We start from the raw sequence: 142,775 nt of genomic DNA on the forward strand, positions 1-142,775 counted from the left end.
GCCTTGGAAAGAGAATTCCATGAAGTCCTTGCACCAGTACATACTAGAACCCAGAAACCCAAACAGAGCATATCTTATCTCCACAGACTTGAACAGGAAGTAGCTGGGAGATGCCACTAAACTGTAAGAAGTCTGTTCACTCTCTCTGAGCACACAGAATTGCCCAGTGAGGCTGGACTCTGAAAGAAGACGCCCGAAGGCTGACCGGCTTCCTCTAGATTTATGTGACGTCCGGGAACCAAAGTCTCCCTGTCATAAAAACTTGATCAACTCAGTGCTGTTATGCAACTTGCTAGGAAGGTCACTTATCTCCTGGGGACTTTACCCTCAGCTCACCTGTCTCATTCACATGAGTAAGCCCCTGTGGCTTTCAGATATGGCACGCTCACTGTTCCAGATACACAACAAAGTCGCCTCTAAAGCCTCGAGGAGCTAATGGGCAAGACAGAGCCGGAGGCTGGACCATTGGTCACTACAGCTGCCCTGTCCCCTCCTGCCAGAACCTGCAGGAAGCTGGGGGTGGGGTGGTGTCAATGCACAGAAGACACTGAAAGCTACCATTGGACACCCTCCAACCGCCACTGAAGAAAAAAAACGCGAAAATAATCTCCTTGTGACAGTTTGGCAAAGTCTTCTAAAGCTCCAGGATGATCAAAAATAATGGGAGGAATTCATTTTCTTGTAAGCTCATCTTAGCTCTTTAGAAAATATATTTAAAACTCAAGGTCCCTGGTTAATAAACAGTAGTAAGTAAAGAAACAAATAATTTCACAGTGAAGAATTCCTTTAGAATAGGGGCAAATTGTTACTACAACTGATAAAGCTAAGACCTGGAAAGGTAAATCAGATGCGTTTGATTCAGTCTCCTTAAAATATCCAGTCTGCCTCAGCCTCTGAAGCCTTAGGACCTTCTTGCCTGGCTTTTTTTTTTTTTTAACTCTGTCTTAAAAGACCAAATATATAGATAGATAGACAGACAGACGGATGGATGGACACATGGATGGATGGATAGATAAATATGATTTATAGAATCACCTGTTTTAAGACCTACCAGAGACCTTTCTACTGTGTTATAGAATGTCCTTTTCTTTGGGGGGATGCTTTTCTTAAAGAGAATATTGTTTCATTTCAGAGCCTGAAATGGAATCAGACAAGATTAATTTTCTCTTAAAATATAAACTTCTCACTTGAGCTATAAAATAGAAAAAAAATAAACTGTTTTTGTCTGCCCTTATGTACTTTCTAGCAGATTTATAATTAAAGAAAAAAAAGTGTAAAAAAAATGTATTAACTCTGGACAAAAGACAATACCACATCAAAATGATGGCAGGCAGCCTATGGGTGTAGCTCAGTGGTAGGGTGCTGGCCTAGCCTACATACACACAAAGGCCTAAGGTCCATCCCTAGCAAGCATGTCACAATAAACCTATTGGGGAGAGCATGTTTGAATGTGTTGTGCATTTACCAAGGCCACAGTGATTGTAGTGGATCAGAACTGAAGTCTCTATGATGTCAACAAATGCTTCTTCCATTATTGCTGACTGATAAACAGTAGTAATAGGGGAGATAGTAGCAAAAATGCAAACAATTACTTATCCAATTGTGAAAGTAACTAATGAGGGAGTCTAGAATTATATCTGTAGAAGTTATTGGTGAGGAGGAAGAGTATGTGAAGGAAGTGAGTAAGAATTTCTGGAAACAGGAAGAAAATAAGCGAAGGTGCATGTGTCCTGTCACTGCAAAGCGAATGAAGCAGCAAGGCAGAGGTCTCCACAGCAGGGCTGGGATGCGGAACCGGAGCAGGCATTTTGAAGAGCCGGAACCCTGTACCAAGCAGTCAAACAAACCAGGACTTGATTTTAAGCTAAGTACAAAGAAATGCAAAGAAGGCTTCCAAGCAAAGGATCCTTGTGGCAGCATTCTAATCCTCTGTGAATGCCTCCCCCACCCCCAATGGCTCACATGGCTGATGACAGTGCCCAGCTGGTGGCACTATTTGGAAACACTATGAAACCATTAGCAGGTGAAGCCTCATGGGGGAGGCACAACACTGGGAGTGGACTTCAGGTTTTATGGGCAGGTAAAGCCCAACTTGCTGCTCCCCTGATGTGTCTTCAGTGTGGGTACACTGTAGCCAGCCAGCTTCTGGCTCTTGCCACCATGCCTTCCCTAACTGTTCACACAGCTTTCTGGCCATAATGGACTCCATCCTTCTGGAACCGTAAGCCAAAATAATCTTTTTCTCCCTTAATATGTTTTTGTTAGAGAATTTGTTACAGAAACAAGAGAGAAACAATATTCCCTTTAAATGTGAGCATTTTTTTTCTGTTAAAGTGTAAACTGCATATATGTGTTGTTGTGCCCAAATCGTGATACCCCAAAAGACCACCACCAGGAGCTGAGTCCGTTGCAAACCACATGAGAATCTTTTTATTACAAATTACAAGCTGCAGCTCAGGCTCACACACACACACACGCGCACCCGCCAAAGTGGTGAGAGCAGAGACCCTTGTGTTCAGGTTAGCTGGGTGATTTAAAGATTCTGGTCCCTCCCAGCATGCCCAATGCAGGGGCAATTCCTGCCTGGCAAGCATCTATTGGTCAAAATACTACATTTTGAATTGATTGATTGGTCAAAATGCTACATTTTGAATTGATTGATAGGAAGGTCCCCAAACCATTAATGATCTAGTGTCCCTCCTTAGGGGAATGGGCCAGTTTCCTAGCAACTATATCTCTAGTGAGTGGGGAAAAAATGCAGTAAGGTGGGTTCTTCCCCTCAGGGCATTACTGGACCTCACCCAGCTAGTTCAGGCCTTAAACTTTAATAATAACTACTGATTTTTAATCTTTTGGTCTCTCAGTGTAAACTACAAGTTCAATGAAGTATATCTGTTAAGCCAAATGTGCATGTAAAAGTCCCAACTATTTAGGAAACAAAACTGGAAAGTTTCTTGAAGTTCAGAGCCAGCGTGGGCAACATAGCAAGACGCATCTTAAAACAAAGCCAGACACCATAGGGAATCTATTAAGAGTGCATACGTGTCCACCCAATCCCACTAACCAACAAGGTCCTGGCAGATGCACACAGAGTGCATCTGGGAAAAAGACTGAGGCGACAAAGCCCATAATCTCTTTAGGAAAGAAAGGCAGGTGTGGAACAATAGATTTCTGTGTCCTGGGTGAAAAGTGAAGGCTCCATATGAAAGCTACTTTTTTTTTTAAGGTACATTTTTTTAATGTAACTAGAATTAGAACACAAAAAAAGAAGAACATTAAGTCATATTTTAAAACATCAGAATAATAAGCTGTCTGGCTATTAAAATTGTTAGTAAACACTGAATGAGGAACGCCTGTCATCTAAATTTTGCTCACTGAATAAACTGTCACAAGTGAAGGAAGGAGATGAAACAGTAAGATATTCTACTGATTTTCCAATACAGAGACTTTCGGACATTTAAGACTTTTCAGTTGAAATTGCAGCAGTTAGAACTGGCTGTGGAAGGTTCAGGAAACATCATAGCTTTATAGAGATCCAGTGCAGTCCTTCAAACAGCACCAGCTTGCCGTTCACCTGTCAGTCATCTGGAGGCTGAGATAAAGCTGGAATTTTCTTTAATGTTTTTATAATTTTTATTTTTTTATATTAATCATAGGTTATTTACTTTCTATCCCAGCCATAGCCCCCTCCCTCATTCTCTCCCAATCCCACCCTCCCACCCTCATCTCCTCCCTGCCCCTCTCTAAGTTCTCTGATAGGGGAGATCCTCCTCCCCTTCCATCTGACCCTAGTTTATCAGGTCTCATCGGGACTGGCTGCAATGTCCTACTCTGTGGCCTAGCAAGGCCTCCGGGGACGGGGGGAGGTCAAAGAGCCAGCCACTGAGTTGATGTCAGAGACAGTCCCTGTTCCCCTTTCTAGGGAACCCACTTGGATGCTGAGCTGCCATGGGCTACCTTTGAGCAGAGGTTCTAGGTTATATCCATACATGGTCCTTGGTTCGAGACTCAGTTTCAGAAAAGACCCCTGTGCCCAGATATATTTGGTCCTTGTGGCACTCCTATCCTCTCCAGGTCTTATTAACTCCCCCTTTCATATAATTCCCTGCACTCAGCCCAAGGTTTGATTATGAGTCTTAATATCTACTTTGATATACTGCTAAGTAGTCTTTCAGAGGCTCTCTATGGTAGGTTCCTGTCCTGTTTCTTGTTTTCTCCTACTTCCAATGCCTATCCCATTTCTCTTTCCAAGTGAGGATTGATCATCTTACCCCAGAACCTCTTCTTGTTTAGCTTCTTTAGGTGTACAGATTTTAGTGTGTTTATCCTATCTGATAGGTCTAGTATCCACTTATAAATAAGTATATACCATGTGTTTTTCTCCTTCTGGGATACCTCACTCAGGACGATCTTTTCTAGATCCCACCATTTGCCTGCAAATTTCATGATTTCCTTGTTTTTAATTGCTGAGCTTCCTGAACAGAACACCAACAGCACAGGCTCTAAGAGCAAATATCAATAAATGGGACCTCATGAAACTGAAAATCTTCTGTAAAGCAAAGGACACTGTCCTCAGAACATAAACGACAGCCTACAGACTGGGAAAGGATCTTCACCAACCCTATATCTGACAGAAAGCTAATATCCAGAATATATAAAGAACTAAAGAAGTTAAACAGCAACAAATCAAGCAATCCAATTAAAAATAGGGAACAGCTAAACAGAGAATTCTCTGTAGAGGAATGTAGAATGGCAGAGAAACACTTGAAGAAATGCTCAACATCCTTAGCCATCAGGGAGATGAAAATCAAAACAACCCTGAGACTTCACCTTACATCCATCAGAATGGCTAAGATCAAAAACTCAAATGACAACACTTACTGGAGAGGTTGTGGAGAAAGGGGAGCCCTCTTCCACTGCTGGTGGGAATGTAAACTTATACAACCACTTTGGAAATCAGTCTGGTGCTTTCTCAGACAACTAGGAATAGCGCTTCCTCAAGATCCAGCTATACCACTCCTAGGCATATATCCAAAAGAGGCTCAAGTACACAACAAGGACATTTGTTCAACCATGTTTGTAGCAGGTTTATTTGTAATAGCCAGAACCTGGAAACAACCCAGATGTCCCTCATTTGAGAAATGGATACAGAAACTGTGGTACATTGACACAATGGAAAGCTACTTTTAAATGAAAAGGAAGAGCTGCAAGTAAAGGTTTGCTCCTGCATAGAGTGTTGCTGGAAGGATTTATAAGAAAGTGTTCACCTTCTGCAGGCGGACAGGAGACTTGGACTGTCCTGGGAAGCTTACTACTTACCTGATCTTTTGCTGTATTGTTTAAATTCTGTGCCTCGGGCACACACTAGTGTTTTAAAATATTAGAAACACAGAATTAAAACTATGTTCTATGTTCACATTTCTCTTTACATGTTTACCTGTCTGTTCAAAAATGGCTGTTTTCTGTGTGCTGCAGAGCCTCCACCCTCAACTCAGACCCCATAGGCTTCATGGCCCGAGGCACCCCCAATTTTTCTCAATTATTTTTTGTCTGCTTGTTCTGTTTTATGTTTGTTTGTTTTGAAACAGGGTCTCATGCAGCCCAGACTGCTGTTGAATTTTTTGTGTGCATAAGAATGATGCTGAGCTTCTGAATCTCCTGTCTGTAGCTCTCCAGGGCTGGAATTCCAGGCACGTACCACTGTGCCCAGTTTCTATGCTGCTGGATCACTTCCGTGGCCCCATCTGTGCTGGCACAGTAACAACTGAGCTGCGTCCTCACGTACTCCCAGCTGCTTCTTCATTAATTGAAGCTGATGGGCTTAGAAATGCTGAGGGCCTCGTGGGAAAGCTTCTGTGTGAACTCTGTCCTGCAGATAAACCTTCTATCTCAGCCAGTAACAAACCATATCTTTCTGACTTTTGTTTACCACTGTAGTCTGCTGACCTTCTCCCTCAGTCATCCCACGTTTCTCTTGTCCACAGAATACTGTGCCAAAAACCCTAAGGAACTAGTGTATAATGTTTATGACTAAAAGCAAGAGAAAGGGGAAAAGAAAAGGAAAAAAATCCTCAAATGAGCTATGAAAAGTAAAGATGGACCATTTCCAAGAGCTCCTGGCTCAAGGAAGGTGTGCCTCAGACACAGTGAGTCCCACGTACAAGGACCTATGCCTCATCTGCCTTTGATTCGCAAAGGCTCACCTTGCCCTATGGTCTCTGCTCAGAAAGTAAAGTCAGAGTAGAAACACATTGAAGAGAGGCATTTGCTATGATCTTGCTATTGACATCTCATCACAGAGTTAGCCTTGTCATCAAACTCTAGGATCTGAACCTAAAGTGTTGCACAAACCAGCAGTTTGTATCCAGCCTTAACATGTTTTTATTTATTCTATTTCCTCTAAACCCAAAAGATAAAACAAAAATTGTGGAATTTTCTTTCAACTAGAGTGGGGAGAATGCAGCCAGCCATTAAACCAATGACCTTTCTTTTACTTTATTTTTATTTTTAATTATACTTTATTTACTTTGCATCCTCCCTCTAGTTCCCTCCCTCCTCCCCATTCTCCACACATGCCCCTCCCCAAGTCCACTGGTAGGGAAGGGTTTCTTTTTCTTCCTTCTGATCCTAGTCTGTTAGGTCTCATCAGGAGGGGCTGCATTGTCTTCCTCTGTGGCCTGGTAAGGCTGCTCCCCCCTCAGGGACCTTTCTTAAAATGTCTTCCAACACTCAATGCGATCGGTCATAATATTTATATGTACTCAAGCACTTTGAAATTTCAAGCTGTTTGAACCAGCTGTCATGCTAGTGTCAAACTGCGGTCATTTTAATGTGAAACAAGGGTCATGGGGGGGGGGTGTCTTCTTCCTTTCCTATTAGTGAAATGATTTACAGCTATTGAACTGTACACCCTAACAGTGAGTCCCCATTGGCCTGCCTGTTATATAGGTCACATGAAATTTTATAATTGTTGACAAAATATGTAGAAGAGTGTTACATTGGTATTTAACAACTAAGTACACATGCAGTCCAGTTCTGTATTTTGTATTTTGGCATCAACCGAGGCACATTTATATCTGAGGCTGATTTCTAATATGTGTATAAGGCCAATTCATTTCTACCTTTTTGATATGACATATCTATAAGAAGATGCATGGTGACTTTTATTGCCTAGTTCAGCATCTGTAAGAAAATAAAATTTTCATGCAAAATTAGCTTTTGAGTGGAAAGTAAATTACTTATGCCTACAGCTTATTATCTGTTTACTGTTTGATGCATAAACAGTAGGCTTTCCCCTTCTAGTTTGTACTACTGACTTGCTGGGAAATTGTTCTAAAATCTTTGACCCCGACCTGAAGGAAACTTCAGTACCTTTCTTGCCACCTCAGCTGGCAGGAGCTTTTTGTGGTTTTTGTTTTCTTCTGACCACTGCTCTCTCAATGCTTAGCAATGCAGGTGCTGATAATTACCTACCTAATAAATCATTTATCCTCATCCTGGCTGCTGTTTCAGCGTCTTTAGGAGTTTTGTTTGGGTTTTTAGCTTTCTTTCGTTTGAGGCAGGGTGTCTCGTATCTCAGGGTAGCTTTGATCTTTCTGGGTAAGTGAGGATGACCTCGAAATTCTCATTTCTGGGATTACAGGCGTGCACCACCACACCGGGTTTGTGGGATTCAAAAAATCAAACCCACAATTTCAATTTTGTGATACAGACAAGCACTGCACCAACTAAGTGAAATCCCCACCCCAACATTTCATCTGTAGTAGAGAAATTCATAAGTCTTTTAAAAATAAGATGTTGGGACTTAAACCCTTAACTACTATTTGTAGATGCATACATTTTAATATTTACTGAACTTAATTTCTTTCCAGGAAGTGTTTGTCCTCATGAATAAAGCTGTGCTGTCAGACCTGGCTGTGGATCTCATGAGCGTAAGTCTGAACTGCTTAGCATTGGTATTCCACAAGCAAAGGACATAGATGAGAAACATGCACTATGGTTCGTCTGTTGCTGTTTTAGAAATCTATTTATAGGCAAACAAAATTTAGGGAAATTTTATTCATTTTGAATTTTTTGTATGCCCCTAAAATGACCTGATGATTTGTTTTACTTCGTGTGTGTGTGTGTGTGTGTGTGTGTGTGTGTGTGTGTGTTTGTAGGTGCACACACACAGGCAGTGATAGAAACACTGAGTGCTGTCAGAGACTCTTGAAAAGCTGACTGTGGCTGAATGGCATGGAACTGGTGGAAGGTAGTTAGCTTTGCATGTTGGAGATAGTCAAGAAAAGTATAGATTCTCTTCCATTACCTCAGTTGAATATTATGCAAAACAATCAGCTGAGATGAGTGGGCTCAGGGGGATGAACAGAAGATAAGAAATGGTGACCTAGCCCTGCACTGTGAGTCAGAACCAGAACTCCAAGGCACAGGTCAGTGGCCACAGTTTTAGTCAGGCACTATTAGAAAGTTGGGTCCTGACCCTTTCCAGTCTGGTTTGGTGGCCAAGTGCAAGCAACAACAGTCCAGAGAGCCCACAAACAGCTTTGATGTAAACTTTGATGTTAACTAACAGGGCTGCATTCATCACCAAAGGCCCCAGCCCAGGATGGTGCCACGTGTGTTTAGGGTGGTCTCATGCCCTCGTTTTTCCTAATCAGAAATGACCCCAACTCTGAAAGCATCAACTGTTTCACTGAAGCTATAGAGTCCAGTGCTGGAGGCCAGGGTCCATCTTGGGAAAATGCTTGTTTCTTGGGCTACATGACTGACACTGCCTAAGGCCAGGAGACTAAAGAAATCCTGAAGCTAGGATGCCGTGTGGAAGATTGTGGACTAGGCCAGTACAATGTTCCACACAGCTCAACATTCCCGAAAGAATCAACAGCATCTCAGTGTTTTGTGAATGTGCATCTTGCATAATGGTAAAGCGTGTGCAATTGCATACAAGATTACCCAATTCACCATCACCGTTTCATTTATTAAAAGATTAAAGTATCCTGAATATGTAAAGAATACCATATAAATCTTCAAGAAGCCTGTTCCTGTCTGAATCTCCTCCAGTCTTTTCTCCATTTGGCAGATGGCCTCAATGCACATGCTCTGTCTCCTTATCTGTTCTTTTATTTACATGCTTTAGAAGCCCAGTTCCTTGATACAGGCTTATGTTTGTACTTTGAAAAGCCCACTGACCTTCAGTATCCCCTTCCAGAAAAAACAATCCTAGTGTTTCCACTTTTGCAAAATTTAAATTTTCTTTATGGAATGTCCACATCTCAGGCCCTGAGTTATATTTTATTAGCAGTTCTGATACCCTAAGACAGCTGCTCTGATTACACAAATATCAACTCATATTTTTTATTCAAGCAATAAAAGCAATGGCTTATTACGTAAACTCAAATGTAGGCGCTAGTTGGTTTAGTGGCTAGATGGTGTAGATGCTTTGTGATACTCAATCGTAGTAGAAAATAAAGGACAGAAGGGTTGACCTCAGGATAAGAAATAGGACTTTGTCGATGAAGATAAAAGTCAGGGAAAATGTAATTTTAGATGTGTAAACAGATACAAGATACCCTGACCAAGTAGAAGGAAATCTCACCATCAAGCTCCGCTGTCAGAGGGCCTTTCAAAGCCTGTTAAATTGGTTCAAAGGAAAGAAACCTAGTTTTCTGATAGTCTCTTTAAGACTGCTGGAGATCATGTTGACGACAACAGAAAAATTAAAAGCAAATACTATGAAATATCAGAGCCAGTTTTTATGATAACTCTTTAAAGATGCAGTTATGGTAGTATGCCTATCCAAAAGAATGCTACAGTTATCCCAGAAATACCTAAGATACCCGTCCTAATGATTATACTGTAAAGTTTTATATTTAGATTTTAGTTGTAAGGAAAAAGCATGTGGGTGCACGCGCATGTGTATGCGTGTGTAAACGTTAGTGGACAATTCATGTTTATCACCATAACATCACTATTTCAACTTTTCTGTAGATCTGACATTTTTCAAGATAAAAATTTCTGGGAAAATACACATGAATGAAATCTTCTGCATTACCACATGTAAGTCCAAGAGACATACCTAAAAACCAAATGAGTAATGACTAATGTGGTTTAAATCAATAATCAAGTAATCTTTTTTTCAAACTACCATAAATTCCATTTGACAAAATCTAAAATCATAAGCAGTAAAATCCTTTTCCACCCCTGAGCACTGTAAGGTGCTGTAAGGAACAGCATTCTGGCCCTAACTCCTCACTGAGCATTGGGGGGCCTCAGAGTTCAGTGTCTCAGGCTTTCCTGAATACGCCATAGTATTCAAGCAGTATTGACTGATTTCGTCACAATTATTCTTTTTCTCAGTTCACACACAAAAATAGCCTCCCTTCAGCTTTGGGGGAAAACATCAGATGGGAAACCCTTCACACCTTCTGCCAGCTGAGGTTTTCTATCTGCTGCACTGAGTAGATGCTGCTGTTGAGCTGATCAGCTCCCATTTCCAGCTCTTCCCTCCATTTCTCCACCATGAGCATGACAGGGTCTCTCTGCCTCCCTTACAGCTACAGGTGGCCATGTGAGAAAGCAGACATCAGTGCCCACACTGCCATTTTCAAAGGACTTAGAGTATGCAACTGCATCCCTTGCATTCCTGTCACACAAAATAAAGTCTACTCAGGCTGTTGTCCTTTCTTTGTACCTGGAAGCGCTTCTGAGTGGCACACCCCAAAAGCCATGTTTTCCTCTCCTCCACTTCCAAACTGTGAACCCCATAATCTCCCATTCTCTCAGGGCCTCTCCTATTCTCCCATCAGTATCTTAATGCTTTTTCTTTCTTCTGGTACCTTCACATATTATTGTTACTGTTTAAGTTCAATCGTCTTCCACCCATATTAAGTAAACATTGAAATTGTCCCAAGCTTCCCATCACCCTCCAGCTACTTGCTGTCTATTTCACAGACGTTCTCGTTGACATGCTCTAACTTGTTTTTTCCTACTCATTCCTCAACAATGTGTCTGGAGTCGACCCTGGCCACTTAACTGGAAGGTTATGCCAGGGTCACCAGCAACATTCTTACTACAAACTCCAAGGGCAGGTCTCATCCTATCTGGCCAGGAGGTTTTTGTTTTGTTTTGTTTTTCTCAAGCATTCTGTCCCAGGTTTTCTTCTCCTTCCTGGTGGATCTCTGTAAATTTTCTCTGAAGGAGGGACTCCTATGAATTCTTTTCACGTTGGTATGAAAGCAGTAGCCATGTCTCACACACTCCATGCAGACATGCTGAGCTGTCCCACAGCTACCCAGCCCCGTTTTTCCTCCCACAACCCCTCCATCTGTGCATTACACTGTATCCATGTGCACAGTGCTCTTTGATGCTCTGCAAGTCAAATTAGCCAAAAAAGTCCTGTAAGTTCTACCCTCCATCCCTCTTCAAGCGACCCCTTCCTCCTAGGCTCACCCAGGGTCAGGCCTCTGTAGACACCGGTGCTGCACCTCTCCCTGAGCTGACCTCACCTCTGCAGCAGCGACAGAGGTGGCCATCCGCTCCCCGTCACCTCTGGATAGTCACAGATGCTGTACCCTCAAGAATTGTTGTCATAGGAATCTCCCTGCTAGCAAATTGTTCTATTTTCACTTGAAATAGTCTTTCCCTGGATTCTCCCCAAAACATACTGGGTGTCCCTGCGTTGTGTAGCCATGGCATTGCGGTGCCCTCACTGTCCCCCGTTTTCTTTCATGTTATGCCACAAGGGCACATTTCAACCATAACAACCTTCTCAAATATATTTCTCAATTACACCTAATAATGAGATTTTAATTTTATTTACACCAAGCTAAAATCCCCCATGCGGCATGGCAGTAATCAAAGGCCGTGGATCAAAGCCCTAAAATGTAGAAGACTCTCATTGACCTTTAAATACCACAGGAAAATGGCATGAATGTTATTAAGTTATCAAAATAGTTTTCTCTCCTAACCTAAAATAGTTACATTCCTTTTATTACAATGGATAAATTCTACTTTTAAAAGCAAATTCTGATCCTCTGTTAACTGTATATCATACATGTTAGCTTTTTGCAGAAAGAATGGGTTAGAGAATATATATGAGATCCTAATTACATCCATAGGGATGGATGGATGCCCATCAAATGTAAGGGAGTGTGAAATGCATGCAGAAGTCTTGGCTTGACACATAAGTAGAAGATCCAGTGAAATCACCTGATCCTTAACAATCATCAGAGAAGCAGAGGCAAGCAAATAACAAAACAGTATTAAGATAAACTCTTACATAACGGTATTACAAGTAAACTCAGAAGAACAATGTGGCATTTTTGAGACATCCAGATTACAGCCAGGATTTACCGCAATGAGTTTTCACCAGTTAATGTGCATGAACCTGAGATTACAGCAGCCACAAGCACATCTGCATGATGACACAGCCAAGCTGAGCCCTCACACATTTCCAGCAACATAGGAAAAGTGATTTACCACACAAAGCACTATCTGTACTCAGAGAAACTGTAAGGAAAGCTACCTAGTCCTTAACGTTGAGGATGAAGCAGTAGATTGTTTCTTATCTTAGGGCAGTTATGTTTCTACAGAATGGGACTACATGATTATGTTGTCATTTGTATGGCCAGCGCCAAATATATACCTCACTATAGTAATATAACTTTCCCAAGAATAATGTTGTCTAACTATCAGTACAACATTAAAGAATGTGTGTATGTCTATAAGTAAACATAGATATGGGCATGGGAGTGTGCACACAAAAAGTTCAACAGAAAAGACTTTTGTATCCTAACCAGGGTCTAACAAGCTGATCATGCCTGGCTAAGGAAGAGCAGGTAGAGACTAAGCCAGTCCAGTTTCTTTGAGTTCCATGAACCTCCGCTTTAGATTTAGATCCCTTCCTAAGGGTGTCTTACAGCCTGCTGACAGGTGGAGCTCTGTGCTCTGTACTTGCTTTTCTCACAATAGTTCAGTTTTAGTCTCTGTAACAGTCAAGACAGTATTTGGATCTCCCTTCACCACACACAGGGGTGACAGAGAAGCTATGCATGTGTTTTATGGCATGCTGTACATGAGTTAACACATTTTTTTTTAATTTTATTCTTACTGCATGGGTGTTTTGCTTGCATGTATGTCTGTGCACCACATGCATGCAGTGCTCATGGAAGCTAGAAGAGGGTGTCAGATCTCTCCCCCCTAAAACTGGAGTTGCAGCCTATATGAGCCACCATATGGATGCTAGGAATTGAACCCAATGTCTTAGTTGGGATTTCTATTCCTGTGATAAAAAACACCGTGACCAAAAGCATTTGGGAAGAAAAGAGTTTATTTTCCCTTATGTCTTATAAGGCCATCACTGAAGGAAGGCAGGGCAGGAACTCAGGGCAGGAATCTAGACACTGGAACTGAAGCAGAGGCCATGAGAGAGTGGTGTTTGCTGACTTCCTAGCCATGCTCAGCCTGACTTATTCATTTTTTTTAATTAATTATTTTTTTTTAGTTACAGTTTATTTACTTTGTATCCCAGCTGTGGCTCCCTCTCTCATTCCATCCCAATTCCACCTTCCCTCCCTTATCTCCTCCCATACCCCTCCCCCAGTCCACTGATAGTGGAGGTCCTCCTCCCTTTCCATCTAACCCTAGCCTATCAGGGCTGGCTTCATTGTCCTCCCCTGTGGCCTCCCACCCTCAGGGGGAGGTGATCAAGAGCCAGCCACTGAGTTCATGGCAGAGACAGTCCCTGTTCTCCTTACTACAGTACCCACTTGGATACTGAGCTGCCATGGGCTACATCTGTGCAGGGGGTCTAGGTTATCTCCATGAATGGTCCTTGGTTGGAGTATCAGTTTCAGAAAAGATGCCTGTGCCCAGATTTTTTGGTTCTGCTGCTATCCTTGTGGAGCTCCTATCCTCTCCTGGTCTTGCTATCTCCCCCTTCTTTCATAAGATTCCCTGCACTCTGCCCAGAGTTTGGCTATGAGTCTCAGCATTTCCTTTGATACCCTATTGGGTAGAGTCTTTCTGTGGTAGGATCCTGTCCTGTTCCCTGTTTTCTCCCTCTTTCTATGTCCATCCCCTTTGCCTTTCTCAGTGAAAATTGATCATCTTACCTAGGGTCCTTCTTCTTGCTTCAGTTCTTTACGTGAACAGATTCTGTATGTTTATCCTATATTATATGTTTAATATCCATGAGTATATACCATGTGTGTCTTTCTGCTTCTGGGATACCTCACTCAGGATGATCTTTTCTAGTTCCCACCATTTGCCTACAAATTTCATGATTTCCTTGTTTTTAATTGCTGAGTAGTATTCCATTGTGTAGATGTACCACAATTTCTGTATCCATTTCTCAGTTGAGGGGCATCTTGGTTGTTTCCAGCTTCTGGCTATTACAAATAAAGCTGCTACAAACATGGTTGAACAAATGTCCTTATTGTGTACTTGAGTATCTTTTGCATATATGCCTAGGAGTGGTATAGCTGAATCTTGAGGAAGCACTGTTCCTAATTGTCTGAGAAAGCACCAGACTGATTTCCAAAGTGGTTGTACAAGTTTACATTCCCACCAGCAGTGGAGGAGGGTTCCCCTTTCTCCACAACCTCTCCAGTAAGTGTTGTCACTTGAGTTTTTTATCTTAGCCATTCTGATGGATGTAAGGTGAAATATCAGGGTTGTTTTGATTTTCATTTCCCTGATGACTAAGGACGTTGAGCATTTTGTTAAGTGTTTCTCTGCCATTCTACATTCCTCTACAGAGAATTCTCTGTTCAGCTCTGTACCCCATTTTTTTAAATTGGATTGCTTGATTTGTTGCTTTTTAACTTCTTTAGTTCTTTATATATTCTGGATATCAGCCCTCTGTCAGATATAGGGTTGGTGATGAGCCTTTCCCAGTCTGTAGACTGTCGTTTGTTCTGATGATAGTGTCCTTTGCTTTACAGAAGCTTTTCAGTTTCATGAGGTTCCATTTATTGATTGTTGCTCTTAGAGCCTGTGCTGTTGGTGTTCTGTTCAGAAAGTTGTCTCCTGTGCCAGTGAGTTCAGCCTGACTTCTTATACACCCAGGACTGCCTATCCAGAGGTGATACTACTCCTGGTGGGCTAGGCCTAAAGCCAATGTCTCTAAGAAAATGTGGCACAAACTTGCCCCCAGACTGCTTTGGCAGGGGCACATTTTCAACTGAGTTTCCCTCTTCCAAAATGAGGTTAGCTTGTGCGAGGTTAGCATAAAACGAGCCAGCACACCTGGGTCTTCTGGAAGAGTAAAAGATGCCTTAACTACTGAGCACTCTACCCTGCCTCCGATTTGGCACTCTCGAGGACTACTTTCCAGCTCCATGGACAGGTTAAGATCTCTATAGCAGAACAGGGAGATGACCAGAGGCAGCCTGAGCTGGACACCCCTAACCCAGCGTCATTGCTGTCCTGCCCACTGTTAGGTTTAGGGAGATAATGAGAAGCCAGCTGACTCAGATGCCCTAATGTCAGCCTCTGGCCTCTAAAGCCAGCGTTACTCCTAGTCTTCCCACTGTTATGTCTAGGAGAGAGATAATGAGAAGCTGAGTTAGATGCCCCACAAAGTCAGCCCTGGTCCCTGGAGACACCTTTAGTCCTGTTCTTCCACTGTTGGGTTATGAATTCCTTTGACTTACCTTCACAAGTTCACATAAGGATTCTGTTACTAGAAGCCAAGTTCTAACTAGTCCAGGCAGAGAACTGAATTAGTGTAAAGACTCCTGGAATTCACAGGGTCCCAAATCCTTAGGCGCATTATGGATTAATTATGGATTAGTTAAAGAGGTTAAGTATCTTTTGCTCCAAATCCCACAATGGATTTACAATGAAGACTACTGCTACTGACTTTAAACTCACTCACTCTATACTCATTCTGACTCCTTTGGTTCTTGCGTTACTACAGAGGCTGGAAACTAAATCCTTTCCCAGTCTTCCTGTGCTAGAGGGCAGACATGTGGCCTTAAGCTCCAGACAACAAGCAGATTCACCTTCCCAGGATGTAAACAGAGGCCATTTTACCTCTTTTAGGAAGCATCATGGTACATCACATGGTTCTCTTGAAAAGACAAAAGAAAAGGAAGGAAGGATGAAGGAGAGAGAAAGAAGAGAGAGGGAGAGAAGGAGAGAAGTAAAGAAAGCAAGCAGTATTTCCCTCCATACAAAGAGAAGTGGTGACTCCCCACAACTACAGTTTTAGTGTTCCTGTTTTCACTCACATACAAAACAAGTTGCACGATTCTCCCAGGGTCCTATGTCCGTCTAAGAACCATCATTGTGTAAAACTGTCTCTTCGTGCTTAAATTAGCTGGAGAGCTGTTAGGGACCAGAAACTTCCAGTGAACAGACTTTTGTGGCTGGAAACATTTTGAGCATCCAGGAAAGAGATTTGAAAGCCAGGAAGGTGGGTAATCTTGTGAGGGAGCAGTGCCATGGCTATCCAATTGTCCCAGGCTGAACTGTGGATACAGTGCTGTGTGTGGTGCACAGAAAAGTTGGTACACAGTGAAAGCGCTAAATAGGATTTGGCTAAGTCTGAGAATTATGAGTTTTTAAATCTAAAATCCAGTGTCACTTATGAACTGATTTAAGCTGCTTCAGAAACTAAGAGGAAATGGTGACTCAACAAACTGACATCTTTACTTTGTCAGAGCTGTAATGGACTCTAAAAGAATTACTGCTCTGGGTTTCACACATTCAAAATCGTAATCAAGTCATCAGTTAAAAGCAAAACAGTGGGGGCAGTATGAAGCAGCTCAAGAGTCTGGAGTGGGTGACACAGCCCTGGAGTCTTGCCTGTAGGTGTTATTATTATTCCCATTCAGTAACAAAACAGTGCCTGACTCTTTAAAACAATGCACGTTCCAAGAGGCCAGATCCAGCAGTCTGAAGAAACGGGCCAGGTCCTTCTCTAGCTGCCTGGGACAAGGGCAGGAAGGGCGTGAGCCTGAGTTGTGTGGTGCCTTTGCCACCTCTAATCTATGGTCCTACCCAGTCTGTGGCTCCTTCTTCCCAGACTAAATCATGTGACAAGGAACCTCTGCTACATCCTGAAAAAACAGGTTAGATTTTCCCTTTGTTCATGTGGTTTTTTTTGTTTTGTTTTGTTTTGGTTTGGTTTGGTTTTTTTTGAGGGTTCTCTTCCACTCTTCCCCATAGACACTTCTGCACCATGGCATGGTGGCTCTTTTGGTCTTATTTTCAGCTGCCCATCTCAATGATGCTTTTTTCCAGGTTTTGTAGAGAAATCCCCTTTTCTCTTTAAGACCTAATTCATGTTGTGTCGAATGCTCTCCCACCTCAAGGTCTGATCATGACTCCCATGGTCTTGAGACCTCTGATAAAGCTTGTTCCTGAAAGGTAATTTATGTCACCTTCTTTCCCAACCCAAGCCACCAGCTGCCTCTTCTCTTTTTCTACCCATCTTGGAAAGTGGACACTGAATATCAAGCAATAGATTCAGCATTTCCCAGATGTGGAGCAGATCCAGGTTGTGAGAGTACTGCTGTAAATATGAGCTATGGATGCTTTAAGAAAAACCATAGACCAACAGAGCCAACAAATCTGAGCTCAGAGGGTCCTACAGAGATGGTTGAATCAACCAAGGACCATACCTGGAGAGGACCTAGAGCTCCTGCTCAAATGTAGCCCATGGGCAGCTCAGTCTCCATGTGGGTTACTTCCTAAGGAGATCAGAAGCCATCTCTGACATGGACTCAGTGGCCAGCTCTTTGATCACCCCCCCCCCCAGGAGATGGCTTTACTTGGCCACAGAGAAAGAGGATCCAGCCAGTCCTGATGAGACCTGATAGGCTAGGGTCAGACAGTGGGGGAGAAGGACCTCCCCTATTAGTAGACTAGAGCAGGGGTATAGGGGAAGAAGAGGGCGGGAAGATGGAACCAGGAGGAGATGAGGGATGGGGCTACAGCCGGGATACAAAGTGAATAAATTGTAATAAACAATAAAGAAAAATTTAAAAAGAAAATCCATGCAGTCAGAAATATAAAATCATGGGCTGAGAGTGAGGTTGAGTGGCAGAGCGCTTGCCTAATATTCATGCAAGGGCCTAACTAGGCTCAAACTCAGGAACCACAAAAACCAAACCAAACCAAATCCAAAGAAGAAGACAGGCATGTTGGTACATCTGTCCTCTGCCACCCACATAAGCGATACTCAGTAAGATAGCTTTCTAGCCCTCTGACCACACCTCTAAAATGATGTTGTGTAAGCTGGGATGCCTGGGATAGGGCTAATTCATGGGCTATCCCTGTGAAAACACAACCTACAGGGATACTGCTAGCCAGCAGGAACACACACATAACCAGGCTGGCAGAACTTGTTTGATGTAAGGATGAAGTAGAAAACACCATACATAAAATATCCTTCAGAACGGGCAAAGTCCTCACACACAGACACACACACACACACACACACACACACACACACACTGGTTTCTGTAAACATCTTGCTTATGGCCGCACAGAACTTCACTTAGTGGTGACTATGTTCCTCTCCTTTCTCTGTTGTTTTATCCTTAAAATGTAAGTCTAACAAAGCCAGCTTTCCTGTTCTCCTTCCTTCGTAATCAAGGCAGGAGAGATAATTGCCGTGGACAGAGAAGAAATGTTCACTGTGACACCAATACCTCTGGAAGCTGGAGAGTTTTACTTTTCTTCTTGCAGCCAAAAAGAGCCCATCCTTTTCCAGCTTTTAACTTCCTCTCTCTAAGCCTGATTTCTCCGTCTGTGAATACGGCAATTCAACTGTTATTTCCCGCCGTGGGGAAAGGGCTTTTCTTTGGGCAGCATGGTAGTAGTGCACGCCTTTGTTCCCAACACTTGTGAGCCAGAGGCTCGCATCTCTGTGAGTTCAAGACCAGCCTGTTCTACACCGAATGTTCCAAGCCAGCCTGCATGACATAGTGGGACTCTGGCCATTTCGAGCGCAGCCCCAAGGCAACCAGATAATTAGCCACCATTTTGGTGGACAGTGAAAAGCAGGTGTTCTGTAGAAAGAACCCTTTGTACGTAGGTTCTGTAAGCCACTATGAAACCTCTGTAGAGATCACTTATGAGGAGACCATTCTGGAAATGAAGACATAGCAGAGCAATGGGAACAGGAGCGGGGCAGAGGAAACCCAAAGTGAAATTTAACCGTGGCCCTTTGGATTGTTGTCCCTAATACACTTTGTGTATACAGTACACAGCCTCGTAACTAACACCTTGTTATACCTGAAATAAGTGTTACGTGGATCGCTGGCTGAGCAGGTATCTGACGACATTAAAATGTCTGAAGAAGAGTTGTATTTTCTGATCCTAGTAGCTTAGCCAGTGTGGCCACGCAGAGATGCGCTAGTGGGTATTATAATTTAGGATCCTATAAGAAGGGAGGTTCTTAAACACAAATGATAAAAGCCACGTTAGAGGAATTTATTTTTTAATTTTGGGGGTTTTGTTGGGTTTTTTTGTTGTTGTTCATTTTTTGTTTGTGTTGTTGTTGTTGTTGTTTGAGACAGGGTTTTTCTGTGTAGCCTTGGCTGTCCTAGATCTCACTCTGACCTCAGGGTTAAAGGTGTGTGCCACTCCCGTAGCCACCTGGCTAGGGAAATTTCTTTAGAAAATGTGCCTGCTGCCACACTCTATCATGGATTGACACTTACTGAGGCCCTTGTCAGACACAAATGGTAGACATTAACAAATTCGTGCCCCAAGAACAGAATGCAACTGCATGGAAGGACATAGAAGGACACTGAACCATATAATATGGCTTACATGATTATCATTATTAAACATTATTATAAATTTTCAAAATTACACATGTGTATACAAAACAATTTATCAAAAATCATTGATAATTTATTATTTCAAGGAATTTATTAATTTTATCAGAGGAACCCAATTCAACACATGGTAATAGAAACTTGAAAAAGCTGTTAAAATTGTTTTTTTCAAATCCCTTTGTATCTTCCATTTTTTTCCTCTTTTTTAAATTGATACCAGTGTTTGTTTAAGATAACTTAGTTTTAAATTGTATTGTATGATTGAGATACTTGGCCTTCTAGATAATATGTGTAATATATATATATATATATATATATAAAATATGTCTGTAGTCAAAGGACAGAGTCAATTTTAATCTGAAACAGAATTATAAGCATGTCAATTAAATTTATTTTGAAATTTTATATACATACTATATTCAGGCCACTTCCTTCATCCAACCTTCCCATAACCCTCATTGCTCTTCTGTATTTAATTTTATACTCATCCAAAAAAAAAAATGTGCAACAACAACCTGCAGAGTACATTTGGTGTTCTCATATGTGCATATTTTAGGGCTTACCTCTTGGTATCAGATAGCCTGTTAGAGTACTTTTCGCTGTGGAAGACCATTTCTCCTCTGTCAGCAGTTGTCCAAAACCCATAGCTCTTCATCCAGGGTTGAAGCCTGATGAGACACCCACATTGTAATGTCAGCCGGTAGTGTCATTGTTCAGGTCTGGTTTACACATCCTTGTTGTTGAGATTTCATAGTGTAGCCTCCTGTCAGATAGAAACAAAATCTCAAAGCAGACTTGTGAGTCTTCTGTCTCTTACAATCTTTCTGGCCCCTCTAACGAAATGTTCCTTGATGCTTAGCTCTGCATTGTGGATGCATCAGTTGGGTTTGGGGACCCCATGGTCTGTTGTTTTCCACATTTTGACCATCTGTCGACTTCTCTAATAATCCCTCTCTGCTGCAGACAGGAGCTTCTTTGATGAGGAGTGAGAACTACACTTATCTGTAGCTGGAAGTGTAAGTATTTAGGGCGCAGTTACAAATTACAATGGTTTAGGAAGGTGGCAGTAGGAGGTTCTCCACTGAGCTCTGACCTCACTAGCCAAGGGTGCCTGAGTAGGTTCCAAGTAGCAGGTATGATGTCCATCCTGGGAAGTCCAATTAGACAGCTGTTGGTTTCCAAAGTGCTGTAAGTGCCATTGCTGTGTCTCTAGGGACATTTTGCTGTGCTGGTCATTGTTGTGGTTCATGGGCTTTGTAGTTGGGTAGGACTACTAATTATTTTCCTCCCTTATCAATTTACGTGGTGCCTTCCTAGTCCTTAGGGAGGAAGTTTTTAGGTCATATCTGACTTGATTTCTCTGAGTTCTATGTCTGAAGTGTGTGGTATCTTCAGCAACACACCTTCAACCTCTGAGAGGCAACCGAAGGTAACAGCAATAGTCTATACATGTTTTGTGAATTACTTGGACTCCTATGACCATCAACTTAAAAGGAGGTTTCTCATACTTGGATTTTTTTTTGAGACAGAGCTTCTCTGAGTAGCCTTGGCTATCCTGGGCTCACTTTGTAGGCCAAGCTGGCCTTGAATTCACAGAGATGCACCTATCTCTGCCTCTCAAAGTGCTGCTGTTACAGGAGTGTGCCACCATGCCCCAGCTACTTGGAATTTTGTTAGTTTATGGAATTCTTTTAGATAGCCCTTGGCAGGAAGCATTTTCACCCAAGTGGCCTATCTTCATGTAAAATCTATATATCCAACCATCTTTTTTTCAAACATGTGGTCATTTGTAATGTCACTGGAAAAGAGTAGAAATCTAAGGTCTAGTTCTGCCCCTTGTAACTTCTGGGTAGGAAAAGATACACTTTCAAGCCATTTAGAAAATGGATTCCTCAAAAGTATAATTTCTCCTGGGATCCCATGCATGGAATATGAAAAGGCTGAAGTCTGATTCCATCCAGGTAAGGAATTTGTCTACCAGGAAGAGATTACACATAGTCCTGAGAACTTGCCTCCAACTTACAGGAAAGATTGGAACAACAGAATGATAGAATTCCAGAATGTTCCAGCTTTCCCACCCTGGAATAGTTGACAGCTTTCCTCAGCAAGCCACCAGACAAGGCTGATATGCAGACCAGAGCTTCTGGGAGGGACTGACCCAGAGGCTGGCAAGACAGCCCAGCAGGTAAATACTTTCTGGTAAGCCCGACACCCTAAGTTGGAGCCCCAGGAGCCAGAGGCTGGCAAGACAGCCCAGCAGGTAAATACTTTCTGGTAAGCCCGACACCCTAAGTTGGAGCCCCAGGAGCCAAAGGGTGTAAAGAGAGAACTGACTGCTCTAATTCTCTAATTTTTTTTCTGACTTTCTTGTGTGCTATGGTATGTACATGATGGCCCCAATAAATAAAAAAATTAAATAAAAGAGGTAACTAATTGTCTTGATCAATCCTCTCTAGAGGCTTGTTTATTTGTTTAACAAATCCAGGTATTGTTAAAATTAACATTAACCATTGCACTAGTGACAGACAGCCACCTTTGTCTGGTTCATTGCTAGCCACACATGTGATGGTCATAAGCGCTAGAAGGTTCTGCAGCCATCTGAGGTGTTCAACAACTGTGTGGCCTCTAGCATGCTTACCTCCAAGGTTGGCATACATCATGGTGGAAAGAGAAAGAGGCCCTGGAACTCAGAGTTAAACTCGGAGTGATTACTACAGGCTCTAATGTGGCCTCCATGTGCCACGACAGCCATGAGGTCCTTCATAGACCCTCCAAGAAGGCTGGGATCAGTTTGGAAATAGCAGTTGCCATTGGAGATGGTGTGATCCAACAGGTGATTGACAAAGAGTTATAGTTTCCTAGGCAAGACGTCTTGTGACATTTGATGCACAGCTGTGGCCAGACAAGGACCACACACAGCTCTACCGGGAATACTTAGTTATGTGTGCCTCAAGCTCTCTAACTAAAGGCAAACTCCAGCTCAGGACCCTGAAGATTGGTTCGGAAAGTGCATAGGTGGGTCCCTGGACCTTTTTATTTCTGTTTCCAACCTGGCCAAATTGAATGAATTTCCTTTCTCTGATTTTTATTCTTTCTAGTCTGTTCGTCTGGCCTACTGAGGATGGGTGACCAGGCCTCGGGTGCTTGGGCTCCCAGAGCCCAGAATCTGACCCTGACAGCTCTGTAGAGATTCTTATCCTAAATACATGCTTGTCCATAATTAAGTTGGCTTATTTCTTCATCACTTAATTTTCCTTTCCAACAAAGCTTAGATGATATCTGTTTCCTGACCACTTCTTGATCCATGATGGAAAACGTGGCAGCAGATGTAAAACTCATCTTCAAGTACAAATATGAGATATAATTGTCTTAATTAGACTGACAATTAAAGTCATCATATTTACCGTCAGGCTCTGGAAATCCAACGTCATGAATGCATTTGATAATGTAATTATGTGTCTAAACTAAGGTGCACGGTCACACCATGAAAAACAGGTGTAGCAGGTAGTGTTTCCAAATCTCAAAGAAGAGCACATTATAAACAATAGACTGTAAACGTCTTTTGTTTTTAATTCCACATATCCTAATTCTAACTCAGCAAATTAAAATTCTTACACCACCTGGCAGCCAGGTGTATAAGGTAACTGAGTTGTCTACCTATAGTGAGATATCTGCACTTTACACTCAGTCCCTGACCTGGGCTGGACAGTCACTTAACGCTTTACATGTAATTCTGATTAGCCTTGTCAGTTTTATCCTGACATTACCACACTCAGAGTTCAGGGCAAGATGCCCCTGCTGCCTTCAGAACCTTAGAAAAGAACTAACAGTCTTTGAGAATAATGAAGCCAGAAATCCCTTCCTCTTAAATTATTAAAAACTAAAATATTTAGTAATATTTTGTTGAACTGACTTTTTAATATAGAAGACAAATTGCCACATTGAAACATGTCCTAATAGAGACTAGATAAGTAGACATAGGTAAGTGGAGCTATTTTATTAGGGCTTTCAATGAATACCGTTTTCTTTTTTGTTTTATCTCCTTCCAGCACTTGAGCAATGATGACTTCAAGGTATTTGAGCCTTCCTAACTCAGGCAGAAAGGCTTGTTGCCGAACTGACTCTGTGCCAACTCTTGCACTTGGTGGCTGAAAGTAAAACTCTAAAGCTGGTCTGAAAGCTGGCCTCTCTAGCTCTATGACCTGACTCAGCTGGCCTCTCTGTACTTCGGTTTCCTCACCTCTTACATGGAAATACATGAGCCAGTTCTTCCAGTCCCTACTAAAAAGGTTCATCCTGTGTAAAGGACTAAACACAACGGAAGATTTTCACAGTACTGTCTGCATAGCTTAGTCTCCCCACTACTGTCCATTGCTTCTGTTGCTGCCATCACTGAGTTTTTAACCATTTTCCTCCTTGTTTAAACCTCTCTCACCGTATTAAAAAAATCTCCAAAGACACAAATACCTATGTATAATGTAGAAGATGTAAAATGATGCAATGGTGAATAAAATTACCAGGAGGTACAAGGTCTAAAAAGATCACCTGAAAGAATTAAAGACATTAACAGTAGGCTAATAATGATACAATCCATGCCTGTAATAACACTTCTATAGGTAAAAGTGTATGCAAGGAAAACTGCTTATGCAGGATCAGACTGTCGAGAATTTAACCAGATGCTGGTCACATTATTTGGATTAATTAAAATATAATTTAAAAAAATCTCAAAGTGAAATATATTACTGAAACTGATTTGTCAAGTTGTTGCTGGGGGCTTTTTGCATGAACTCTGATACTGAGTCACATCCATAATAATGCTAAGGATTTTTTTAATTTAAAAGTTTTAAATTTTATTCTAAATACTTAGATGAGGTTATCTTTTAAGTAAAATAAAAAATAAAATAAAATAATAAAATAAAAAAAATTTACTTTTATTGTTAATAAAGGTAAAAATGGAAAGTTTAAACTGAATTGAAGAGATTACAACAGAAACATTCTTGCCACTGAAGATCAGAAGACAAACCCAATGGCATTTTAATCACAGCTGTAGTCCTGCTTTTTCCACTAGTACCCACAACATAGCTGACTCACAGCTTGGAGGAAGCAGAGGCTCTGGAGATGAGTTGTGTCAGCCACGGCTCTGCAGGACAGCTGTGGTCTCCAACAATCTGGGACTGACTGAGGGGCCCCAAAGGAACTGGAAAGAAGAGTCCAGTCCCCAACACATGGAAATGCAGATGGAACTGGGACCCAGTTCAACTTGATCATTACACATGTTACATGTGCGCTGAGTTATCACACTCCACCCTACGAGTGCATCAGGAGAACAATTCAGAGTGTTGCTTCAGACTTCAGGACTGTTCTTCTGGATAGTGACTAAAATCAGATAAAAAACTTTCAAGAGCACCGCCCAGTTAGAAACTGAATAAAAACCAAAGATAAACAAAAGAGCAACATCTCAAAAGTAATCAGAGATGAAAAAAAAAAAAAAAACTTGCTCAAATAAGTCTGTCCTTTAAAAACTATTTCTGAGTCAATGCTTGGTCTTCAGAACAATTAAAATTTGTCACTTGAAGCTGGAGAGATGGCTCAGCAGTTCAGAAAACTGGCTGCTCTTCAGGGGACTTGGGTTCAGTTTCCCCACAAGGCAGATCACAAGTACTTCCAGAGGACAAGACACCATCTTCTGGCCTCTGAAGACACCAGGAGCACATGAGGCATAGATGTACGTGCAGGCAAAACAATCGTACACAGAAAAGAAAAGATTATTAACAAGTTCACTCACTAAATAATTCCAACTATTTTTGTTCTCTTTTTCACTCCTCTCCCTCCCCTTTCCCTACCACTTCCCTCTTTTCTCTTTTTCTTTCTTTCTTTCTTTCTTTCTTTCTTTCTTTCTTTCTTTCCTTCTTTCTTTCTTTCTGAGATGGGATCACACTGGCTGCTCTTTCAGAGGATGTGTGTTCTATTCCTAGCACACACATGTTGCTCACAACTGTAACTCTGATGTCAGGGAACATAAATCAATGAAAAACAAGGAAGAAGGAAGAAACCCTGTGGCTGTGTGAAGCTGTGCAATTCTCAACATATGACTCTTAAAACCACGTATTTTAACACAAAATCTGCCCGTTATTTTAAGAAAAAGCTATTGCTGTTTTATTTTTCAGTGAGCTTAGGAACTGGGATGTATAACTCAGTAGTGGTGCACTTGCTTAGCACTTAAATAACCCTGTGTTACACACACACCCACACACGCTTGCACACACATGCAAAGGTTGACTTAAACACTGAAAAATAGAGATAGAGTCACCTAAAATGTTGAGCACAAATGACTTGCTATTCATTTCAGTGACCTCACTGAAAGGTCACAGAAGGTCTTTTAGGCCTGTGAGCACACCTTGTGAATCTGTCATACCGATGATATTGTCATTGGTACGTTAGACATCAGAACAGCTGGGTTAATTACAGTTTAATGCAGCTCGCATTCTGATCTCCGAGAGCAGTTGTGCGCTATTTCACATGTCTCAGGCTGTTCAATATAGTCTCTCCTTCAACTAAAGAACATCCAAACCACTACCCATGGCAAATAAATCACACTCTGAGAATGAAGTGGGTTAAGAATTAACTCTGTGCAGGGAGGCGCCTCTCAGCAGCTCTGCAGCAGCGTGACTATTGTTTGGTAAACGTAGCAGCTATGCCGTTTTCTACACACACCGTGAGGCTTTCAAGAGAAACAAATGTTAGTTACTGTCTTCATATTCTGAGAATTTGCTGAACTAGCGTTTCGGTCTAAGCCACTTACTATGAAATGATACAGCTTTTGTGGGGCGTGAAAGGGTGCTAGGTGTTGGATACAGTGCCATACACACGAAACGTGTTTTGCCAGTGAGCTGCAACTCAGTTCCAGAAACAACCTTTTAAGTTCCTAAAGCAAAAGTCATACAAATATTATAGTTTCATCAATGTTTGATTTCTAGCAGCTATTTGATCCCCACAAAATGGATTTTGTCTTTCAATATTGTGTGTGTGTGTGTGTGTGTGTGTGTGTGTGTGTGTGTGTCCCTGTCTGTCCATGTATAGGTCTGTGCATGTATGGGTGAGCTCAGATGCCCCCAGAGGCCACAAGCATCCAATCCTCCTGGAGCTGGGGTCACAAGCAGTTGTGAACCTCCCAACATGGGGAGCTAGGATCTGAACTCCAGTCTTCTCAAAAAACAGCTCCCACTCTTAGCCCTGATCCCTCTCTCCCGCCCCCCAAATGCACTTTGCTTCTTTGCTTGTTACTTTGTTGGAGCAGGAAAATGTGGAAAGAGCAGGATTTATGAGTTAGAGAGACCAGCCAGGACCCCTTGGGCAAGCAGTCCAGTCGCTGTCCCCTTCGCTCTGCCGTGAGTTTGCTGAGGGCAGTGCGGAGAAGCCCAAGGTTGGAGTCACTCCGAGGAGCCTGTGTTGCCTAGCTAGCGGCGTGGTAGCTGTGCGCAGCCTGCCCTTTCTTTCCCAGGGACTTGACGAGACCACAGGCACAGCACCGTGCTGCCCACTCTCCAAAGTAAATATCCTTCCTGTACAAGATGTGAAACTAATCTTTAAAAATCCATAGTATAGAAGTGATTTTAAAGCAGTATTATCTCAAAAGATCCAATAAAACGCCCTTAAAATTGGATACATTTTGTGGCTCAATCAGGCCCTTAAACGCATTTAACCAGCACTGGCTTAAAATACAAGTGAGGCAGAAACTACAGGCCAGCCCAGTGTCTTGGCACAGGCGTAGAATGTAAGAAAACAGCCTATAATAAAGGTCTCCAAGTACACACTGGAGATAGATAGCTGGCCTTCTCATCCCTGTTGAGATGTCAAGCTGCATCCAAAAATATTTGAGCCTCTTTCCCATCTGGTAACTTTCTCAACTGAGGACAGCAAGTTCATGCGGAAGTTCACGCTGAGTTCAAACATGTTGGAGCAGGTCATTCACAGGGTAAAGGTTCATGGAGAGTTTATTTTTTTTTTTTAGGACTGGAGTGCAGAAAGAACAAGTATACTAGTTGGGGCTATTTGATATTGTGGCCACGATGTTTTTCAGCACCATAAATAAAAGTCATAAATTTTCAAAAGCCTTGTGCATTAAGTAATTGCAACAACAGTGACTCGGGAGGAGATATCCAGACACGTTCCTACAGAAGCCGCAGTGAGTCCTGGTTTACAGTATTACAATATTTAATAGAAAAAAATGTCAAATTGTATGTTGTACCAAACCTGTTATTTAAGCTCCATGTCCTGGAGCTACAGTGATGGCTCAGTAATTAGGGGCTCTGGGAGCTCTGAAAGAGGGTGCTAGTCTGGCTCTCAGCTCCCACATGGCAGCTCAGGAATCCATTTCCAGGGAGCTGACGCCCTCTTCTGGCTTCTTTTGGCACCAAGCACATACATAATACATAGATCTGCATGCAGGCAAAACATACAAACTAAATAAACACACTACGTGCTCAGAAACAACAATGTTGAGTCATCAGAGATGGCTGCTAAGCATCTTACTATCAATTAATTAATGATGACTTTATAATTTGCCATTTCCTTTCTGTTTCTTTTTCTATTTCCTCTCTTATTTTCATTTTAGACAGGTTCTTACTGCATAGTCCCAACTGACTATGCAAACCAGGCTGGCCTCAAACTCATAGTAATCCACCTGCTTCTGCCTCCAGCTTGCTCCATATACCCAGATTAATTTAATTTTATTTTCTGTGCTTTAGAAGTTGCATTTTATGTGCATTAGAATTGGCATTACAGACAGTTGTGAGCTGTCATGTGGGTGCTGGGAATTGAACCTGGGTCCTTTGGAAGAGTAGACAGTGTTCTTAACCACTGAGCCATTTCAGTGGTTAAGCCCCTAACTGGCCATTTCTAAAAATCCTACTTGAAGTGCAGCACTTGTGTGTTGTGGATATTTTGGTTTATGATATATGTTTCTATTCTAATTCCAAGTTGGGGATTCTGCTTTGTCCAAGCCTGTTAAGTATCTCTGCCCCCTGTCCCCACAAACCTTCTTTCTCTCCTACCCAGTGTTGAGGGTTTGGAAAGGAGGTAGAAGCGTTTAAGAACCCTAAATAAGGCAGGTTTGTTAAAAAGTCTATGCCTACACTTGTGGCTAGGTTAAACACAAACATGAAAGTCATAGGAACCATATGGTTCATTTGCAACACAGTTACTGAGTTTTTGATGAAAATTAATTTTGATAGCAATAGTCAATATAATTTGAATAAGCAACAAACATTATGATTATCCTTTTGAGTAAACTTTTTGTATTTAAAAAATTGTATTGCTGGGTATGTTGGCACACACTTTTAATCCCAGCACTCAGGAGGCAGAGGCAGGCAAATCTCCCTGAGTTTGATGACAGCTTGGTCTAGTGAGTTCTAGGAAGCCAAGTCTCAAAAATTTTTAGATTAATGGTTTTCAGAAATATCATGTTGATACATTGTAGTCTATTTGATATTCCTGTATCATAGTATATGATGTCAGACAATCCTGAAAGATGAAAGCTGTTTACAGTTCTGGGGACTAGGGGTTCTAAACAGCACAGCCCCTGTGTCCTGGGGAAGGCTCCATGCCTGCCTCAGCACCGGCCAGAGAAGGGAATGGTAGCACATCTTACTGAAGGAGCATAGAAGAGAAAGCAGAGACAGAAAACCCATATTAACAGCCCATTCCCTTGGGAGCTGATGGAGCTCAGTCCCTAAAGCCTGGCCTTTCCCACAAGAGAGCACTGGTCACTCGGATGGTGGCGCCCGCCTCTACCCAGTTATCTACCACTTTGCCCCAGGTCATCAAGTCCCCATCATCTCAACACAGCCATCCTAGGGACCAAGCTTCCAACAGGAAACCTTGGCAGACTACCCATAGCCAAACCTCAGCAAGGTATTCCAAATGTACTAAAGACTTCCTGCTATTCCTCAAATGCTATTGCCAAATGCTGGGCCCTAGCTTCACGAGACTATGCTAATATTCCTAATACACTTTTTTTTCTAGCAATGAATTTTTAATAGATATTGACACACAGGCATGTTCCCTCAATAAATGCTTAGCATTTATTTTTTGCAAGAGTGCTTGCTAAGGATTACAAAGGACACAAAAATTAATCAGATAATATCACTGTCTGGAAAAAGCCTATGGCCAGTGCAATAAATGTGAAATAAATATAAGGATAAATAACACAAAGTTAAAATGGTTTAGTGTCAGTTGAGAGATTAATGTAAAATAACTTCAGTGAGAGAACATGAAAAGAAAAACAAAATGAACAAAACCGTCAAATCCAGTAAAAGGAAAGGCTGAGGATACCAAAGTGGAACAACCTCTACTCAGGGGTTTTAGGATGATGAACTATCCCTGAAGGAAACGTTTCCAGAGGGGAAAGCCTGGATCATGCTAAGTACGAAGTGAAGAGAACTGTTCTGAGCAGCCTGGAGGGAAGCGTGGGTGCTGCCATGACAGAACTCTGTGACCGAAGGCAGCTCACAGATGACGGCGTTGATGTTTAGCAGGAGAACAAACGTCCATCCCAGTGGAGAAGTACGGCAGCAGGCACAGACACTGGGAGGTCCCACTTGTATCCACACTTGAGGAGCAGAGAGAGCGACTGGAAGGAGGTGAGCTATAAACCCTCACAGTCCCCTCCAGCAGCATACTTCCTCCATGAAGCTACATCTACAACCTCTGCACACAGCACCAACAACAGGAGACATCTCTCATTCAAACCACCGCACCAGGGCGTGGTGACAACAAATATAGTTTGTGGAACAGCAATTATCAATCTGTAAGTATATATATGCGTGTGCGTGTGTGTGTGTGTGTGTGTGTGTATTTGCAATTTACACATCTAATGTTGTCCCCTGAAAACCACAGGACAACTGGCCTGATGTGATGAGTGCTTACAGAAAATGTCTGCGACCTGAAGAGAAAGACCTGAGCAGGACTCCTGCTTAGGATGGAAACTCAGATGCTGGTTTTCAGCAGTTTGGAAAGGGCCCCAGGCTCCCTGGGGATGAGCACCCCAGCTGCGCAGCGCAGAGTTCAAGCATAAGCAATCTGGAACAAGACCGAGGAAGCCTCGCTGGCTAATGAGGCTGACACATCATCAGAGCCCTGCCCGGGCAGATCTCTGCTCTCTGGTGACCCTGACTGATTCCATGTGCTGCTTGCTTGGCCGGATTTCCCACCCTCCTCCTACAGCCTGCAATAACTGGAAGACTGTTATATGTCCACGCTGGCAGGAGTTGTGCCTCGGCTTCCAAAGAGCCTTTAACAGAAACCCGATTCTCTTCTCCATTCAGAAACATGGGGTAACAGGGCTAGCCGTGCTGCTTAGCCATAACCACGGTGAGTAGCCAAAAGACTCCTGTGCGGATAAGGGGACACAGGATGTCATTGCAGTAAACCACTGCAACTTAAAAATCAAAAGACAAAGCCAGAGACAAAGAATAATGACAGCTTGCGCATCTTCATTCAGTGTTTTAAGTTATTGCATTTCTGTGCGCGTGTGCTGGGTGTGCGTGTGCACAAATGCACGGATGCGTGTGCCTTCCTGTGTGCTTGCATATGCCGTAAGTGAGTGTGTGTGCGTGTGCGTGTGTGTGTGTGTGTATGTGCCTTCCTGTGTGCTTGTATATGCCGTGAGCGTGTGCATGCGTGTGCGTGTGTGTGTGTGCTCTCATAAGCTGCATGTGCAGGCAGGTTCATAAGGGCAGGGCGTGCATGTGGAAGTCAGAGGACAACTTTGAGAAGCTGGTTCTGCCTCACCATGTGGGTCCCAGGATTGGACTCCTTGGCAGGGTTAGCAGCAGGCATCCTTACCTGCTGTGCCCTCTTACTGGCCTTAGCTCAGTAATTTTAAAATGTCTCTAAGGAAAGGAAACAAGATCAAAATGGAAAAAAGATACAAGAAAGCAAACAATTGTTGACGCTCAATGATATTATAATAAAAATGCTAACTCTGCCAAACCAATCCTGCACTCTGACCTGAACTCACAGGCGTAAGGGTCTGAAATGGCAAGATGTGGAGTGGGAGGTTGGCTGGGAAATGGGAAACAAAGAAGAGGAAAGCAATGGCTGGGGCCAGGAGTCCTGTGTAAGCTGCTGATTTATACCAAGCTGATTTATTATGATGTATAACATTTTATAGAGCAGTTGTAGGGGAAGAGTGGAACAGGTCAGCAGAGAGCTGTTTCAGACAATGTGGGCAAAGAGAAGACAAGACACCTCAGTCACCGCTGCTTCAGGACTAATAATTCCAGCCTTTCAGGGGAGAAGGTCAGGTTCCCAGAAGTGAACCCTTAACTCCTTTGAGTCCTGGGCCCCAGCCCCAGAGTAGATTTTTGCCAAGTGTGATCCTGGACAAGGACACACTGACATTCCCTTTGTCCTTTTATCGGGGCCTCTGAGAAAGCCTAGAGTCAGTCCAGCTCCCAGTGACACTCAAAGTGTGTCCACAAAGAGTTCCATCCCTTAGATAGAATAACCTGTGAGTCCATGGGGAACATCCACCAGACAGCAGCACACACAAAGACACTCATTTCCTCTGTCTGAGCCTCTTATCAGACACCCAACAAAGCCAGCCTATATATTCCTGGGGTTCCCAGCCTTCAGAACTGAGAGTAACTGTCTTGTTTTGTTTTGTGTGAGTTGGGGTCTCACTCTGTAGCTTGGGCTACAAACAATGTAGTCAAAGCTGCTCCCGGCAGCCCTGTTGCCTCAGCCTCCTGAGTTCTGGGATTACAAGTACAAGTCACCCAACCGAAAGAAATGAATGTCTTTTCCCCCCCATAAACTATCCAGACTGTTGTATTTTGTTTTAGCTACAGAAAATTAATTATGATGGTTTGCGTCTTACACCATCTATAAAAATCAAAATGGATCATATGCCAAAGTGTAAAATCTAAAACAATTAGGCTTTAAGAAGATAAAATATCCATAACAGAAAGTATCCATGATTTTGAGTTAGGTGATAATATTTTTTCAAGTTCAATATCATAAACATGGTCTATAAATGTAAAAGTTTATAAACTGAATCTCATCAAAATTTAAAATAGTTTTTCCAATAATATCTAGGAAAAGAAAGAAAGACAGAGAGGGAAAAGATTCCTTGCCAAGAGTGTAGATAATTCTACTGAATATGTAAATGTAGTAGGGGAAGGACACTGCAGTGACAGAAATGAGTCCAAACAGTCGCCCAGTCTGGGCAGCTGATACCTGATTTTATCAAGTAACAACAGATTAGAAATCAGTTTCTAGAGGTCAGACCTAGACCTGATGTTGTATGATTTGAGCACTAACCCAAATCATACAACATCAAATAGCCATGGCTGTGCATCAAACTACAGAAGACGTCTTGCCTAGGAAGCTGTCACTCTTCGTCAATCACCTGTTGGATCACACCATCTCCAATGGCAACTGCTATTTCCAAACCGATCCCAGCCTTCCTGGAGGGTCTATGAAGGACCTCATGGCTGTCGTGGCACAAGCCAGTCACATTAGAGCCTGTAGTAATCACTCTGAGTTTAACTCTGAGTTCCAGGACCTCTTTCTCTTTCCACCATGATGTATGCCAACCTTGGAGGGAAGCATGCTAGAGGCCACACAGTTGTTGAGCACCTCAGATGGCTGCAGAACCTTCTAGTGCTTATGACCATCACATGTGTGGCTAGCAATGAACCAAAGGTGGCTGTGGGTCACTAGTGCAATGGTTGATGTTAATTTTAACAATACCTGGATTTGTTAAACAAACAAACCTCTACAGAAGACTTATCAAGACAGTTAGCTACCTCTTTTAATTTTTTTTAATTTATTGGGGCCATCATGTACATACTACAGCACATATAAGAAAGTCAGAGAACAAAACTGGATCAGTCAGTTCTCTCTTTACACCCTTTGGCTCGTGGGGCTCCAACTCAGAGTGTGGCTAGTGATAGGGCTGTCAGGTGGGTGTCTGCAGGTGGCATTGAATGCTCTGCTGGACTGTTGGAAGCATAAGGAATTGCAAATGACACAAGGTTCTTTCTAACCAAGTGTGAAGCCTTTTGCACTACTCAGCCCCATTTTCCTGGCCTTTCCCCTCAGCTCCTCTCTCTCTCTCTCTCTCTCTCTCTTTCTCTCTCTCTCTCTCATTGCCTGAGGCAGGCTGGCCTCAAACTGGAGATCCCCCTGTCTCTGCATCACCAACACAGCAGGCACTCCATGGACATTTCCTTGAGGTTCCCTCTTTCCTAGGTCTCCTCCACGCCTTCAGTGGTTCACCCTGCCTATATATATCCAGTCATGTGCCACGACGGTGCCTCTCCTTTCCAGGGCTTTCCTAAGGCTACCACACACTGTTTTCCAAGTTATCCTCACCCAATCTGCAAACATCCTGCCTCAGAGTATCTTCAGTGGTGACTTCAGTGAAAGTGGCTCCCCCCACAGCTAGTTTCAACCTACACCCTCTCACCTGAAACACACTGGTGTCCTGGACTAAGTACCAGTGATTTCTCTTTGCCACATAGATAGCAAGAGCAGTGTAATTGCATTCATTGACTCTCAGACCCTCCAAAACGACAAGTTCCAAAATGGAAGTCAACATTAAAATATCAAACACCCCACCGTTTCTTGTAATTTCTATAAACTTGAAAGTCCTTGCTTCTTGCTTCCATCCCACCCCCTTTGCTCTTTTTTGTTGTTTTTCAGTACACAGTAAACAATTAGCCCTTGCTCATTTTCTAAAATGGCCGTGTTCTTCCCCTAGTGGATAATGACGTTAGAAACAGCCCCTCCCAATTCTGTAGTAGTCTGAAATTGTCAGTAATAAAAGTAAATGGAATGTACTATATCAAGACTATTGGTGACTGAAAACGTCTCTTGTCAATCTTTCTGTCTCCTCTCTCTCTCCCTCCCTTTTCTGTTGTTACCCCTTAGTCTGCTGTGAAACACATAACTCATTCTAAGGGATAGACGTTTTTTAGAAGAGGTACATGTTCAGTGCCCCAGAAAGGAGTGCTAAGCCAAGCCACCGGAGTCACCATGACATACAGAGCAAGGAGCCGTCGCTGCTCCAGCACATCAAAGTGCTGGACCAAGATGGACTCCTCCTGGATCTGGATGGGCTTCAGTGGGCAGCCGGTACCTTCCTGACTCAGGGAACTGTCTTAAAAAGACACACCCTGATCCCCAGGTGCCCCAGGTTGCCAGAGAGGAAAACACTGTGCTTCACACCTTGGAAAGTTCCCAAAGTTCCTGTGGCCGAGCTATAGCTTGCATTGTTCTCCCAGATGCTGTAGGACCTTTTCCCACACAGCTCCACAGGCACCAGTGACCTGGTAGTCACTGTCAGTGACGTGCATGTCACATGATGTGTGCACCATGTAGTTCCTGAAGCCTGATATTCCGCTGACTATAGGAAATTATGATAAACCAAATGGCACACTGTTTGAATTATCTTCAAAATGTCTTTTCACACGCAGAGCCAGTGCAGTCTTTACAAGATTAGGAGCAGCCCAAGCTCCAGAGAGTAAAAAGAAATGTGCCTGTTGCCATGCCGGTGATATGAGTTTATCCCCAAGACCCATGCATCTGAAGGAGAGTCTACTCCACGCCCACATGCTCACTGTGGAATGTGCGAATGCATGCACATGTCCGCATCCAAGCACACATCCATGAACACATACACGCACAATAAATGCACATTTAAAAACTCTGTCTGTTCCAGGGGAATTGACACCCTCTTCTGACCTCCATGAGCACTGGCACACACATGGCATACACAGAGAAACTCTCTCTCTCTTACACACACATATACGTACATAAAATAATCTTGAAAAAAACAATGGACTGCTACTTTTAAAAACTGTTGTTTGGCCAGCTGCAAGACAGCAAAACAGGGAATTCAACTCTTTATTATTTGCAAGTCCACAGCAAATGTTAGGCAACTATCAACAGTCAGGTTCTTTACACAAGCTGTCCCAGGTGGATCTCAAAATATAATCAGTCAGCAAAAAATCTGACATGGCCACAATAAACTGAACTTTTTTATTATGGTAGTAAAGTAAGAACTTCACCCTCTGATTTGTCCAGACAGTAGTTGAAAAGCTAGAAGCAAAGCATACATTTTCCTTTTTTAAATAGATTACTTGATAAAAACATTCCCTCTATAAATAAAATGTCATTCTTTTACATTACCCAAATATAGAAAATGTGGGTATTTGCATAAGCTTTGGAGAGGGCATGCCTCAGCCCTCACTCCACAGATGAACTGTTTTGTCACTGTATTTCACATTCAGACATCACCCTTCTGGGTAAGAATCCACATGCCTAATCCTGCTGATAAAGGAAAAGCAAATTATTATGGACAGCCCTGGCTTGACTGTGTCCCCAAAAACAAAGCAGTAGAACCGGCCTCCCCATTGCTGGGTGGTGGTCTTAGCGATGGCAACACTTGCTAAGGGCTTAGTGCCATTCCTAGGGAGCTTTTAGCGCAGGAAGATAAGGTAAGCTCCCCTGCCCTCAGCTGCCTCACTCCAGATTCTGCCCTGTGATCCAGCAGGGGGAAGGCTGGCCATGTTCTGCTCCTCTGTCCTGGACTTTGCAGTCCCCAGAAGTGTGTTCCAACCACTTCCAGGTGGTTGGGGTCATCACAAACTACTGAGCAGTACAAAATGAAGATATGAGGTGACAGAAAGGCACAAAAGACATCAGGACGGTGCTGGCAGATTGCCCTGTTCTCATTAGCTCAAGAAATTTTACCCAGTGCATGTCTGCAAAAATTATCTCCTTCAAATAGCAAAGATCTTGAGTGGAAAATTTGATTTGAGTGGGGGTTGTTTTGTTTTGGTTTGTGTGTGTGGTTTTATTTATTTATTTAGTTGTTGTTGTTCAGGACGGGGTTTCTCTTTATAGCCTTGGCTGTCTTGAACTCGCTTTGTCGACCAGGCTAGTCTTGAACTCACAGAGCACTGAGATCCACCTGTCTCTGCCTTCCTGATCTTAGGTTCTGAGAATCACTGAAGAAAGACCCCAGACTCAAGTAGCATGCAAAAACAAGAAGCGTTTATTCTGCAGAAAATTACCAGTGTGCCAGGACCACCATTCCTTAGAACGGGGCCACGAAGTGAGCATGTACTCGAAATTTAAAGGCAATTAGGGAGATTTTCAGGAGTAAGGAAACCTTTCATTTGATTGGTTGACTAAGGGGGGAGGTTAGGATTGGCTAAACATTTAGGAACTTTCCAGAGTTGCTAAGGCTTTTCCTCAGGTTTGCTAAATCATTATACTTTGCTCATGCCCAGGTGTTGACCTTTAAGCTGATTGGCTGCCTGCAAGCTACGGTTTTAATCAGATTAGCCAAACAGATTGGGGCCATCTGGGGGTGTCTTGAAGGCTCTGGAGTTATTAGACTTCTCACTGGGTGCTGAGATTACAAGCCAGTGTCACAGGAAGGCAAGCCAGTCAAGGTGAGGTTGTTGGGCTGGAAAAATGACTCCGAGGTTTGAGACTGGCTTACCTTGCTGGGGTCTTAGGTCCAGTTCCCAGAATCTACATTATCAGGAAGCCTGGATAGCTCAAGTCCCAAAACACTAGTTTTTATCTCAAGCTCATAAATGGTTCTGGGGGAAAAAAAAAAATTAACCCTGCTGTCTGCAGCTTTTGCTGGGATGCAAACACTAGAGGTCAGTGATGTGCTCACTAGTGGGAAGGACAGCTCACTGGTGGGAAGCCCCTGCCTTCCCTCCCTTCATCAAACATGGTTTTAATGTCACCTTCTTAAAAAGGCCAGGCAAAGGGGGGGGCTCTTAAAAGTGCAGAATAATAAGCATGAGAATCTAAGGAACAGCCATGAAATACTCTTCCCACTAACCAGGCGCTGCGTCCCAAGGTGGCGCTGCATCCCAAGGTGGCGCTGCATCCCAAGGTGGCGCTGCATCCCAAGGTGGGCGCTGCATCGTGTTTTCGCCAGAGAGGGGACCGAGGCAAGGGTGAATACATGAACAGGACCTTTGGTTTGCGGTTTTCGATCTTCACTCTGCTTGAAAGGATTCCTTTCCTCTTAGAGCTCACTTTGCATAAGATATGGTACAATTCCAGAAGATGACTCAAGTCTTCAATTTCTTTCTCTCTTTTTAAATTTATTTATTTATTCACCTTATATCCTGATTGCAGCCCCTCCTCTCCTCCCAGTGTCCCCCTCCCCCTCTTCCCCCCAAGTCTTCAGTTTCTTGTTCATCAACACAGGCTTTGTCTTGAGGTATTGAAATTCCTAAAACCAACCCACAGAAATCTTAGGAAAATATTTTCAAGGTGGAATTGTTTTCTACTTGATAAAGTGGACTAGTGTAAATACATAAAATAATTGTCAAATAAATGCTATATTGAATGTTTTGTTTAGCTTACTACTAAGGTAGGGCATTTACTTTTTTTCCTATGTAGTGCAACTTGAAAACTAAATGGTTCCATCATTCTTTGTACTATCTCTCCAGGGCACTTGAGCCCAGGAAGAGTGACAGCAAGCACTTTGAAATGAGAAGCGATTGAGCACAGTACAACTCTGTGCCATCCTCCAATTAGGCAGTTCTACAGACTTACACAAAACACTTAGGCACACAAAACAGATCCTTTTCCCCAGAGACTTAGGAGAAGCAAGAAGGAAAACAAGAAACAACAAACAAAAACCTCACGCTGAGATTTCAAGTCAAGATGTTGGCAAAAAGGATTCAAGTGCAAAATTCAAACAGGGAGAAGCAATTTGTTATGTCAGTGATCCTGGGAATGTTGTCAGAAGGGAGAAAAGGAACACAAATCAGAGAACTGGCACAGGCATCAGCCTGCCTTGTGGGTGATGGGTAATTCAGATGGCCACCGCAGGCCCAAGATGGAGACTTGAGCGGCACTGTGAATTGGTGTCACATCCTTGTAAAGGTTCCTGCGCTCCATTCTTCTAGTGCTAGTGTCTCCATAGTTCAGGAGCAAATGAAAAGGCCTGTGAGATCTGCTTTCTTCAAGGAGGCATTTCAGTGGGTCAAAGACACGGTGGGAGACTGAAAACAAGCCGTCAGCTAGGAGAGGGGGGCACCTCAAGCCTTCTGCTAGCATAACTCAGGAACTCTAGGCACACCCTGCACTGGAAATGGTCCCTAACAGTTTCTTCCTTACATGGAGGGTGGCTTCCTTTACGGAGAGCACCCTGCAGGCCTCAGAAAAGGCCTCAGGAAAGAGCGCTTCTGAAGGGACTCTGGGCTGGCTGAGGGCAGGGCATGGCTCTGGCAGGCCTTGCCCTTCCCCCCCATCCCCTCTGCCTTGCTAAAAACCATTAGATTACATCCCTAAAGCTAGCCACCAAGGTCTAGTCCCTTATTGGACCTTTCTCCCGAAGGCTGACTACCAAGGTCCAGCTATCAAAGTGTTGAAGTCCAGCAATCAAAAGCCCCCTTTGGCTCACCTAATTCTACCCAATTGAAATATACCTGCGCATGCTGGACCACTCTAACACAGACTTCCCCTTCTTTCTGTTATACCTGCAAGGTCACCGGCTCCTGCTGTGCTGCCCGAGTCAGAAAGCAGCCACTTTTAACTTCTCTTCCCCGCTTAATAAAGGATCAAAAGATCTTTCTGTGAAAACAGGTTTTGGGGTGTCTTTTGTCCCTAATCTGGAGTCCAGGAGGTTTACTGTAAGGACAAGGTGAGACAAAAAGGCATGCAAAGCATTTAGCTGTGAAAAGGCTACACAGTAGCCAGCTCTGAGAAGTGAGTCTTTCCCATGACATGCACTGTGCCTGAGCACAGCAGTGACCAACTCTGACAAGACTTCTGTCATTGCTGGAGTTACACTCTGGGCTGGGATAGGGAGATTTGTTGTTTTGCAAGGGCTGGGGAGAAAAACAAAGCAAGGTAAGGTTCAGGAGTTGGCAGGATGGCTCCTGTCAAACAATAGCCTTCGAGACCAGTCTTGCCAGCCTTGAAGCCAAGAGAATACAACAGAGATTCAAGGAAGTGAGGAGTCAGCCAGCTCCTGTCCAGAGGAAGACTTCGGATGGAGGGACTGATGGGTGCAAAGGTCCTGAGGCAGGAGTGTGTTTTGCAGATTGGTGTAATAGCAAGGAGACCCCACAGTGTTAATGAGCAAGGAAGGTGAAAGAAACAAGGGCAAACGGAAGGTCAGGATAAATCATGGTGGTAGTTGGGGATCTGTATGAAATAAACCAAAGAATAGTTTCCACGCATTTTAGAGTGTGAATACCTTTCATGAGTACTCTTGAAGTTGTGTGGAAACCGCAGCCAGGGGAAAGCCAGAGGACTAGGCAGGAGGCTAACTGCTTAGTTCAGTTATAGAAGTAAGTCATTCTAAGGTCATAGTAGAGGTCAAGTTGACTGCAAGGGTATAGCCTGAAAATGGAAAGGGAAAGCATTGCTTCATTTTATGCTGCTATCACAGAATAGCACAGGCTGAGTAATTTATAAAGAACACATATTTATCCTTACAGTTCTTGGGAAGCCCAAGGTCAAGGGGCCGGCCCCTAAGAAGAGTCCTCATGTTTTGTTAACCTCCAGAAAAATTGAGAGTGCAGGATGAGGCCAATGTCACTTTTACAAGTCCACCCTCACCAAGAGTCCACTCCCAGTGCTGAGGACATCAACCCACTCATGAGGACAGATTCTCAGGAGTGCCTTTTAACACAACATTAAAGCCAGCAGGGTGCCTGGGTATGGGTGTTATTGGAAGACAAACTCGTGCAGGAGGGCAAACCTGGGAGTCTACGGTGGTGCTACACAGGACAGGTGGGAGAGTGAGAACAGCCAAGGGGACCCAGTGCCTCAAAGGCAGACTCAGAAAAGAGGTGAGACCAAGGGGAGACAGGAGAACCTCGGGACTCAAAAGACAGCACTCAGCACGCGGCTCACAGCCAGGAAGGTGAGTGTCCTGAAAGACTCCAGAACTCAGCAGTCTTTGAACAGCTGATGGAGATCCGGGAACTGAGGGACCAGGGGTCTGAGAAAACAAACACACTGACAAACGGCCAGTTAGCAGTGGAACTCAGTCCCAGACTGAAACGCCTCGCCAATGACATGTAACGTCACCCTTCCCATGGTAACCGATTCATTTGGGGGACTTTGAAGGAACCGACTTTAAACAAAGAGGAATGTGCGTCCGCAGAAGCTTTTCAGGCATAAATAACGGCAGCAGAAAGACCTGGTTTTCAAAGCAGAGCCAACCAAGGGCTCTTCAAATCAAATGGCACAGGCCCTGCTTCCAGGGCAGGCCCCGGAGCCCAGACACAGCTCAATAGAAACCTACAACCCCGCTTTATTCCATTTTACTAGCTGGTTTCCTTTCAAGTCAAGAACACCAAAGGCTCCCCCGCCGGACTGCTGCTAATATGTGCAGGGAGGGCTTGAAGACGGTGATCTGACTGGCAAACCTTTTTCTTTCATTTGGTTTCTTTACACGGCCACACAAAGAGGGAACATGAGGATAGACTTTTTAAAAATTTGTCTAACCTATTGCTGGTGACATGAGGGGGTAGGCGCGCATGGAGGTCAGAGGAAAACTCTGCGCAGTTAGTTCTTTCCTTGGACCTTTACCTGGGTTTGAAAGAGCGCACTCAAGCCTCAGGCTTTCGGCCAAAGGGCCTTGTCTTTACCTTCTTTACCTCGGAGGACATCTCCCTCACCTTAGGCTAGATTTGTTGTTTGTTTGCTAAGCAAAAATGTCTAGAGAGCCCTAAGATATTCGACATCTGTTTTAAAAGCCAGTCTGAAGAGTCCCTTATCATCCCTCCAAATCTTTCACCAAGGCAGTTGCTCTGTCCTTGCAGCCGCTCAGCGGCAAGCCTCGGCCATGCTTTTCCTCACTGGGTAAGGAGATTCCGGAAGAGGGACAGGCGTTTAGCAGGGAAGGAAACTCAGAGAAGGATGGGGGCGGGAGGGAGGGACCAACTGCCAAAGGGCCGGGAAAGGGAGGGGAGGAAGCTTTGGGACCCTGCCCTGCTTCCCAAAGTGAGAAGTGCGTGCAGAGCCCGAGGCATGGTGCATAGGAACCCTGGTGTCATGTAGCCCAGCGGGCCATCACAGCACGGGACAGGGGCAGGTCAGCGGAGGTCTCAGGTGCCTCTCCAGCCAATCCCCGCTGGCCAACAAGTGGAGGTACACTAGAAGAGGACCAGGTCAGGCTGGACCCGGATCCTGCGCGCCCCCCGCTGGCCAGCCTTGCCGCGCAAGGAGGAACCCCAGCAACAGTTCTCTGGACCACAAAGGGCCTTCCGGAGGCATCTTCACCAGGAAAGTGGACGACCAGCGGTTCTTCTCAGTCTCTGGAGCTAATGCCGCCAGGCAATGTAAAGCTACTGTTGACGTACTGTTAAAAATCACTTTTATTTACGTTTCTTGTCTTTTTCTCCCTACTCCACCCCAATCCCTTCCAACACCCCAACACAGGTGGGAGAGAGAAAGGGTTAGTGGGAGAGGGGGCGCAGTTCTTTCTTAGCTGCTTCCTGATGGTCAAGGTCCAGGTTCCTTGGAGCCAGTCTCAGTCCTCATTTCAGGAGATCTCCATCTTCTTGTTTCACAGCAGCAACCAGGAGCAGCAAGGGGGAAGTGGGAGCAGCCTTGCTCTTTCTCTTTCCACTCTCTGGCTTCCGGCATTTATTCTTCCTCCAAACTCTCAAATTTAAACTATCTGTATCTGGCAAAGAGCTCTTCTCAGAGCCCTCATGAGGCAAATAGTCTGCTGCTGTGGACCACCTGAAATCAGTCCCATATCCCACACCTGGGACCAAAACAAAAACATGTTTTTATCCACAACAAGCTGCTTAAAGATCTCCACAGTCAGTGTCTGAGAGTGAAAAATCGAACAAGGCAAAAATGATGGCGCCCTCAATTCTCCCTAAGGAGCCAGGGAATTCTGCCTGGGCCAGCCAGGACCACGAAGCACCCCATTTTCTTGTAGTTATGAATCCACAAGAGTACAAAGGCTAAAAGGGATCTCTCTCTCTCTCTCTCTCTCTCTCTCTCTCTCTCTCTCTCTCTTTCTCTCTCTTTTTCCTAGGAACTGAGAGGGAAGCAAAAGAAATTTTTCTCCAGGAGGCTGCAAGTCTGGATCCCAGATCCCAAATAAGGAAGGAAGAGAAACAACTCAACAATTGTCCTAGAGAGAGATGGAGGGGAAGGGGAGGGAGAGGGAGAGTGTAGAAACTGACACTTAGAACTTAGGCACTTTAGAAATTAGACACCTAGAAATTGACACTTTGGCTAATTTTCATCTCAAAGGCATTTGTCTTTTTTTTTTTTTTCTGTGTTTTTTAGGCCCTAGTTTGTGACTTCCTGAACTAATCTTAGGGAGGAAAGAGTTTAATTAGAAGTGATAAAATTCTATAATAAAAGACACAAGTTGTTAGGACCAAACGATGATGATGTGCACAGAAGATCTTATATGAAAGATGTTTATTAGATGGAGATGAAGAGGGAGAGAGAGAAGGAGAGAGCGAGACAGGATAGGCACCCCGACAGAGAAAGGGGAGAGGGCAAGACCCAAGGGACAAAGTAGCCTTTTAAGGAGCAACATAACCACACCTGCCCGCTGTGGCTACCTGGCAGGTGACACATGATGACATCATAGGTTGCTAGGCAACCCAGAAGCAGGCTGCCACAATACTAACACAAGTCATACTTTTCGTCTTTCTGATTGACTTCTGATGTTCAGCACCGTGACAAAACAGCATAGATTCAAGCACAGCTGAGTTTTCACTACTCACCAGAGATAAAATGTACTTTCTTATAATTAATTTGTGAAATTTTCCAAGCATTTAAAAATTTTAGATTCCTTACAGCAGTCCCACTAAATGGGTTTTATCATGTGAACTTAAGGTTGAGGGACTTTAAGGAGAGGTGTGTGTGTCTCAAGGCCACACAGATAGGAGTTAACCTATAAAGTTGGCATTGAAAGCCGCACAGCCTGGCCTGTGTCCGTGCTCTTGGCCAGCACGCTAACCGGCCTCCGCTGGCTAAAGCGTCGCACCAGACCGAGAGGGTGTGCCCCACTCTCTTCATCTTAAAGACAAAGACACCAGGCTAGAGGTGATAAGGAGGAAGTCTGGCCCTATGTAAGCATTCACTCCGCTTTGGGGAAAGCGTGAGGCCTGCAAGCTTGATTTTGACAACTCCGAGCCTTTCAGCCCCACCACCCCGTGCGTTTTAAGCAAGTGTGCTGCAATGCGTTATGGCCCAGTCCTTTTGCAGCTTTAGATTTGAGACCAGATCAAGTTGCTTGGGACCTCTTTAAGCTCAGGCAGTCCTTGAATTTATGGTCCTCCCCCAGTCTCCCAAGTAGCTGGAATTACAGGCCTATGGACCAGCCCTTTCTAGCCTTCAAACTTAGAACCCAAGGTCAGTCCCACACTGTCCTTCCTTGGCTCTAATTGTCCCTTTGAGTAGTCCTTACCCTTGACTGCACTCCTCTAGCCATGCTAAGGTACTGGTGCCTGTGACCAAACTTAGAGCCAGACTAAGGCTTGCCCGTTTGGCCCAAGGCTAGGATGACCTGTCCCTAAGGTACAGCTCATCCTAAGAGTCCACACTCTGGGAAGGGTCAACCAGGGCCACAGGTGGCAACAGTGTTGCTCTGTGGGGGACAGGAGCAGGAACACAGCTTCACAAACTGCTCAGGTCATCTTGGTTTATGACTGCCTCTTCCTTCTCCTCAATGAGGTGAGTTCTCTCTCGTCAGATGGTGCAAGTTTCTAGAGATTCTTGAGGGGTGGAGTCCTGAAGAAGAAGAAGAAGAAGAAGAAGAAGAAGAAGAAGAAGAAGAAGAAGAAGAAGAAGAAGTCGTCAGAGCAGTCTGTGGAGTCCATTTTGACAAGCTTGCACACTGAGAAGGGTGAGCACCCTGGCACGCACAACAGTGTTGGAAGAGAGAAGAGACACTGGGCCCTTCCTTTGGCTTCCAGGCTGCTGAAAGAACGGATCTCCACGAATTGGAGTTCCCTCCCGGGATCTCATGTGGGGAGGGGGGCAAGGCTGAAACCTTGGTGCCGGCCGGGAGAGATTGGAGCAGAATCAACCGTGTTGGGCTGGAGCACACCTCGCCCAGGCCTGCTTAGCCACGCACACTTCCTGCCCTCTCATTAAACACCTCATGTCAGGACCCCATCGATGTCATGGGGCATCTTCATATGTCCTTCTTCCCAAAACAGTCACCAAGAGTAAATCGCCTGTTTCTGCTTTGCACTCTTTGCCTTCTTAGTAGGCCTGTTGAGGACTTGTGCTGAGATTAGCTTGTCTTGGCTACTGGGGCGCAGATTCTGACCCCAACAACTCTGGTAACGTGTGAATTTTCACACCATGGAACCCACCAGACCTTTGGCCACTTGAGCACAAAGCACCACCTAGAAGGGGAGGAGGGCAGAGAACTCTGAGAGAAGAGAAATCGAAAGGGTATTGCTGTTTGGATGATGTCCTTCAGACACCCGCTGGATGTCCCCCTCAGTGGACATGAAAGGGCAACAGCTAAATGGGCTCTTTGTTGGTTGCAGAGCTTATCCTCTCCATCTTCTGTCCCAGATGAAAACAGAGAGATATGACATTCATGCAAGAAATTGTACACGTGCAAAAAGAACAAATGGGAGGCTATTTAACTATGGCAGTTTATGGAGCTGTTTGATTATAGGAGCGTGCCTTTGTGTTTAATGGTCAAAATCACTCCACCAGAAGGTGGCAGTAGGACATTAAAAACTAGAGCCGATTTGCCTGCCACAGTCTTAGAAATCTTCAGTAGTCTGGTCACCAACTCTAATCAGCCTGCGCAATCCTAGACATCTGGAGTGGCATGTGCTAGGAAATCCACCCACAGCTCTGTTCAGGAATTCTCCCATGCTGCTCGGAAACATGGATTACACGATTCACTTCGCAAAAACATAAATTAATTATTTTATTTATTCACTTTACATCCTTACCGTAGGCCCCTCATCTCGACCCGGTCCTACCCTCCCTCCCTCTTCTCTCTCTCCTCTCCCCTACTCTGCAGAAAAGGAGAGCCCCTTCTACTCACCCACCCCATCTCATCAAGTCACGTGAGGACTGAGCTAGTTCTCTTCTCCTATGGCCTGGCAAGGCAGCCCCACCAAGGGGAAATTCTCAAAAAGCAGGCAACAGAGTCCATGTCAGAGACAGCCCCAGCTTCCCTTACCAGGGAACCCACATGAAGCCTGAGCTGCCCATCTGCTACAGCTGTTTGAGGGGCCTAGGTCCAGTCTATGGCCCTGGTGAGTTGGCTTCATTGGTTTTCTTGTGGAGCTCCTGTCCACTCCAGGTCCATCTATCCATCCCTCCACTTTTCCACAAGACTCCCTATTGCTTTGTCCAGCATTTGGCTGTGAGTCTCAGCATCTGTTGTGATCTGCTGCCTGGTGGAGTCTCCCAGAGGACAGCTATACCAGGCTCCTGTCTGTTAGCAAAGCAGAACACCGTTAATTGTGTCAGGAGTTGGTTCTCTCCCATGAGGTGGGTCTTGGGTTGAGCCAGGCTTTGGTTGGACATTCTCTCAGTCTCTGCTCTTTATCCCTGCACATCTTGTAGGCAGGGTAAATGTTGGGTCAAAGTTTTTGTGGGTGGGTTGGTGTTCCCTTCCCTCCACTAGGAGTCTTATCTAGTTAGAGGGTGTCCTCTTCAGTCTCCATGACTCCTGCTCCTGGGAGTCTCAGCTAGAGTGACCCCCATATCCACCCAGAAGCCTGTTTCAGGTCTCCAGCTTGTCTCAGAGATGCCCCTGCCCATGTTTTCTCTTCTCTCTGTAGTCTCTTCTCTCTGTAAGCCCTCTGTCCTCCCAACCTGCTCTCCCCAGGTCTGGTCTCCATCCTCATTTCTCTCCGCGCTCTTTCTCCTATCTTGTTCCTGCTCTTCAACCACTTCCGCTGTCTGTTCTATTTCCCCTTATCAGTGAGACTTAAGCATCCTCCCATGGGTCCTCCTGATTTCTTATCTTCTTTGGCTCTGCGAATTATAGTATGTTTATCCAGCACTATATGGTTAAATTCTGCTTATAAGTGAGTGTATACCATGTGTATCTTTCTGGATCTGGGTCACCTCACTCAAGATGATCTTTTTTACTTCCATCCATTTGCCTGCAAATTTCATGATTTCCTTGTTTTTAGTAGCTGAGTAGCATTCCATTGTGTAAATGTACTACAGTTTCTTTTGTTGAGGGACACCTGGGTTGTTTCCAGATTCTGGTTATTACAAATAAAACTGCTAGGAACATAGTTTAACAAGTGTCCTTGTGGTATACTTGAGCATCTTTTGGGTATATGCCAGGGAGTGGTATACCTGGGTCTTGAGGTAGTGCTATTCTCAGTTTTCTGAGAAAGCGCCAGATTGATTTCCAAAGTGGTTTGATTAGTTAATTAATTAGTAAATTAATTAAAAGCCTTGGCAGCCCCATGGAGTGTGAAAGTCTAAAAAGACTAATTTGTTCCGTTCTATGAACTATTATTCCTCTTTTGTGATCTGAAGGTCTTTGTATGGGCAGGGTACGGGGCAGGGACCAGCCGTTGTTTCTCTCTCTGCTTTGTTGCTTTCGGATTGGTATGTTCCTTTGGTATGCTGGGGCCTGAACTGGTGGCCTGGGGAGGATACTGGATCCCTAAACCTCTACCCATCAACTACCCTCCCAGCCCCTCTTTCAGCTCTTCAGCTCACATCTGACTTCTGCTGTTGGCTTTTTATATGTTTTTATATCTCCTTACAACCATGGACTCACTGGGTTCTTGTTCCGAAGCTGCATTGTTACTGAAGTTAGTAGGATCAGAGCCTGGACCCTGGCAGTCCTGACCGGCTAGACTGTGTCACCCATTTTCAACAGAACCAATTAAAGAGCCCGGTGAAAAATGCAAAGATTTATTTGTTGCAGTCACACTGGGAAGAGGAACGAATAAAGAGTTCTGGTGATTTCCATCATCCCTAACTCCACCTTTGGGAGTCCAGGTTTAAAGAGAAGACAAGAGGTATGTATAGCTATGCCAGCTGGTCAAGGTGTGGTCTAGCGCCTCATCATTGCCTCACCCCGGTCTCTCTGAAGATGGACCACTATCCCTCAGCTGCCTGCTGAAGCTGCTCAGCTCCCTCGCAGGCCACAGGAGGAAAGCAGAGCAGTCTGAGGTCCAACTGCGAGTCAGTCAGCAACAGAGCAGGTGAGCTGGAAGGTCTCGGCAGGTCGAGGCTGCGCTCTGAGTGGGGCCTGGCTGAGTGGGCAGGGCTGCAGTAAGGCACGAGGCAGACTCCGGGGTGGGAATGGGTGAAGGCAGCGCCTTTCTTCAGCATCCAGGCTAAATCTAACCGAGTGTTGAAAGCCATCCTCTTCGGTTGCCCCTAGCATCTTTTGCTTGTCGCTTCCAGAATGTTTAGTTAGCTTAATTACGCTCATACTGTTGAGGGCCATTCATTCCAGGCAAGCAGACAGCCCAGAGGCCAGTGTGCAGCCTTCTCCCCTTGCCTTTTCACACAGAAAATCAAGGGAAGCCGAACAATGGCTCTTGGATTTTTGCTTGTTTGTTTATAAGTATGGTGTCCTTCTGGGTCTCAGTCGGCTTGTTCTATGGGTACTGGTCAGTTTGGGCTTGTTTTAAAATGTTATAGTTTTGCTTTGCCCTTTTGAAAGGGTAGCACATAAAGCCCTTTTCAGTGAAGAGCTTTCTGCGAATGCCTCTGTCCGCTCTGAGGCAGGAGAGCTGGCTAGGGACTAGAGGAGCTGTGAGAAGAGATCCACCCTGCCCCCACCCACCCTAGCTTTGCTTGTCTCCCTGGCAGACGCCCAGGAGTCTCATCAGAACTGACCAGACCTCCCCGTACCCACATTTCTGAGAAACGCCACAAGCGTGATTGTCAGAAGACCATGCCTCAGGTTCACCTCCTGGTGACCTACTTGCAAGCGAGGCTTTCTTTGATCAGTGTTCTCAGCACTATTTGGTGTCCCCTCCACCGGCTGCAACCCTGCATGATTTGCCACAAAACAGAGCTCATCCGCCAAGAACAGCACTCTGTGCATAAGAAAATAAGTCAGCACGGCAGCACAGACTTTCCGTAAAACTTGACTTGGTCGAGGTTATGTCACTACAAGTCCCCGGTCACACATAGGTCGCTGCGGAGCGCTCACTGCCTACCTCTCTGTGCACACAGCTTTCTGTGCATTTAATCATCAGAGTCGCCGAATTCAGTTCACTCCCATGCTTCCAAAGCTGCTTCTGTCAGACCCAGATGCCCAGGTTCTGGCGTGGCTCCCTAGGCTGCACAGCCAGCAATGTCAGGTTGTGTCCCTGTGTCCGGTGATGCCCTCAGCATCACAGTCCTGTTGGAGCCCTCCCTCCGCCCTCTGGGGAACTGTGGACAGATGCTAAAGGGGCAGGCGTCTGTCAAGCTCACCCAGGCTGTCTTCCCTTCTTCTTCTCAGCTCACAGACGCTTTGACGCTCATGTTCTGTGCCCCCGACTGCAGTTAATGGTTTGTTAATGCTGCAGGAATATCTAATAGTAATGGTTCGGTGGTTCTCAACCTTCCGAATGCCGCGACCCTGTAATACAGTTCCTCAAAATACAGTTATTTCGCTACCACTTCATAACTAATTTTACTACTGTTGTGAATTGTAATGTGAATTGCCTGTGTTTTCTCCTGGTCTTAGGCCATCCCTGTGAAGGGCTCATCTGACCCCAGAAAGGTGTTTCTACCCACAGGCTGAGAACTGTCGGCTTAGAGGAACAAGTCTTACTCATTCAACATGTGTTTGCTGAGCACACGGGTTTAAGCGTTTCATGCAAGAGATGAGAACTCCTTCGATTCAGGCAGCTCACGTGAAATGTGTTTTAATTAATGCATTGTTTCACGATTGTAAGACTATTTGGAAATTTGGGAGATTGTGGTATTTCAAATCAGTTGAAAAGATATGGTGAACAACACACACACTGATCTTTAATTTTTAAATTTGTGTGTGTGTGTGTATGTGTGTGTGTCTGTGTGTGTGTGTGTGAAGGTCAGAAGCCACCCTGTGAGAGTAGCTTCTCTGCTTTTACCACGTGGGGCCTGGAGCTGGAACTCAAGTCTTCAGGCTTGGGGGCAGGAGCCTTCGTGCACCGAGCTGTGCCCTCGCTCTCGTGTATTCATCCTTGAAGGGGTCGTAGCGTGGGGCTGGCGGTTATAGTCACGTGAGCAGATGTAGGGCGCTCTCTTGTCTGCTGGTTTGTTTCGTTTGTTTCTGTGCTGGAGATGGAGCCCGGGTCCTCACACAGGTTAAGCCCGGCCTCTCCCACTGCGCCACCCTCCCTTCCCGTGACGTTTTCTGGAGACAATAAGGACATCACTCAAGACCCACCACCGTGGCAAGCGGATGGACTCACTGGTGTTCCTGGATTCTTTCCACGTGGTCCCCTTTTGTGTGTTTTATTCTAGCACTGTCACTAGGCCTTCCTAGTGTTTGACAGCCCTTCCAACACAGGGAAATAGGTGAGCGAGACCCAGGGTTATAGACACAGCCGGCCTGTAGGTGGCAGCAGTGAGCAGCACCGCTTCCTGGGGAACACCACAAACCCACCTCAGTGGGCTTTCCTCGCCAGTTTGTCTAAAACAGCATCCCTGGAGCCTCCCACCCCCTTAACATTTGCTCACAGCATTTCTCTGTAGTTGATGTAGGATATTTGGTTCATTGCCTCTATTTTTTTCTAAAACTTTAAGTATTTTTCTAAAATATAATGCACACATAAATCAAATATTTATGTGCCAGGGCCACAAGAAATGTGTCAGAGGACAATTCATTGAAAAGTTGTTCTCTCCTTCTGCCCTGTGGCTTCTGGGAATTGAGCGTGGGTCTTGACGTTTGGCAGCAGGTGCCTTCATCTGCTGAACCCTTTCGTCAGCCCTTTATTGCCTTTCTTCCTCCTCAGATTTAATCCTGACAACAGGGTCTACAAATTTTGGTCACACTGAACTGGGCCTGGAAAACAGTGCTCAGTGTATGTGAGAAGACAGACGGTCATACCGAGGGAATAATTGTAACCAAATGGAAGGGCGCAGAAGCATTTTCTGGGCGTGTTTTAAGGATAATTTTACATTATTTCTTGTCATAGTTAGAGGCATCCTACCACATCATGAAGATAAGAGGAGAGGTGTCTTTCAGCATTCCTGAAGAGATGGTGTGGTGTTAAAGATCACTGATTCTCCAACCAAGTACCATGCATGGAGATAACCTAGAACTCCTGCTCAGACGTAGCCTCCAAGTGGGTTTCCTAGTAAGGGGAACAGGAAAGTTCTGACATGAACTCAGTGGCTGGCTTTTTGACCTCCCCTTCCCCCGAGGGAGGAGCAGCCTTGCTAGGCCACAGAGGAGGACAATGCAGCCAGCCCTGATGATACCTGATAAACTAGGTTCAGATGGAAAGGGAGGAAGACCTCCCCTATCAGTGGACTTAGAGAGAGGCATGGGAGGAGATGAGAGAGGGAGAGGGGGATGGGGGGATTAAGGAGGGGCCTACAACTGGGATACAAAGTAAATCTGTAATTAATATAAAAAAGTATATAAATTAAAAAAAAACAAAACAAAAAAAACAAAAAAGATCACTGATCCACTAATGGCTGGGTTAATTACTAGTCCATGAGACTCACAGGAACTACTCATGGGGATATGCAGATGATTTTGGACCCAGGCATACGGTGCCTGATTGAGCAATGGGCTTCCTGGATCTTGGTAAGAGTTTCCTGTGCAGTGTTCATAATGGGTGAAGCATGAAACACGCTGTTCTAAGTTTAACTTGCCTTTGCTTCCACATCAATGAGCTTGTCCGAGACAGTGAACGCCACAGAGAGGCCACGTTCCGTAAACCGTGGCTGTGGCAGTTATTGGCCAAATGGGCTTGCATTCTAGTCTTTCTTGCAAAACATTCAGTAAATATTTGGGCTTCTGACCTACCTGTTTTTGCACATCTGACCTGTTGATGAAGTGGAGGTCAGCACTCCCACATGCAAGGTGGAGCAAGGAGGCGCAGCAAGCCGCCTGGGAAGGTGACTGGAATATGTTCCCCCTGGTGACCCTAGGAAGCCAGGATTTCAAGATGTCAGCACAAAGCTAGCCTTTGTCCACAGGTGTCACGATGAAGGACAAATGTGCAGCCACAGAATGGTGGTAAGCAGCCCTAGCAGTGAGAACTGAATACAAAAACTGCTCTTCTATGTGTTTCATTTGTTTTCATTCAAGGCTGCAGGGTAAGGCGAGTGTAGACTGCTTGCAAGCATGAGGAGTTGTTTTGTGGGTGTAAAAATAATTTAGACTCTTCCCTTCCTCTTGAGCAATAAATATGGCACCTCAAAAAATATATCGTTGATGTGGCAAAATGATGACAGTTTTCTCTGAGTAGAGGACCTGCCATTTCCCTGACCTGTGTCTTCACAGGCTGAGATGTCTGCTCACGCGTTCTTGTGAGCAGAGTTTGATGTTTCTGCTCTTCACTTTGGTTGGTTGTTTTTGTGGCCTAGCCTGCACACAAGCGGAAACCACTGAGCTGCGGCACAGCGTCCAGCATGAGGACGACGCTCCAAACTGCGGCGCTTGTCTTGCCTTCAGGCCTATGTGTGATCACCAGGACAGGGTGTCACTGCTGCTGGTGACTGGTTCAGAGCCAAGGTCAGCAGACAACTTGACAGAAGGAGCTGCCAGTGTGTGGGAAGATCATTTGTCACAAATGGAACTCCAAGTTAAAGTGCAGCTGGCAGGGAACTTGAAGGATTGTTGCTCTCACAACCCTGTGCCCTTGAAATCATATTAAGTTAAAGAAGTGGGAAATAGTAAGATCTGGAGAGGACAGGAGTTCCACAAGGACAGCAACAGAACCAAAAAATCTGGGCACAGGGGTCTTTTCTGAGACTGATACTCCAAACAAGAACCATGAATGGAGACCTAGAACCTCTGCTCAGATGTAGCCCATGGCAGCTCAGTGTCCAAGGGGGTTCCACAGTAATGAGAACAGGGACTGTCTTTGACATGAAATGATTGGCCTGCTCTTTAATTACCTCCCCCTGAGAAGAGAGGAGCCTTATCAGGACACAGAGGAAGACAATGCAGCCACTCCTGATGAGACCTAATAGACTAGGATCAGAAGGAAGGAAAGGAAGACCTCCCCTATCAGTGGACTTGGGGAGGATCATGCGTGGAGAAGGGGGAGGGAGGGAGGGATTGGGATGGGAGGGAGCTACAGGGGGGATGCAAAGTGAACAAAGTGTAATTAATAAAAATTAAAAAAATAAATTATAATTGAAATTAAAAAAATATTTGGCTTAAAGAACACATTACTGTTTGCTCTACAAATAAACAGAAATAGAGGAGATTTGATTTAAGAAATACTCCCCTTCCTAGGAATTCATTAATCATTTATCATTTATCCGAGAAAAGGGTGGTCCAAACACAAAGGGGAGCAATTAGTTAAAATATAATTAGGCAAAGTGGAACCAAACAATGCAAGACCAAAGTAGGTCACTAGACCTAGGGCTTGAACCTGGCACACACACAGAGATCCTTTTTTTAAAGTTCTGATAACTCATAAAGAATAAAAGTATTTCTGTTGAGGGTCTGGAGAGATGAGTAATGGTAAACCCACCTGCTGCTCTGGCAGAGGATCTGGGTTCTGTTTCTAGACACTCGGTGGCTCATGGCTGCCCAGAGCTAGTTCCAGAGAACTGTCTTCCGGACTCTCCCAGCACCTGGCACACATATGGCACTGTGCATATGTGTAAACACACACTCATACACATGGGATAAAAATAGGTAAATCTGTTTTTAATGTTCCAGTTCTGAAATCATGGGACACGATAGGTTCCTTTGCTTCTTCGGTCTATCAGTTTTACTGCTGTAATGCCCTTTGATACAACTAATCGAATTTTATGATGTTAAATACCCAACAGCCAGTCTGTGACAATGACTTTGGCCTGAAATTTGAGTATTTTCCGTTCTTTGGTGCAAAGACCCATAGAGAGAAGCATGTTGTGTTACGTCTGTCTACACTTGGCTCTGACACTATCATTCACCTTTCAGTCAGGCATCTGTCTGTTTTTCATCTCTTACTCTCTGAGGGTTAACCTTCAGTTAGGAGGAGCAACACCTCAATTAGGTAACCACGAACTCTTTTTTCCTATGGAGCCTTCTAGACTGTAGTTAACCACAACAGATCATTTATTAAGAGAACTTTCTGTAGTTGCAACAGAACTTATCTTTCATTAATACCGCATACAGTAAGAATTCCTATTAGAAGTCTATGGAAATAGGGAAATTTCTATTTACACACATTGCATAAAACACTCTGCACACTATAAGCCTTAAAAACATTTACTGTGCTTTATGAATCAAACAAAGGTGATCAATGTATCGCCCACTGAGCTCAGGTGAGACTCCTATAAGTAAGTAGAAATGTTATTTTTAGTCTGCTAACACAAGCTATAAAAGACAGGGTGGTAAGGGACACACATTAGTAAGGCCTACAGGTGGGGTTCAACCCAGGCACATGGGCCCCAGAACCCTTAGCAACAAGATGATGTCCTTGCCAGTTGCTCTTTTTATTAGTTTAAATCCATGTTTTAATCATCCTTTTCCACTCAGATCAGCAAAGTCATCAGAGGTTGAACCATACTCCGTGAGGCACAAGGGAGGTCCTAACTGGAAAGCTTAGAACCCTAAACAACAATATTAGTAACAGCCAACAAGTAAGTGTTAGCACAACAAATAAACCGCTGCGGATGGCCAGCGGCTGTGTGTTTTGAGTAGATAATATGTGCATGTGTTCGAAACTGTAGAACTAAGGTAGCCCAAGAGAATGAAGTCTTTCTCCCAGTCTTGTCCCTCACCGAGCTGCTCCTTAACCACGGAGATAAGGTTTCTTTTCTGCATTCTCGCGTTTTTTGTTTTTTGGTTTTTTTTTTTTTTTTTTCAGATTTATGCTTTTTCCTTGCCCTGGTTTGCCCACATTCACAGGAATTACTAATGTTCTGGCTGTCAAGAAATAATAATTATAACATAAATAACTGCAGGTGAGTTCTCTTGAAAACATGAAAGGCATGTTCATGCATTCTCTTGCCATTTTTTTAAAGCACAAATGTCAGCGTGCTCTCCACTTCTACTTAGCAGGACTTGAGGTGCCGCACTTACTTTTGCGATTTAGAACATAAGAATGCAAGGACTCTCAGCACGAAAATCGACTTCCTCCAGCCCCGTCAACTAAAGTCGTTCAGTGACTGTTGAACGTTAACTCTCTCTCTGCTAGGTGCTGTAGCCAGACACTGAGTTTTCAATGGTCGATTAATCTGGTTTATAATGAAGGTTCTTATAAGTCTTTAAAAAAACAGATAGAGCTGGCTTTGGGGTGCTGCTGTGAAAGAGGAGGCTGACCTCCAGAGAGCAGGATTTCTGGTTTATTTTAATTTTTTCTCTTGCCAGAAATTCAGTAATTCCTATGAATGTTGGAAAGCCAGCCCCCCCCCAAAAAAAAAGTATAAAGCAGAAAAAAACAATCAGAAACAGGGCTACGTACTGCACAGAAGAGCATGCTGAGAAGCTGTTTAAGTAATACTTGAGGATGCAGAATAGAAAAAGCATCAAGTCTAGGAGGAGAGATGCGTGGTTTATGTTCAGCACTTCAGGAGAGGAGGGTTGCTAAGGGTCTTTAAGCTTCTGAACGCACAGTCGGAGCTACCCTGAAAGCAGACTGGCAAATGTCTTGCAGCAGAAAGTGACTGAAATGGAGAACAATCTGGTCAGGAAGAGGAATGGCCATGTTTTGGTTTGATGAGTTCACTCTGTTAAAATGATTCCCGACTAACTACAGAGCACACACATTTCTTTGTTTTTATGTCAAAGCAGACATTCCTTTGTGGAAAAACTTCAAGTCAAATATCAAAACGTTGGTGCTTATTTCAAATTAGTGCATTTCTCCCAGTTACACAGTTCAGCGCAATTTGTAGCAAGCTTGGTCTCGGGAGGAGGTGAGCAGGTGTGCACAGTAGGGACAGTGCTACAGCTGCTTGCCATTACCAAAGAGAGGGTGGTGAAGCCTCTTCCTACAAAGACAACAGACCTTCTCCATATCTCTCTCTGTCCCTTCTCCAAAGAGGCTTCTAATGAGGGCTGAGGACGGGGGATTTCTGAGTCCAGGTTTTCCCTCCAGAGACTACAGGAGGCTTTGGGACACACCAGGGCGCTCCTGACTCCATCCCTTCTGTGGCAGGGAGCCAGCCTCCCTCCCAGTCATCGGACAAGTTGAACCCAAAACAGTAAGCGTCGTCGACCTGAGTAACAGGACGGCACAGATGGACAGGGACCCGCTTCCGGCGTGATTCACTCGTGGGGATACAGAAGTGAGGCACAAAGCGAGGAAGGGCTCCCTCCTGTAATCGCTACAAAAATAACGTGTCACTCCACCCCTGGGCCACCACAGGTTTTTCAGTAATGGCTGTGGCCGCAGCAGGCCAGACCTCGCGACCGGCTGGCTTTGTTGCTGGAGGTCAGAACCCCGTGTTTGTTCTCCTGGTGGCGGTGTACTGGAAGCAGTTGCATCACGCAACCTCTGTCAGTCCTCAGAGCAGCAGCCAATGCTCTGCTGGCCTTTGCAGGTACCTGTGGGTCTGAGAGACAGGTTGGGCTGAGCCCAAAAGGAGGGGCTTAAACCTGTGTGCAAAATCTGGGAATCCGACAGAGCACAGCTGGCAGCCAGAATGAATAGAAAGAGCCCACATTTCTGGTAAAGAGGCCCCGTGACCAGTTCCAGCCATTCTTAGTCCCGCCCAGACGGAGAACTCACATAAAGGACCAAAGGAGGACCCAAGAGGTCACAGCGGCTGTGAGGGGCTGGGAGCACCCGGTCACCCGGCGGACATCATGAGTCAGTCCCTGCGGCCCCGCAGTTCCCTTCTATGCTTCACGTTCCTACTGCTCTCTCCAGCGGGCCTGGCCGTAAGTGACCTTCAAGACAAGTGTCTTTGCCTTGTTTAAGAGAGAGAGAGAGAGAGAGAGGGAGGGAGGGAAGGAGGGAGGGAGGGAGGACTGGGGCCACTAGCAAAATGTCTGTGTTTTTCTCCCACAGTATGTCGCTACCAGAGATAACTGTTGCATCTTAGATGAGAGATTCGTAAGTAGTTTTTATGTCTCTCCTTTTCCTGAAACTGGAGAAGGGTGGAAAGCCAGGGCAGTTCTTCCATATACCCGTTGACACCTTAAGCTTTGGGGAAACGGCTGACTCTGTATGGGTAGGACTTTAAGACTTCTCTTCCAAGGCGTCAGCTGCCTCCTTATTGACTTGCAGGGTAGTTACTGCCCAACCACCTGTGGCATAGCAGACTTCCTGTCCTCTTACCAAACCGACGTGGACAAAGACCTGCAGGCGCTGGAAGACATCTTAAACAGAGCTGAAAACAGATCTACAGAAGCCAGAGAGCTCATCAAAACAATCCAAATCTATTACAAGCCCGACCAGCCGCCAAAGCCAAGTGAGAACCCCTGCTGAGGAGCTGCCTTTCCCGCTTTCAGTCATTCTGTTTGCTTAAGTGATTCTTCTGCCCTGTTACAGATATGATAGACAGTGCCACCCAGAAGTCTAAGAAGATGGTAGAAGACATTGTGAAATACGAAGCGCTGTTATTAACCCACGAGTCAAGCCTTCGGTACGTGGCTGGGCTTTAATTTAACTCTCCAAATTAGATTGGGGTTTTCCTTAATATTCCACATTTCACAGAAAGTCATCTTGGAATTTGTTAATTTATAATGCCAAATTAGCATTAGCCCAGTGGAGATAGGAGTTTTTGATACAAAAGGAGTTGTACGGCTTTATAATTTTTAAAAATAATCCTGCTGGAGAAAGGTTATTGTGGATGTCTTCAAGTGCCATTCTTGCTCTGTTTACCTGAACGCCTCCCATCCCGCTACAATGTAAAATCAAATACATGGGAATTGGGGTGTGGAAAATAAAATCTTCTTCACAAATATATCATCAAATCATTAAGAAATTAGAAAACAGAGACCGAAGAAGGCTCTTGGCTGCTGCAGAAAATCATGTCAAAGGTGGAGGAGAGTGAATGCCTTGCAGCCAGCGCACAGAGCTGTGACTGTCCCCTGTCTTCCGTCCTCACCTCCAGCTTCCCAGGCACTCTGGGAAGTGTTCAGGTTCAGCTTTAACACCTTTCCTGACTTTCCTCAAAGCTGACCTCCCAGGCCTACTGGAAACTGAGCTAGATGGGAGCTGGGGAGAGGTGGCCTCAAAAGTGTTTCTCCTCTTGCTGCTATCAGACCGTAGCATTATTGTTGCTACAATTATCATGATCATTTCCACTATTTCCCTCAGCATTGACAGAGAAACGAGGTGGTCCACTAATGTGTCACTCTTCTTCACTTCAGAGATAGACACAGCAGTTTAGGCATTGTTCATAGTTATCTGTCATGTCTGAAGATTCATAAGCAACCTTGTGAGGAATGACCAAGGCAGAAGTCCCACTTTCGCCAGGTGTGTTCTAGAAAGCGGAACTAGAAATGGAAAGTATTTACTGTTTCTTGTATAGTGAAGCAGGGTCTTAGCTACCTTTCCCATGTAAGGCATAGAACATATGGAAAGTCCCTAATGGCACATGTGAGCCTCAGCCAGACCTCTCTTTCTTGGTGTTACTGACTCCCCTGGCAGGGAGGGCGAGAGCCAGAAAAGCCATCTACGCCGACCTTTGTTTATTGACAGGGACTTTGCTGTTTGTGCTCAAAGCTGAGACTGCCTGCCTCATCCAAGTCCCAATTACACTCCCGTTGAAACAGATTGGGGTGTTATTTTTATCTTCCACAAAGCTTCAATTTAATTCTACAGTTTCCCAAGGATGAAGTAAAGGATCACAAAGGAGTGAAACAAAGCAGTGTTTCTAATAGAAGAATAAAAACGTGTTCTTCTGAAAGGAATGCCTCTCCCTTCTCACTGTATTGCTCTGTTTCTAGGTATTTACAGGAAATCTATAATTCAAACAACCAGAAGATCACGAACCTGAAACAGAAGGTAGCCCAGCTTGAAACTCAGTGCCAGGAGCCTTGCAAGGACACTGTGCAAATCCATGACACAACTGGGAAAGGTACGTAAGAAGTTTAACCTTGGATCAGGGTCATCGAAGCAAACAGCCAAAAGAAAAGCAATTGCATACCTCACAGTGTGTAGCAGCTATGGAAAGCATATGGCTTTAAATGTAAGGGCTCCAACTGCCCAGAACTGTCTTGGGTATCAATCAATAATATGGAAAGAATGATGACAGGAGGAGTTGGGGAGGCTGCTAATGCTCTATCTGGAGTCCAGGCCACAGCAGAAGGTTTTTGTTTTTTGTTTTTTTTTTTTTCTTTTTTCCACATCAGATTGTCAAGAAATTGCCAACAAGGGTGCACGAGAAAGTGGACTTTACTTTATTCGGCCTCTGAAAGCTAAGCAGCAGTTCTTGGTGTACTGTGAAATCGACAGCTCTGGAAACGGCTGGACCGTGCTGCAGAAGGTAACTGCCTCAGCAGCACATATAGTAAAAAATGCCCACATTGCTCCAGGGCTCCTCTAAGCCCTGTGTGAACGTCAGCCCACTCCACAGTCACTGCGGCCTTTCTGAGGTGAGGACTATCCTCACCTTAACTTGCAGCAGAGACTCTGAGGCATGAGGCCACCTAAGTGATGAGCAACAGGCAGGATTTGAATCCAGCAGCCTGGCTGCTCCGCTTTGAGTCTGGTGCTGACTCTGCTGTTACACATATGGTTACATAATCCAAGCCGTTTAGTGACAAGGCACAGGAGAGGCCTCTTTCCTCAGATCAAGAGCTAAGGCTGGCCACTAATGACCCCCAGCCCCTCAGAATATGCAACCGGGTTGATCTGGGCATCTGCCTGTCTGGTACTCACTGCAAATTGGCTTTTTACCTTTGTGTACTTGTGAGTTCTGAAATCCTCCATGAGTCTTAAAAAAAAAAAAAAAAAAAAAAAAAAAAACCCAACATAACTACAACAAAATATCCCTACCATTAATGTAGAAACAAGCACATAACAGGCACGTGCGTGCGTGCTCAAGTGTGTGTGTGGTTGCATGTATGCGTGCATGGGTGTGTGTGTGTGTGTGTGTATATACTGTGTATGATCCTCAGAGCATCGTCATTCTGTTTAATGGGTGGTGAAATGGAGGCAGCTTATAGTTAGCTGGCCTTTGGCAGAATCATTTTCTCCATCTTTTGACCACTGTTTCTTTATATGCACCCATCACCTTCCCTCCCCTCTGGCCTGTGTTGCTGTGTGACTAGAGAATTGACGGCAGCTTGGATTTCAAGAAGAACTGGGTTCAGTACAAAGAAGGATTTGGACACCTGTCTCCTACTGGCACCACAGAGTTTTGGCTGGGAAATGAGAAGATCCATTTGATAAGCATGCAGTCCCAAATCCCATATGCCCTGAGAATAGAGCTCAAGGACTGGAACGGCAGAACCAGGTACGGTACGGGGGAGACTTCAACTTCCTGCCCTGGCCATCAGCTACAGCATTCTCAGCTGCTAACATGTGGTCAGCTGAATGGACCCTGTGCAACTGGCAATGGGCGAACAGCAAACAACCTGACAAATGCAAAAAGTGTATCTAGTCTAAGCTCTTTCCTGGGTTGTACATTTGGTTCTTGGACAGACCAAAGAGTGAGCCAGGCTAGGTCTCCTGAAGTGGGGATATGAGTGTCACAGTACAGTTTGCATACCTTGGGAACATTCAAAGATGTTAGGGCTAGGGGGTGTTAAATATGAACCAGAAATTGAGTATGAAATTAAATTCAATCAAATCCAAGCATCAGATTTCCCATTCATTTAATTCAGTCAAATTATGGACCACCTTAAAATTAAACGATTCCTATAGTGATCTCCAAAGCTGCTAGGTTGTGAGATTATCTAATTTAAATGAAAAAAAAAAACTTATTAGATATGAAATAATGAAACATGCTCTATTTCCAAACATGTTTTTTAACTTTGATTTTAATCCCAAAACTATCATAGTCAGCAGACTTTTTTCTAAGTGTGCATCCTCCATTTCCTAAGTATGAGATATTGGGGAAGAGATTAAATATGAAATATTCCAGATTAAATATCTGGAAATCTCTGTTCACAAAGAACTATTATTCTCTCTGCTCAGCAGAACTGTAGCTTCCTTCACAAATTTTCCCAGAGGAGGCCTCTCTGACTCTTGTGGCTCTCGCTTCATGTATCACACAGGGTTCATGACATTCTAGAGCCTCATTTTGCCAGTAGGCCACTACTTTGGGAAAGAAAACTCACTCATGCCCTTATGCTTTAAGTGGGAGGAATGGATACTGAAACCCCTCTTCTTCAAATCTAGGGCATAGGCTGACTCATTGTAGATAATTATTGTGACCTATGGTAATTGTGTATAATGCTAACACAAGTTAAATGAAAGCAGAAATAATTAAATTTACCCATATGTTTTCATTTGATTGTGAGATTCTGTGAGATTCTGGGATTTGGTGAAGACTTTTAGATCTGTCCTGAGAGGCGGGGAAGAGCTCTGTGCTAGTGTATATGGGTGCCGCCTGCATTTGCAGAGAACATCACCTCGTTTGTCTGCCTTGGCCTTGTGACTCGAGAGGTTTTCTTTTCACCCCATCTTCACAGCACTGCAGATTATGCTACATTCAGGGTGAGTTCTGAAGCCGACAAATACCGTCTGACCTATGCCTACTTCATTGGTGGAGATGCCGGCGATGCCTTTGATGGCTATGATTTTGGAGATGATCCCAGTGACAAGTTTTTCACATCCCACAATGGCATGCAGTTCAGTACCTGGGACAGTGATAATGATAAATTTGAAGGCAACTGTGCTGAGCAGGATGGATCCGGTTGGTGGATGAACAAATGTCATGCTGGCCACCTCAATGGCGTTTATTACAAAGGTATTTTTTTCTCTTTAGTTATGAGTGTTTGTGTAACAGATGTGTTGTGGAAGGTAATAACAGAAGCAGAGAGATGGAGAGTTATAGTGCAAGCCTTTTATTTCATAGCTCTTCATTTGAAATCAGATAACACTAATTATCCAGCTGGCATTGTCTTAACTAATATTAAGCTTTTGCCTACAATGGCCACCTCTATAGGACCTTCAACCCCTAGGAAACATCAGTGTTTTGATAGTGTACTGAAATTCTCATTGTCTGAGTTGGAATTGGGGGCAGGGTATCTCCTTTAAACCTACCAGGTATACGATGTAGATGGACTAGAATTACCATATCTGTGCTTGTGGACACATTATCCTGGCTCAGCCATCCATGGACTGGTTGTCAGATACAAGCAGTGGGCAGTGGAGAGATGTCAAAAGCAGAATAAGAGGCAAAGAGTACCAGTGAGAGTGGAGGGTTGTAAAAGCCTGTGAAGGATCTAGCCCCGAACTGTAGATGCCTGGCTTAGTACAGGAGGTGACGGATTCTGTAAGGCTGAAAGTGTTTGGTATGGCGAGACCCCAGCGACACTAAAGGATATTTGAAGGAATTAGAATATGGCCCCGTCTTCTGATGAGAAACTGTGTAGAACAGCTTTCTAGAGACACTTCCTAAAGCCTTTAATAGTGTCTTCCTTTAGCCGGAAGGTTGTGGTGTCATGCAATGTCAGACCAACCACCTGAGGAGAAGTCTGTGGCCCTGACCATGGGAACCTGAATGCAGGCTTGCCTCCATTTGCTGAGACAGAGGGGCCCGGGAGAGGGAGAGAGACAGAGAGAGGCAGAGACAGAAAAAGACCGATAAAGACAGGGAGAGATAGGAGTTCAAGCACCAACAATAATGAATACATTAAAGTATGGACATGGTCCCTAAAATGGCTTGTTGGCTTTTGGAATCTCTGGGAATGTTTTCAGTTAGGAGGAAGTGCTATAAACTTCATAATGATTCTAATGGGCTCTGAAGTGAGGAGATGTAAGGGTAAAAGTCAAGCATCTCTGATTCCTTGCAGGCGGTACTTACTCAAAGGCAGCGACCCCTAATGGTTATGACAATGGCATTATCTGGGCCACTTGGAAAAGCCGCTGGTATTCCATGAAGGAAACCACCATGAAGATAATTCCCTTCAACAGACTCTCCATTGGAGACGGACAGCAGCAGCACATGGGGGCATCCAAACAGGTCAGCGTGGAGCATGAAGTTGAAATTGAGTACCCCTAATCAGCTGCCTGGGAGCGTTAGATACAGAGAGGAATTAACCGTTAACTTCTATTACTGTACAAAGTTCCAGCTGTTCCCTCAAATTTTCCTCTACACCCTCATATTCTATTTATTAATTTTAGTTTTTTTATAAAATGCTACTTATGTATAAATGAAAATTAAAATCCACTTTGGATCATATTTCTAAATCATTGGAATCACAGTGATTAAAAATTATTTACTTCAGGAGACAGCATTTTGTTTGACCTTTCCCCTAAATATTAAAAGTGAAGTTACTGTATTTTGTATATTTTATGATCAGTTGTAATCAGTGCTTTTGTTGTTTAATTATTTTTAAGTATTTTAGTATATACCAATAAAACAGAAGAAAAATGTTAGAACTTCACATGATAATTTTCCCGTCTGTCTTACCGCTGTGGCATCTGTAGTTAATTTTTTCCTTTTAAAGAAAAACAGTTATATTTTTTAATATATCTTTTGTTTTATTGTATGTTCATAGGCTGAAGACGTTTAAAGAACATTTCAAAGCTGATTTGCTTTTTTAAAGGACTTTATCCAAGCAGGGAAATATAATATTTTTCCTATGGGACAATGAACTTTCAAAGCCTCACTTCACTTTAAGAGTTAATGGAATCCATGTTGAAAACTCCATTAGCAGTTTTATGCTGGCGATAATTTATCTACATGCATTGCAATAAACATTTTGTTTCCTAAGACGAGAAGTTCTGCGGCTTTTATTGACTGTGGAAGGCATCACTTTCCCTCCGGTTTGTTAGCTGCTGAGTTTACATGTTATGCTGCGCATAGTATCCAAGCCACGGGGAACTGGGGGGAAAACAAAAACCGCGGCTCGTGCCCTCCGATAGGTATGAGACACCCAGAATACAGTAGCTCAGAGTGACAGATGCGGCACGCAGAGTGACAACATTCAGTGTAAGAGCACAAGCACACGCCACCGAGTCACAGACACGGGATAAAGGTGCATTGCAGGCTATGCGCGCTGCTAGAGAAAGCTGCTGGGGTTCTTCCAGAAGAAGCTCCAAACACCTGCCTTGAATAGTTCACACGGAGTGGTCATTCAGAGCAGGATGCTGAGGGGTCAATCTGCTTATCACACTTGTTCTAAATGAGGGCTGTTGAGATCCTGGGCGCCTGGTTGGCTAGCACATGCTTTTAGGGCTCAGCTGAGGCACTCTCATCCCATTAGTGCTCTGAGCCCTTGACTCCTGTTAAGAAAGGCTGAACTTGGCTGAAGTCCTCAGCTTTGGGTTTGGATCATCTTACTTTTCACAGTTTCTTTCCAAACTCACTCATTTCCTGATTCTCATGATCCCCCATGTATAATATTCTGTAGAGTTAACACTGCTTAACTCTTTCATAAGATTCCATGTACTCTGCCCAACAGCTGGCCATAAGTCTCAGGAACTGCTTTGATAGTCTGCAGGGCAGAGCCTTTCAGAGGCCTTCTGTGGCAGGTTCCTAACTTGTTTCCTGTTTTCTTTTTCTTCTGATGTCCATCCTCTTTGCCTTTTGGGATGGGGATTGAGCATTTTAGTCAGGGTCCTCCCTCTTGATTAGTTTCTTTAGATGTACAGATTTTTTAGTAGGTTTATCCTATATTATATGTCTATATGAGTGAGTATATACTGTGTATGTCTTTCTGCTTCTGGGACAGCTCACTCAGGATGATCCTTTCCAGTTCCCACCATTTACCTGCAAATTTCATGATTTCCTTATTTTTCATTGCTGAGCAATATTCCATTGTGTAGATGTACCACAATTTCTGTATCCATTCTTCAGCTCAGGGGCATCTGGGTTGTTTCCAGCTTCTGGCTATTACAAATAAAGCTGCTATAAGAGGACAGGAACTCCACAAAGAGAGCAACAGAACCAGAAAATTTGAACACAGGGGTCTTTCCAGAGACTCATACTCCAACCAAGTACCATGCATGGAGATAACTTGGAACCCCTGCACAGATGTAGCCCATGGCAGTTCAGTGTCCAAGTGGGTTACATAGTAATGGGAAGAGGGACTGCCTCTGACATAATTTGATTGGCCTGCTCTTTGATCATCTCCCCCTGAGGGGGGAGCAGCCTTACCAGGCCACAGAAGATGACAATGCAGCCACTCCTGATGAGATCTGATAGACTAAGATCAGAAGGAAGGAGAGGAGGACCTCCGTTATCAGTGGACTTGGGGAGGGGCATGTGTGAAGAAGGGGAAGGGAAGGTGGGATTGGGAGGGGAGGAGGGAGGGTTTATGGGGGGATACAAAGTGTAATTAATAAAAGTTAAAAAACAAAACACTGCTTAACTCACCCAGAATGAGCTCATATTGAGTTTGTGGTTAATTTTGAAACCCATTGAATTGCAGAAATGGATTAACTACACATTTACACTTATATGTTTATTAATATCTATCAGGGAATGTTGAAACTTACAGTTTCAGAAACCAGGCATGAGCAATACTTCTAGGCTCATTTAAATTATGTTTTTGAATGTAACGGAGAAGGATAAACAATTGTCTTGATAAATCAACAACAATGAGACTTTGAAGATGAAACTAGGAGTTTGGGGCCTTGTACAGACATACAGGTGTCCCCTTCCCGGCTCAGAATCACTGCTAACTATTGTTCACTTCTCTCCTTCATTTTTCTAAACACTGCAAAGCTTCACAATAGGGAAGCTAAAGCCAAGTGTTCACCCAAGATACCATCCATTATCTACATAGGGAAGCTTCCAAAAAGCAAACAAAAACAAAAACTACAGGCACCACAGTGACTGAGCTCTTGGTAACACGTGTGACAGCTTGGCTTCCTTCCCGAGCATCTCTACGCAAAAAAAAAAGTCTAGTTCCAAGACTTCAAGTCATGCAACTACGAGGAAGATATCCTGTGTTCACGGGCAGGAATAATTGCTTATTGGCCAAATGCCACAGGTTTAAATGAGATGCTGGACTTTCCCAGTCCTTTTCCTTCTGCTTCGGCTGTACAATTTTCAGGGGTGTGGATTTGTTGAAAGTGAGCAGGAATTGAGAAGTAACTAACCAGGTGTGCTGACCCAGATCTATAATCTTAGCACCTGGGAAGATGAGACAGATGATAATGAGTTCAAGACCAGCCTGGGCTATAAAACAGAGCACTGTCTCAAGAAAGAAAGAAAAACCCTCAAGGGGAAAAAATAGGAGAGAGAGAAGGAAAAAAGAGGAGGAGGAGGAAGAGGAGGGAGAAATTTAAGAATAGACAGCACACCTGACAGGACCTTACATTCTTTCACTCTGACTCAAACAGCATGAACTTATTTTTGCAGGAGATACCTCGTTTATTTAGATGGTGAATGTGAAAAACTTAATTCAATTCTAGGAAGAATGTCTAGCTGCTAGGTCCTTATCAGTTTGACAAAGCTCAAGAAGAATGAGGCTGGCTGGCTTAGTGGGGAAAGCATCTCGCGAACCAAAGTAAAGCCAGGCTCAGGGGTACATGTCTGGAATCTCAGGCCTGTGGAGAGGCAAGAGGTCTGCAGAAGAACCTCAGGACACTCACGGGCCAGCCTGGAGTATGAGACTGTGTCTCGAATAACGTGGGAGGTGAGGACTGACTCCGGAGGTTGTTCCGTGACCTCCACGCATCCCCACAGCACAGGAACACCGCCTTTACTCGTATGGCCATCTATGAAGGGGTGGGGGGAGCCAAGTGTTTAAAAAGGTAGAGCAGAGTAAGGTGAAATCGCTAAAGACAGTAAACTAAGTGCGTAAGGACTGTGCTCCCTGCGCCTCTTTGCTGTGCTCGCCACGCGAGGCCGACACTGAGAGACTCGTGTTCCTAGCACACCTTCCTTTCGGTCAGATCTAGGTTTATTAATTATCATTTATTCAGATTTTCTTTCCTTCCCAGCTTTACCTTAAGGAGCGGTCTTTGTAGTAGGTTTAACAAGTACTACTTTATATTTATTTGCTTTTCACCTCACTTACCATAGATTGTATGTGTATACAGTTTTAAGGTAACAAAGGACGTTTTTCCATAAATCGGTGGTACTGAAGAGACCGGGCCTCAACTTAGCTGTTACTAGTCTTCATTAAATGCAAAAATTGAGGACTATCATGTAGAAACTTTTGTCTATATTATGTTTGCTTATAATTTGTTGACGTGAAAGGTTTTTGCCTTTTGAGTCTAGCAAAAATTGGGGCCTTGTTTTATGTAACTGTTTGTTTGTTTGTTTGTTTGTTTTTGGAGACAGGGCTTCTCTGTGTATCCCTAGCTGTCCTGGAACTCAGTCTGTAGGACAGGCTGGCTTTGAACTCAGGGATCCTCCTGCTTCTGCTTCCCAAGCGCTGGGATGAAAGGCACACATCACCACACCTGCTGTTGTACAGCTTTTTACATTTTTATTTGTCTAGGAATTTATTTTCACTGCATTTCATAAAAGAAGTGAGTCAAATTCTAATAAGCGATGGTTTTAATCACAAACATTATCAGAATCCCTAACATCTTCATTTCTCTCTTACTTTCCCCGTTATACTTCCTCCCCCTTCTTTTTCCTTTTTTTCCTTTCCTTCCTCCTCTTATTTCCTTTTTCTTTTTGGTGGTGTGAACATCCAGCCCAGGGCCTTGCCCATGCTTAGGTCAACCCCTCAGCTACATCCTTCGTTCAGTAACTTTATCTGTTTTCATACCCTTTTCCAATGTGAAAGCTTTATAACCTCCCTTGGCTTCCTTTTGAGTCCAAGAACTATGAAGTGATTGTTATTTATTTCCAAACTTGTGATTTTTAAAATGTTTTAGTTATTATTTAGATGCCACACTATGATCAAAGAATGTAGCCTTGATGATCTTGATTTGAGGAAAGGTAAAGTTTTGCAAAAAAAATTTTTTTTTGGGGGGAAGAGCATGGTCACTGAGTTTGTCCACCCCACAAAATAAACACAACTCATACATACTCTCCAGTATTGTCTACATGGCAAAGGCCTGCTGATTGTTATTTTCTTTAAGAAGAGATAAACAAAACAAAACAGGCCAAACAGAAACGAATGCTTACTGGCTTTGCAAGCATGAGCTGGCACTACAGCTATGGTTGTATTATTGTGGAGTGACACAGAACAGCCTTCTGGGAAAGCTGCTGACACAGTGAAACTCTTCCTCACCTCAGTTTCTACCAGAAAACACTGACAGCAGAAAGCAAAGTGATTTCAGGACTGTGGAGTCACTCAAATCTGCTAATGGGGGTCACAGCTGTCTCACTCTAGACACCAGCTCTCTGGCACTGGCTCCTGCCCAGCAGGTCATCACTAGGTTTGTCTCTTACTGGCATGAGGAGGGAAGTCCCCGTAAGAGTGAGTGTTGACTCTCCTTAAATAAACATGGTAGGGCAGATTCCACCCTGAGATTATCCAGGACACATAGTTAAACTGTTACACAAAGAGACTGACAGAGAGATAACACTGAGGAGACTTTGGACTAGAGACATTTTTCTTCATAATTTGTTTTCTTTACATTGCAAAGCTGTGGTTAGGCTCACACAAGAAAGTGTAGGATGTTGTTCCAATAAACAACAACAATGAAACTGAGCTGTTTCTCGATGGAAAGATTAGTATTACTGCATGGCTTAGAATCTAATATCAAGTTTGCAAATATAAATTTCAAACGTTAAATGTCTTTTGAGGCAGGGTCTCATGTAGCCCAGGCTGGCCTCAGACTTACTATGTAGCCAAGGATGACCTAGCCCTCCAGCCTGCACCTCATGAGTGTGGCATTGCCTGTGTGCCGCTGAACCTGCAGATGTCCCAGGGGGCACATTTCCTTACCTACTTTTGCTCTGCAGACTTCAGACTTCTTTTTTTTTTTTTTTTTTTTTCAATTTAGAGGAATCTATTTTTGTGTCCTGGCCAGGCATTTTTGAACATACCCCTCTTTGTAGGTTTCCTGGTTGTCTTTCTCAGTGCTTTTGTTGTTGCTGAATTTTTATCCAAATGCATTATTTTTACAAGTTTGTGAAGCAAATCAAATGGCTCTCTAAAGCTGGGTCTCCTGACCAGTTCTGCCGTCAAGTAGAACTTGTATTTAGAGTGGGCTAGGCTGTCCCCAACACCGCAAAACTAACAAAGTGCAATGGACCTTCACAATTAGCATTAACTCCCTTTGCATGTCATTCCTTGCTTGCAAATTGCTAAGTGCCTTTAGATACTGTTTCTCTAAAATTCACTGTAACACCTTCACAACTGGTAGGCTCTGTGTTCACTTTATCCCAGTAAAACTAGCAAAAGGGTGTGTCAACTACAGCGCACTTAGGGTGAACACTTAGAATGAACCCGTGTTGTCTGAATCAACATGTCCACTGACGATTCATATGGATGGCTGAACTTTTTTAATCTTTAGTTTTATTTATGGTGTTTTGCCTTCACATATGCCTATTTACCATATGCTTGCAGTGCCCATGGAGGCCGTAAGAGGGCATCAGATCTACAAGACTGCAGTTTAAAACTCTTGTGAGTCACCATGTGGGTGCTGGGAATGAAACCCAGGTCTGCTGGAAGAGCAACCAGTGAGTGCTCTAACCACTGAGCCACTGCTCCAGCTCAGTGCTTCTATTTATGCTTTAATACATACCAGATGTAAGAAAGTGGCAAACCTGAAGAAAGCATATTACAGCTCAATATTTCATTAATACTGCAGTTAAAAGAGACAGAAACCCCCCGGGGCTCCATTCCTGTGAACACACTCACTCTCTCTCATACAGACACCACACACACATATACACACACTTCATAACTGCTCAGTGGGAACTTTAGTGAAAGAATTTGTGTAAATGACTACTGACATTAACCTGAGTGGAGAGTGGGGGACGAGGTGGGAGGGAGAATGATAATCATCATTATCCAGGTATAGTGATGTAAGCCTCTAATCCCATAGTTCCCTATTTAGGCAGGTAAGGCAGGAGGACCCTGAATTCAAGGGCAACCTGAATCTGGGCTACACAGTGAGCCCTGTCTCAATATTTTTTTTCTTTTTTTTTTTTTTTTTTTGTGAGGCACAGTCAACCAGGCTTGGTGGAGCACATCTTTGATCCCAGCTCTCAGAAGGCAGAGAAGTGAATCTGTTTGAGTCTGAGGCCAGGCTGGTCTACATAAGAAGTCCAGGACAGCCAGGGCTACATAGACACTGTCTGGAGAGAGTTCCATTTTAAGAAATAAGGTAGAGTTAGTTACTAATTAAGAATATCAACAAGAAACATAAGGCCAAAAAAAATTCAAGCAATATTAAAACAAACAAAAATCACTCATTAGGTCTCCTCACTTTCCTGAGTGTGATTCAGAATGATCTCTACATGGTTAAGGAGGTCCCACCTTCTTACTCTAACTGTAATGTCCAAGAACATTATCTAGAGCCAGAGAATCAACGGGTTCTAAAACAGATGGCTCATTAATCACTCCTACACAGATTGCCATAACTTCCTTGGCCTTTTTCAGTAAATAGCTAGGCAAAAAACAAAACAAAAATAAACAAAACCCAGACTTTTGTAATCGCTGAGGAATCCAGGAAGCAGCAGGTCAAACATGAAGCTGGGCTGTGCTGACAGTATCTCTTCACTGAGTCCTTACTAGAGACCAGCTGCTGCTGTAAAACCCAGGCCAAAGTCCTGGAAACATAGGCACAAAAGCCAACATCTCCTGTTTATGGCCAGCCCAAAAATTAGGAAGGGTTTTATCTTCCCCATCGTGTGTTTAAGTATTGTTTTAATGGTGTGTGTCCTGGGGAAATGCCAATACTTCTTGTTATTAGGAAAAAGTAAATGTACATGTTTATACAGATTTTTGTGACACTGGATATGAATTCCTGTCAAACGTGTGAATTCTTGGTTGTGATTATTTGTAACTGATAGAATGATGTGTGTTGTAAAGGGATATCTAAGTGAGATATCTCCCTCAGAGCTAAGGAAAACTACAGATTTCTGGGGAACAAACCATTAGCAAGTTATAAATTATGGCACAGAAAATTTTCTAAAATGTCATTAATTTATTCTTTTGCAGTTGGAAAACTATCCTTCTTGCCATACACCATTTGAACATGATGCTTATTGTATTTTGTAGTCTGTGAAGGTTCATGGGTTTCATGGCATACAGGAAGTGCCACAGGGTGGAGGCACCCCTCCCCCCATACAATAAAGAATCAGGTCAAAGATGCTCACCCAAGTACCTATGTGAGGGATCCTAGCACCAGAGAGAAAGTGGGGAGCTTTTTGATTACAGGCTATTGGACATTCTGGGGGGGGGGGGAAACGCTGCCATTTCAAAAAAAGCTGTCATTTTTCAGTCTTGCTCTCCTCCGTCTGTGCTGCCCTGTTGTCTAGCAGGGCTTCTGGGAAAGCACTGCAGGTGAGGAGAGGAGAGGAGAGGAGAGGAGAGGAGAGGAGAGGAGAGGAGAGGAGAGGAGAGGAGAGGAGAGGAGAGGAGAGGAGAGGAGAGGAGAGGAGAGGAGAGGAGAGGAGAGGAGAGGAGGGGGAGCAAGGGAGGAGGAGGAGGGAGGAGGAGGAAAAGGAGGAAGGTAGAAGAAGAGCAGGGGGAGGAGGTGACTTTTGAGAAGCGGCTGGGATGGAGTTAGTAAGATGTAAAGTGAGATGTACAGACACTCCAGGGGACCATGGAGCAGCAAGGGCACAGTCCTCAGGTGACATCCTTAGAAATGCTTCCACAGGCTCCATAATGATGGCTTTCAAATTGTCTCTGTCAGTTTACTTTCAGGGAGACTATGGTCTGTCCATTTACCTAAAACCTAGCAGGCTATTTTCTGGGAACATCTTGGCTATACCACGTTCACTTCCTGCAGGCCTAGGAAAACATTTGAGGGGGTTTCCTGCCCATGCCTTGTGTTTGTTTTGCTGGCATAGTGTCTGCGGGTGACTGTCAGCCTCCCCAGGAATGGATGTTGTCTGGAGCCCAAGTGGGCTCCAGGGTTTCCTCTGAGCTCTGGGGCTGCACTCAGAAAATGAAGAAGCCTGCCTCAAAGCACATGGACCTTGCCTTGATGAGAGCTTTGATCTGTCTGTGGCAAGCCTCACAGGCCTGAGCTGCTCTGTTCGCAGCAGAGCAGAATGTGCTCATGCCTACTTGCTCAGTAAGGACCTGTACCTTTAGAGAGACTATAAAAGGAAGTAAAATATTCCAATTTTTACATTGCTGATCTAGTGGAAGAAATAGAGAATGAATGCCTCTACAATGATAAGTGCCACTATGATACCTGATCTAAGAAAAGATAGAGAAACAAGGACTATCTTTATTTGAGGTATTAAGTTAGGAGCATGTAGAATGTAGCAAATGTTTGGGTACTAAGTAAGTACCCGTGTGACTGCTCTTACCAGGAGCGGCTTCACACAGGAAGCAGAATTTCAGACAAAGTAGGACAGGACAGAACATTTTCTGTCCAGGAAGATCATTTTCTGTGGCACTTCTGTTCTCTGATAACCGCTACCACTTAGGGCCAGGCAGTGGTGGTGATCACTACTCTGAAGGCCTTGAAATAATTCAGTCATTTGTTTATTAGCATGTGTGGTAAGTTGTCTTTGGTCTCAGGACACTGGTTCACAAGGACGAAAAGTGAACCTTCATAAGAGCATAGAGCCTGGAGGCTGGAGCTAGGATTGTGGATGTATGTAGGTGCTTGGCCCTGGAGGCAGCTGTCATTGGATAGAGGAAAATAGTTATCATAAGCTTATTGTAGGCTTTCAAGTCATTCTGAAATTCAGATGAACTCTGAATCCTACACATAGTCAAATACCATGGTTAAATCTTTGCTTCACAGAAGTGATAGCCAGCATGCTATCCTGGGAGCCCTAATACTCCTTCAGGCATGAAGTTGCTCATCTTTGGCACCTCAAAGTGCCCCACTTCTTGAATGTGGAACCTTCCCCCCAACTGCCGACTGCACAATCAAACACAACTGTTTGCAGCAGCTTATCGGAAGCAAACAAGCTATGGAGAATTGAGCAAGAATTTTCTGGGATACCACTGTTACGGTCAGAGCAAAGGATGCCATGTGAGCTTTGGCTATCTGAGCAGGACAAAGCTGATGATTAACCCAGCCTCCGGCAGGCTTAAGTAGCATGGGAGCTATGAACAGAGTCAGTCCGTCCTCCTTCCTTCAGCCACAGTGCTCCTCATGAGCCAAAGCCATACTCAGAAGATATGCTCTCCCTGAGGATCACCTGCCTCGTCGTGAGTTTGGTCAGCACTGTCTGGGTATGTGCTTTCTTTTTCTCTGAAATTTCTCCTACAAGGTGCTTTGATTCCAGAGTCTACCAGTCCTTTGTTCTTAGCGTTGTAAATGGCAGGCCATAGAGGCAAAGTCCTACACGGGCCTGACGAGTGTCCAGGGTAATGTGATATCGAGAGGAAGGCCACAGGGAAGTGAAGGAGTGTGACATCTGTCATTCAGGCTGATTCATCTGTCAGATTCAGTCTTCTAACACGGCGATTTTGTTGGTTAGGATAGTTTCACAGTGCCGTGGCTAGCCCAGTGGTTTTCAGCCTTCGTAATTCTAAAACCACGCTGTGAGGTAGTGTGGTCTTTGGAAGGACTTGTGACTTTTATAGGTAACTCCTAAATACTGACATAATTTCCTGAAATTAAGCTCCACATGCATATAAAAAGAAAGAAACCTAAACCGATGGGCCTTCTGAAGCATTCTAATTTATAAAACATGTCAGCCATGTCCAAGGTGCTCAGTGGCAGCCTAACTGGTTACCCAGCATGTGTATTATTTCAGTTGTCTTCTTGACTCACCATTCAAAAACCTTGATAACAGAGAGTAAAGAATAAAATGCTTTTGTGGGACTAAAACTAAAACCACTAGCTAAGGCAATATTTCTGGATAATTTATAATTCTATTATTTTCGTTATCTTTTATCATATTCAATTTCTGCCTGCTTTATTGTTGTACTATTTTGCTCTGAAATATAACAGAATTTACCGCTGTATCTCTATACAAAAGGATTCTACTTGTTCTTTTAAATGAATTGTTCTTCACTCCTTTTATTATGATAATTAGGATTATTTGAATGTTCACAAATGAAAATGAGATAACTGTGTTGACTAATTACAAGGATGAACTATCCCAAACTAAAGTAGTGACAGTAAAATCCTTGTAAGTTGGTAATAGAGTGAAAATAATGAAAGTCTAAAAGCCATCTTCATCCATTAAATTATGAAGTCTTAGTGGACAAAATGTTTTATATTTCATTTGGCTTATAGCTGAGTATTTTTAGCTCTGTATTTCTAATTATAAGGTGTTCAAAAATTGGTAGTTGCTGACTACTGCTTCAACTGTTTATTATTTTCATTTCAAAAGCAAATCTACAATTGCAGGATTGTACTACAAAACATTGCCAAGTTTTAACTTTCCACATTTATGTCCATGACAAATGTTTGTCTGAATCATGGACCAGCTCCTTAGGTTACCATAGAAATCTGAAGCAGGAAAGGACAGTAAGTGTAAGATGTCATAGGTTTTGCATACAGAAAGAGGACTATCAGGAGAAAAACACTAAAATTGTTCAGTTATCTTTTCATCTAGTCATGAAATAGAAGAAACCTGTGATATTTAACTAACATTGTTAATCCAAACCCTTTTTCTTTCAAAACTCTTTTCTTTAAAGTGTCTAACAGGTTGTTATGTAGCATCAAACACAGTTGTAAAAAAAAAAAAATCACACCCTTTGTCTCCTTTGCTTCTCATAATGACTCCATAAAATCAGTAGCATTTTCATTTGACTACAAGAAGCCGGCAGCCTGCTGAGGCCAGCAGCATTGGCTTTTAACATCTGCCTTTCCCCCTGGGGGCTTGTGAGCATGACCGTGTCTCCTCTGCTCTCTAATGTTACTGCCTCTGCTCCTGTCTGAATGTTTAAATGGACCCTTAAAGACTGCAGGTGCCGAAAATGAATTCGAAGTAGCAGGAGGAGGAGTGCGTGGTCCAAGAGTTGTTGAGAAGCATGAGAGTCACTGCAGAGAGGCAGACTGGCCCTTCTGCTCCGACGATGACTGGGTAAGCAGGGGACAGGGTGAGCAGCAGGTCATTCCTTGTGGCACCAACAGCCTATAGGCTCATTCAGTGGGTCCTGGAAACCTTTCCCCAGCTGAGACAATCCAACAGTAACCTAACCACTTATATGCCAATCTAGAGAGAGAAAATGGAGTGAAAACTAATCCAATGGCATTGTCTGGTTACCTGGAGTCTCTGGTGGGATATACAAACCAAAGGGATGCCTGAGAGGTGGGACTTCAAAATCCCAGAGCCTCAAGCAAGACTCAGTGGACCTTCATTGCAGAATTTCCCTATGTCTTATTAACTAGTCCACTTAGCTATGTTTCAGTCAGTGGTTACTTGGAAGAGCTGGGGAGGGGAAGCAGCAGGGACTATGATAACATACATGTTCTGGTAGCTGAGAGAAAGGCCATTCATACAATCTCCCCCTTCTTTTCAGAACAGCAAATGCCCTTCCGGCTGCAGGATGAAAGGGCTAATTGATGAAGTCAACCAGGATTTTACAAATAGAATAAACAAGCTCAAAAACTCGCTATTTGATTTTCAAAAGAACAACAAGGATTCTAACTCACTGACCAGGAATATTATGGAGTACCTGAGAGGGGACTTCGCTAATGCCAACAGTGAGTAGGATATACGTAGTACTCAGACTTTCTCACAAGGACGGTAGCAAAAATCCCCAACAATAACCTCTTCTTGAAGCTACTGTGATTTTATTTCAAAGTACTCCGTGTGGAAATCACTGAAACTCAAGGAGATGTAGGCCGTTTTTACAGGAGTAGAGAAGTTAGGGCAGATTTTTCAAATGTCCCATAATTTGAAAATTAGAAGAGGCAGGCCCTTCAAGCAGCTAATCTGCATCAGTCCTACAGAGAAGGAGTCTCAGAGGTCAAGACTTCTCAAAGACACGAGTTGGCATCAGCTCCATATTCCACTGAACAAATTAAAATTACGTATTTTCAAGTTTGAAATACAGGGCCATGCTTAGCCTTGCCCCTAGGGCTCACTAGGGCTAGGGAGCACCGAGGCCCCTAGCCACAGAGAGCAAGCCCCTTAAATTCCCAGTTCTTGAGGCCTTGTTTGCTTCGTTTTGTCTTCCTGAGACACTGAACAACTTCGTGCCAACAGCAGCACTGGCTGACTGGTGAGTGATCCTGGTAACATGCAAAAGTTTAGAAAGGATTTTAATGTTCCAGGTAGAAAGAAAAACTCAACAGAAATGTCCAGTCATACATTCAAGTGCCATCAGTGAAGCTACAATCAAATAATTGGATGTGGTCAAACTATTTACCTCCTAACCTGTTTTAAAGCTCTCAAGTAATTTCTCCTCCATTTATTTGGATTCCTAGTCATGAGTAGAACAGGGTGACTAATACCCACAAATGACTTTCTAATCTGATCAAGCCTGCAATTTGCAGATTATACATCCAAAGAACAAACTATAAAGGAATAAAGTATAGAAATTCTCTTTCTTTCTTTCTTTCTTTCTTTCTTTCTTTCTTTCTTTCTTTCTTTCTTTCTTTCTTTCTTTGGGGGGGGGCTTTTATAAGCAAATCAGTCTGCAGCCACCTGAATACCCTGTGTTTTCTATTTCAGACTTTGATAACGCATACGGTCAAGTCTCAGAAGACCTGAGACGCAGAATTGAAATCCTCAAGCGCAAGGTCATAGACAAAGCCCAGCAAATTCAAGTTCTTCGGAACAATGTCAGGGCTCAGCTGATTGACATGAAGCGGCTAGAGGTAAGTGTGAGTCCCAGACCGATTGACAGTGACAAAGAAGGAAAAGGAAAAAGACACGTTATCTATTGAGTGTCTCCAAAATCCATTATCCACCCAAAGCAGAAGTGTCTCCACCCTAGACATGAAGACAGAAGTCCAGAAGGAAAATCTTGAAGAGTGAATAGATAGTGTATTTCAAAAGAATGACCTCTGTTAATGTCTGCTCACCACATTGAGACCTCGGTCTCAGCATCAGGAAGGCTCTTCAGTCTCACAGGGATTAGAGCCTTTCTCCCCATTCAAATTCTAAAATAGATCCAAATAGCTCCCACTGCACAACCTCCCTGACCCTGCACAGCGTCCAGTGTGGACGCCGTGAGTGGTGAAAGACAAAGGGTAGGACTGATTCTTCCAATGGTCAAAGAAATAAAACCCATTCCCAAAATGTAAACCAACTACCAGAAACTCAGTTATGTCAATAGACATAATTCATTTCTGTCTTCTTGGATTTAGGTGGACATTGATATCAAGATCCGCTCTTGCAAGGGGTCCTGCAGCAGGGGTGTAAAGCGTGAGATAGATCTAAGGGACTATGAAAACCAGCAAAAACAGCTTGAACAGGCCATTGCCAAAGACTTGCTTCCTTCGAAAGACAGGCAGTACTTGCCAGCCATAAAAATGGTTCCAGTTCCCGACTTGATTCCTGGAAGTTACAAGAGCCAGCTTCAGGAGGCCCCTCCAGAGTGGAAGGCGTTAACAGAAATGAAGCAGATGAGAATGGAGCTGGACAGGCCCGGGAAGGATGGGGGTTCGCGAGGAGATTCGAGAGGAGATTCGCTAGGAGATTCGAGAGGCGACTCTCCAACACGTGGAACAGGGGCAGAGGCAGAAAACCCCAGGAACCCTGGACCTGGTGGATCTGGGTATAGGGGTCCTGGGAGCTCCGGGCCTGGAAGTGATGGAAGTCGGAACACGGGAATCACAGGGTCTGATGGTACTGGAACCTGGAGTTCTGGAAGCCCTAGACCTGGCAGTTATAGGCCAGATAGCTCGGGTGCTGGGATCGCCAGGCCTAGCAACCCTGACTGGGGTGAGTTTTCAGAGTTCACAGGAAGTTCCAGCCCAGCGACAAAGGAGTACCACACAGATAAAGTGGTCACCTCTAAAGGAGATAAAGAACTCCTGATCGGAAACGAGAAAGTCACCTCCACTGGCACAAGCACCACACATCGTTCGTGCTCTAAAACCATTACCAAGACGGTCACGGGTGTTGACGGGCGCCGAGAAGTGGTCAAGGAAGTGGTCACCTCGCATGACGGGTCTGACTGCGGCGGTGACTTAGACATGACCCACAGCTTTAGTGGCAGGCTGGACGAATTTCCCCATATTCACCCAGAGCACGCTGCTTTTTTTGAGGGTCGGTTCGGCTCATTCCCATCTCACGTCATGGAATCTGGCAGCGAGACCCAGGCTAGGGGCTCTGAGTCTGTCACCTTCACGGACGCTGAGGGCCCCGGCGCCCACGTACCTGAGTTTTCTACCAGTAGCAAAACCTCAACTGTCAGAAAACAACACATAATCAAGAGCTATAAAATGGCAGACGAGGCAGGAAGTGACGCCCACCATGAAGGGGAAGCTCGGACCACCACGAGGGGCCGTGTCAAGTCGCGAGCAGTGAGAGGTATCCACGCTTAACTTTCCGGAAGTTCCCCTGACCCCTAGATTAAGTTAACCATTTCTGCAGCGTGCTCAAGAGCACGCTGCACCCCCTTTCCTAACCTTCTGTAGTGCCTTGCTGGAATCACATTCTTTTTTGTCAGTTTTTCACGCTAGACTGTACGTTCCGTGGGGGCAGGGACTTGGTCTTGTGTCTATTTCTGTAACTCCCAGATGCCTAACAGTGCAGTCATTTCTCAATAAATATATTTTAAATAAATGCATAAATTCTTCTGAAACTCAATTCTGAGTCTGTTTAACCGAATTCATTTAAAAAGTGTGTGCTACTGTAACCCCCAACCCACTAACCTTAAGTTCACTGCGCCTCAGTTGGCATTTAGATCAGGTTAAAACCTTGTCCTGTTCCTGTTGATTGATGAATGCTTAGCTAGCTGCCTTTAGTGATCAAATGCTATTAGTACCTGCAAGCAAGATTTCAAATCCGTTTGAAGAAAGTTTGCGTTTTGAAGACATAACTATCCTTTACATGCTTAAGATTACATCTCAGTGTAGGTGCATCCTTTTCCTATGGGAGGAGGGAGGAAGGAAGACAAAAAGAAGGAGGGCAGGCAGGCAGGCAGGCAATATCTGTCTTCTTTGAGAGTAACTTCCTCCAACCAGCTTAATTTTTTTTTTAGACTGTGATGATGTCCTCCAAACACATCCTTCAGGTGCCCAGAGTGGCATTTTCAGTATCAAGCCACCCGGATCCAGTAAGATTTTTTCTGTTTATTGCGATCAAGAGACCGGTTTGGGAGGATGGCTTTTGATCCAGCAAAGAATGGATGGCTCTCTGAATTTTAACCGGACCTGGCAAGACTACAAGAGAGGTTTCGGCAGCCTGAACGACAAGGGGGAAGGGGAATTCTGGCTAGGCAACGACCTCCTCCACTTACTCACTCTGAGGGGCTCTGTCCTCAGGGTTGAACTAGAGGACTGGGCTGGGAAAGAAGCTCACGCGGAGTACCACTTCCGGGTAGGCTCTGAGGCGGAGGGCTACGCCCTGCGCGTCTCCTCCTACCGGGGCACGGCTGGAGATGCTCTGATGGAAGGCTCTGTGGAGGAGGGGCCAGAGTACACCTCACACAGCAACATGCAGTTCAGTACCTTCGACAGAGACGCAGACCAATGGGAGGAGAACTGCGCAGAGGTCTATGGGGGGGGCTGGTGGTACAACAGTTGTCAGGCTGCCAACCTCAATGGCCTTTACTACCGCGGGGGCACCTATGACCCCCGGAACAACAGCCCCTATGAGATAGAGAACGGGGTGGTCTGGGTTCCCTTCCGAGGAGCAGATTATTCCCTCAGGGTTGTTCGGATGAAAATCAGACCGCTGTTGCAACCGTAGCTGAAGAATAGAACGTGGACAGGCTGAAGAAAACAAGGAGGATCAAGAAGTCAGGAATTTAGTGAACTTTCTAAAAGTTCCCAGGTGCTATTTCGTTGTTCTTTGTACTGTAGCTAAATGGAACTGAGACGTATTACTGCTTTGAAAAAAATAAAATAAAATTGAACATTTTTTCACCTTTGAATACCTCTATGCGTTTTGAAGCTCTTGCAAAGAGATGCCAAGGGATATTCATTCCATTAGGGAGAGGGAGTCAGGTTTGAGCTCTTGTTGGCCACCCTGAAAGGTGCTGGTTTGAACGCTTTTCTCAGAACCCCCAGACAGGCACCTGAAAGTACAGAAGCTAATTCACACGTGTGATTGATTACCAGGGTTCTAAGCTGACCTTCTGGGCCCAGATTAAACCTGTGCTTGCGGCCTCAGCTCTGCACCATGGGCCTTGAGACAGGCTCTCTCACTGAACCTGGGGCTTGCCTGTTTCTCTAGCTGGCCAGTGAGCAACACAGCTCCTCTGACCGCTGGTGTTTCCAGGCTGTTAGCGGAGCTCCTAGCCTTTTGTGTGGTTGTCCAGGAGCCGAAGTCAGGTCCTCCCTTTTGCGCACAGCAAACTCTTTACTGACTGAGCCACTGACTGGGTTCAGCAGCTTTTGTTGCTCTTTGTTTTTGCATTCCTACCAGTGACATAGACAGAGAAAGCGCACTTAAATCCTCTCCCCGGCAACTCTGCCCACCTGGCCGTCAGAAAGCCTTTGCAGTTGCTCTTGCTATTCAATGCTACTCTTATTCTCACAGCTTCTGAACTGGAGGAGTTTGAAGAAAATCACCACCTCTTCCCAGCCACTACCTTAAGACCCACTCTCCACTTGAGTATTTATACAAAAGAACCATTAAAAAAAAAAACAACTCAGTTCTGTTTAGTTTATTCTAGTTATAACGATCAACATGTTTTTTGATATGATAACTTCAAATTCCACTCTTGGTTTGCTAACTGCAAGGAAATGTTTTGACCTTTATCAAGAATAAGATAGAACTTGAGAGCTGAACTGGGGCTGGTAGAAAGCCCTGTTGAGTCCCTTCTAAAAATATGGCTACATTACACCTCAGGGATCATCACTTCTCACTTCTGGAGGGAGGAAACTCCATTAATCCTCCCCCGGGAACTGATAGGGAAAAGACACGTGAAACAGCACAGGGTTTTAGGAAGCAAGATAACACAGAGGTCAGAAGTCATCCTCTGGGCCCCTGCCCGATGCTAATCTGATTTACAAGGACTGCAAGGTATGGCATGTCAAGATACAGGAAGACAGAGCCATCCATTCCCACCAGGGAGAGGAAGGAAAACTGGTGAATTTCAACATAATTCAAGCCAGTGTATGTTCTATGTTCTGGAGGTGACCTAGCAGCGCTGAGCTGTGCTACAGAGGTAACCTAGCAGAACTGAAGTATGCTATAGTGGTATCCTAGAAGGGCTAACTTATACTATAGAGGTACCTATTGGAGTTAACCTATGCCACAAGGCGACCCAGTATAACTTAGGACTCAGAAAGTGTGAACAGATACCTTCAGAAGTGATATCCACCCCCTAGTCTTGAGCACCAAAAAAATGAGCCTTAGAATTCTATTGTCACTTTTTCATATGCACAATGGACACACAAAAGAAATCTGTGATGCATGCTAACTTTAAATTAAGTCTGACTAGTGAGTCCTATGTCAGGCTGAGGCACCATAACTATCTGCTTGCATGCATGATTTGAGGGGAAGTTTAGAGCATTTTTAATCCTCCATGAACTGGGAGTTCACGCCTATAATTCCATCACTCAGGAGAATCCATGCAGGTTCAAGGCCAGCCCGGTCTACAAACCAAGTTCCAAGTCAACAGAGGAAGGAAAAATCCTTAATAAATAAATGAATGTTCAAGAAACAAAAGGTTTTTGGAGCCTTTCTGACTTGATACAGAGACACAGAGCTTCCTGCCTGTAGAGAACGAAGAATGTGTATTTAAGTCTAAGCATTTGTCTCCAAGATGGCCTCAAACATGAAGCCTACTAAAAGACACATGAGGATCAGAACACACCCTGATGTGTGCATAGATATCACAGCCAGAGGTAGCAGCAAGACTGATATTAAAAGTGCGCATACACACACACACACACACACACACACACACACGTGCTAAAGCCCCCTCCCATCTTTATGAACTACAGACTCAGAAGAGGCCACTGTTAAAGGGACTTGACTGACAGGCCTTTCACAGGATTTGCTGGCTGAGGAGCTCCCTAAAGTGCAGGAGCACACTTGGCACTCCATCCCAAAGTTGGGATGTAAATACCCTGGGATTTACTCCATCCCAGGCGTAAATTCAATTGTGTTGGCCATATTCCTCCTAGAAGCACCTGTGAAAGCAACCAGGTACTAAAATCCTTATCACTGACAGGCAGTGAAACAGCAAAGCAACTGCCTGAAACCGAGCTTCTTTCTATTAGAAAATCAAAGTTAATTCGATTTTAAGGTTCCTTAACCAGGCCATGAGCTGGCTCAGCAGGTGAACGTGTCTGCTAAGTCTGATGCTGAGCTCAGTCGGGACATAAACACAGTGAGAGGGGACTGTCTCTGGCTTCCAGACTTGCACACAGGCATACACTAAATGGACATACTATTTTTTAAGAAGGATATTCTATAAGTTGTCTGAGAAACCTGAGCGAGTGAGATAGTTCAGCAGGTAAAGTGCTTGCCACATAAACCCGATGGCCTGAGTTTGGCCCCAGGAACCCATGTTTGTAATCCCAGTGCTTTTACGATGACAGGACAGATAGCAACAAAAGACCCACTCAAATTCTCCTGCTCCAGCCAGCGTGCAGGGTGCAACACGGCAGGAATGAGAGAGACGCTACCTTAAAAAGGCAGACAAGAAGCTTCTTCTCAGGCCTTTCCACACAGACAGGGCATGCTCATGCCCTCCTCACTTCTCTCTCAATCTCTCTCTCTTCCTCTACACACACACGCACACACACACACACACAATCAGAGTACAAAAATCCTTAAAACATAAAGAAACTATTCCTTAAATACTCCTTTGTCTGGGAAAAAAAAATAAGCTGCCATTAAAAAAAAAACTACAAAAATGGAGTATTGAGAAAACAAGGCTAGATTAAAGGCAAGAAAACCACAAAAGTTAAATGTTAACACAAAGGTTAACTTTTCAATCTATTAGTATCATTAAGCTCTTAATGCTCCTTTCAGGTCTTGGTATCTAAACTGGAGGGTGAAATCTGCGGATCTCTGCCGGCGGCTTTCTAAGGCTCGTGGAAAGGCTGCCCCTGCCAGCACTGCCCTGCCCTGCTGTGCTTGCTTTCTCTGCTTCTTGAAGCCTGGGCCCCCTGCTTTCAGGTGCAGTAGGAAGCAGCCTTTAGCATGCTTTCCACTGTGTGGCCAGTGAAGAACACAGAAAAACAGTGCACTGGGGTGGAACCTTGGGCACGGAGGAGGAGGCTGTGCAGTGAGGCTCCGTGCAGCAGTGCGAAGGCAGGGAGACACACTGCACACTGTTGTATGGAAGATAGGGAAATGGTCTGACACATAGAACGTGAGATTTCAATGCACATTTATAGCATAAAAATTTTAATGCACCATTTTCATAAAGGAAAATGTCAACCCTTTGGGGCTGAGTTTCACATTAACTGAAAGTCATTTGCTTAGAAACTACCTGTCAATTTGGAAATAAGTTACTTCTTTTTCCTTATTCCAAAACCAGGAGACAGTCAGACAACCAGCCAGCCAGCCAGCCAGACACACACACACACACACACAGCAATAGGAAACAATATAGAAAATCAAGTTTTAATGGCCTCATTTGTTCTAAATTGCTTGTGTACGTGTTTGTGTGTGTGTAAACAACCACTGTCACCAAGTCTTTTTGAAGAGAAAACTAAGGAGATTAAAAAAAAAAAAAGAAAAAAAGAAAACAACACTTCCACCAAAGCCAGGTAATCCTTATTCCTCAAATATTCCTCACTATCTAGATCGCACTGGCCTGCAGGTACATCTATAAGGGATTCTCTTCATTACATTAATTGACGTGAGGATACAGAGCCTGCAGTAGGTGGCACCAGGTCCTGGATTTTGGATTCTGGATTTCATGCTAGAAGTACTGGAAACATACATACATCTGCTTTTCTCTGCTCTTGACCGTGTTTGTGATCCGACTATTTTAAGTTCCTGTCACCTTGACTTCCCTATTGTGATGGAGTCTATCCATGAACTGTGGGAACCCTGTAAGTTGCTTTTTGTCAGGGTGTTTTATCATAGCGACAGAAAGAAAGTACGGCTCTTAGCATTTATTAAAACAGGTGTCCATGGTCATAACGTGAGCTCTCTGTAGGTAAAAGACTACACAAAAGCAATTTCTGAGATATGCTTGATTTATTCACTTATTTGCACATTTGCTACCTCATTGATAGCTTGAAGATTTAGTTTCTTTGTTTGGTTTTTGAGACTGTGTCTCTAAGTAGCTCTGGATGTCTCAAAATTATCTACATTGGCCAGGTTGGCCTTGAACACACAGATTGACCTGTGTCTGTCTCCAGAGTTGCTGGAATTAAGGCATGGGCTACCATATCCAGCTTGATGGGTGTTTTTAACTGCTGTTTATTAAATCTCAAGTGAAGGGAAATATCCACACGTAATTGAAGGTGAGAGCAGGAAGGGCCTTGAGTGTCATGGAGAGGTGTGGCAAAGGCGAGTGAAGGTAAAGGAACCACCAGGTTTCCAGGGATGATGGCTGAGCAGAGGTCCTGCTGCCCATCAGCTCATGGCTGAAGGTGGGTGGCTGTGATTGCAACAGAGCACTCTGAACAATATTTGCTAAGCTCACCTTTGACTCAGCCACAGAGGTGTTTGACCTCAGAGTTGTGCACCTACACAGGTGGTTGCAAAATTGTGCTAGGTGTCTCCTTCAGTGAGGTCCAGCACACAGCAAACAGTGGCTGGGTGTGGGTGAAGGGCACGGGGTACTCATTAAACTGCCCCTGAAATTGACCTTATGTCTGAACCTTTCAAAAGAAAATGTTAAGACAAGAAATAAGTATAATCTGGACAGTAGAATGTTACTCTGTGAGTATGGAGGAGGCAAAGGCTGTGACAGTTTTAGGTCTTCAGGTAACTGATGGGTACTCTTTGAAAGAAGTTAAAGTCCAACCAAGAGAATCACGTGAGCCTGGCAGGTAAAGTGATTTTAACCTTTAGGGACCTATTAAGCCCAAGTTCCCTCTTAAACATAGGCGGTGGGTCACCTGTGAAGTCATGGCAACTTCAAGGATGACTGTGCTCAGCAGTGGTCCATGGCTGCCACCTGCATCAAAAAGGCACCAGGTGGGAAGGATAAAGAATCTCCAATAAATATAAACATATCAGTCATTCCAAAATCCAGCTAGTGATCAGAAACTCGTGGGGTGTTTATTGAAAAGCAGAGGGTCTTTATAATAAATTCAGATTAGCACTCAGAAATCTCTGCTTTGCAAAACACCGAAGATTAAGCTGGGCATGGTGGCACAGGCCTTTAATCTCAGCACTACTTGCTAGATATATTTGCACGTGACAGATTACCCAGGGGGCACCTACTTCTACTTCTGCTGTTTGAACACTGGCCATCACATCAGGTCCAAGCTTTAGTGGTTCTTACTGTGGCTTTACTTTAGGCTCCAGGGGCTCATTCTGCCCTTTGTGTTTGCTTAAGGGATAGAGCAAAGGTCTGAGGATCATGCTTTTCAGCCTCCCTTAACCACCGAACTTTTGTACTTTCAATCTGCCTCCAAGTATTCTGTATTTTGAATGTCCATGCTTGTGTGTGTGTGTGTATGTGTGTTTATGTGCCTTTATTTGAAGAAAAATCTATATAACACATATACACAAAAACAGCATATACAAAAGGAGATATCTAGGGCCTTGGCCATTCTTGGGGTTTATTCATTCAGTGTTTATAAATGACAAGCTGTCCATGCTGGCGTCAAAGTTGAAGATAAGTTTCACAGGGAAGCAAAACAAACAGGGTGGTGGCTGGCATTCATTGCTAAAATGTGAGCAATGCCCTAAGGCTTCTGGAAAGTCCTGACAGTGAACAGTCTACTGAAGGCTTCAAAATCAACAGCGATTTGTCAGATTGTAGAGGGGAAAACCTACTGCCGGGCCTGGCCAGCTTGATGGTCACAAGGATGCAGGTTGTCCCTCAAAACCTTACACAGCATGTGTTTGAATTTGTTCTTCAGAAGTGGGATTGTTTGATCACCAAATCAATTCACTTTTCCTTTTCTAAGGGAGTCATGCTTTATACAGTGGCTTCTTTGTTTTGTATTTTCATTAACAATGAGATGCTATTCGGCATGGAATGGGAGGGGAGAAGGGGGAATTTTTGATGTGTATAGAGTTATAGTACTGGGTAAATTCTAGTGATCCCCTGTAGACAGATGTGCAGTATTGTGCACTTAAAAATGATTTCCTGTCAGGTGTTGGCACCTTAAAATAATGAGGCCAAACACAGAGACACCATGTGGCTGAGGGGCATGTGTGTGCCCACCTGTGAGCAAGTGCGAGTGGAGATCTGGTTGGAGTTTGATGACGTACAAACTTATGTAGGCAAGTTATTTTCTTTGTTTTGATGTGTGTGTGTGTGTGTGTGTGTGTGAATGTGTGTGTTTGCACTGAGAATCAAACTGAGTAATTTTTGTTTTGCATATAAATTATAATTCAATAAAGCTGTTAAAAAGATTTAAGGGACTAATTTGTGGTGGAAAGCCTATTGTGACAGAAATGTAGGTATGTAACAAAATGGGCAGGAGACAGTGAAAGGGGGCCATTCATGACCATTTATGTCCAACTATGGGATTCAAGTGCAAGACAGTCAGCCATTGATCACACAGAACTAACTTTAAACAGGCAGGTGATTTGGGCAGAATTGGCTGTCTTTTTGACAGTGAGGAAGATAATCAGCAGGTGCGGCATAGAGTGTGATAAACAGAATCTGTGGCATCAGGGCCAGGAAAAGATACAGTTCAAAGGACAAGGCCCTAAGAGAGAACATTTCTGAGAAGCAGATTAATCTTCACTTAAGTGAAAATTGAGATGATGGGACCCAGGACACTAAGTCCAGTGCAAACAGACAGCAATGACAAGAGCAGGAAGGGACAGTGGGAATGTTGCAATGGGCTCCCATGGGGAGACATATACAGGATGGAAAAGCGTTGTTCCAGTATTAACTATCTACAAAAGAACAATCTAACTTCCCAGGTCACTGTTTCCCTAAGAAACACCCCACGACAACTTCATCTAATGGCTTGCTTGGACTCTGGCCTTGGGGTCTTCTTGAAAGGTAGACAGTCATTTTCCCATGGAACAGTATGTCTTTTGACTCTACAAATGTTCAAAGCCAGCTTGGTAGACATTTGAGATTTTAAATAATTTCCTGCCCTACAAATTCATATCCTGACAACATGGATCACAAAATAAGGAGACATTAACTTATGACAACAGAAAGACAGGTTTATGTAATTAGTCTGTTAAAGAGTTTTTTGTGTGTGAGAGATACCTTACATGAATAAATAGGATTTTGAAATCAGGCTTATAAATGCCGACTTTTGTTTGTGTAACACTTCTCTGTGACAGGGATTTCTACTGCTTACCCTGAAATGCTCCACGGTCAGCTGGAACCAACTGACTCTGAGTGTTTCTGTCCTTTCCATTAAAGCTCTCCAGGAAGGGTAAATACAATCGAGGGCTGGAGAGAGGCTCAGAAATGCAGGCCTGACTTCAGTTGCAGCCCCGACGTCAGGAGGCTCACGGCTGCTGTCACCCCAGCTCTGGGAAGAGCTGACCTTTCTGCTTCTGCAGGCCCCGCACTTGCCTGCACGTATCCACACACATCCACGTAATTCAGAAACAATCAAAATAAACTTAAAACAAAAAGGACACAAAGGAAAGCCATGTGCTGGTTTTCAATGTCTTTATCTCATACTTTTCAAAAAATATATAAAATAAAATACAAAGAGACACTCAACCATTGTTTTGAGTTTTAATGGATGTAATGTATCAAAGAATGTTCCGATAATATAATGTAAAAAATGTTCCACGTAGAAGAATAGAAGTCTGTGTGTGGAGGCTACTGCTGCGGGAAGAAGGGCCTGATCTTCATAGAGATCTTCCTCAGGGAGTACCAGGAGCCCTTCCAGTTCATCCACACCACACCATCGTCTGTGCCATGCTTGGACATGTCCCAGCTGTAAACACCACCCCAGTAGTATCTGCCGTTCGGATTGGCTGCATGGCATCGGTTGTACCACCATCCGCCACCATCTTCTTTTGAGCACTGCTTTTTTGGGTCCGCAGTTAACCTGAAAGGAAACGAGTGTGGATCATGACGCACACAGGCACGCTGCCCCTTCACTTCTTTTGGAGAGCACCCACGTGCGAGCTGCGTTCTTGGTTTACGTGGGACCCTTTCCCTTGAGTCCTGTAATGAAGCCCAATTACAGCAAAGTTCTTCTCTGCCCCAAAACAAGAAAAGAGAAAAGCTAGGTCTGTCTGGCCCGATCATAAAGGGACTGAACTGTTTTATTCTGAACTGACTTTTCTGATACTGTGGTCTGAGGGACCCTGAGATAGGAAATGACAGCTTCAGTACATGCACGAGTGAATAAAACACAGATGTGTACACAGACACATAAAACTGGACTTGTAATTCTATATTCGCATAGTTGTCTGGCTTAGGGTAAATTCACACCTCTAAATTTCATCTGAAAGATAAAACTAATGATGTCCTCCTTACAGCTGGGGTGTTTTCCATTGACAAGAAATGAGTTCAGGACAGGGGCCGCCTGACACGCTTTAAGTGTCCCAGTCTGAGCACTTGCTATTAGGTGTGCTCATGGTGCTGAGTGACGGTGTCAGTGGCGACTTCTAAGACCAGAGGGAAGCCTGCAGTGCTTACCAGCCATCATTGTCCCTGTCGTACGTGCTGAAGAACATGCCATTGTGGATGGTCATGGTTCTGTTTTCCCCCACCAGCTGAGAGGCCCCATCCATGAGGGCATTTCCAGCAGTCCCTTTGTACTTGTCCACGGAGAGTTGGTACTTGTTAGCCTCGCTCTGCACTGTGAAGCCTCCGTAAAGTGCCTTCACTTTGTCTCCTTTCCAGTCCTCCATTTCAATCAGAAGTTCCGTGGGTCCTATCCTGGTAAGCTGGCTAATCTTATCATTCCCGAGCCAATATTCACCTAGAGAAGACAAAGGTAAAATATCAGCAAAGCTGAAGGCCAGGATATCACTGAGACAAGCTGGAGACCTGTGACAGGATAGGCTACAGGGAGGATATGGAGATGTCTATAAGATGTGCAGAGATGATGATAGGGCAGAGATGGAGGGAATGACAACCCATGCCTGCCCCAACCTGACACCAACCCCGTGGGAGAGAGCCAGCCCTGACACCATTAACAATACTCCGCTCTGGTTACAGACAGGAGCCTAACTTAACTGTTCTCTGAGATGCCCCAGCAGCTGATCAACTCAGATGCTGAGACTCACAGCCAAGATCAGGCAGAGCTCAGGGAGTCCTGTGGAAGAGTGGGAGGGAGGGATAGTAGGACTTGGAGGGGACAAGAACTCTTCGAGAAGACCAACAGAGTCAACCAAACCATGGCAGCTTACAGAGACAGAAGCACCAACCAAGGAGCATGCATGGACTTGACCTAGCCCCCAACTCCTATGTAACAGATGGGCATTTTCATCTTCATGTGGGTCCCCTAGTCAGCAGGTGCTGACTATGACATGGACTCTGTTGCCTGACTTCGACCACTTTGCCCTAGCCAGGCTGCCTTGCCCAGCCTCAGTGGATGAGGGGAACTCAGTCCTGATGGGATTTCATGTGCTGGGATGGGTTGGAAGGGGAGCCCCCCTTTTCTGAAGACAAGGAGACGGGGTATAAGGTGAGGACGGTGGGAGGGAGGGACTGGGAGGAGAGGAGGGAAAGGGCTATGATGGAGATCTAAAGTAAACATATAAATTATAAATAAATGTTAAAAAGTCTAAAAGCGGACTCTCTATCCTTGATGTTTTTAATGAGGAAAAGTCCTCATAAAACCGAGGGCTTTTATTCTGCACTCCTGGTCTTTACCTGGAAGACCACAGTACTTCTTTGCATCTTCATTGGTTGCAATATTTCCAAATCCTTGTTTGTACGGTTCCCATTTCCTGCCAAAGTCGACGCTGCCATCCTGACGGTTCTGTATGACTGTCCACCCTTTAGTTGACAGAAAGAAAATTGGGCTAAGGGAACCAGTAATAGCCTCACTCTGAAAGGAAGTTTTAACCATTATCCGTTTGCTCTATTTTATGTGTGCTTATGGTCGGCATAGATTTGGTTAGGAAACAAGCAGGCGGAAAGAACTCTAAGAACACCTGGAAATGTCAAGCCCTGCATGGCATCTTAACTCTTAAAGCTTTTCAAATACCAGCTTGAATCTTAAATCTAGTGGCTCCTTGCCAGCCTTGTGGGAGCACAGCCTTGTTTCCTGGCATCCAGAACGCTTGCGGGGTGACACCCCAGCCAGTGACTGAGCAGTGCTCACCTCCGTTCTCGGTGTTCATGTCGCAGTATACTCTGTAAGGCTTGACGGAGGTGTCGGGCTGGATGAGGTACATCTCAGATGTCTCGCCTCCTTTCCTGATGATCTCCTCACACTCTGCAAGCAAGCGATGATGCGTTATGACAGTAACAGCCCTAAGCCACTCATTCTTGAACACGGCCGATTCCACTGGGCACAGAGCACCATTTTATCACAGACATTTGAGAACAGTGCTCTAGGAGCTGGCCCTCCTTTTCACTGAAAATCAAACTAAGTTCGGAGGAATGAATGTCAAATGAATGATAAAGCTCCCTTTATCTCATTGCCTTACAAATAGAGGATTAGAGATGAGAAAACTTCTTCATCTCTCCCTCGCCCTGCTACCTGTTCACACAAGCACATGCATGCACCCAGTAGGGATCCCCAGGACCTCCATCCTCAATGTTTACTACTCAGCGAGCTGGGTGGAGTCATCAGCCAAGGCAGAAAACAACACGCCCAGGCTACGGCCAGGTTATGCTAGAAAGGTATGCTGTTCTGTTGGGGAGACGGGACTCCGTTCTCGTCTCCACCCCTGTGTGTAGGGAGCACTGGCCCCTCTGGAACTCAGTGGAGGTGCTGTGCTGACTCGCACCTTTGCCAGACACCACGGGGACATTGCAGCTGACGGTGCACGGGGTTCGGCAGTACTCCATTTGAGCTGAGATGTCAGATTCTAATTTCTGGATTTTGCTTCTCAGGTTCTCCAGGATGGAGCGGAGCACACGGAGGTTGTGGGGAATGTTGTCAACCACCGTCTCATCGATGTATAACCTCTGGTCCTCCAGGATGGACGAGTACTCGCCTATGACGTTTTCATTGTCTGAGAAAACAATACCATGCAGAAATGGTCAGCAGGTTTGCTTGTAAAAGTATACCTAACTGTATAAATGTGGGCTCTGTTTTCTGAGAGTGAACTAGGAGACTGGACCCGCTGCACAATCGTGACTGTTGGACCTCAGAGGCTGTCTTAGTTTCACGGCATGTCTAAGCTGGCATGCTGCCCGACTACCACTCCAAGGATTCACAAGCTGAAGCTCGTATACGGCAACAAATACAAAAGTCCTGTCCTTCTTTGGTGAGTAGCATTTGAAGGCTCCATCTCAACATGTCGCATCTTGTAGAGCAGAGGCACTTGGTACTTGCACACCCATGAGTTCTGCAAAGCCTCGGGATTTATAAGAACATTTCAGAATTCCTTTGATTCCTGAATGTCTACACTTGGGTGAGCTACTCTCTGAAAAGCCTGTGCCATGCTGACACCCAGCTGCTTCCCACTCCCTGGGCCTGTCGCCCTCACGGTTCTCATGCCAGAGGTGACTACTTGCAGATGCATGTCACGCTGACCGTTCTCATATTGAACACATCAGATGTTAAACTTACAAATACGAAGTTTTTGCTTTGCACATTTTATCTTCCGAGTAACGACAAACTTCTAATAGACCGAAAACAAGAAACGACACTGACACTTCTCATAGGAAGTCATTGCAGTGAATGTAGCACGAAGACTAGCACTTGAGAAGTGCTGTTCTGGCAAACTGCAGGTGAAAGAGCCTGAGGGAGAGCCCAGGGCAAGCGGGGACAGACGGAAATCAGCGCAAGTGCTGGCTAACCTCGGAGGTTTGCGTGCACGGGACTCAATACTCATAACTGACAGATTCAGCTTTATAAGCCCATCGGGCAGAACCCGGCCACCCCCAGGACGGCTACCTTTAACTTGTGCCTGCTTCTTTTTCCACATGTCTTTTAGCAGAGTCAGGTACTGAAAGGTGGTGGAAGAAGTCTCAGAGATAGAATCTATGTTTCTATTTAACTCGGCAACACTGGTCTTGATTGGCCTTTCCTGGTTTAGCAAAGTTTGCTGCAACTGACACCCTGTAGGACACAACACTCCCTGTAAACAAAACAAACAAACAAACAAACAAACAAACAAAAAATAGGTGTTAGCGAAGTGGGTGTTTGTTAAAAATGTACATTAATGGAACATTAGTGATTTCGTGAGTCAATTAAAATAACTTGATTATTTCATTTTCTTTATGGAAGACCAGAAACCTTAGAATCATCAGTGAACTCTTACAAAAAACAGAAATAGTTCTTACCACAGGGGGAAAAAAGTAGAATCAGGATACAAAATTTTTACACACCCCAAATGAAGAAAGTAGGCAAAATACAAAAGTAAAGACAACCCCCCAATACCCTACCTTGTTATCTTAGCTCCTGTCCCAAGAGTTCGAGAAGGAAGAGTAAGTACAAAAAAGGGGCTCAATTGAGTTCATATTTTGAACTTTAATTCTTAAATATGAAAAAATAGTGATGGATGAGATGTTGGTCCATGAAATACTAAACTTTCTCTACACAGACCCATCCTGCAAACCACTAAGGTCCTACCAGGTCTGGGTCAGCGTGAAGACAGCCATCGGCGTCGGGAGGTCTTCTCTCTACTTTCTTCTGGCTGGCGGTAACTTTTGCTGGGCGAGCTCGGTAGCCTCCTCCGCTGATAGGAGGGGGGGCGGGTCTCAGGCTGAGGGGAGCTTCCTTTCTCCTGTCAACGGGTCGATGGCCACGGATATCCACCCTTTCCACCTTTTCCTGCAGGAACCAGGCGGAAACACAACACCAGCAAGATAAGAGAGGCTTTGTAGCAGAGGTAGAACAAGCCCTGTGGTTTGCTACACGGCTTTCTGCTGGCTGGATCAGATTATTTGTGTCTCTTCAAGCAGGTGGATGATCGACGACCCAGAAAGCTATTGCACAAAGCTAAGGAAGTTTTATAAGGTAGATGGGCTGAGGCTAAGACAAATACCCCAGACTGTGTAATCTAAGCATTGGAACACACAGAACTGTCAGGAATCTAGAAAGTCAAAAAAAAAAAAAAAAAAGGATCTTCTCATTCTCATGCCACTTGGGTTAGTAAATTCCTACAGTTGATATTAATCTTTTCCCCAACTTTTAATGTTTATAAATTGATGATCAGGCTGAGTCATATACGGTCATATCTGAGACGAGATTATCCAGCTAAAGAAAACGTACTAGTACTAAGACAACGTCTGGCCTAACATGTTACAGAGAATTAAGATACTGTGGAGTAAGGCACTGCTTTAGTTGGTCTCAACGTTCACGTTAGGCCAGTTACTTTATTCATGACTCAGTTTTCTCACTTCTAAAATAGGGACAAGTACAGCCAATATCTGCCTCCTAAGACTGTTGTAACTGTGGGAACTGTGGAAACGAGAGAATGGTGTAAAAGAGGGAAGCATGGTTCCCTTGTTGCACCTTCTTCTTACTCTTTTCCTTTTGTCTATGCTTCAAAGATACTTCTTCACAATTCCTCTTCTAGTCTCAGTTTTCAACAAAAGTACTTGTTAAGCTATCCTCTTGAAACTCTATACACAATTTCTGTATCTCTCAAACGTGCTGCTGTTCCCACACTCAACATGATTTTCAGAGTTTTCAGACTGCATTAAGGGTTACTTGCTAATTTAAAATTCCCAGACCACAGAGGAGTACAATGCAGCCAGTCCTTATGCGACCTGATAAGCTAGGGTCAGATGGAAGGGGAGGAGGACCTCCCCTATCAGTGGACTTGGAGAGGGGCAGGGAGGAGATGAGGGAGGAAGGGAGGGTGAGATTGGGAAGGGAAGAGGGAGGGGCTACAGCTGGGATACAAAGTGAATAAACTGTAATTAATATAAAAAAATAGAAAATTAATTAAAAAAAGATCTCCAAGTGGAAGAGACTCAGTCCAGCATGGAGGCTGGACTTGGATGAAATGTGTTAATCACAATTCCTCATCAGTAGCTTTCCTCTGAGTGTCGCATCTGCAGATAAAGAGGCAACAAAACCTGAGCAGTAGATGAGCTAGCTCCCTTGCAGCCGTGTGCCCCTAAGTCACCACAGGAGCAGCCGACACTTCACTGTCACTTGCTAATGAAATCGTTGTAATAGTTTGCATTTGATAGGCCGCTGAGAAGAAGAAAGCCTGATGGCTGGCCACAGATTCCTGCTTAATTACTGGTTAACCCCCGTTTGTGTATGCATAGGTGTATATACACCTCTATCTTTAATGGTGAACTTTCGGGGTATACATATTTAATGCCGAAGACATGGTCTTAATCAGAGAGTGCCAGCTCTCACACAAATTAATGAAATGTGGTTTATTCATTCAAATACAATTATGAAAAAGGAAAACGACTGGCTTGCTTGCTTGTTTTAGAATATGTGTCAAGGTGATGTCAACTGGCTTTACTAGAGAAAATAAATAACAAATACTGGAAGAACCAATGGGGACAAATTTAGGGAAGAGCACTTAACAAAAATAATCAAAAGCAGGAATCCCGCTTTGGAACTTAATCTAATAGGGTTAGTCAGCAAGAGTCTGAAAGCACTTTTGAAGTAATTTATTTAAAAAGATGTACCCAAAAATATTTTTTACGTTTTTCTTGTCTTTTTATTTGTATGATTAGATATTCTGAATGTTTACACTTCCTTCAATCTGATTGTCCACAGTGAATCAACTTACTGTACTGTCAATGTGCATTCTGACTGTACTGTCAATGTGCATTCTGACTGTACTGTCAATGTGCATTCTGACTGTACTGTCAATGTGCATTCTGACTGTACTGTCAATGTGCATTCTGATTTCTGTTGTATGTGTATACTCTACAGGGTAAGTTTCACCCTGACACACCTAGTAAGAAGTTTTAAACTATTTTCTTAAATGCACTTCTAATGTTTTATGACATCAAAATACTACTGATAATAAGTTGGTGAAACTAATACTTGGATTGAGTATGGAGACTCAAGCTTGTAACAGGTGCAGTCAAGATGCCTAGGCAAGCCAGCCAGCACACGCCTTTAATCCCAGCGTTGGGGAGTTAGAGGGAGGCAGATCACGGAGATTTGAAGATCAGTCTGGTCTTACATAGAGAGCTTCAAAGAGGGCCAGAGCTACATAGTGAGACCCTGTCTGAAATAACAAAGCAGAGACAGGAGGATTGCCACAAGTTTGAGGCCAATTTGAGTTACAAGTGAAAACCTATCTCAAAAAGAAAGAAAGAAAGAAAGAAAGAAAGAAAGAAAAAAGAAAGAAAGAAAGAAAGAAAACATGAGGAAATACAGTTCTATAAGGAAGTTATGCTATATATTAATAATGGCAACAAACATTACCTCTGTTGTAATTTTTTATCTAAAAAACCCCAAAATTTCATTTTCTGATTTTAAAATTATCATTCTTACCCTTATTCAATAATCTGCAGAGTTATATAATAGCTTATTCAGTGAAGAGCAAAGGATCTACCATAGTTTATTTTTCTCTTTCAAAGTACTAATCTTTTACCATCATAAAACCTACACATTGAACAATTATCATAATTGTAATAATGTATTTCAAGAACTAAGTAAAAATTCATAGAAGTAAGATAACAAGACAGAAAAAAAAAATCCACCTTACATCACCTAAGTCATCTTCATCCTGGAAAAACAAAGGTGATTAAACCAGAAAACAGCGTATGGCTTTGCTTTCATATATAGTTCTATGAAAGTCACGTAGGTCCCTGAAATTAAGGATTCAGTTTTGTAAGTTTAACCAAGGCTACGTTAACTTAAATAACCATTCACCCAAAATTATGGTTCCATTATTTCATGTTAATAATATTAATAGCAATATAGTAATATCTGTTAAAAAAATTACCGGATCATCGTAGTCATCATCGGCAGCTTGAGTTTGAACTGAGACAACACACAGCAGCAGCAGCCATAGGAGCTTCATGGTGTCAGATTTTCCGAAATTCCGAGCAGTCGCCCTTTGCTGCAGACGTAGCTGGGACACTGTGGAACCTATATATCACGGGCTCTCTCCCGGTCGTGACTTCAGAAATGGTTATCTGCCTTTAGTTAATGTTTGACCTTTTGCTTCACTCGTTGGCTGAACTGCTTTATCTTTTGAGCAACCTCTTCCCAGCAAGCCTTATTTACCTGTGGGACAATTCTCCTTTGCTGCTGGCCTCATGAGGACTCATGGAGGTTCTTCCATTCACTGAATCAGGGGAAATGATGCAAATGGGGACATTCTGAGAAGATCCCAATATCAGAGGTCTTGTGAATTCACAAAGAAGGTGAAAGGTTTGATTCCAACAAAAGTGTTTGTTCTACTCAAAGGGGGCTCAGTAAAACTAGAAGCTCAGTAAAGAGATCCATGCACACTCACACTTTGAGCACTTCTGTGACAAGTATATGCTATCATGGTCTATCCTTTGATGTCAACCAGAATTATGAAATAGACATTTTTCTGTGATGTGATAGATAAACATCAGAGGAAAAATAAAAAGGCTAGGGTTCTCTTTTATTTCTGCCCTGACTGGCTTTTGTGCTTTGCCCTTTTTTAATGGTTAAAATTTTAAATCAATTCTAAACACTATTATGATATCAGTAAAATATAAATACCCAAATCAACATGATTGTTATTGTAATGGGATACACAGTCAACAGTTTATTTTATTACTATGCTATATATCTTATTTGTGTTATATCTGCACAAGAGGATATCATTTTAACATATGTGAAGTTTCTATGTGTCTTTCAGTTAGTATAGCCTGCAGTAAATGTGGCCTGTTTCTCTTGTCATTTCTCAGAAGCCACCACTTCTGTCTTCTCTGTTCATTTCTTTGCAGTAGGAAGGATCTAGCACTCCTCCACCTCCACACACCACACGGAGATCCAAAGTCAACACCTCACATTCCAGCAAGTGCACTGCGCAAAAGCGCTCCTGGGTTTTGTGTGGAAGTGAGGCATTCTCGTAAGCTTTACAACATACTCTTATAAGAAAGATAGCAAGTGAATTTGGATCATGAAAGTGGTTTAAACAATGTTTTGAAACAGAGAGGCTGGGTATCTACTCTTGAGAGTACACTATATCAAGTTCCTTTAACTTAGATTGTAGACACGAAGTCTGAGTTTAGAGACAGGGAAGCACTGATTTCTTTGCGAATCTCTGCTTCATTTGTCAGGATGAGTTAACATATTTTGGGATTCTTTATTATTTTTTTTCTTAGAAAAATATACAATCTGACAGAAAAATAGTTTGTGTATGTACATTAATCAAAATGAGATATGAGGATATACTTTCAAAATATAATTGATAAAACAAACCCGTCCTAATGATTTGGGCAGGATTTCATTGCTGTGATATTTATATTTTTGCTGATTTTATAATAACTATTTTAAAGATTAATTTTTTTTGAGATGTATGGTAGTTCTCTATTCCCAGTCCTGACAGGTCACCTCCTATCAATAGTGCTGGTCACTGTGTTACTCTGTGCATTTTCAGCATCTCTGCATAGGTGCTCTGAGCTCTAACAGTCATTCTCCACACAGTGCCTGCGGGTCTCCAAAGGACAGGCAACACACCTGGGGCTGGGAACGCACCAAGGAGCAAGGCATCCAAATCGTTAATCACAGAATAAACACGTGAACCAGCCTTCATGGACACATGCCTAGCCGCTGTTCATGTACCCTCTTTAATTCTTAAAACCACTGCCTTCTTCGGATGCTGCTGCTGAGGCTAAGGCAGCTTCCTAAAGTCTCGGAGGTGGTAAGTGCTGGCACCAGACTGGAGCTAGTCTGTCTAACTCAACAGGCCATGTGTTTGCATTCCACACTGCCCGCTGAGATGGATGTGCAAGCTATAGGATTTTAACCGTTCCTTATATTTGCTGCTGCTGCTGTGTGGGACCAGCTCACCCGCTATTATGGTGCCTCTGGTTGGCACACTCATTGGTACCTTGTACTCTCATTCATATTTTTCAGCCTGGCATATGGTGTGTGCATGGATGTTTGTGCCCGTGTGACGGATGTCGTTGATTTCTTGTAACTTTTTTTCCTCTAGAGTTATAGACAGCTAAACAGCACTGAGTTGTAGATGAATCCATTTCAGGGAGAAGAAATACACTGAAATTCTTAAGTATTTTAGCATTCTGCTACCATTGGTGGAGAGGGAAGGGAGTGTTGTTTGCTAAGCCAATAATGCGGTCATCTTCGTATTAGTTGATCTTGTTATGCAAGTCAAGGGCAGTCGATCAGTGACAGGAAAAACAGATTGACCCATCCTGCCCAGCTGCTTCCTGGCACCAAACACAAAGACTTGTGAACCCCAATTATCGAGACACTTCTTTCCTCTTCTGACTTTTTAGCTTATGCCAGGCCCAGCCTACACAGCACAGGGCATTTTGGGCTAAGCAGCATTTTGTGAGTTCCTCCTTTGTGCCAGGTGGGACGACAGCTCAGTGAGTAAAAGAGACAAATCAGCCCCAGAAATCTGTGCTGGACCCTACAGGGCCAGAGGCTTTTGGACAGTGACTTAGGTATCTGTGTTCAAAGGGGAAATGGACTTTAAAATGAAAAGGGCTTCTGAATTTGCATCTAGGGGCTGAGCAGCAAAGGCTGCTTGTGTCACACCCCTTACACCTGAGGTATTTCATATCTATCTGTTGAGTGAGTTTATGAATGTATGTGTGAATAAATAGGTAAGACGTATTAGACCCTGCTTGTCTACACAGGCATAAGACTGTGTTTCTCTGGGCTACAACTTAAGAGTAACTAGCCAATGGGAATTAGCCCTGGAGAGCTGAAGGCTAAATCAAACTTCTGGCATGATCATCAGAACAGTGTGGCTGGCAGGCCTGGAGTAGGGGAGAGCATGCAGCAGAGATAAAGGGTAGGAGTGGATGTAGTAACGTCAGCTACCTTTGTGTGTAGCTGGCAAGGAACCCGAGGAGCAGGGACAGATCACAGGAGCCATAGCCAGGGCAAGATGCTTCTCTGCTTCTGCTATTTTGAGATTAAAACCCACAAATGTTTAGGGACTGTCTTTGGTTGCAAGAGGGGGACTACAGGGGTCCTGTCAGTATGAAGACACTACAGGTGACCAAGAAGAGTGTGGCATGCTAGCCTTACCTTACGCTAGCCCTGTCAGAGTCTCCTAAGCAAGTTGAAATCTGCAAAGAAAGCACACAGAGAAACAGGTCCATTGACTACGTTTCTCACTCCTGGCAACATTGCAGAGAGAAGACTCAGTTACTCCAAGTTCAGTAGCAATAACAGGTCTCCACTCCATCCTTTGATTCTTCACTTAAATCTGTCAGGGCCACATGGGTGTGGAGGCTCACGTCTGCAATCTCAGCACTAGGGGAGGCAGTGGCAGGCTGGTCTCTGTGAGTTCAAGGCTAGCCCCTGGTCTACAAATCAAGTCCAAGACAGCCAAGGCTACACAAAGAAACCCTGTCTTGAAAAAAAAAAAAAAGTCTGTCATTCCTTGTGTCCTCTTAGTAGCTCCTGGTCTTGCTTTACCTCACCTATTATTGCTCCACAAGAGAGGTTTCCCTATTTGACGAAAATTGAAAAAATGTATTAAGTGAAAACACAGCTTGGCTAATGAAGAAAAGCTTTCCTTAAAATCTGCCTTCACTCATGTAAACACAGCATTCATATTTACATCCATAAAACATTCCTCATGTTTGCTAAGAGAAACCGGTCTTCTTCATATATGAAGTGCCACAGTGACATCTCCTGTCCACAGAAGGCAGCTCACAGTGACATCTCCTGTCCACAGAAGGCAGCTCAAAATGCTAGCCAGAGACTTGGCCATCTGCACCTTATTCTATTTGTTTCTTTGTGGTTTTGTTTGTTTGTTTTGTTTTGTTTCTATGTATAGTCCTGACCCTGGCTGTTCTAGAACTCAGAGACCAGCCTGCCTCTGCCTCTGCAGTTCTCAGATTAAAGGTGTGAAACATTACCTCTTGACCAGGGCAGGGATTCTTAACCAGCTGCAGATCCCGAATCCCTTAAAAAAAAAAACAGAAAATAGGAGAGGGGCCATGACAAACAGAAAAACCCAGGTTCCTACATCATCATAAATCTGGGACTTATAGATCCCAGAACTGGGTAATAGGGTCACCTAAGCTTTCTATTGATTGAAGTAGGCAAGTTTCACACAGATGACATAATTCAAGATTTGTAAGAACTGCAAAATCTAATTATGGGCCTTGGAGCATAAGTTGTGTTCTGGATGACTAAGTATCTAACAGGTTTACTTATCTCTGCCTAGCAGTCATTTTATTACCACAGATACATAAAGGTCATTTTTACATTTTCTTAGTGTTATGGTAATTTAAAATGTTCTTTTCTATAATCATTACAATCTCTGGGTAAGTTAGAATATTATTTATTTCCTAAATTTATGCTTTATAGTTATGGTATTTCTTTGAAAAAGTGTACCACCATTAACCACTTCTACAGAAAATACGGTCTTCAGGTTAAACTCACGTTTAAATTCAGAAATGGCTACTTTTGGGTTAGAGAGATGGCTTAGCAGTTAAGGCTCAAAACCAAATAGATTAGAAATTACTATTTTCAGGTTAAAAATGTGACCTTAATGTTTTTGTGAATCAAAAAATAATTTGAGTAAGAACACTGATTCACATTGCTTTATTTGTACTGCCTTCTCGCCCTTCTCAAAGTATTCACAGTATTCTTTGAGGACCGGATCCGTGAACTTAATCATGGCTCAGGAAGATGTACAATCAGTGAAAATGCCTAATTTAAGATGGCACTCACCGCTTGGCAGTGGTGGCACACGTCTTTAATCCCAACCCTAAGGGAGGCAGAGACAGGTGTCCAGTTCGCGAGCACCCAAAAGACTTACAGGATTTGACTCCGTTGCAAAACACACTAGGGTCTTTTTATTACTAGCTCGAGCCGGGTGGCTGCCCTTTACAAAGACATAGGGCAAGCGACCCCCGCCTCCGGGAGATCAGGGTTTTTAAAGGAACAAAAACGCCAGTGGGGTAGTTCAAGCCTTGACATTACAGGATTGGGTAAGAGGAACAAAACGCAAGCGGGGTGGTCTCTAGGGAAGATTGGTCTGTTTTTAGGCGCCAAGACTGCTAACGGTCAGGCCTAGCTACCTGGGGGACATCTGACCTCTAGTTCTTAGGGTCTATGTGACTCCAGTCACACCCTGAGGTTTATCTGGGTGGGGACTGCCCCTGGCCCATAATCTGAAAGGAATGTGGTCTGGTGTTTCTGCCCCACCCCCAGGAATTAACTCTAAGTTTTTTGTTTTTTTTTTTAACTTTTCACAGGTAGATCTCTGAGTTCGAGGTCAGCCTGGTCTACACAGTGAATTCTAGGACAGCCAAGGTTACACAGAAAAAAAAAATTCAAATACCAACTATATCAGTTATTTTTACACAGAAAAACATTTGAAAACGATCATTTATAAACGACAGGTTCTACTTGGGTAAAACACAAAACATTACTACTTTGGCATCAGGCTAAATAAAGTTTAAAAAGTTAAGGTCGCTAGCGTGTCTGCAAAACGACTTGCTTAGAATCTGAGGGAGGACTGCTTAGCTTCCGGGAGCAGGCACAGCGCCTGAGCAGCGCTTTGAAGGCTGGCCTGCTTCCTAGGCTCCCGCTAGAGGCCCCGCCCTCAGCGGGAAGCCCCGCCCACCTCTTAAAGACCCGCCCCTCCGCCTTGAGAGTCCAGCCCAAGCCCCGCCCCAGGGCCGCCCAAGCCCCGCCCCAGGGCCGCCCAAGCGGCTGCCGACGTCCCCTCTCCGCCTCTAGGCTCCGCCCAACTCCGCCTAGCTCCCGCCCTTCAGCACCCCCTGGCCCGGCCAGTGGCCAATACGCGTGCGCGGGTGGCGTCACATCCGGCAACAGGCCCCCGTCTCCGGAAAGAGCTGTGGAATAGCGGCGGCGATTTTTGCGGCGAGCCTTCGAGTTTCCTTGCGGCTGGAGGAATAAGCTGAACGGCGGCGACATGGTGGAGGTAAAGTAACGCTCGGGCGCCCCGGAGTCGTCTGTCCGTGGAGCTTTGCTCTGCGCACGGACGTGCAGGACGGGAGCGCTGGGAATCTGGGGAAAGGACTGGGTAGCCAGGACCGGCGGGTCGGGACGTCGGGCGGGAGGAAGGCCGATGACCTCGCGGGTGTGCGGGCGGGGAGCCTGAGCGAACCCCGCAGCGCGCGTGTGTCAGCGGGAGCCGCGCCGTCCTCGGAGGCGGCCTTCCGATGCTCCCACCGCGGCTGGGATGCGCGTCCTGACGGCTGCTGGTCCACGCCGTCTGTCAGCGCGACGGCTCCTTCCGCGCTTCCAGGGAAAAGCTTGCGGTTCTTGTTCTGTTGTTGTTCGCCTTTTGCGTATCCTAAGCGTTTCCTGATTTCCCCCACTGCGTTCCAGATCCACCGCAGTTCTCTTAATCTAGCCCAGTGTAAGTAGCCTCCATCTGGTCTGTGTGCGTGTGTTTAACCAACACGTTGAAGGAGTGTGCTCCAGTGGTAGAACGCTTGTCAAGCACGAACAAGGCTCTCTGTTCAGTCCCCAGCACTCAAAACACAAATAATACGTGAACTGGTCCTGCGTTTCCTACTTAAAACTCCTTTCTTGGGTAGGTGGTGGCAGAGGTCTGAACCCCACCGACCTATGAGACGTCATGGTAAACAACAACCCACACTCTCGCAGCATTCACAGCTATGCTGCAATCCGGGCATTATCTGAACACCTTTGCAAGCGGCATTGCAAAAATCCTCGGCTTGGAGTGTTCAGACCTCTGTTCTTCATAAGAGGGTCTCCCTCTCTGCTTAACTGTCACCCGAGAGAAATCTTTCGTGATTCCATCTAGCAATTCTTTTTTCTCTTGACTCATCCCATTGCCTTTTTTCATAGAACCTTCCAAATTATGGAATGATTTTGCTTATTTTTGTCCCTTTATTTCTTGAGCGCACTGCAGGCCAGATGCAGTATGAGTTCAGTAAATGTTGCCATAAAAGGTAGTAAAAGTATTCAGTTACTTTACCCAGAGCTCTGGCCAGACAGGAGCTTTCTCAGCTTTGCTGTTGACTGCTGTAGTTTGTTAAAGGTATTGAGGACTGTATGTCCTACATATTTAGCATGCAGAGCGCATAGCAGATCTGATGTTGATTGGGGTGTATGGGTCGCTTGTAGTGAGGTGTGTGAGTTTGGTTGTCTCTTTACAGGAGGTGCAGAAGCACTCTGTACACACACTGGTGTTCAGGTCGTTGAAGAGGACCCATGACATGTTCGTGGCAGATAATGGAAAACCTGTGCCTTTGGATGAAGAGAGGTAAGTTTATATCTTTTCAGTTGCTAACGGATTTAAAAATTTAGTGCTGATAGAAGAGTGCAGGAAGAAGATCTTTGAAAGGTCTTAAAGGTGCTGCAGACACTCACAGGACTTTTTCTATTGTCTTGTCTTTTAACAATAAAAATACCATTAGCCCATCATAGTTTACAAGTACCCAGTGTGGTGGTTTGAATGAGAATGACCCCCATAGGCTCATGTGTTTGAACTGTTGGTAGAATTGTTTTTGAAGGACTGGGTGTGGCCTTGTTGGAGGAGGCGTGGCACCGGGGGTAGGCTGTGGGATTTCAAAAGCCCACAGCTTTCCCAGTTAGCTCAGACACCCGCCCACTCATGTTTGTGACTCAGATGTGAGCTCTCAGCTGCTGCTCCAGCACCATGCCTGCCTGCCTGCCTGCCTGCTGCCATGCTCCCTGCCCCTCTTGAACCATGAGCCCCAAATTAAATTCTTTTCTGACTTGCCTTGATTATGGTATTTTGTCAGCAGTAGGAAAGTACTAATACCCCGTAATTAGGAGCATCCCTGTTAGGTTATTCGATTTATAATGAATCACTCTGAATGTACTTCCAGCTTCCTGCTCTCAGAGTCTGAAGGAGCTGACATTGAACTTGGCCAGTACCTCTACTCCCATCCTTGCTCCTTAGTATAATGAAGAATTTTGAGTGGCAGCCCTGGTCTGGGATTGTGTTGTGTTCAGTGCCTTTCTTTGTCCATTGCTTTTTCTTTATAATTTACTTAATTCCCCTCATTGGCATTTATATTTTATTTATAAGGTAGATTATCTTAAGTAGCATAAGTACATTCTTAAAATGCTGAGCTAATTTAGTGCTTTCATTGGGTCTGATGTTTTAGGTAATGGGTGAAGGTGTCTATACAAGTTTTACTATATTCTCATATTCAGACATTTAAAGGTTTTTTTTTTGTAAGATATATTAGTTTGTGTGCGTCTTTTATTCAGTTGGACCCTTGAGTTCTCATCAAAAAAGGTTTTGTGTTTATTGGGCTACAAAGTAAGGTCCTACTTGGGTTTAATGAATTCTGTATGATAGATTGTGAGAAAAAGGGAATATATGGTATGGAAATGCATTTTGAAATTTTGTGTTTGTTAAAATACTTTTTAACCTGAAAAACATCCTGGATTTGTGCAGTTGAGTAAAGTATTTGTGTATGTGCTTGTTTTCTGGCTATCTGAATGTCGGTGAATGTGTTTTCAGTATTTAAGGATGCATTTCATGTTTATGATTTTTAAATAGCCACAAGCGGAAAATGGCGATCAAGCTTCGTAACGAGTATGGTCCTGTGCTGCATATGCCTACTTCAAAAGAGAACCTCAAGGAGAAGGGACCTCAGATCGCAGCAGACTCCTATCCTCATAAGCAGTACCCTGCCAATCAAGGTGAAGCCTGTCAGGGTTCCCTGTGAATTCCCTGGTGCCGGCTGGGGAGGCCTGCGTACCTGCTGCTGTTAGAATGGGGGCTCTCACTGGCTTGTCGGGGAGTGACTGAGATTCTTGCTGGTGGCTGCTGTTAGAATGGGGGTTCTCACTGGCTTGTCGAGGAGTGACTGAGATTCTTGCTGGTGACTTTTCACTAGAAAACAGTGCAGTGCTGTGATTCTCAAGAGGAAGACAAGGTTATAGTGAAGTCTGCAGGGGAAAATTGATGTTCCTAACCTGCGGAAGACCAACTGTGAGGTCTCTAATTCAGAAAGATGAAACTATAGTGAACAAAGAGAAACTATGTGCTTTGGAGAACAGCTAGAGTAGGTTGTGAGTGAATGGGACAGCCTCTTGTTAGCGTAGCTAGGTAGAGACACGTGAGCTTTCTTGATTTATTAACAGCTTACAGGCAAAACACTCAGCTCCTACATTTCTGCGGCTTCTGTTTAGTTGGAAAAGAAAACTCTAGTCAATATTAATAATACCTTTTAAAAAACAGTACTTGAATTTATTTATTTTTATTTATTTTATTTATTTTTTAGGACAAGATGTTGAATATTTGGTGACAGGTACACATCCGTATCCACCAGGACCTGGTAGGTGACAATAAGGCTGCACTATGTCTTAACAGATGTATTATCTGTTGGCTTAGACAAACAAGTAGGTAGCCTGTGTGTGTGTGTGTGTACGTGTGTGATTGTGTGTAGACAGATTGACACAAGGGAAGCTAGTATGATGAGGTAGAGGACAAAAAGCCTTGTTTTTATAGAACACAAAGGTAACTTACTTTACTCTTGGAAATATTCTGTTAATATTTGAATAACTATTGTTTGCCCATAAATGTACTATATGAATCAGTAGGAAATTAACTTTATTATCTTGGGTTGCTCTTAATACCAGGCTGCCAGCATTCAGTCAGATTTGAGCTATGTATTACCCAGATTTATTATAAAAAACTGAAAGCAAAGACAAAGTGAATGTAATCAAGCTTGTTATAAACAGGTGTTGCCTTGACTGCTGATACTAAGATCCAGAGAATGCCAAGTGAGTCAGCTGCACAGTCCTTAGCTGTGGCGTTGCCGTCTCAGGCCAGGTATGACTCTCACACTTCAGTTAGATTTTCAGCACTTAACATGTGGAAGCCAGATGCCACCTAGCGACCTTTAAAAACTGTGTGTGCGCATGCACAGACACACGCTTGTATACACCACAGTGCTCTCGTGGAAATGAGAAGACAGCTTTTGGGAATTGCTTCTCTTTCGCTGTAGCTTCAGGGATTGAATCCAGGTGTATATAGCAAATGCCTTTACCCACGCTGTAGCAGTTCACTGCTCCCACCTTTTGTTTTTTAGGGTCTGTTACTGACCTGGAACTTAGCAAGTGGCTAGGCTGGCAGGCAGCACTCGGGGGGCGGGGATCACAAGCACACATCACCAGGTTTTGTTGTTTTTGTTTTGTTTCTAAACAAAGGTTCTAGGAACTGAACTTCATTCCTCATACTTGCAAAACAAGCATTTTACCAACTGAGCTGTCTCTCAGAATTCTTAAAAGAAAGTTTGTGCAGAATACGTAAGTAGGAAGGTGCTGAGTAGTTATGTTATTTATTCTGCAGAGTTGATGCAAATCGCGCTGCCCCAGCTGGAAATGAGTACAGACACCCAGGGGCTTCTGACCGTTCCCAGCCCACAGCGATGAATTCCGTAAGTCTCCTGAGTCACATAGCTAGCCCTTGGAACATGAATCCCTCTTTTCCTTTATCTTAAAAGTCTTACACAGAAACTGAAATCAATATTGTCATGGAATCTGTTAATAAAAATAGCAGCCTGAGCTAGTCCTTAACATTCCATAGCCCTAAAAACATGATTTTGGTAAATGGCTATTTTTTTATTTTTAGAACCCCAAATCCTGTTACTTCTGTATATAGTTTTCATATTATACATGGCAGGTTTTATAGTGCAGTGCTGTGTGTTCAATACTCACTATGAAAGAGCAAGGCCTGTGGCTGGGGCTCAGTTAAGAGCACTTCCTGTGCAAGCACAAGGACTTGAGCCGGTCTCTAGCACTGTGTAAAAGCTGCGTGTGGCTGTGCACCTATGACATAGCATGTGATGGGGTCGGGGCAGTAAAGTAGGGTGCAGAGGGTCTCCGTAGCTCAGAACCGGCCATCTTCGCCTCAGAGTGAAGCAGCTTGCTCCCGGTTCACTCCAAGTCCCTTTCTCCCAGGGATGAGGTCGAGGGTGGTGGTAAAGAACACGGACGTTTGCTGGCTTCACATGTGTGTGTATGTACCACATGAGGGCATATGCACGCACAACATAGTTTTAAAGAAACCACCTTTACAGTCCTAAGGTATTTTTCATGTCGGGCAGTGTCCCCGGGTTCCTATGTTGCTTTTATTGCTTCCAGTGAATTAGTTTATTTTCTTTAACCTACTTTTCCCTACTACAGTTACTGGGAAAATGCCGCACTAGTAAAGCATCCAACACACACACTCTCTCTCTGCAAGGAATGTTTTCTGAACCTTGTGTGGGTCTGTCTGTTACTGGAGACGTGCACTCTGCCGTGGGTTGCTGTGTGGTTGCAGTTGAGTGCTGCTGGTTTGGTGAAGTACTGGCTCTACTTGGACAGCGATGGAGCTCATTTGGCAGTCCCCACACCACAATTCTGAACAGGTCTCTGTGCAGGCTTTCTGCCTCCTTAGGATATACTTTGAGTTTAGCCCAGGCCAGCCTCGAACTCTTTATCTGATCTAAACTTGAACTCCTGATTGTGCTACCTCCACCTCCTGAGTGCTTGAACTGCAGGCTGCAGACAAACCCAGACCTTCAAACATGCTAGATAAGCAGTCTACAGCTAAGCTACATGCTCTGGCCCAGTTTACATCTCCTAAAGAATAGAGTCTCAGGTTTCAGTATAGCTCTGGGTTAATGGCGTGAGGCTCGTTGTGGATTCTTCAGGTTAAGCAGTCTTTATTTAAAGTGCTCGGGACTACAAGTCCCAAATCTAATTTCAGATTAGATTTTAGACTGTTTGCTCAGAATATTGGCATACACGTGTTTAAATTAATTACATGTGTTCTTTAACACTTCCTACATGTAAATAAATGCACTCTGGTTAATCGCACTGTCCACCCTTCAGCCCTCCCTCCTTTCTACAACTCCCTTTCCCACTTCCGTGTCTTTCTCTGTTTTGTTTAGTGGCCCTCTGGGTTTACCCAGGATCTGTGTGGACCATGGGTTTAGAACTAGCCACGTGAGCTTGTGCACTCAGCAGTGGGCACACACCTGGAAACAGTGATATCTGCTCAGAGTACAGTACTCTGCCTTTTAGCTTAAAGGGAAGCTTCCTCAGAACTCTGTATGTTCCATATATTCAAAGAGAAAGGACAAAACTGCGGCAGACAGAAACCCCCCTCTCAGTAGTCAGTGGTTGTGCAGGTAGGTATTTCCTGGGCGCCCCTCCCCGTCCACACCTTATTGTTGATGAGCTTAGTCTTGTGGGGGCCAGTACAGGTTCCTGCAGCTGCTGTGAGTTCAAGATTGCAGTCATTGTGTTAGGCTCCAAACATGGCATCTCTCAGCACTCCATTCTTTCCACTTCCTCTTCTGCATTGTTCACTGAGCCTTCGAGGAGGTAGTAGAGATGTCTTGTATAGTGGTAAGCACTCAGCGGTTCCCTGGTTCAGCACCCTAAACAGCTGTGAATGTCTGCATTTATGACTATGACCTCCAAAGAAAAACTTCTCATTATGGTCAGGAGTACATTTGTCTGTGTCTGTAAAGATAGATATTTAGAAGACTTCCTAGCCCTATGTGCTTGACTGGATGTGTGGTGCCATGTATGGGTTCCCTGCTGTGGAGCAGGCCTCAGATCAAGCAAAGAGCAGCTGATTGCTCTCTCACAGTGTTACCACTGTTGTACAAATGGGCACATCTTGCCTAACTAGTTGGTATTGAAGTTCATAGGGGTCAAAGCTGGGTTGGACCATTGATGCCTGTTCTCCTCTGAGAGCCTGAGCAGCCCCTCCTTCTAAAAGCCGTCTAGTAGGGAATTTCCATCTCAGTCACAGCCTGCATTCTCCGTATCTTACAACCAAGGTGTATTGTCCTCAGTATACGGCCTCAACATCCAGTTCTAGTCGCAGTGTATTAGCGTATTAGCTCTTCACTTGTAATCTGACGTCTGTTGCTTAGATTTTTCATCAAACCTGCTTTATTTAGGGTTTTAAACACCTTTACCTCCCTTCTAGCTCCCTGACCTTAGGAGGTAAGTAGGGAAAGGCCTGTAGACCTCTTTTATCTATTGATTAGGGTCGATGGGTCCTTAGGGGATTACCAAACTCAGCCGTCAGGACGCCAGCAGTCCAGTCCAAAGGCGAACACCAAGCAGCAACACCAAGCAGCACAATTCAGAGGGTTGTCAGCAGAAGCCACACACTTAGCGGGATTGCCCCAAGAAGTTCCCTGAAACATTTTTCTCTGCGAAGTCAAGTGTCCAAACATGAAGATCAGTGCAGAGATGTCAGTCCAAAAAGCCAAGCCTTGCTGTGCATGGGCCTCTATACATCTCCTTTCCTCACAGTCCACCCATGGGTATTCTCAGCTGGCCAGAGTCATACCCTCACAGGAGAGAGCTCACAGCAAAGCGTCACCTGCCCTGTCACAAGACAGCTTGCAGCAAAACATCCATGACAAAACTGAGCCCTCGAAGCAAGCGGAAATTTCCACTTCAGAAGCGCGTATTAGGCGTGGGTGTTGCAGCACATGGGAGTGTAAATTTAGGCTAGGGGGCTCAGCCTGTGGCTGGCATTGTAAACCCTGTTTAAGTGCTCGGTTAGAAGACCCAGAGGCTTTTGGCCAAAGTTGGTCAGCTAGTGGTGGTCTTGGTTTGGTTTTGAACTCCACAGTGATGTCTCTCTCTGCCTCAGGTGTTTTGTCCTTTATCTTTGAATACATGGAACATATAGAGCCCTGAGGAAGCTTTACCTTTTTTAAAGTCATAAGGTATTTTAGCTGTCTTCCTCTTCAGTTAGTGAAAAAGCAAGGCTTTCATAAATCCTTTCAATTGGCATTTTTTAATTAATGGCTTGAGACCTTCAGCGTGATGGCTGTAGATGTGTAATCTGTCCCGTGTCTAGATGCTTATGGAGAGCGGCAACACCAAGAACTCTGCGCTCATGGCTAAAAAGGCCCCCACAATGCCCAAACCACAGTGGCACCCGCCGTGGAAGCTCTACAGGGTAAGCACATCTGCATTTCCTTATGCCTCAGGGAGCATGGTTGCTTCCCATCAGCCAGGAGTTGGGCTGGGATCTTGGGTCACCTGAGGAGAGTAGGCTTCTCACTGTGCCGAGCTGTCAGGAGGGCTTCTTAGGGCAGCCACGTGGAGTTGTTCTTGACTAAAATAAAGGGTAGAGTATTGGGGAAGGTCTGCATGTGCAGAGCAGGCAGTTAAGAAAGTGTTTCCTGCAACGCTGAAGGAGAAGATTCCTCAGACACTTTGCTAGTGAGCCTTTCAGCTGTAGTAAACTACAAGGTGACACAAAGTATATCAGGTCAAAAATAGAATGAGGCAGGAGATGGACAGTCTGCATAATTGTTTTCCTTATGATGGTACCATCTCTACTTGCTGTGTAGGGCTAATGAATTGTCACAGATACAGATTTGAGGAACCACTGCCTGTGAGCCTGACGTCACCTCGCCCGAGCACTATTTTAGCCATACACTCTTCCACACCTGGCATCCTTTTATACTTTTATATTTTTTATACTTCAAAGTGTACAGTTTGAATGTTTGAGAGTGATGTCCTTCACTCAGTGATTTTGAGGTAAATTGCATTCCTTTTTCTTGGATAGTAGTATTCCATTGAACATATGAACCTCACTTGCAGTATTCATTCACTCGTTGAAAATAGTTAATGTTTCTTACTCTGAAGTGTAATTGTCAGTTTTCTGGAACTGCAGTTGAGTACGGTGCATCCAGATCGGGTTGTGCATTTTTAAATACCATATGAATAAGCTTACCTCTTTCTGTTGTACAGGTTATCAGTGGCCATCTTGGCTGGGTTCGGTGTATCGCTGTAGAACCTGGAAATCAATGGTTTGTGACTGGATCCGCTGACAGGACTATAAAGGTAAGGAGGACAGTGGGTGTTTCCTAAGCTACTTCCTAGGGAGAGTGGATGTTGTCTTCCATGGTCATGCTGCAACGTTGACGGTCAAAGCTAGTAACCGTACCTGCTTGCAGAGTGGGGACCATCTTAACTGCCTCCTGGTAATTCTATGCAACTGCTCCTCAAGGGAGTGTTCACTCTGTTAGTGAAGGATAAGTCTGTAGAGGTGCAGTGACGGTGCTCTAAGAGCTGGCACACGCCTACACTGTTCGACCTTCAGGTGGCCTCAGTTTAGATTCTGTTGATGTGCCAGTGGACCCATCGTGAACCCTTTCTGTGTATACAGGTGTCTCTCCTTTAAAAGTCAGTTTTTAATTTTTTGTTTTTACGCAGCACTGACCATCAAACCCAGTGCTTTACACATGCTAAGCAGGTGGTCCCCACTGAGCTACATCTCCAGAAACTGAGCCTTTGTTTCTTTTTGTTGTTGTTGTTGAGACAGGTTTCAGTGTAGCTTTAGCTGGGCAGGAACTTACTATATGGACCAGGCTAGTTTTAAGCTCACAGAGACCCAGCTCCCTGTGACATGCTGGGGTTAAAGGTGGCCCGACTACCATGCCTGGCAAAAATTCTGAAGGTTTAGTTTTTGAATCTTTCTTTTCTTATACAGCATTGTCTTGAAAAACCTCTTATGAAAAACTCAGGATTTTAAATGTGTAGAAGGTGCAGATAATTCTGTAACCTCTTTCCCTGAATTCAACATTGAAATTTTTAGTTTTACAATTTTCATTGTGATAAGCCTACATTTGTTTTACACAGACTGTTTTTTCTGTATTGTGTTTTGTTTTGATAGATTCTCATAACTACAAGTGTTAGGCCCAGTGTCTTTGAGCTGGCATAGAAAGTGCAAATTTCTTTCCAAAATTAGCGAGCTGATGCTTGGTGCGTTGTACCGAGCAGGTAGCTCTTTAGAAAAGTGCACAGATGCGACACTAGAAACGTCTAAGTTTAATAGACATGTGGAAATGTAGCGAGGGTGGACATTTTCATCATTGCTACTTTTCTGGGTTAAGTTGCTGTTCCTTTGGTACGTTTAATGCTCTTGGTATTTTCATCATCAGTAAATCTTTTTATGTGTTGGGAGCGTTAGTCTTGTGACCTTCTGCAAATACTTAGCCAGTTTGAATGTGTCTTTTTTTTTTCCTGCTTTTTTTTGGAGAGGAGTCATTTTAGAGAGTCTTAGCTTCCCCTGTGGGGACGTTTGCTGTATGTCCGTGTTCTACATTTTTGGGGAGGGTAGCCAGCGTAAAGCAAGACAGTTGTTTGGTTTCAGATCTGGGACTTGGCCAGTGGCAAGTTAAAGCTGTCGTTGACGGGACACATCAGCACAGTGCGCGGCGTGATCGTGAGCACACGGAGCCCTTACTTGTTCTCCTGTGGAGAAGACAAGCAAGTGAAGTGCTGGGACCTTGAGTATAACAAGGTAGGCTGGGAGCCAGCTGTTCAAACATCCTCAGCCACTGTGTGTTGCTTGTTTGTACTCACAGCTGGGGATTGGATCCAGGGCTTTTTTCGTGTTAGGCTTGCTCTCTGCTTTGGAGTCTATCCCCAGGCCCCGCTGCTGGTCTGTCTGATGTTGGAAATTAGAACTTTCTGTGCTTCTTTAGGTTATTCGGCACTACCATGGCCATCTGAGTGCCGTGTACGGTCTGGATCTGCACCCAACCATCGATGTCCTGGTGACATGTAGCCGAGACTCCACGGCACGGGTAAGTGAGACGGAGCTGGTGTCTCGTGTCTTCTCATGTGCACACTTGATAGCATGTGGTTTGTTTTTCATAGAGAATACAGATTCTTTTTTTTTAATTAAATTTTATTTTTTGTAATATTAGTTACAGTTTATAACTTTGTATCCCAACTGTGGCCCCTCTTTCCTTCCCTCCCAATCCCACCCTCCCTCCCTCATCTCCCTGCCCCTTTCCAAGTCCACTGATAGGGGAGGTCCTCCTCCCTTTCCATCTGACCCTGTTTTATCAGTTATCTTCAGGACTGCCTGCAAAGTCCTTTTCTGTGGCCTAGCAGGGCTGCTCCTCCCGGGGGGTGGGGGGGTGTCAAAGAGCCAGCCTTTGAGTTCATGTCAGAAATAGTCCCTGTTCCCCTTATCACGGAACCCACTTGGAAACTGAGCTACCATGGGCTACATCCGAGCAGAGGTTCTAGGTTATAGTCATACATGGTCCTTGGTTGGAGATACAGTCTCATAAAAGATGCCTGTGCCCAGATGTATTTGGTCCTTGTGGAGCTCCTGTCCTCTCCAAGTCATACTAACTCCCCCTTCTTTCATATGATTCCCTGCACTCTGCTCAAGGTTTGGTTATGAGTCTCAGTATCTGCTTTAGTACACTGCTAAGTAGAGTCTTTCAAAGGCCCTCTGTGGTAGGCTCCTGTCCTGTTACTTGTTTTCTCCTACATCCAATGTCCATCCCATTTGTCTTTCTAAGTGAGGATTGATCATCTTACCCCGGTACAGATTTCAGTATGTTTATCTTATCTTATAGGTCTAGTACCCACTTATGAGTGAGTATAGACACTGTGTGTCTTTCTCCTTCTGGGATACCTTACTCAGGATGATTTTTTTCTAGATCCCACCATTTGCCTGCAAATTTCCTGATTTCCTTGTTTTTAATTGCTGAGTAATGTTCCATTGTGTAAAGGTACCACAATTTCTGTATCCATTCCTCTGTTGATGGATATCTGGGTTGTTTCCAGGTTCTGGCTATTGCAAATAAAGCTGCTACAAACATGGTTGAGCAAATGTCCTTGTTGTGTACTTGAGCATCTTTTGGATGTATGCCTAGGAATGGTATAGCTGGATCTTGAGGAATCATTGTTCCTAATTGTCTCAGAAAGCGTCAGATTGATTTCCAAAGCGGTTGTACAAGTTTACATTCCCACCAGCAATGGAGGAGGGTTCCCCTTTCTCCACAACCTCTCCAGCATGTGTTGTCACTTGAGTTTTTGATCTTAGCCATTCTGATGGGTTTAAGGTGAAATCTCAGGGTCGTTTTGATTTGCATCTCTCTGATGGCTAAGAACGTTGAATATTTTTAAGTGTTGGAGAACACAGATTCTTGAATCATCAATAACCTGGCTCTCTCAGGCCTCCCTCGTGACTCTTTGTCTGTTATCCTCTTCAGTTCTTTGTTTACTGTCTGTTGTTAATGTTCTATCCCATGTTGGCCATGGGCTGTGACCCCATTGGGGTAGAGCCTCCCTTTCACAGGGGTCACCTAAGACCATTGGAAAACACGTATCTTTACATTGCGGTTCATAGTAGGAGAATTAGAGTGGTGATGTAGCAGTGAAATAATGTTATGGTTGGGGTCACCACAACGTGAGGGACTGTATTAAAGCACACAGCTTTAGGAAGGCTGAGAATCAGTGCTTAGACTCCACCGTGATTGTCCACTAGCTGTTTAACTCTCTAGTCCCATTGTGGGACTAAGCTGGTCACTCAGTGTCCTGCTCTTCAGACTTTCTTCTTCCTTGGCCACTGTCTGTCCCACAGCACACGGATCGTTGTCCTCCATTTATGCATTGTCTTCATTAGCTTCAGACACTGGCTTGGCAGACTTAGAGCTTTGAGATGTGAATACCTGTTCTTTCTCATAACATGCTGCTTATGTTTTCACAGATCTGGGATGTGAGAACTAAAGCCAGTGTACACACTTTGTCTGGACACACAAATGCAGTTGCTACCGTGAGGTGCCAGGCTGCAGAGCCACAGATTATTACTGGTATGATCTGTGTCCCAGCCCTCCTGCCTGTTTGTTCCAGATGCACCACCATTCTGCATCTGCACGTAGTCCTGTTTAGTCATGGACATTGCAAGTTTAAGATGGCAATATGCTTTTTGGGTTGTTTTTATGGCTTTCCATGTATATTGTAGAATGTGTTAGGCATTGTAAAAGCTGTCTAGAAAACTGGTCTCAGATATAGTTAAGTGTCATTCTAGAATGTCAGGACTGTCATTCTAGAGAATTAGAGTTAGGAAACATACCCTGCCACCAATACCTTCAGAACTGGTATGACTCTTACTTGAATGACAGTGGAAAGGTACTGTGTTAACTAGAAATACTAGGATAAAAATTCAGTTTTTTCCTTCCCTGCCATTAGAGGATAACATTTGTATTTGTTTTATTTGCTCTTTATATTTTTGATAGTTGGATAAAATTATTTGTTTTATTTGCTATTTATACTTTTTGATAGTTGATGAGGTTTTTGAGGTTTTTTTTTTTTAATTAGTCTGTTGGCCTGCATGTCTGTATGTATATATGCATTTGGTGTCCTCAGAGGTCAGAAGGAGGGGTCAGAGTCCCTGGAGCTGGAGATACAGATGGTTATGCCTCACTATGTGGGTGCTAGAACCAAACTATGTGTTCAGGAGGAGAGGGCAGGGCTTTTAACCACTGAGCCATCTTTCTCTGGCCTCAATGAGGCAAAACGTTAAGAAGAACTAACTATCAAGTGAAGGTACAGATTTAGAGCTTCGAGGACATATTCACAGTGGTGGGACTTTCTTTAGTGTACAGATGTGTACACAGGAGTACTGTTTTGTTTTGTTGTTTTAACTTGTGGATTCTGTTTGGGTGTTTGTGTCTTCATTATAGGAAGTCATGATACCACAATACGATTATGGGATCTGGTGGCTGGAAAGACAAGAGTGACACTGACAAACCATAAGAAGTCCGTCAGGGCTGTGGTTTTACATCCGAGACAGTAAGTGCGTTTTGCTGATTACTTTTCTTTGCATACCTACAGCTGTGCCGCTTGTGGACAGGCTTTGAGCCCTCCCCACCTGTGGCTCTGTTGCCTCATGCTCCATATAGGGTGAAGGAGAAAGTCCCTCTACAAAGTGACAAATAAGGCTAAATCATGGTTAAAGCTGCAGGCCAAAATAGGAAGTAATGGTGGCTGGGTATGTTCAGGACATGCAGGGTATTGGACCTACTTATCTGTCTAGATTGTGCCATATATGCTGTCCTGTCTGGACAGGCATGGAGTAGTTTGATTCTTAAGGAAGAAGTTATTGGACAGGAGGGAAAATGGAAGAGCATTATGGTCACTATTCTCAGAGAGGTCAAGTCACATTGATATCAGGCCAGGTCACTCCTGACACTCATGTGTCCATTGCTGCTTCCTCTCCCCTTTCTTGTCCTACTTTTCTTTTATTCCATTTCTCTTGCCCTCCCTCTCTCTGCTTCTCTTCCTTTCTCCAAGACTTTTTTGTCTAGTGTATGTTTATATTTGTTGTGCTGATTCAGTGTAGTACACAGAAGAAATGAACAAATTTATGATGCATTTAAAATGCATTTCAGCAGTTGGAGAAGCTGATGGAACTTCCAGTGAAGATAGTGATGATTTTGTGCCTCACTGAGGCTGTCTGGACTAGTGAGCACACGGGGATTTTTAAAAACTTGAGTTTCTTTGATGCAGCATACTTTCCCGTTAATTCCTGTCAATTTTTGTTCTAGTTACACATTTGCATCTGGATCTCCAGATAACATAAAGCAGTGGAAATTCCCTGATGGAGGCTTCATTCAGAACCTGTCTGGTCATAATGCGATTATTAACACGCTGGCAGTCAACGCTGACGGAGTGCTTGTGTCTGGAGGTAACACAAGGTGTTTGTGGTGTTGCGTTGCGTTTGCCCTTCTCTTGAAGTGACTGAGCTGGTGTGTCTCCTCAGCACCGTGCCCAGGTTGTAGCATGCTCACTGTCAGGACGTGTGCCTGTTGGTAATGCAACATCTTACTCATTGGTAATCCATGCAGCACGTTGCATAGTGTCGTCCTCTTTGTGTTCTCATGTGATAAAGGGATCTATGCCAGCAACTTTCCCAGGTTTACTTGGATTTCAAATGTTTGGTGCCTTTAAGGTCTATAATTTTGAATTACACACAGATGAAACTGGGTAAAACACATTGGGGAATTTGAATGTGTGTGTTCCCTGTCTTTGTGTCGCTCACGGGCCATCCAAGCTGTTGAACGGATAGAAGTACAGCCCTGCCCTGTCTTTCTTGTACAGCTGACAACGGCACTATGCACCTTTGGGACTGGAGAACTGGCTACAATTTTCAGCGAGTTCATGCAGCTGTGCAGCCTGGGTCTCTAGATAGTGAATCAGGAATATTTGCTTGTGCGTTTGACCAGTCAGAAAGTCGGTTACTGACAGCTGAAGCTGATAAAACCATTAAAGTTTACAGAGAGGATGAGACCGCGGTAAGTTCTCAGTCTCCAGCTATCTGTTTGTCTATATACCTACCTTCTTTTTTTCAGTTTACTTTTTTGACTTTCTCTTTTGCAGATGAATTTTATTTTTATATTTAGAGACAAGGTTTCACATCGTATCTCTTGACTGACCTGGAACTCACTTTGTAGCTCAAGTTGACCTTAAACTTGAAGCAGTCTACCTGCCTCTGCCTCCCAGATGCTGGGATTGTGGGCATGAGCCACCACATGCATTTTAAAGTAAAAGAACTGCATGCCAATTTAGCAGTTGATTACTGGAAAGAAAAGGATTCATACATTACGAAGGAATTGGTCCTCCGGATAGTGACCTACTCGGATAGTGACCTCCTTGGTACTTCTGTGCAGTCTTATTGGTGCTGATGGTTCCATTGTTCCATTACTTTCTGAATCAGCTGTTCCTCAACGGTTACTGGGAAAATTACACATTAACCACAGCAAGTAACTGTGAAAATGAAATCTAGAATCACAGTGTTGGTGTTGCTGTAATATCGAAATGGAAATCTTACCTTGGGGAAAGCGTCAAACAGCTTGGGGTATATCCATTTATCCTTTATTAGACTTGGCTAATGCCAGAAGTTTGTTGGCTATTTCTTTTCCTTATTTTTTTTTTTAATTAAGTGTGGTTTTATTTTTATTTTTTTTTAAAGATTTATTTAGTGTGTTAGGTATATATGTTAGGTATATAGGTATATATGTTCTGCCTATTTGTACACCTGAATGCCAGAAGAAGGCACCAGATCTCATTATACATTTTTGTGAGCCATGATATGGTTACTGGGAATTGAACTCAGGACTTCTAGAAGAACAAGCAGTGCTCTTAACCCCTGAGCCATCTCTCCAGCCCCTTGTTGGCTGTTTCTAAAACTTTTCAATATCCATTAAGTATGCCTGCCCAGGACTGTGATTTAGCAGAGACAAGGTTTTTCTGTTGAAAGGAAGCAAACTAGTAAGTAACATTTTGTTTACTGTTCTGTTTTTAGACAGAAGAAACTCACCCAGTCAGCTGGAAACCAGAAATTATCAAGAGAAAGAGATTTTAGTGTCTCCATGGCTGTCCTGCTCATAGCTTGGTGTTGATGAGGTGGTCCAGGCACTTGCGGAAGCTCACTGGCAGAAATCACTGCTGCTTTGTATTTACAATAAACTGCTCCCCGTGTCCCTCACCTGTGTTTTATTTCTAAAATAAACAGTTTATCATTTTAGAAGTAAAATGTAAATAGAAAGAAGTCAGGTTTGTTGACCATTGTTGTTCCTAACACATGCTATTTTGACAGGGTTTTTTGTTGGTGGTGTGAGTGTGTGTGTGTGTGTGTGTGTGTGTGTGTGTGTAGGTGTTTTGCCTACATGTACATCTGTGTACAGTTTGTGTGCCTGGTGCCTATGAAAGCCAGAAGAAGGTGTCAGATCCCTGGAACTGGAGTTACAGATTGTTCTGAATGACGATTTAGGTGCTGAGAATGGAACATGGGTCCTCTGGAACAGCAGCCAGTGCTCTTAATCACTGAGCCATTTTTGAAGTCCCTATTTTGACAGTTTGTTAGAAAATTGTCTTAAAAAAGTACAAAACCAATTGCCTTGTTACAATAGGCTGTTTTGAGAGGAACACCATTTTTTTTTTTTAAACAGTCTTTACAAACTTAAGACAGTGACTGATAATTTGGGATTAAAAGATTTGAACTCTTGGGCACAGTGGTGCATGTTTTTAATCCCAACACTAGTGATGCAGAAGCAGGTAGTTCTCTGTTAGTTTGAGATAGCCTGGTCCATGTAGTGTTCCTGGTTAGCCTGGGCAACATGGACTGTGGTGGGGGTGGGAGTGGTAGGAGTGGGTTTGAGCTCTTATTCTTATTTCAAAAGCTGGTTTGTGTGTTCTATCAAGTTCTGCACTGTGTTCTGGTCCAGAAAGGATAGAAGTTTGCATTCTCTGAGGCCTACAGTCTTAACTTGGCTCGCTGTGGAAAGGCTGTAACCATGTCAGCCTTCTGGGGGAGCGCAGAGCTCCACTGTTGGTAATTCACGAAAGGCTTGGGACCACCAACCTGCAAGAAGCACGTGAGCGGACCCTAAAACAACAGGCAGGGCTATATTTGGTTAAGTTGGTTGGTTTGCCATGGTGGAGATCAAACCAGGGCCTCATGAGAGCTGAGCAAATGTGCTGCGCTTCTGTACCTCCAGTCCCCAGTAAAGGCGCTTTCTGAGACAGGAAATTGGAGGACCCCAGGGGTGGAGTCCTGTGGATGATGGCGTGTCTGTCAGGGAAGGTCGTGTGTTGTTTTGAGTTGTAGTCTGCAGTAGTTAAGATACTGGTAATGGGGGAAGATAACAGGATTAGAACTCTTTGAACCTGTGGCAAATCTTGTGAGGATTTTCTAGAAACGGGCACAAGTTTCTAATGCCTGTGCCTCTTGATAAATGAGGTTTAGATCTTATGCCTTTTGGATCTCAGCTCCCCATCAGTCAAGATTTTGAGCTTATCTGCACTGAGTTTGAGTGGTTTAAAGTCCTGTGTGCTGTAGTTGGGGTGTAATCGTTACAGACTTTCAAAGAATGGTTTTCCATGGCTGGTTGATACTTTGAATCCTTTGTCCTATTACATTTCTAGGAATCTGCTTTCTAGGAATAACCTGACACCCTCAGCAAGTGCACTGTGCATTTGCTCTTTAATCCTTAAAACTAATGCAAATATCCTGTCCTATTTATTCAATGGATTATGACATTTCAACATTTCTCAGTGTGCCACTAAATTATTAGTGCAAGGTTACCAAATAATGCTTTTGCAAGACTGTACAAGCATCTTTGTAAACTAATGGCTACTCAGAATTAATGAAGCCACATCAAATTGGTGACTGGCTTTGTAAAGTAGGGCAGCAGAATTACAGAACAGTCTGCTTTGTATGTTTTTATTATTTTCAGTTTTCTCAGGCATGTGTTTTATAAACAATACCAGGAAGGAAATCAGCGTCCTGGGGAGCCTAATGTGTCTTAACAGAAGAAAGAAAACAGGTGATATCTAGTCCCTGTCATAGCTATCCTCTGTATGCTGTGGTGAAACAGTATGGCCTAAAGCAAGTTGAGGAGCCAAGAGTTTATTTGGCTTACACTTCCGTATCACTATTCATTGAAGGAAGTCGGAGCAGGGTCCTGGAGGCAGGAGCCCATGCAGAGGACACGGGAGCATGTTCTTACCACTCACTCAGCCTGTTTCTTTGCAGAACTCAGGACCACCAGCCCAGGATGTCGCCACTCCACAGGCTGGACCCTCCACTGGCAGTCATGTGTAGGAGAATAACCCCAGCCAGACGTTACATGGAGCCTTTTTCTCAGTTGAGGTTCCTTCCCTTCAGATAACTCTGGTTTGTGTCAAGTTGACATAAAACTGGCCTTTCCCCAAGGGACAGTCACATAAGGCGATGCCTAATAAAGTTTCAACTGGTATGTTGAGGCCAGGTATCAAATGAAGAGCATTTTTTAAAGTGTGGCTTGTGCTGTCCTGTATTATGTGGCAAAAGTTTTCACAGTTGTCTGTTACACATGAACTGGAAACTTACAAAGGTTTGGAGAAGGGCGGCTACAAAGCTGGGAGGTGGAGTAGGGGTGAGTAACTGACAAAATGCTGGCACTTCAGGATTGGGTCTTCCACAGAAAACACACATTTCCAGCTTAATAACGTTTGTTTGTTCATTTGTTTTTCAAGATAAGGTTTCTCTGTGTAGCCCTGGCTGTCCTGGAACTCACTCTGTAGACCAGACTGGCCTCAAACTCTGTCTGCCTCTGCTTCCCACATGCTGGGATTAAAGGTTTGTGCCACCACCATCTGAGTGCTTAATAACTTGTTATAGTTTAACCTTTTGCACAAAAGGCATTCAATATTTATTGTAAAATTAAATTGTATTGGGATTTCTGATGGTTCATCTTGGTTGTTAACTTAATTGTCTCTGCAGACAACTAGCAGACATGGCTGTGCGTGGGTCTGGGCGGGCATTTCCTGAAAGGGTTAGCAGGAGTGGGTGGTGACACCTTCAGGGGTTGCCAGATCTAAGGAAGAACACTTCTAACTCCTTGCTGGTGAGTGCACCCACCCTGGTGTTTCTGCTGCTGCTGCTGCTGCATTCCTGTGCTGACATGGGCACTCAGACCCCTTGGTTTTCCAGGGTAGACTTCAGGAATCCTCCAGGCTTCATCACCACGGAGGGGCTGCTGAGATGGCCAGTCTCATGGGCCTTATCAGCACACGAGCTGTTGCTGGACCTCCCAGCCACGATGTGTAAACCAGTCTAGTAAATCTCCTTTGTGCCACGTGCTCACTTCACTGGCTGTTTCTTTAGAGACCCACCTGGAGACAGGCATTCTGTGATTTACTTGCGTAATCTTAACTGTACTTGGAATAGGAACCACTATCAGGGTTCACTTCTAAAAACAAAAGAGGTATGTTTCACACACACACCCTAGCTGGAAGCCAGGGTCCTGGGGAAGGGTCTGTCTTCTGTTTAAGATGTCTTCCCCGTCATCTGCCCCACCACAGAGCACATACAAAAGGGTAGATTTGAGACAGACAGAGACTAAATAGCCAGCATTCTTTCGAATTACATTCTAAAGTTAGTCTGGACTGATTTAGATGATCTATTTTGGCATTCATATGTTGAGTGCTTCTTTTAGGGTAGGCAAATACCTAATAAAAATTAGTAGTAGTGGTAACAGCAATGGGATTTGCCATAAAACAAAAAGTGAGTCCTGCATCTGTGGCCCACCCAGGTCTCCACGGCAGTCAGAGGAAGGTCATGGGGTTGCCTGGCCGACTAAACTCTCCTTAGTGAGAGAGGAGTAGAGAGAACGTTCCCAGAGGGTGAGAAGAGGCACTAGGTTCTGAGAAGCCAGGGTTGCCTCTCAGTAGAAAGGCTGTGGGCATGGGCTGCAGAGGACACTAGCCTGGCAGAGGGCACCCCGCTGTAGAAGGCCCCAGCATGCTGAGCTAGGCGGCTAGTGCTTCATTTCTCTGAACAAGGATTTGGCAGGTAGACGGTACCCAGAGTCATGGCAACGGAGGAGAAGGTTAGCCTTCAGCGGATATTTCTATGTGAGGCCAGTGTAAGGGTCTCCTGGGGTTCTGTGGCAAAAGCCTTTACCTGCTGGGCCATCTCCCCAGCCTGCCAGGCGTTTCTAGCACCTTTCAAAGAAACTTCACATTTCTTAGCCCTCCATCCATGCCCCGTTGCTCACTGTCTTGATCGACCACTGATCTGTTTGGCGTCCCTGGATACATTGTTCTGGACATTTCCTTTGAGTGGACTTATGAATGCCATATTTCATCACCTGCTTCTTCCCCTAGACAGTGTTCTCAAGGGTCATCACTGAAGCTTGCATCCTGCAGTACTCCATTTTGTTGCTAACTGCTGTTCCCCTATGTGGCCCGTGCCTCTCTACCCACTATTGGTGGATTTTGAGTGAATGGACTTTTGTACATTCGAATAAACCACATAGTAAACATTTGCTACAAAGTTTCTGATACATTTAAAGACCCAAGTTATATAGAACTCCTAATATGTCAAGCAAGTCAATAGACTTGAGCCATTCCAACATTTCTGTGCTGTAAATAACAGGCATTTCCCCCCTCAGTTTTTCAGAAATTAAGAAGCAAAGTTGTCAAATAAATAATGCATTTTTTAGAAAATGGTCAAAAGCTTGGGGTTACATAAAGGGCATATTGTAACCAAATACCATTCATAAACTAAACATACGTATGAAATATTCATATAAACCATCTTTCAACATTTTGATGTAGCTAATGTCTTCAGAAGCAATGTGCAGGTGCATTTGCCTTTCTAAATACATTAGTAATGATAATAATGGTAAAAAAACACAATGCTCATAAAACACTCGCTGTATGCCTAGCATTATCCAAAATGGTTTTACATATATTAGCACATAATATTTAAAACTAAAATCAGTTACATAATTTATATGGCTGAGAGCAAAATGAAAATTCAAGGCCTGCTGTTTCCAAATCAGACAGAAGGTGCCATTAGCAGTAGGTACTACAACAGAACGCTCTCCCCGCTTTTTTTCTTGATGCTGTTTCTTGTGTGCTACTTAACATTCTAAATAAAAATAAATAAATATTAGCATGAATCTTAACATTTCCCTTTATGTCATGCGGCGCTCATTTACATGCAAACATAAGCACTTCATTCATTCATATGCAAGCTCACCAAACTCAGGACTTGCATTCCATAGCTCCTACGTGCCTGTGCAGTTCTGAGCTCACCGGAACAGTGGAAAATGTGCCAGACCTGTTTGCTTCCAGGCCCACATTTCAGGGTGCTGAGGCGGGCCCTTCCCTGAGCTGCACTCAGGCTCACTTCACCTTTCCCTCTGGTGCTGGGTCACCTCCGGCAGGACGAATTGAAAGAGAAGGGACCTTGAGGGTGGTTCATTCTTCCCTCTCCTGTTGTCATTTTCAGCCTAAGCAGTTGGTCACTCTGGGAAATAATATCTGTGTGTGGGCGCAGGTGCCGGAGGACACAGGGGTGTCAGAGCCCCTGGGTCTGGAGCTGCAGCCAGCTGTGAGCTCTGCAGGAGCTGCAGGAGCGAACCCTTAACCATCAGGCCATCCTTCCACTCCCTGGGAGGCAACCTCAACTTCCTGTCTTCTCACAAAACCCATCAGATCTTTAATAATTGTCTTCAAATGTGTGGACGCCTTCCATGTAGCAGACTGCCAGGCTTTCTCCTTCTCTCTTGACTTTGTTCTTTGTGCTCTTGGGTCTGTTTGTGGAAATGTCAAATGCTGAGCCATTCTGTCACGTGCACTTTGTCTCCAAGTACAAAACTACCCCCCCCCCCCCCGCCCAGCTTCAGTTTAGCTGATAGGCCTGTGCACACATGCCTGGGAGTCCTTGGAAGGGCAGCTGGCCCAAGGTGAGAACGTCCTGGAGCTGTGAATGCAACACTGGGAACGCAAACAGCTAGCGAGAAGGAGGCTGCCAGAGGCCGGATCTTAGGGATTCTCATGGACAGAGTGACTCTCTGCTGGGGAGCTGGCTCAGCGATGAAGGCCACTGGCTGCCCTTCCAGAGGAGATGGGTTCAATTTCCAGCACCCTCGAGGCAGCTCACAAGCTTTTGTGACTGTAGTTCCCGGGGATATGACACTCTCTTCTGGCCTCTGTGGGTACACACGCAGGGGAAACACCCGCATACATGAAACACATTAAAAGAACGTCTCAGGTGATGGAAATAGTAATTACACTGATAATTTCAGTGTATATGCACCAAAAGTGTGTATACTTTTAATGCACACATTTTGTCAATTGTCTCTCACTATACTTATCCCTAGACCCGTGATTTGTGATCAGGTAGTATGCGTAATCTCCTTTACAATTCTGCAATATTTATTAATAAATATGTTTTGAAAAATACATTAGAACATGACTATCTAATGATCTTAAGGTATCAAATAGACAGGTAAGAACTGCCTTATTTGGACTTAATTTAGTAAAAATTGGAAGTCCAAATTCCTTTTTTTTAAGAAAGAATGGCAGAAAGCTCACCATTTACCTGATTTAAATTAGATTTTCCCATTTCAAACATATGACACCCCAAACTATTCCTTAGCTCTTCTTGATTTTTCCCCTGTATCATTGTGTGTGTATGTAAGTGTATGTATGTGTGTATGTATGTGTGTGTGTATATGCATGCACACATGTGAATTTGTGTGTGTGTGTATCTGTGAAATGTGGCCCAGGCTGAACTCAAGCTTGCTACGTAGTCAAAGCTGACTTTAAACATTTGACCCTCCTGCCTCTATTTCCTGAAAGCTAGAGTTACAAGTCTCCTGTTTTATGAGTGCTTGGGGTTGATGCAAGAGTTCATGCGCACCCAGAAAGCACCCGAGACGCACTCCCAGTCCTCATTTGTCACATTTATTTTTCAGATTCGGTTTCTATTGTCTGTTTCCCTGATAAATTAGCTATTTTTTCCTTGTTGCAGTGATCAAATGCCTAACAAGAAGCCACCAAAGGGAGGAATGGTTTGTTTGAGCTTACAGTTTAGAGGTGTGCAGTCCATTTCGGTAGGACACGGAGGCGGCAACATGCGGCGGCCACTCACCGTACCTCCACAGCCATGAAGCAGAGTGAACACTGGGGCTTAGCTCCCATTCTCCTCTATGTTCAATGTGTGACCCCAGCCAAGCTGTGGTGCCATCCGCATGCAAAGCAGACCTCCTCATCACACCTTCATGACATGTCTACAGCTGTGTGTCAATGGCTGTTTTAAAATCCATCCAGATAACACCCAATAAGCCTATTCTGCATAATAGCAGGGCAACACCATTCATGAAGATATTATATACATAGAACATTGAAATCCAAAATTACAATCACTGTTACAATCATTTCCCACTGTTCTGATTTTGGACTCTAAACATTATAATGAAGGTAAATTATTGAACAAATCATTAAACATAGGGGTTAATGAAAGTAATTTTAATAAGGTTAGTTTATACTTTGATGAATTTCAAATGTAATCAACAGTTAACAGCAAACTCATCAGTCCTGAAAACACGTGATAAAATCAAGCTGAATTGGAAGGCCAGAACGAGGCTGCCAGCCTCTTTCCTTTCTGTGTTTCCCAGTGACCTCTGGATGATCTTCTCTTGACCCATTGTGCCCTCTACTGCCTTTTGTGGTTATAGCTTATGGCTCGAAGCTCCTGTAAGGACAGAAAATGGAGAGTTATGACTGCAGATATAATTTCTATAATATCTGTATTACTGAAGAGGGCACCAGATCTCATTATAGAGGGTTGTGAGACACCATGTAGCTGCTGGGAATTGAACGCAGGATCTTTGGCAGAACAGCCAGTGCTCTTAACCTCCAAGTCCTCTCTCCAGCCCTATTTCAAGTATTTCTCTAGGTCATGCTGTTACAGGCAGCAAGCGAAGTCAAACTTGGCAAATAGTCATTACGATATATGCTTTAAACATATCAGCCAATCAATAAATCAGTATCTAACAATGAGCCTTGTCAGTGTTGTCATGTTGTTAGGACTGTAGGACTCTGCTGTTCTGTGTGTCACACAGCAAGCTCCACTCTATGAGGGTGATGCTTGCAGGAAATGGCTTCTCTGTAACACTCATGGACAAAGCAGCCTTCTCGGGCCAGCAGGCAGCTTGCTTAGTAGGGTCCTAGCATGCATTCATTCATCCTGCATTTTACCCTGAATGCTCACTACCCTGAGTAAGTTGATGAACTCTGGGAATCCCTGCAGGAGAGGCAAGAGGATCAGAAGTTTAAGATTGTTTTTGGCTAAATAGCAAGTTTGAAACCAGTCTCTCTGGGATACGTGAGACCCTATTTCAATAAATTAAATAAATAAATAAATAAATCAAGCATAGGTATGGAGGCAAATGAGACTGGACTTGGTATTCCTGCTGGACAAAGCAGGCACTGGTTGGCTTTGTTTCTGGGGAGAGCTGTAGAGCACATGAGGTCCTGGCATCTCCTGGTCCAGTGGGTACAGAGCTTTGTTGGAGGCCCAGCTGGGTCAGGTTTCTGGGCCACAGCACCCCACCCTCGCCTCTGCAGCACTCAGACACTCTTTCTTCCATCAGAGACTTGGATGCAGGATGGAAATCCAACATCCTTCAGCTCAACGAGCTCATTTCAAATGAGGAGGTAAATTTGGTCAACCAGAACATTCTCCTGGTTTGATGCTGTTAAAGAACCAAAATGTGGCCTTTGGGAACATTTAAAACAAAGCATGCATAGTAATATATAAAGCATATAATTGCCTAGAGAGCTTAAAGATAGCCAAATCAAAGGCTGACACCCAGCTTTGCTTCTTCAAAATCCCAAGCTTGGTGTTAAATAGTGTGACCAGAATTTCAAGTATTATATCTTGAAGTCTGAGCTTCAGTTCTAACAAGGTAAGCTCAGCCATCCATCTGGATAAGCCATGTAAAGAGAGAAGCTACAGGGAAAAGAATTCAATACAAGGAAACGTATTCAATGGAGTCACAATGGGGGAAGAGGTACCAAGAGGTACCTGTAAGTCCCCCTCTGGGCAGCGGACATGTGCTTAAACAGAGGCAGAATTGAGGGAGGGAGTGTATATAATGATCTACATAATTAACTATCTCGGTTAGTGTGTGGTCTGACCTGTTAGGTGGTCCAAAATGTCCACATGGCTGTTTTCACTTGAGCAGGAGTCAGCAATTCCAAGAACATCAATTCCATGGCAGCTGTTTCAGAAGCAAAAGCAGATATTTCAAGAATGCTCTTTGTACAAGGCAGTGAAAACAAAATTCAAAATGAAAACAAAATCTGTCTGGTTCTGTCCTGTCACCTTTTTTGATATTCAGCATTGCTGATTATCCCAGGGCCTGGATGACTGGTGCTTCTTCACACTGTCTTCTCTTGCCTTTTTGTTTCTTCCTCCTATTCCCTTCTTTCCCAAGCTGTTATTTTGCAAGAAACAAAAATTAAATGTTAGGCTCTGGCTGATAGGTGTACTTTATGCTTGAAAAGTCAGCAAGCTGGGAAGAGACCTGAGGATCAATGTTTTCATATCATGTTCTTGGGCTGTAGTCAATGCTGAGCCCAACCATGGAAAACACTTCCTGTCCGTGAATACTTCACAGCTTAACGGCGTCAGCTGAGTCCACGCCATCAGGATCCTGCTAAGAATTTCTCCCCTGGGGGACGTTAGGATCCTATGATACTTTTGTTTTTAGTAATTAAGGCCTCATGTCGGACATTGAAGTTCCCTTCTTGGCTTCTTACAAAGCCCTTTACAATTACATTTTCTATGTTGTTTGTGCGTGGACACATGCGTCATGATGCGGGTACCGTGATGGCACCAGTGTGGAGTCAGAGGACAACGTCAGAGAATTGGTTTTCTCATTCCACCGTGTATGTTACAGGGATTGAACTCAGACTGGCGAGTTTGGAGGCAAGCTTCTTTATCCCCCGAAGCACCTCACTGGCCCCGCAGTGTCTATTTTGTTTTAATTTATACCTTCATTTTTGGGACCTGAGAATCCAGATGTCATTCACAAATCTACCTAAGCTTTGTCGTTATGAGAGAACCAAATTAATTTTTAGCACTTCAGTAACCTTTTCTTTCCTCATAAGGGCCATTCATTCACCTGTTTTATTCACTTAGATGAAGCCCACTGGAACACATATCAGGATTTTCAAAGCTATTTTGAAATAATGGAGACCCTGCCCAAACCTTTAAACAAAAGGGCTTACTCTAATAGATTTTCAGCAGTATCCTAGCAACCACACCATCATGAAATTTATCAGTTTCTCAGAAAGAATGTGCACAAAATCCAAGAAAAAGACCCTTCCATTTTAGTTCCTTATAAGCACTTTTCTTCGCTGTTCCAAGCGTTGGATCTTCCCAGGTATTTTCACTCTAGAGATATCACTAAATGTCCATTAAAACAGCATTTGATGTTATTCTGCCAAGGTGAGCTCTGCTAGTGACACAGAATTTTACCTGAGAGTAGACAGGTGGATAGGTAGATATTTTTTAAATTGTACATAAAACGCAAAGTTTGATTATTGGGTTTTAATTTCTGTGAACACAGAGAGATGTCACAAAACCTGGATCCCAAAGAAAGCTGAGGCTTAGGAAATACATTCATTTCTACTGATCTCCATTGTCCTCAGTGCTGTGGAAGGACTTTGGCTATACGTTCAATTAACAGTTTTTTCCAAAGTGAAGAGTTCAAAAAATTATGAATATAAATCAAGATATCTATCTGTCTGTCTATCTATCTTTCTTTCTATCTATCTATCTATCTATCTATCTATCTATCTATCTATCTATCTTTCTATCTATCTATCTATAAGCCCTTTTCAGGTGTGTGGACAAGTCAAGCACGGGATGAGACATACAGGCGTTCTCCTGTGAGACTCAGACCTGAGCAGATTATTGAAATCAAAGATCCTAAGTGTGAAGCCATAGATGACCAGGAAGAGTACCTGCCTGGAGTCCGCCTTGATACTCACGTTTCTGTCATCTTGTTATGTGGGTCGGATTCAGGGGAATCAGCATCTCTCCAGTCCTTTGCTCTATAACCATACAGTTGCAAATGTGGAATGCCTGTGAGTACTGCACACATATAAGCATACAATTATTTTAATTAGCAGCATCATGATCTAGCTGAGGAGACCTGGCAGGCATGCTAATCGAACATCTGAGTGTGCCCAGATAAACAGATCAGTGTGTCCAGCATTTAGGAGCTGGCGTTTGTAATGATAGCTTTCTTCTGGAACAATGCCCTTTAGCAAGAACTGGAATTTATAAAGACTTCTTTCAAATTATTAGACATTCAGAAAGGATTCAGGGATTTCATCACATTAAGTGTTTTTTTTTTCTCTCTATTATAAGGGATGTCAGATAGCAGCTGACAACATTAAATATTCTTTATGAGATTTTTATCTAACTATAATCTGGATCAGTTAAAATTTGATGGAGCTATTCTTTGAGCTGTCTGAATATTATTAGTTTTATTCTTCATCCACATTTAACTCTTTAGGCTGATACTCATTAATTCTCATTTGTCTTGGTTTATCCTCTGGTTTCCTGAAAGAGTTGAGTTATAAATTAGGTTTTGGTACTGTTGCTGATGACAACAAAGGAGCCAGGAAGTCAGAGGCCGAAAATGCTAAACCCTGACCCCAACCCTGTGTGATTCCTTGCTTCTTCACTGCCAGCTCTGTTAATGCCATTCTCTCTCTCTCTCTCTCTCTCTCTCTCTCTCTCTCTCTCTCCCTCCCCCCTCTCTCCCTCCCCCATCTATGGTATGAGCTAGATTGATTTAAGGATCCCACCAGCTAAGGAGGTTTTTCAAGGAAAACTCATTTGTTCAAACAGCACCCCTGGATTCTTATTGCTGGCAGCCCAGGATTCACAAGTCACTGGACAGCAGTTATTCACTGACTCGCCACTGTGTGGTGAATCGAGGCATGCTGACTAGATGATCTAGAACTCAGGGAAAAAGAAATTGTAAAACACATGTCGACCCTTGGGTCAGAGTCCTGGGTCGATCAGAAAATGTTGATGAAACAGGGCCAGCCTGCCTACAGCTTAGTCCATCCTTCTCCAGTCTTCTTTAATGCTCGGTAAAATACCAAACAAACAACCCTCCGAGTAGACTGAATTCCCCTCTGTAAACATTTACAGTTCCAAGGAATTGAGCTGTTCTCTTGGAGCTGCTCTTTCCAGGGTTGCAGGAGGTGAATGAAGGAAGGAAGGGCAGGAGCAGTGAGGGTCCTGCAGAGCTCTACCTCAGAACCCATCCCCTCTGGGCAAGCATGGAACAGAGGAGGAGAGAAGCTGAGGTGAGCACAAACACCCCCTGGGCGAGAAGATCGGAAACGGGTGAGCAAATATGAGGAGCCTGTTAGAGTGCAATTTCTCCTCAAGGACATGTGAGCTTTCCCTGGTGGATACGGAAGTTCCTTAAGAAGAGATGGCTCAGCAGTGAAGAGTGCTTGCTGCACTTGGAGACTCTCTTCCCAGAATCCGAGTCAGGTATCCACTGCTGCCTCTAACTCTTGCTCCAGGAGAACTTTGAGGCCTCTGGGCACCTGTGTGCCGCATGCAGTCTGTGTGCATGAGAGAGAGAGAGAGAGAGAGAGAGAGAGAGAGAAGAGATTGCAGAGAACAAACAACAGAATGTGGACCCTAAAACTACTGAACTGATTAGTCTTAACAGACTCTCCATCTTGATCTCAAAATAATTTTCCCTTCAGCTGTCCATTTTTTGCTCTGTAGCTACAGCTTCTAGGATCCTAGGCGTCCTGCCAGTAAGTCGGAGAATTGAATTCTTACCATTAATTAAAAGAGAAGAGCATTCAAGTACATTAAAAACAAAACAGCATGCTCTTTTGAATGCTGGCGCTTAAGGAAAAGCAAGTCTAATTAGAGGAGGATGACAGATTCTTAACCGGGACTTGTGGCCACTTTCAAGCCGAAAGCTGGTGGCAGGACGCACCTTTGAACCCTCCCTTTCCTTGTTTCCGTGCAAGCTCAGGGACCTTCTCTGCCAATGCCCCTCCCCACACACTTAGCCTAGTTCACAGATGAAACAAAGATGTTTTAAGAAATGGAACCAAAAGGAGACAGGTTTCTGAGATGAGGGAGTGGGATGAGGAGGAAGCACCCCCTCCTCTTTTGGAGACTCTCCTACTGCTCAAATGTTCAAAAGAAGTGAGTCCTTGAGCTTGATTCTGTCGTCAGCCTTCACGGGCAACATGGCATTCTAGAAGCCAAAACAGTACTGCAACTTGATTTTAAAGCAAAAGCTAAGGGATTTGGAGAGTAGAACCTTTAGTGGGTAAGCTACTTTCATCATCGTCATTATTATTACTATTGTTGTTGTTGTTATTATTATTATTTTCATGACAGGGATTTTCTGTGTAGCCCTGGCTGTTCTGGACTTTGTAGACCAGGCTGACCTCGAATTCACAGAAATCTGCCTGCCTCTCTCTCCCCAGTGCTGGGAATACAGGCGTGCACACCACGTCTAGCTTCATAGTCATTATTAATATTTGTTTTTAATGAACATTTACTATATGCAAGACATGGCCTTTATTGAGTATAAGGAAAACCTCACTTTGGCATCTGCACTTGCATTCCCACTGCTCCTTAGGAGCATGAGCTTGGACACTCAAAGGAGCCCTGTTCCTGTTGTTCTCGCACTGTCGTGCGATGGAGCCTGTTTGGAAGCCTATTCTTTGTCTAACTTGTGGCTTCTTCGACCATTAAATGATCTGTTCAGTCTGCATGGTTTTACAAATCTGAGAAAAATCAAAGTAAGAAATAGTTGCAGAAAAGAACAAGCCACTACGTGCAAAACAAGTATGTTTTAATAGGGTGTCAGTTTGTGATTTTCAGTCCTATTGAAATGTTATTTTTGCTTCTCACTCCCAGCTCCCTAGGGGGTGAACCAGGCTAAATATCACCTCCCTATGCCTGAGAACAAGCCTGGGAATGTTTTTCTCTTAAAGACAACTGAAAGAGCAGTCAGCTTTTGTTGTCTTTCTTACAATGTGATTCAGTGGGAAAAGCAAATGAAAGGATCTATGATTGCAAAAACAAATACACACAGAGGTACAAAAGCGTGACATACAAAATAGTGCACTGTGAATGTTTCACCAATTTTCATTTTACTAAGGAAGAAAATCACAGGAATTGTTTCTGTCTAAAGTACTCTACTTGAAAAGGCAATTCAGTCTCCTAGCAACCAACACTTCTCCAGATGAGAAAGCTGTTTGGAGAAAGGGAGAAATGCCAATTACACAAAGAATAGAGCAGAATTCCCCTGGGCCTGGAAGGCCATCAGGAGAGGTGTCCTAGCCCAGTTCTATTCTCCAGGCGCTGGCCTCCTGGGACCTAGAAGGCTCCAAACAGGGTCAGCAGCCAGGTCAACGGAGGAGACTATCTCTGCCCCTGACAGTGCCTGGCATCTCTCTTCTCATTCCCTTGGAAACTTGCCCTTTCTAAAACCCCAACATTATCATAAGTAAAGCTTAGAAATCCCTCGGACCCAGGCTGCCCTAACTGGTTTTCAGGAAAAACAAAATGACAACAAAATCTCACAACATCCTTTTCTCTTTTCTGCTCATATGTGCTGACATCACCAAAATGTGTGGATTACTTTTTTTTTCCACAACAATCAAACCTGTGTAGACACCGTGAGGGGGTTACAGCCCAGTCCTGCCCCATATCTCACAGGTTAGGTGCCCAGTCCCTCAGACCACCTCCAACTTCAGGTGCTAACCGAGAATAGAAGGTGCCAGCTTAGCCAGAGACTCTGCCTGATGTGGCTGCCCAGAGGAGGCTTCCAGGCTTGCTCCTCCCTCCCTCAGGAGCATCAGGCAGAACTCTGGGAAATGCTGACCACGTCTTCAGCTTATTACAATAGGCGACAACTCCAGGTTGCCGTGTCTGAGAAAAGGGTGGAAAGGTACGAGAGGCTTCTGACCTCAGCAGGCTCATCATGTGTCCCCCAATCTTTACAGCTCACTAGCCTGGAAGCCTCTGAATTACGGCTTTTAGGACCTTTCTGAAGGTTTCCTGACCTGCATCAAAGTCAACCTCAGGCTCAGGTATGGCTTTGCTTCCTGAGGAAGCACAGGGGATGGAGCCCGGAGTATCAAGACTCAAGGCCAGTGACTGGTTTCCCTGGCAACAAGCATCCATCTTTAGGCTATCCAGAAGCAACAGGGGAGTCAGCTCATTAGCATACACATCACTTCATCAGTCCCAAGGGCTTTAGGAGTTGAATGGCTGGAGAGCAGAAGAAGAAAGCTAGCACACAAAACAAAACGAAACAAAACAAAACAAAACGCCTTCTATCATACTGCCACATAAGACCAAAATTAAAATAAAACAGAATTAACAGTCAGTCCTGTAGTGCCACCCTCTGAGTGCTCCCTAGCTGCGTCTCTGAGCCGAGGTCTATTCTGTGGCACTGTCCAGAGCAGCAGTGAGGAGGGGGCAAAGCCAGCTGGAATGATGAACACTGTTGTGCTCAGAAAACGAGACCCCATAGTTCTGCCCAAGGGAAACACTTGAAATTAGGACTAAGATTGAGTTTCCCCATAGTTCCAGTGTAGATTTAAAACAGTTCCCTTCCATGTGGCTACAAGATATAACAAACGGACCCTGACAGAGCAAAGCCAGATGCACTGACCTAGCAGAGGGCCCAAAGGTGCAGGTCTGCAATCTTGCTTTTATAACTTAATCTGAAACTCAGCAATCCAGAGCAAAGAGATGAAAGCAAGGGCCACTTTCCTGTAATCGGTTAGCAATGGTAACATTCACAAGACCAAGGTAACAACTTCTTTTACACAAACCAACTGAGTTCTCGAGCCTTGTTTCAGCCCATCAGAAGTATGAACAGTATCAATAATACAAAACTGTTTGCTAGCCAACAAAGCTCTGATTTATAGAGCAGACCAGAATTTAAACTCACACAAGTAGATGGGGGGGGGTGTTCTTCACTCATACACACCTAGATGCTCTTTTTACTGTGTGGGAGGCCTGGGAAGTCTGTTTTCTGCTGTGGCTCATGTTATAATCAGGCATGCTGTAGGGTGCACTATGACGTTATCTTTCCCTGGTTCTTACAGACCTCCTGTGCTTTGGGGTGGTAGTTTGGATGAAAATGTCCCCCACACTCTCCAGCATTTGAACGGCGACCCCAGTTGGGGGCACTGTTTGGGGAGGTTTAGGAGGTACAGTTTTGCTGGAGGGAGTGTGCCACAAGGGGCAGGCTTTGAGATTAAAGCCTCACACTGCTTCCACATCTTCGGCTCTGCTTTGTGCTTTGTGGTTTAAGATGTCGCTCTTAGCTTCCTGTCCTCGCTCATGGCTGGGCTGCAGCTGTGCCTCTCCATCTTGGTGGGCTCTCATGGCTCCTTAATGTAAACCAAAGTGAACCCTTTCTTCTCTAAGTTGCTTTTGGTCATGATGTTTTATCCCAGAAACTGAAAAACAGGGTTCAATACTCTTGTTTCTGAGATTAAGGTGATATGATGGGGATAGAGTAGGTCAAGATGCACCTTCTGAAGGTGGTGGTGTCTTTCCTCCTCGAGCCTTCTCTCCCATGTGTTGATAGACATTGTGTTTGCACTGATGACCACCATGATCTGTCTAATAACTCCCCCCAACCATAGCTGAATGTTGTGTATCCATGATCTTTCCCCAAACCCAGTGACTGTTCCCTGATCCTATGGAAACACAACTCTCCATCCACTTTAACAAAGCTAGACTCCTGAAAATGCATACTTACTGGCTAGTTTATTCTATCACAGATTTATGAACGGTAATTCATCCCTTTGATGATGTCTTTGTTCTAGGCCTTCCTACCCATTTTCTTCATAGACTTGTTGGAGAGAGAGCCTGAAGCAACTTAAACTACCTAAATCCCTGGGAATACAGAAATACATCTATTTTCAGGTCAAACTAGATGATGATGATGACAATTACAGCAATGACTGCCAGGTGCTGAGATTTTAGAATTTGCCTGGCATGGCTCTAGGGTATTACTTGTTTCGCATGAGCTCAGGGGGCTTTGGAGAAGCAGCCATTGTTTCCCTCTGACTGATGAGAAGGTCTAGTCTTGGTAGAGAGGTGATTGGGATGGCTCAGCTGGGAACTTGGGGAGATGAGATGTGCCTTCTGAGATTTGACTCTAGAGCCCTCGATTAGACTCCCACACTCCTTCCTTCTTGGGCATGCGGAACACCTCCAAACTACAGAAAAACAAACAAACAAAATCATGAAGGCATCTTCACCACATGGTGTTCACTATGAACATTTTCACAGTTTTCAAAGAAAAATAATGATGACTGCAAAACTATACCAGAGCATTTAAGTGGAAAAGCATCCACAGCTTACTTTCAAAAGTTAAATTGCAAAAATGTGTGGGAGCAGAAGTGATAAAACTACCTGATCCAGGAAGCCATGATGGCCAAGAGGCATATTGAGTTATGTACAGCTTTACCTGAACCACAAGATTTTGAGGTTGTGAACAAATCACTGATAAAAAGCAAACAAACAAACAAAACAAACAAACAAACAAAAAACCCACAAACAAAACAAAACAAAAAACATGGAGGAGTTTATTTTGGCTCATTGTGTAAGGGGACACAGTTTATCACGGAGAGAAGGCCTATGAAAAGGCTTCAACAGCTGGTTACATTGGCTCTGTGTCGGGGTGGGGCGGCTGTGTTTTACTTGTTCTCTCCTTTTCCTTCCTTTCTACTGGGCACTTGGTCAGGGACCCCAGCCCATTAGAGGGTCTGCTCACATTCCCAGTAGATCTTCTCTCCAAGTTAAACCTTCTGAAAACGCCCAAATAGTCACATCTGTAGGTATGTTTCCAGGGTGATTTTAAACCCAGGCAAGCTCACAGTGAAGATTAGCCATTGTTGATGCTAACTTCATTAGAGAAGGCATAGACCACAAGTTTTATGTATTCCTACCATATCAAGCTCACACATTCGTACATTTCTTTTCAGGAGCTTGCTGGCTCTTGAAATGCTACCCAGTCGTTCCACTTATGGTCACAGATGCAGATTCATAAATAAAATGCATTAGATCCTTACAATTCACTGACAGAACTTTTAGAATGTGAGCCATGTAGCACCGTATGATTTTCTCAAGGACAGTTTTGAATCCTGCTTACTAGGCACCACACTGGGACATAAGTCAGTGTGCCTTTATACCACACCAAGTCCCATTTCCAAGCTGTGCTTTTTGATTATGAAAGTGGACTCCTCTTCAGCTTGTGGGTAAAAGCATAAACTATCAAGGCAGCCGTAAATTAGACTGTTCATAAGAGTCTTGGTTTGTGCCAGCAGGCACAAAACAATCACCCATTTTAGCTAAGTGAGACTTAATCCAGAATATATGGATAGATGGGATGACTAAGAATGACCACAGAAAGAGCAGCAAAGTGGCCCCAGGAACAACCAGGCACATTAAAATGAAAAGAAGACAGCCTAGAAAACTCAACCTGGGATGGCTTGTGCGGCAAGAAACAGTTTCATGTACCCAAGCAGGCCCAAAGCACATCACAATAACATACAGACTCTCAGAGGCTAAGGATCAGCCTATCTTCTGTAAAAGCAAGGTGCAGGGCTGAGAGACGCCCCCGTCAGCAAAGAACTTCTTTCAGAAGCATGAGGACCTGACATGCATTTCCAGACATACTTAAGAATGTCAGGCATGGTACGTGCTTGTAAACTTATCACCGGGAAGCCATAGACAGGAGGGCTCCTTATTTGGCTGTCCAGGCAGTCTAGCCTAATGGCTGAGTTGCAAGGCAACGGGAGACCCAGTCACAAAATTATGTAAATGGTATTCTTGAAGACTACACCCTAGGTTGTCACCTGCTCTCCACAGACCACAGGCCTGTACACACACATGCAAGCACCCTCACAATCACCCGCACACTCCATTTAAAAAGAGAAAGCAAGGTGAACATGGAAACATATGGGTTAAGGCCTTAGCTCAGTGGTAGAATAGCGGGGTAAAAAGCGCAAGGCCCTGCGGGTGCTCTCCTGTTCCTAAACAAATCAAACAAACTGCAGTCACAATACAAGGCTCGTGAAGTAGAACCAGGAATGCACTAACATGCAAAGAAGTGGAATGTCGCTCAGGCAGCTGAGTCAGGGGAAAGGTGAGAGAAAGTAGAGCCTGGTTTCCCTCTGGCATTTTCAAGTCTTGCGGACACAGTTCTCACCACAGCCAAAGCAGCTGCTTTTGTCCTGAAATGGAAAGAAAAACCTGAGAGGTCTACTGGACCAAACTGTACTGTCAACTAATCGTTTCCATGATGAATCCACTTAGACTTATCTTTCAATATTGATTTATTTATGAAGCATGAACTGGTAATTAGCTATTGACTCTGTGAAAAGGATTCTTTGGAAAGCATATATTGCATGATGTCACAGGATGCACATGAGCTGCAAAATGGCTGGTGACCTCCCAAAGCAGCTTGGTCCAGAGCTCTCCCTAAACAACTCCAGTGGTCACGGTGTTACTTAGAAACAGCCAGTCCTCCATCAAGGAGAAACAATGCTTAGACCTGCTTTCAGACAGGCTTATATACATTTGAAATAATAGCTAAGATGCAGAGTCAAATAAAATCCGGAAGTCAAAGTAGCTTTTTCTTTTCGAGGTAGCTCTAAAAGGGGGGATTTACGAGTTTGACATTTGCTTTGTGGTAGTCCTCTTTGGGGATGGGGCTCATGCTGTTGTTGGTGTGCCGCTAGACAGGTCACATCACCTATGTGTGCCTAGATGTTTATTTCCAAACCTACCTGAAAAATACAGTTAGGCACAACACTGCAAGACTTTGGTAAAGACAGATGGCTTTCAGGACAGCCTGCCATCAATCACATCCCCTCGGGACACTGGGAGCCATCTCAGCTCCGGTGATTACACTCTGTGACATCTCAACAACGACTAAGTTGCCTACAGATTTCTCTCAGCATGTCCCTGCTGGTGGGTGACACCTGTTTTCAATTGGTGTTATTTCTTGACTACTCAGGACTCTAAAGCTGGGTGTGTGTGAGCACACACCTCCAGCCCCAACACTCTAGAGGTGGAGGCAGTAAGACTGTGAGTCCAAGGCTACCTGCTCTCCCAATGATGTGCAGTGGCAGTGAGCTGCAGCCCTCCGTCACAGACATGATCATAAGGAGGAAGGTCCAAGCCCTGCAGTGTGTTGTCTCGTCCACCATGATGGGCATAAGTATTCAATAAATCTCATGAGATATTAAATACTGTATTATAAAACGGGCTTTGAACTCACCGATTTTGCCCGATTGTGTATGTGTACTGTAACATTTTCAGCTCGTTTATGCCAGCCCAGGTTAAGCTATGCTCAGGAAGTTGAGTATTAATGAACTTTTGATTTATTACATTTCAAAAGTTTCTATAAATTTGCTTTATTTTATGTGAGCAAAAAATCTTTATGCTGTCAGATGAAAAAATCATTTCTATATTACAATCACCTATAAGCTGATATTTGTGAAAAATCATTATCCTTGAAGGCATGGAAACTATGAATGCAGAGATTAAAATTTGATGCTCCTCTTCACACGTAGGAGCAGAAGCAGGGATAATACCCCTGACAATTGCTCTGTCTTAAGCAGGACGCTGGCAGCACCTGCTAAAACCATCTGACCTTCGCTCCTCAGGCCGTTTCACCTTCTCAGCTCCCTGGCTACGGCGCCCTTTGCACCAGCACGCCTACGTGCAGGGAATGAATGCATCCGCTCTGCTCTTTACAGATGGTCTAGAGACGACAACTCAAGCTGAGCCTCCAGAGTCCACTGGGTCCACCCCAGAAAAGCCTGGGTCACAGGCTCCATCCCCGAGGTCATGTCCACAAAGCCTACGCTCCAGGAAGAATATTCCAGGTTCACTCAGTTCCTGAGGGCGGAAGCCACCACATCCTGGGTGGTGGGGGCAGTGTGCCTTTAAGCAGCCTGTCTAGGGAACACCATGCCCTGTTTGTCCTGCTCTTCGTGAGTCCCGACACCCTGGCAGTCCATGTTAAGTCAGCCGTCAAGGGGCTGGCTCCCAGGGCTCCTTGGGCTGCATTGCCAGCTACTGTATTTGCATCTTGGTGACGCTGACGAATCTGACTCCATTGTGAGCTGAGGAGGAAGTCATTTCGGGATGCGTTTGACATCTCATGTCCAGCGACTGCTCTCGGGAACACTGTTTCTTCCTTCAGCTTTAAACGTGTCCCCAAGCTCACAGACCGCGTTTTTATCATTCTTCCAGCAAGTAGTGCAGGGGATCTCTGTGGACCATGTCTCTGTTTGCATGCGTCAACAGCAGGCACCTCTTAGACTCTCCTAGGGGGGATGGCACACAGGGATCTTTAAAATACCAGACCAAGGGCTTTTCTGGACCACTGGGAGACCTGCATCTGGTCAGGGCATTAATAAATGACCGCTTGGATATTAATCAATAGTCTTGTTGAGAAAGATCAGTGAATTTCTACAACACAGGGAACTAGAAAGTTCCACAACTTCTTAAAATTAAGATCTGGGCAAAGGGAATAGTGAGAAACTCCATTTTTCAGCGTCTGTCTTTAAAAGAGGGTGGCTTTCCCCCCTCCGGCCACCAGATGGCAGTGGTCCAAGCATAGCTACACAGCGACTCAGAAGGAACTGGGCGGAATTTCTGCAGATCATCCACAGTGTATGCTGTATGCTGCGAAGGAGCCTCAAGCCTGTGAGTGGGAGCCACGTGGGTTAACAGGCTGCCCACCTTTCCCAGTACATCTGGAGGGGGAGCTGTGCCAGGGCCCAGGATATGCTGAAGAGCTTATAGTCCAGTGACCTTTCTTTGAACCGTCTAAAGATGAAGCTGTTGAAGCTCCTGGGAGGAAATAAGGCAGACGTGAAAAGCTGGGAAAGTATTATGTGAGAAAGCTGGGGTCATGTGGTGAAGAGCACTGCACACTAGCCTTGCTTTTGATGCTCAGTCAAAATAAATGAGGAGGAGGTGGTGATGAGGATAACGGTACCTGGGTGATGATGAGGGTAACAGGACTGTGCCTGGTGATGATGAGGGTAACAGGACTGTGCCTGGTGACGATGAGGGTAACAGGACTGTGCCTGGTGATGACGAGGGTAACAGGACTGTGCCTGGTGATGATGAGGGTAACAGGACTGTGCCTGGTGATGACGAGGGTAATGGTATCTGAGTGGTGATGATGACGGTAATGGTATCTGGGTGGTGATGATGAGGGTAATGGTATCTGGGTGGTGATGACAAGGGTAATGGTACCTGGGGGATGATGAGAGTAAAGCAACTGTACCTGGGTGGTGATGAGGATTATGGAACTGTACCTGGGTGGTGATGAGAACTGCAGAATGGTACCTGCTGGTGATGAGAATAACGGTACCTGGGTAGTGATAAGGATAACGGTACCTGGGAGTGGTGAGGATAACTGTACCTGGGATGATGAGGATAACAACGGTACCTGGTGGTGATGAGGGTAACAACGGTACCTGGTGGTGATGAGGGTAATGGAACTGTACCTGATGGTGATGAGGGTAATGGAACTGTACCTGGTGGTGATGAGGGTAATGGAACTGTACCTGGTGGTGATGAGGGTAATGGAACTGTACCTGATGGTGATGAGGATAGCAGTACCTGGGGGGGTGATGAGGATGACAATAACCACTTTAGTGTTTTATAGGCTGATACTGTAAAGAAGGAGCATGTTCGGCACAGAGGCGGGCTGGTTTAGGTCTCAGGACATCAATCCAATGGCCTCGGCACACATGAAGAATAAAAAATGGTAGCGGAGTGGAGGAGAAGGTTGCATTGTTTTTAAAAGTAGTCAATACAGAGCTCACTGATTTTGAGTTTAGGAAAGGAGGGGAAAGAAGAGGAGGAAGAAGAAGCTGACTAGAAGAATGGTCATAATATTCTAACTCAGTGAATCCTATCGGATAAATAGCTCATGTTTGTGGTGAGGCAGTGATTTGGGGGCCTGGGGTGAGACATCTGTTAGATTCCACTATCATTCAGAGAAAGGAAAGTGAGTGCATGATCTAAAATCGGATTTGGCTGTTAGGATGGTCTAGAGAGAACTACAGATGGAAGTGGCCAGAGGCAGGTGCACGCCGACAGCGAGGACGGCTTCTCCCCTCCAACGACGGCACCAGAAGGATTTGGAGGCGGGATAGTCACTCTTGTCTAATACAGAAGAGCAGCCCGCACAGCACAGAGCAGATCACGCCCCTTCATATGCTGGGAGCTCAGTGAGCCTAACAGAAACCCAGCGCGGGGGGGACAGAGTGTTTGCTGAAGACAATGGTGCTCTGGGGAGGAGGCTCCCAGAAGTCAAGGGAAGGGATTTATTGACCAAAGGGTGTATTCAGTACTGGTTCCAGGTAGGTTCAGAGGTGCTGCGAAGTCATGTTCGTCCACATATTTATCAACACTGCTGGGGCACTAGGGAGAAAGAAGTGACTAGAATTAACCAGGATCTGACATGGAAAAACAATGGTGTGTGCACCAGGGACTGAAGATGTAAAGATTGGTTGCTAAGAGATGGTCAGAGCCCTAGTGAGATGGGATCTGAATGGAAATGAAGCCTTTCCCCCACTCCTTATCACTCTATTTATCTCACAACACAGTCGCTGTTCTCCCAGCTGCCTCCTGACTAGACTGTGCCTCCTTCTGGCTAGGGACCCTCCCCTACCGGAATAGTCTATGGAGTCCCAACATAAGTAGCTAAAGGATCTGTTTTTGTTTTTGTTTTTGTTTTCTGAAGTATCAAATGAACAAAGAATGTGTTTACACTCCCCCAGCTATCCCACGGTCTGGTTGTGCTGGGGACATAGTTGGATCCCCACAGACCAGGCAACTCTGCACAAAGGAAGAGGGGTGCTGCCTGTGTTTAACTGTTATGTCTTTCTGTCAACTTCAAAGCCCAAGGCTAAACATAAACCTTTCTAAAATTAACTAAAATGTAGTCTCTAGGACCTCATGGTCCAAATCAAAACCCTGGAATGTTCCAGAACTGCAGTCCAAATCAGCAGCTGAAGCTCACTCTGAGAACACATTCTTAATAGTTCTGCTGGTCATAATTTTTCTCAGCTTCATAAATCAATGTCCTGTTTCCCTTCAGGGCTACTAACTCTAAATCTGAATACTAATTTTCCCCTTAGAACTCCATCTTTGGAATTCTGGATGTGTTTCAGTTATGAGGAATATTTGACG

At 44.2% G+C, this 142,775-nt stretch overlaps 4 protein-coding genes across 7 annotated transcripts; 3 read left to right on the forward strand and 1 right to left on the reverse strand.

The window, feature by feature from the left end:
- Nucleotides 1–56,288: 56,288 nt before the first annotated feature.
- Nucleotides 56,289–63,722, forward strand: Fgg (fibrinogen gamma chain). Of its 4 annotated transcripts, XM_021634615.2 has the most exons (10): nt 56,289–56,766; nt 56,897–56,941; nt 57,116–57,299; nt 57,380–57,473; nt 58,783–58,913; nt 59,188–59,321; nt 60,109–60,293; nt 61,474–61,751; nt 62,800–62,969; nt 63,508–63,722. In XM_021634615.2, exons 1-10 carry the CDS (start codon nt 56,692–56,694, stop codon nt 63,520–63,522), a joined length of 1,311 nt encoding a protein of 436 aa, XP_021490290.1. In that variant the 5' UTR covers nt 56,289–56,691; the 3' UTR covers nt 63,523–63,722. The 4 variants fall into 4 exon arrangements, with proteins under 4 accessions (XP_021490290.1, XP_021490289.1, XP_060234476.1 ...); XM_021634614.2 differs by having other exon boundaries at nt 56,507–56,766; nt 62,800–63,722; XM_060378494.1 differs by lacking the exon at nt 56,897–56,941 and having other exon boundaries at nt 56,612–56,786; nt 57,094–57,299.
- A 9,357-nt stretch (nt 63,723–73,079) lies between these two features.
- Nucleotides 73,080–80,010, forward strand: Fga (fibrinogen alpha chain). Its single transcript, XM_021634616.2, has 6 exons — nt 73,080–73,236; nt 74,919–75,041; nt 75,481–75,664; nt 76,638–76,783; nt 77,276–78,443; nt 79,117–80,010. Exons 1-6 carry the CDS (start codon nt 73,183–73,185, stop codon nt 79,824–79,826), a joined length of 2,385 nt encoding a protein of 794 aa, XP_021490291.1. The 5' UTR covers nt 73,080–73,182; the 3' UTR covers nt 79,827–80,010.
- Nucleotides 80,011–87,802: 7,792 nt separating this feature from the next.
- On the reverse strand, nt 87,803–96,341 carry Fgb (fibrinogen beta chain). Its single transcript, XM_021634613.2, has 8 exons — nt 96,162–96,341; nt 92,861–93,061; nt 92,183–92,366; nt 91,068–91,295; nt 90,437–90,550; nt 89,983–90,108; nt 88,801–89,086; nt 87,803–88,204 (listed from the first exon to the last, which is right to left on the reverse strand). The coding sequence occupies exons 1-8, from the start codon at nt 96,237–96,239 to the stop codon at nt 87,973–87,975; spliced, it is 1,449 nt and encodes a 482-aa protein (XP_021490288.1). The 5' UTR covers nt 96,240–96,341; the 3' UTR covers nt 87,803–87,972.
- Nucleotides 96,342–102,141: 5,800 nt separating this feature from the next.
- Plrg1 (pleiotropic regulator 1) lies at nt 102,142–118,655 on the forward strand. The gene is made up of 15 exons (XM_021634606.2): nt 102,142–102,299; nt 103,507–103,613; nt 104,886–105,028; nt 105,613–105,666; nt 106,073–106,163; nt 106,683–106,770; nt 110,208–110,309; nt 111,110–111,202; nt 112,515–112,664; nt 112,849–112,950; nt 114,876–114,978; nt 115,852–115,960; nt 116,716–116,855; nt 117,269–117,462; nt 118,473–118,655. The coding sequence occupies exons 1-15, from the start codon at nt 102,291–102,293 to the stop codon at nt 118,530–118,532; spliced, it is 1,545 nt and encodes a 514-aa protein (XP_021490281.1). The 5' UTR covers nt 102,142–102,290; the 3' UTR covers nt 118,533–118,655.
- The last annotated feature ends 24,120 nt before the right edge of the window (nt 118,656–142,775 follow it).

Source organism: Meriones unguiculatus, chromosome 2, assembly GCF_030254825.1.
Source record: "Meriones unguiculatus strain TT.TT164.6M chromosome 2, Bangor_MerUng_6.1, whole genome shotgun sequence".
In the NCBI taxonomy this organism is placed as follows: Eukaryota; Metazoa; Chordata; class Mammalia; order Rodentia; family Muridae; genus Meriones; species Meriones unguiculatus.

Bases quoted from the DNA above. Each gene is read 5' to 3' on its own strand.
- Fgg (XM_021634614.2), top strand. From the start codon at position 56,692: ATGAGTCAGTCCCTGCGGCCCCGCAGTTCCCTTCTATGCTTCACGTTC. The intron at 56,767-56,896 runs GTAAGTGACCTT...TTTCTCCCACAG, and splicing joins TCTCTCCAGCGGGCCTGGCC to TATGTCGCTACCAGAGATAA. The intron at 57,474-58,782 runs GTACGTGGCTGG...CTCTGTTTCTAG, and splicing joins ACCCACGAGTCAAGCCTTCG to GTATTTACAGGAAATCTATA.
- Fga (XM_021634616.2), top strand. From the start codon at position 73,183: ATGCTCTCCCTGAGGATCACCTGCCTCGTCGTGAGTTTGGTCAGCACT. The intron at 73,237-74,918 runs GTATGTGCTTTC...GGACCCTTAAAG, and splicing joins GTTTGGTCAGCACTGTCTGG to ACTGCAGGTGCCGAAAATGA. The intron at 75,665-76,637 runs GTGAGTAGGATA...TTTCTATTTCAG, and splicing joins GGACTTCGCTAATGCCAACA to ACTTTGATAACGCATACGGT.
- Fgb (XM_021634613.2), bottom strand. From the start codon at position 96,239: ATGAAGCTCCTATGGCTGCTGCTGCTGTGTGTTGTCTCAGTTCAAACT. The intron at 91,296-92,182 runs GTAGCCGTCCTG...TTGTTTTCTCAG, and splicing joins GAAGCAGGCACAAGTTAAAG to ACAATGAAAACGTCATAGGC. The intron at 89,087-89,982 runs GTAAAGACCAGG...TGTCTTCTCTAG, and splicing joins GAAGTACTGTGGTCTTCCAG to GTGAATATTGGCTCGGGAAT.
- Plrg1 (XM_021634606.2), top strand. The intron at 105,029-105,612 runs GTGAAGCCTGTC...TTTATTTTTTAG, and splicing joins GCAGTACCCTGCCAATCAAG to GACAAGATGTTGAATATTTG. The intron at 111,203-112,514 runs GTAAGGAGGACA...GTTTGGTTTCAG, and splicing joins CCGCTGACAGGACTATAAAG to ATCTGGGACTTGGCCAGTGG.